General features: G+C 41.5%; 5 protein-coding genes across 17 annotated transcripts; all 5 read right to left on the bottom strand.

Moving 5' to 3' along the window:
- Positions 1 to 4,229: 4,229 nt before the first annotated feature.
- LOC115586117 (probable polypeptide N-acetylgalactosaminyltransferase 8) lies at positions 4,230 to 14,637 on the bottom strand. Its single transcript, XM_030424894.1, has 11 exons — positions 14,416 to 14,637; positions 9,294 to 9,537; positions 8,820 to 8,986; positions 8,475 to 8,658; positions 8,131 to 8,328; positions 6,570 to 6,684; positions 6,256 to 6,441; positions 5,231 to 5,368; positions 4,855 to 4,950; positions 4,601 to 4,768; positions 4,230 to 4,390 (listed from the first exon to the last, which is right to left on the bottom strand). The coding sequence occupies exons 1-11, from the start codon at positions 14,585 to 14,587 to the stop codon at positions 4,256 to 4,258; spliced, it is 1,803 nt and encodes a 600-aa protein (XP_030280754.1). The 5' UTR covers positions 14,588 to 14,637; the 3' UTR covers positions 4,230 to 4,255.
- Positions 14,638 to 15,641: 1,004 nt separating this feature from the next.
- ndufa9a (NADH:ubiquinone oxidoreductase subunit A9a) lies at positions 15,642 to 21,012 on the bottom strand. Its single transcript, XM_030427202.1, has 11 exons — positions 20,856 to 21,012; positions 19,398 to 19,571; positions 18,767 to 18,864; positions 18,548 to 18,639; positions 18,247 to 18,388; positions 17,527 to 17,629; positions 17,190 to 17,260; positions 16,886 to 16,962; positions 16,405 to 16,500; positions 16,015 to 16,081; positions 15,642 to 15,911 (listed from the first exon to the last, which is right to left on the bottom strand). The coding sequence occupies exons 1-11, from the start codon at positions 20,908 to 20,910 to the stop codon at positions 15,741 to 15,743; spliced, it is 1,146 nt and encodes a 381-aa protein (XP_030283062.1). The 5' UTR covers positions 20,911 to 21,012; the 3' UTR covers positions 15,642 to 15,740.
- Positions 21,013 to 22,090: 1,078 nt separating this feature from the next.
- On the bottom strand, positions 22,091 to 57,537 carry dyrk4 (dual-specificity tyrosine-(Y)-phosphorylation regulated kinase 4). Of its 4 annotated transcripts, none has more exons than XM_030426941.1 (15): positions 57,306 to 57,537; positions 56,673 to 56,742; positions 33,610 to 33,693; positions 31,583 to 31,735; positions 31,291 to 31,441; positions 30,909 to 31,072; positions 28,832 to 28,968; positions 27,126 to 27,266; positions 25,873 to 26,011; positions 25,547 to 25,628; positions 24,852 to 25,024; positions 24,650 to 24,710; positions 24,420 to 24,549; positions 24,105 to 24,250; positions 22,091 to 23,949 (listed from the first exon to the last, which is right to left on the bottom strand). In XM_030426941.1, exons 1-15 carry the CDS (start codon positions 57,344 to 57,346, stop codon positions 23,672 to 23,674), a joined length of 1,950 nt encoding a protein of 649 aa, XP_030282801.1. In that variant the 5' UTR covers positions 57,347 to 57,537; the 3' UTR covers positions 22,091 to 23,671. The 4 variants fall into 4 exon arrangements, with proteins under 4 accessions (XP_030282801.1, XP_030282802.1, XP_030282803.1 ...); XM_030426942.1 differs by having other exon boundaries at positions 22,091 to 23,946; XM_030426943.1 differs by lacking the exons at positions 56,673 to 56,742; positions 57,306 to 57,537 and adding an exon at positions 40,836 to 41,390.
- Positions 57,538 to 59,027: 1,490 nt separating this feature from the next.
- Positions 59,028 to 73,558, bottom strand: wfdc1 (WAP four-disulfide core domain 1). 3 transcript variants are annotated; one of them, XR_003985030.1, is made up of 7 exons: positions 73,049 to 73,558; positions 62,916 to 63,111; positions 62,735 to 62,818; positions 62,437 to 62,577; positions 60,905 to 60,964; positions 60,756 to 60,815; positions 59,028 to 60,655 (listed from the first exon to the last, which is right to left on the bottom strand). XR_003985030.1 is itself a non-coding variant. In XM_030427212.1 (7 exons), exons 1-6 carry the CDS (start codon positions 73,139 to 73,141, stop codon positions 60,757 to 60,759), a joined length of 624 nt encoding a protein of 207 aa, XP_030283072.1. In that variant the 5' UTR covers positions 73,142 to 73,558; the 3' UTR covers positions 59,028 to 60,683; position 60,756. The 3 variants fall into 3 exon arrangements, 2 of the variants coding, with proteins under 2 accessions (XP_030283072.1, XP_030283071.1); XM_030427212.1 differs by having other exon boundaries at positions 59,028 to 60,683; positions 60,914 to 60,964; XM_030427211.1 differs by having other exon boundaries at positions 60,914 to 60,964.
- A 10,197-nt stretch (positions 73,559 to 83,755) lies between these two features.
- Positions 83,756 to 98,241, bottom strand: LOC115586159 (monocarboxylate transporter 13). 8 transcript variants are annotated; one of them, XM_030424959.1, is made up of 7 exons: positions 96,641 to 98,241; positions 96,438 to 96,537; positions 89,901 to 90,140; positions 89,173 to 89,316; positions 88,388 to 89,094; positions 87,752 to 87,992; positions 83,756 to 84,228 (listed from the first exon to the last, which is right to left on the bottom strand). In XM_030424959.1, the coding sequence occupies exons 3-7, from the start codon at positions 90,124 to 90,126 to the stop codon at positions 83,999 to 84,001; spliced, it is 1,548 nt and encodes a 515-aa protein (XP_030280819.1). In that variant the 5' UTR covers positions 90,127 to 90,140; positions 96,438 to 96,537; positions 96,641 to 98,241; the 3' UTR covers positions 83,756 to 83,998. The 8 variants fall into 8 exon arrangements, with proteins under 8 accessions (XP_030280819.1, XP_030280820.1, XP_030280821.1 ...); XM_030424960.1 differs by having other exon boundaries at positions 96,734 to 98,241; XM_030424961.1 differs by having other exon boundaries at positions 96,797 to 98,241.
- Between the last annotated feature and the right edge of the window lie 22,996 nt (positions 98,242 to 121,237).

Below are 121,237 nucleotides of genomic sequence, written 5' to 3'. Positions count from 1 at the left end.
TTTGTTAAATTGGTTTAGTGAGAAAACTTCACCTCCATGGCTTAACATTGAGAAGAATCTAGTGGCACCTGCTTCTTTAAATGATTGTTTGTTTACAGGTCTCTCTCTCAATAAATGCAAACTGGAATATGGTTCAGTAATAGCCAGTGCAATTCAGAATTTCAGGAAAATAGAAAAAATATACAATTGGATATCTAAATGGCATGCAAGTACTCCAGTATTCCATAACAGCCTAAGTCTGGTGGGGAGTACTTTATCTCACCTCAGTGGTCTAAATCAGGAATCCACAGTTTAGGAGAAATTATGAATGATGATGGGTTAAGAAGTTTTCAGGATTTGAGTGAAACATTTAAACTGTCATCAAATTCCTTCTTTTTATATTTACAATTACGTTCTGCCTTAAGAGCAGCAGTGATTTGACTGATAGGAAACCTCTTAATCATCCAATAATGGAATTATTTAAGAAAATATCAGGGCTACCTAAAGGACACGTTTCTGTAATTTATAATAGTTTGTTGGAACATATGCAGACCCCTTTAGCGATAACAAATGTGTAGAATAAGGACTGCCCTGAATCATCTATAGACTGGCATAGAGTTTGGAGGAATTATGCTTATTCCTCACAAAACCTAAATAATAAGTTAACCAATCTCAACTTTCTATATCGCACTTATTTAACACCAAAACAGCGTTTCATGATTAAGTTATCTCCTTCTCCAAATTGTAATCTATGTGACTTGAATCAAATAGGGACCTTCTTGCATATCATGTGGGAGTGTCCATCAGTTCAAAACTTTTGGCAACAAATAGTAAAACATCTCTACAATGCACTCGGCTTAGAGATTGACCTCTCTCCAAAATGTATGCTCTTAAATGATGATTCTGGGCAAAACCTTAACCATATGCAAAGGCTGCTGTGGCTTTCTGCATGTACAGTGGCTAAAAAGATGTTAGCGGTTAGGTGGCAACCACCGTATCCACTTTCTATGCTTCAATGGACTTAATCTTTAATAGAGTTGTTATCCCTGGAGGTCTCTTTTGCCAAGATGAATGGAGCAGGTCAGAGGGTGCTCAATGCAAGGAAGAAGGCACTCAAGGTTGCTCGAGCTATGATTTAACCTTTTATTATTATTCAACATTCATGTATTTACCTGAAATATCCAGCATGATCTGAAAATTAGAGAAAGATCTGTGCGAGGGGGTTGGGGAGGGTCAAGGGGCTATAAAATGTGCAGGTGTTGTGTGTTATTTATTTATTTATTTTATTTAATTTTACTTTATTTTATTTTTTTTCATTGTTTTAGTTATGATTTGTCTCTGCCAATTGTACATAGTAATGATATCAATTTGTCTAATGGTTGGAGTGTGTTCATGTGCTTATATGTATAATTATTGTTATCTATCTATATATGTACATATACTGTATATATTGTTTTTTTTTGTTTTTGTTTTTTTTTGTTTGTTTCTGTGATCTATTTCTTGGTATATGTATGTGTGTATGTCTATATTCCTTGTCTGCAATGTTGATTTGCACCTGTATTAATAAAAAGAAAAAAAAAATTTAATTAAAAAAAGGTGTTTGATAGGGATGCACCGATCCGACTTTTTCAGTCCCAATACTGATGCCTGAGCTTTGTATATCTGTCGATACCCGATACCAATTTATTATTAATTCAACAATGATACCTTTGTTGAATTAATAATAAACTGTATACCGGTCTCTGAAAAATACTTGCGTGATGGAAGACAGTACCTTGTCTCTAAGTATTCCAGTAGGCCACAGAAACCCTCATCTTCAACAACTGTCATTGGTTGAGCATCTAAAACAATTAATTCTAAAATGTTCTGTGTTCTTGCTAATGCTTTCAAGCTCTCCATAGGAAACTTTTCGCGCTGTTGAAGTGCATCTGCCAAAGTCAGTTGCTGGGCCGTACTGTCTCCTGCTCCTTTGGTTTTGTTGAGTTGCAGGAATTTGGCGTGCTCCTTAGCATGGTGTTTTTGGATGTGCTTGATTAAATTGGTAGTATTGTAATTTGCAGTACTACCACCACCCCTCCAAATGTTTACTTTGCAGACATTGCAAACAGTCGTCGAACTAGTTGGCGTGGCAATCTCCACACAGCCGACTTTTTGGCTCGCTCCATTGTTGCTTAACGATAAACTCAACTCTTCAAGCATGCGACACACATGCTGCTGACGAATGACGTAGGAGTGCTGAACTCTTAGCATTGTCAATATTAAAAGTGTTTGATCGTAATAATTTTGGGAAAATTTATAAAATAATGGTAGTTTTCTGCAGAGCATTTAATGAACATTTCTGTAGTAGTAGTAATGACTTTATTTGAATTTAAGATATTTTACTTTAATATTGCGTTTTTTGTTTGGCAGCCGTAGCTGCCAGTCATTGACCTTTTTTCTTTTACAGTGTGGGTGAATTAAATGTTATAAACACCTTTCAGTGTAGTGTAAACAGTTCATTATCCCTAACTACAATTATAAATCTGACACATTGACAACATACTGGACTGTGAGGCAGGTATATGATCAGTACTGCATACTTGGTAACCAGCGTAGAAACTGGTAGCCTTTCTGTCTTGCCTTTTCTCCCCTTATATCAAAGTTTATGATCACAGTCTCTTTCTAATTCAGAGGACCTGAAGGGGGACCTTGACATTTACATGAAGATGCTTGAGTAACAGATCCCAGGTCTGCATATCCCAAGAGTGAGGCACGACGAGCAGAAAGGCCTCGCTACTGCCAGGGTCTCTGGATGGAGGGCTGCTACTGCGGACATTGTAGTCATTCTGGATGCACACATTCCAGTCCATGAGATGTGGTAAGAATGTGTCAGAAATAAATCGTGTAACACACTGGTATTTGTACAGCATTCTCACAGGTTTGTGTTATGTATTTGAAATTAAAGCTGCTATAAGTAGTCTTTCACAATATATTTCATTCAGAAAGCCATGTCTTCCTAAAGTTATTTTTTGAAATTCAAAATTTTATGTAGAAATTCACTAAAATGAAACATATTATGTCCCCTTTCAGATTCATTATTTTATTTTGGGTCACTGCTAGAACAGATTTCAGTTTTCTCATACTGTCCAGTGCTGCAGCACTGTATTCCCCCTCTGTCTGAAACACCCTGTTTTATCTGCTGTCTCTCTAAAGCACTCCCTCCTGAATACCCAGTTTCCTCTGATTGGTCAGCTCCCATGCCTGACCCATCACTGCTAACAACAACAGAGTAGCTCTGCTAAAGGTACTTAATTCGTAGGTGCCAAACTGGCCATAATTCATAGAAATGTGCAACTCATGATGTAGTCAGAGGATTAAAGGCGGGACTACTGATGAGTAGGTATGGGTATTGTTAAGATATTGTTATGACTGGTGCTACTACTATAGCCGGTAATTTAATTATACTCTTATTGGTTCTTTTTGTTACCTTTTTGAAGAGGAAAAAAATCTGAAAATTATCATATCTATCTTCATTTTCTTGTACTCTATATAATCATTCTTGAATACTGGGCTAAACTGAATTGTGTGCTGCTAATATGAGGTGTAGTTTCTTGCATGTCACAAGACATGAAATGACATGACACAGTCTGACAGGAAACTAACATCTTTTAACTCTGACACCTGTGGGATATGTGGGTCAGGATACAAAATGTGAACAACATGAAGACACCATGAATACAAAAAATATATCCAACATAGTGTTAACATGTAGGCAACACACCAGCACCAAATATAACCTGACTGAATACGTTTGTCGGAAATAGCTGAGGATACTTCTGTTCATCCGTGTTGGATCGGCACATTTGATTTCAAAGTCTTACACATTTTGTGCCGAGGTATGATTTGGAGTTGAGTTGTGGCCATTGAACCTGAAGTGCTATGAAAATAATATTAACCCTTTCAATGATCCCTGCCCCTACATCACCTTTGACAGTGAACTGTACTGGACAGTTCATCTGTGGGAGAGTGTGCAGAAGTGTACTTTGAGATATGTGCCCAGATCAGTTGAATTGACCAGTTGAAAATGAAAGGGACTCTGTGGAACTTCTTTGTTGCCAGCAAGAGAGACTAATTTTTCACATCACATTATAGTCCGTTCACACATGATTGGTTCTTTAAATATTTAGAAGGGCAGTCACTCAGACGTTGGCAGTTTAGGTTTTAATATTTGGTTAATCAATAAAAAAAAAAATGTAAATTAGATCAATACATGATGAATTCAGTTTAAGAAGTAAACTTAAAAATTTCTGACGAGATGCTCAAACGTCCAGCTCTGTCCACTGCACTGCTGAATGATGACCTGATAGTAAGAGTTTTCTCCCTGGGCGATCTCAAGACATCTGTTTGTTGCTTTGTTTCTGATGGCTTGGCCCTGCAAAAGTTTGTTCAAGAGAGATAATAAATGAGAAAGTAGCATACATGCTCCAACACAACAACATTTTAAAGCAACTAAATGTAGCATCTGACCATTTATGACCTTGGCACCTCATACCAGTTGTATCCAAAAATACACTGTACTAGATTCACCTGTAAAGGGCTCTGAAGAAAGTGCTAACACAGTTGTTGCCAGATAAGGTCTTACTTGTTTGAAGTCCCAGTGCATGTAGAGTTTGGTTAGTTTTGCCAGTGGACACTCATGTAGAGTGGGAGTACTACCAGAGCCCGGGTCAACCAGGCAGCGGTTACTGTTATATTTGTGAGATTTAAGCCCTCCAATGATGATTTCACCATCTGTGTTGTAGTAGCAATGCTGTTAAATGGATAAATGTTGAGTTAAAATGTTGATTTATGGAAATCATTTCAGTGTCATTTTTTGGGATCGTGCTCTTAGATTACCTGTGGCTGCTGGAAGTGGCAATCATACAGGATGGGGATGTTTCCTGGAACGGCTCCCTGGTCCAAACAATTGCTCTTGAGAAGACTGTTCTTCATCTGAAAAGGTCCATGTCATGTTAAGAGTTATTTCTTTGTTATCACTGTGTAAATTCATTGATTGTGTTTTATATCCTTTTTAAAATGTTCAGTCATAACTTTAGCATGGTTGAATGCTTTAGGCTTTTCCACAGGATGTTAAACAGTGAGTATATCCAGTGAAGATGGAACTAATAAAATACAGCCTTGAACTGACTGTAAATATTTCAGGTACACTAATACAGTATATTGAAAAATGAACTGTTCCATCAGTAAATGAATGAGTGAAAATGGCCATTACCACACCATAACCCAAGATGTTATCCCATGTTTCCAGACTTGGATAAACATTGTCCAGGTACCACTTGAAAGGTTTACATTTCAGCTGTTCTCTGAGCTTCTTCCTCTTGGATATGTCACCAATATCGATTCCATGATTCTGTGTGTTATATACATATTAGAAGACGCACGGGTAACACTCATAATACCCATCATTTATAAATAATACTTAATAAGTTAATAACATTTTAGTTTTGGGTTTTTAAGCTTTCTATTTGCTTAATAGATTGTTTATAAAGCATTTAATTGTTTAACAGTCAAGTAATTATTGACTGAAGTTTAACTAATTATAAATGTAAATGTATTTATGATGGTCATTATAAAGTGTTACCCAGGCATGAACAATGCAAACCAGTAGTGAAATCTACATTCATCTAAAACAATAAATCTCATATTCATTAAGCTGAATATATCGGTGGCATCTTTTAGTAGTGCTGATAAAAGTGTTGTATCTTGTTGCTACTATCAATAGGCCCATTTCACAACAATTGGTGACAATATTGTGACGGTTTTAACACAATGAGCATATGGATGGACGGTAGATAAGAAGTGCTGAGGTTTTCTAAGTTTCCATTTTAATACTTTTAGCTGGCTGCAGAGAGCAACAACTTGTTACCATTGAATCGTCACCAAATTCTAATGAATATGAGTACAGTGTCCTATAGGATAAAAAATGCTTTCCAGGATAAAAGAGACAGTTGTCTAATAGAGTAAAACAAGGCCATGGACAGTTTAGCTGTAATGGAAAATGCACTCCCTAGCAAAGTGTGACACTCCTTGACATGTTTATAGATTTCTTACTGACTTGATGAGCAAGTTTAACCTATTGAGGTGTGACCCAACAAGCTGAACAACTTTTCCCAACATCTAGTGTGTCAGTACACATTAATGTAAAAGATGCCAGCCTTGATGAGCTTTTTATTTATGCAGTGTATTACTAATTAAGACTGTATAGTAAAAACAATCTTCAGAAATCATTGTGTTAACCTTAAGAGGAAGGTTCCAGGATATTAACACGTTCTTCTTGTAATCATCCAACCAAATCTCTGCAACCCTCAAGGCATTTCTCCTCACAGCAGGGGTAAGATCAAGAGCATACGGTTTGTGTGCCCTCTCAATGTGAGCTATTCTGGAGCAAGGTACAACCTCTACACTTCCTCCACACAGCCACACCTGGGCAGTCAAGACACAGATGTTATCATTAGTGATTGAACAACTCTTAAACTTTTGATGATTCGAACTCTCCTTCAGGTTATTTTTAAAAATAAATAAATTACTTAACAATGTTGGCTACTACTCACACGAATCCCAAGTTCAACATTTTCTCCACCGTAAACTTTCATTCCACCATCCAGCCCACCAATTTCTCCAAGGAATTGTCTGTCTGCCGCAAAGATTCCCATAACAGAGGGACTCCTGTCCAAAACAAACATTACGGTAGTACAACTAATGCTCTAACATTTGTACTGCCTTTTAACACATTGATGTTTAGCTACGAAGTCTTTCAGAGAAAATGCTGTAACGGATGCACCTTCTCAGTGTTTTATTTTCTGGTGCTAAACCCGTCTATATGTTCCAACTGCTGAATACCCAAAGGTATAAATGTAGCACACACACAGATCTTCAGGACAAGAAACCAAGTTCAGTGACAGCCCTCTATCTCTTTTTAAAATCATATTTACAATGCCTGCAAAATAGGTAAATGAGTGATTTTTCAGTGGACAAGAAAATAAGGACAGGATAGATAACATCAGTATTATAGAAATTTGCCAGTTTGAATCTAGGAGGCTCCAGAAGGATCGGACACAAATGAAGCCCTGTCTGTGACATTAGCATGTTGGCTAACGTGGCCAGAATAAATCAGTGAAATTTAGGTTCGTAAACTGTGTCCTAAAGATTTGTGTATGTGCTACCTTTATACATTTGGATATCTGAAGAGGCTGCTGAGCCTAGTTGCGTTGCCAGCTCGCAGGGGGGGTTCTGGTGCACATTCCAGCATTGTCCCCTGCCAGCATTCCTCACTTCAGGCCTGAAAGCCTCCCCCGATGGCCTAAAGTTTCTGTGCTAGCGGTGTACAGTAAACGCCAACAATCCCCTAGAGATCCAAACTGTAGTTAGCTAGCTGTACAGCTAACTTGGCTAACTAGCTAATGGTGACTACAATTACCAGCCGTTACATTAGCAACAAATAAAGCCATCCGTCCATCAGGAAACTCCCTAAATCATTTAGAGTTAAGACAGAGCAGCTGGAGGACATCAGCGGGAAGACCTTTTCTACATGAAATATGATCCAGTTTCAGTGAATTGTTAGACATTTTAGGGCGACCTCAGGACAATTTCCAGCTGTATGTATGGTAGCAAAGACAGGTACTTTAGGTCAACACATGATGTTTTTCTTACCCTAACCAAGTGTTTTTGTGCCTAAATATATATGGAGTATAAGCACAGTGCTGAAACCTAAAGAAATGTTAAGTTGCAACATATCATTGGTTTGCAGAAACATACTTGGATTTGATTGTGTAAGAATAGGTCTTCAGGGCGCAGAGCGGGAATGACTTTTCTCCTTGTTCCAAATCACTGTGTGCCATCAAATTGTTTTGAAGTTGTTATTTTAAGGTAAAATAAGTCAATAATGTTGCCTTTAAAAACACAACATTAGACAATAGACTGGGAGGTAAGCACTAGATTTTCCACCAACCTTACTGCAAATGTGTAAATACGTTTCATAGGATCTAAAATAGCTGGATGCTCCTTTGTATAAGTGTCTAAATTAACATTTTTCAAACTATTCTAGGTGAGGTCTGACCCCTAATCAGCCCACTCAGTTAAATGGCTAAATAAAACACTGCTTGTTCCACATACTTCCCAGGCTGTGATTCATCCGCCATCTTCACCCACTGTGGACTGAAGGACTCGTACATGCACCACAAAGCCCAGTCAAAGGCATGAGAAGCTGGTAAATATCTTTCCACATGTAGGTCATCAAAATGGACCTTATCAAACACAGGGGACACCACCACAGTCCTGTCAGCTTTGATCCTGGCCAGCAAAGGTTCTGCCCTGGAAGGTAAAAAGAAATAGGAAACAGAACGATTACCTCAAGAGGGGGAGGTAAACTTGAGGCAGAGAAGGAATTTAACGTCACAGCACTTCATTTACTCGTTGTTTCTCTGAAATTTACAACTTAATTTAAAACCTGTACATACCATCCCACTGTGGCTTCAATATGGGCATCCAAAATGGCCACAACATCTGCGGTGGCATGCTCCCAACCTGAAATCCGGGACTGGGACAAGCCCATTTGTCGTGTATGCCGCACTTGCTTTATGAGTCCAGGTCTCTCATTGTGAATCTGACCTATGTAATCTTTTAACTGTTTTCCAAGGTCATCTGAAAATGTAGTCCACAGTCAGATCTATAAATAAAGGAGTACACGTGACAGTAACAGCTAGATAAACAGCTAGATCATCTAAATACTTAACAAATCGATTATACTCAACAAAAGTGTTTGATGTAGATGTGAACACTGAGACATTTACAGTTAAACTCACTGTAAGTGCTGTGGTCATCTACCAGAATGATCTCTTTCAGCAGGTGCTTTGGAGTGTTTGTGATGATACTTCTTATTGCCCTTTTAATGACAGAAAGAGCCTCGTTTATGTAGATCAGCACCACGCTGATGGTTGGAAGGTCCTTGGGATATTTTTTTGTCAGACATCTGAATGGTGTGAGATGAAGTGACAGGTGTAAAAATTTGGTTCGAGTGTCAGTCACAAGTTGTTCAAGGGGACTGAACTGCAAGTAGAATGACCGAAAGGATTTCATCATTTGCCTAGATGTTTTACATGCTGCATCGTGTGCTGTAAAGTGTTGTGAGCATTGTTTGAGCCGGCATGAGCTGGCAAAGGGTGTGTCAAATTTATGTATTTCTGGCTAGATATATCTTTGTCACATTTAGAAGAGACATTTGGAAAATGATTCTACATATCAAGTTAAGGCAAACGTCAGGATATGAACAAAGATACCTGTGGTCTCTTGTGTCTGGAAGCTTCCTGTCTAGTGGTAGCTGGTTACTCAGGAAGGCATTGTATCCATAAATCTGAAACAGACCTTCAGCCTCCTTCTGTTCCTCCTCTGGCAGGCCGTTACCCCAATTCTCAAACAGGATGGAGTTTGGATATAACTTTGGCACCGCAATCGTCAGTGTTTGTTGGTCCAGCTTAGGTAAAAGTCCATTGCTCTTTTGACCAGAGACTTCTATCAGCTTTTCTTTAGTGGATTGTGTTCATAAAAAGACAGAGAAGGTTGGAAATGGAAATGAGGAGCAGTGTCATTCAGTTATACTCTTCTACTGGTCTCTCAGTAGAAGTTCAAATCTGTTTTGAAATTGGAAGATTTGGAAAGCTTATCAGTGCTGCATGCTGCATACTGGTTTTCTTAGTCAAAACAAATGTAATATAACATCCAGCCACCTAGTTTTCTATCCTCGTCAATTACAGATAACATTCACAAGATGTATATGGAGCAAAGTTTTGACTTGTTTTTCTCGATAATTTGACTTCTGAACTGTCCTATCGGAATATTAAATATTCAGTTGAGTTGAGTTGAGTCCAGTTCGTGACTGATTTCAAAACTTACCATAATCTCTAGTTCTTTCTCTTTTCCCTCAGTTTTTCTCCTTCTGTTTTATTTCTGTGTTTTTGAAATAGGATCATAAATCTTTGGGATATGCAAAAATTGTTTCACTCAATTTGAGATACGATCGACTGTATCAAATTTAGAAGCTGTATTCTTGTGCTTTTGCATATATTTCTGTTTTGTTATGTTCAGTCTGAATACGCCATTAGAGACTTTCTTATCCAGATTGGAGGGAAGGTTTTTATTAATGTCTTTTGTGGACAGGATAAGTGGGTGTCTTGAATGTTGAATTTTAACTTGCCATGGAAATTTTACATACAATATATTGGGGCACTTATCCTTTTATTTAAGTGTTACAACCCCTCCCTTTATGCTCACCATGATGCAGCTGATCACTTCCTGCAGGAGCTGGCAGTCAGAGAGGTTTGTTAGGGCAAGGTGCTGACACCTGGCTTGGCTTCTACCAAGGTTATAAATGCCATCTTTGTCTCATTGTCTCTCTCTCTCTCTGTCTTTCTCCTAGGCTCCACACCGCTACAGGTTCTGGGTTTGTCCGGGTGTATTCTTTGGCATTCAACAGCAGCTGACAGTTGCCAACTGTTTTGGGAGGGGAAATGTCAGGTTGTTGGCACTTAGCTGCTTCCTGTATGGTTGTAGGAGATTTAGGAGAGGTATTTGGTCCCTATCTGTTGTGAGCTTGATTGGACTTGACTGTTTTGTGGTGGGCCATATCTAGGGTATCTTGGTGTCTGTTTGAGCTTGTTAGGCTTGGCAGTCCTCTAATGGACTTGTGACTACTTTAGGCAGCTTTCGTCATACCGCCACCTTAGCATGCATAATTAACCCCCACAATTAACTGCATGAAGACTACAGATGCGTTGGTTAGCTAGCTTTAATGGTTGTAGTTAGCGTCAGGATAAGGGTCAGGCTCCTGTTCACCTGTTACCCCAGGTTGGTTACTTGTTTGGCTGAGGATAGCTTCCCTTGTGGAGAGTTTTATCCAGGATCATTCAGAATCTTCACTAGAGCAGTGCACCAAAGAACAACTTTTTAGGATTGCAGAGCACTGTGAAGTTGACATTCCAGATAAGTTAAAGGAGTGTGAAAACCAACAGCCAGTTGGCAGTCCAGTAACCTGTGTGGTGCCTAATCCTGAATGTTTGAACAACAGGAAAGCCAGCAGATCCTCTGGTCTGGTGAAAACTGCTGTTCTGGCTGCTCCAGTCGTTACATCTTAGAGCAGGGACCTAGGTCAAGTGCAGGCTTTTACTGAGCTGGTTGCTCCTCAGGCTGACTGCTTTTATATCAGATGGGTGGGTGTCTTTGGTAGGAGGTGTGGTGCAGGTTCCCATTAAAATCCTAAGAGACACTGGACCACTAAATTCTTTCATTCTTTAGTCTGTTACCATTTTCAGCCAAAACTGACACTGGTATATGTGTAATCACACTCGGGGTGGGTATCAATGCATCGAGTGGTTCTTAACTGTGGTCTTGTTCAGGGGGAGGTGTCAGTGGGTGTTTGTCCCAGTTGCCTTTTGAGGGTGTGCATATGATTCTGTGGAATGATTTGGCTGGTGACAAGGTGTGGGCTGATTGTGAACCTAATGTAGTGAAGCTGCCTACATTCCCCACTGTGGTAGGGCCCTCTGTGACAGTACTGCACTTGGGTTACATTTTCCCAGCCTGTGCCATCACCCATGCTGCCAGCAGTGATGCAGAGTGTCGTGGAAGTGTTTGGAGTTGCCCGATTCTTTGCTGGTTGACTATTTAGCAGGTTCTCAGGCTGAGCTATTGGCATAAGAAAAGGCTGATTACTCTTTAACTGAGCTGTATTGAGTTGTGCCAGCATCAGAGGTGAGGGATGCTGCTTCTATTTCCTCCTAAATTATCTATTGGTTTGGAAGTGGCTGCCACATGGTAATGTATCTGTAGGAGAGCCAATCTTCCGAGTTGTTGTCCCTTAACTGTCGCAGTAAAGTGCTCCAGATGTCACATGGAAATGTAGCAGGTCATCTTGGTGTCTGTAAAACCTATGACTGCATATTGCAACATTTCCTATGGCCACGCTTAAAGAGAGATGTTGCTCTTTTCATTAAGACGTCATACCTGTCAGCTCACTGGCAAGCCAAATCAGGTTGTTTAACCTGCTACAGCCTACAGCCAAGCATCCCCAGTGGGCAGCCATTTGATCATCGTGTAGGTCCCCTGCCTCAGTCCAAATCTGGACACACACATTTGCTGACTGTAATGTGTTTGGTTAGTAGATGTCCTACTGCTTATCCACTTCCTAGTATTACAGCAAAGGCAGTGGTTAGTGTTTCGACCCAGTTAATTTTAGTATTTGGCATCCCCAAGGTAATACAGTCTGATAAGGGTTCCAACTTAACATCCCATCTGTTTGCTCAGGTGCTTCAGGAAAGTACCGGATTCTGTCCGAATGAGCTGGTGTTTGGCCATGAAGTGGGTAGCCCACTTGCAGTTTTGCAAGATGGATGTTTGCCAGAGAATCCACCTCAAAATCTTATAGATAATGTCAAAGGCTTCAGACTAAAACTGTACAGAGCAGGTGGGCTGGCTAAGCAAAACCTGCAGAAGTCACCACATAAGCCTAATCAGAGGCTAATTAGGTGGTCACTGTTCCTGCAGCCATATAACTTGAACATCCGACACATTAAGGGAACTGACGATGTAATTGCGTACGAACGGTCTTGATTGTGTAGTGTCAATTGTTCAATGTACAAGACGAAGTGGGACCTCGTTCTTCTGTAGGGGGATTTTTACGACCCCTCCCCTTGTGCTCACCATGATGCAGCTGATCACTTCCTGCAGGAGCTGGCAGTCAGGGAGGGTTGTTGGGGCAAGGTGTTGACACCTGGCTAGGCTTCTACCAAGGTTTATAAATGCCAGCTTGATGTCTCTCTCTCTCTCTCTGTCGCTCGCACGCAACCGGTTCTGGGTTTGTGTGTGTTTTCTTTTGCATTCACACACCTCATTCATCCACACAATGCATTCACTACTGATGCTGCTACTATCCACACCCAATGTTTTTTGTAGATATGTTGTTTAAGTCACAGTAAAACATTTACATTGGCGATTAAATCCTGACTTGTCTCCCCACATACATTGAACCAGTTTGTGACAAGGCTATGTAATTCAACACATGTAGTAACTGTAATTGCTGGGTGGATTGTTCGACCAAAGGATGTTAAAGGGCATATAGTGATACCTCTTTCATGACTCTTCCGCTTTTGTTCATAGTTCTTTACTGTATCTTGAAATTGTCTGCGCGTCAGCAGTTCCGGAGAAAGAATCAATTGTTGTATCTTATTCCCTATGTCATCAAATACTGGCTCTTTGGGGCGTGAAGTGTTGGCATTTGACAGTCAGTTGTCTTTCTCCAGACTCACTCACTGCTCCTTTCAGTTTGCTGATGACAACTGATAAATCCTGCATGCTGCCTTTTGACCTGTATGCTGAAGTAGGCCTATATAGATTATTGACAATAGTGTGAAGAATCACGTTTGAGTTGGTAAATGATCAAACATGTAAGAACACAGTCCTGTTCTGTTAAAAAAAAAAAAAAAAAAAAAACTAGATAAAAACCCACACATTAAACAGATTGCTGGTGTAGATGAAGCCTCTCTAAAGAGCTGAAGTCAAGTACAGTCAGTCATGTCTGGTCCAATGCCAGTTAAAACAGTTAAATGAGGTCACCCAGCAGGAGATGTTTAGACTGTCAATCAGGCCTCTGCTGTGAACTGAATGTTGTACAGTCAACAATACAGAAGCTACATTGTAAAACAAACTAGTGTGATTCCTCCCTCCCCCCTCTCTGCCTCAGTGTAATCAGTGCTCCGGTGGAGTGGGAGGTGATAAGAGGGCAGAGAGTGCAGAGACAGGAGAGTATAAGATCACACGAGTCGCAGCACACTTGCGAGGAGTGTTCTCTCCTCACCTTTTCTTTCTTTTTTTTTTTTTTTTCCTGTGCAAGCATGTTAGGTGATGGGGTTATGTTATTTTAGTTTGTTTACCGGTGGTTGTTATTTGTGTTTTGTTTTTAGGATTAGTTTCTATTTAGGTAGTCTAGGGGGAGACGCAGGGAACAACAGCCCACTGCATGCTTTTGTTCCTTTTGTCCAGTATCTTCAGTCCACTTGTTTGTACCTGGTTTGCTTTTGGGAATAATTTAATAAAAGCTTGTTTAATTGTTTACCTCGTGTCTGGTGTTCTTTTTTTCAAATGTTGCATCCTCCAACACCTTTTGAGCCTTAGTTTTGACTTTTATAAATGGAGGTCATAACAGTCATTTTAGGGTGATTAAGTTGCAATTAACTAAATGTATTTAAAATCTACAACCACTTTCAGCTACATGACTTGTTTGTGCTTGTAGAGTAATTTATCATGTCTTCCTCTTTTATTACTTGTTACCCATTTAAAAACCTCAGATTTTTGATATATATCAACAATATGTAATAAGTCTTTTGAAGTTGTGTGGAAATCACTACTCACCCAGATTGTTTAGGGTCTGTTCAATCCGGTCCAGTTTCCTCATCACAAGCTCTTGATCTGTGGGTCCTTCTGGAAATGACTTGTCTGCTCTCCAACTCGTCATGTAGAAGAAAATGTATATGAAGAGTAAAACCGGTGCAATAATTCCAGCTTTTCGCAGATATGCCTTCATTGTTGTTTCTCCTGAAGGCTCACGCCAATGTCATCGTGTCCTCTGTGCCAGCAGTTCCACACTTGACTACTCAAGTAAAGCTCTCACAATATTATTGCTCCACAAAACCTTATCTTAAAGATAACAATTCCTAGGTTGTGCAGCCTAAATCACTACTTCACTTGCCACTTTAGTTTTACATTAATTTCACACATGTATAGTTAAAATCAAAAGAGCATGGTTTTATATGGCTCAGGGGAAACACAGTCAGTACACTGCTTTTAAAGAATGCTACAGTATGTGAATATTTCCCTGTAGTGACTTGAAGGTGGAGAGGCGGAAATTTGACACTATCAAGCAAACAATATAACAAGAGGTTTCAAAGTACACTTAAGTATTTACTCTTACTACAAGGCTTTCATCCCCCCTTTGAACTTATGTTTTATTGTATGGCTTTCAATGACAGTCCATGTAAACAGGCTCCAAATGTATGACATGATCTTGCATTAATGACAGCTTGATTCTATGTGGATACATACAAGTCTTCATTAATGGCAGAATTGTAGTGTACACTCTGAATACATTTTACAGTTAAAATTAAATTGATTTTATTTATTTTACAAATTGTCTAAATGGTAGAATTTCTTACCTTACTAATTTTTTGTTTTTCAGTTTATTTTTGTGATTAATTATATACTCTAAAAGCTTCATGCATCTGAACTTGGAATTTGTCCTCATTTAGCTTTGCAGACCAGCATAGGCTTCATCAGCTGTTACATTTTTGAGCTGTATTGAGATCTGAACCTAAACTTTACCCCATTGTTCTATTAATGTTGACTAGTATTTAGAAATCCTAGCCAAGTGCATTTTCCCTGCAGACAGCCAGTTTAGAATCATCACAGCATGACATGCAACCTTGAAGGTGTGCCTCGGCTGATTTTTTACAGCTATGATAAACGTGTAGTAAAATAATAAAGCATAAGTCCGATTGAGATTACATTTACAACTGGAGAGTGTTCATAATATCTACAGACATTTTAATGGCAACATATCATAAAATAAAAACAAGAAAACCTTTAGAGGACATCTTTTTTTATTTATGTACAGAATATAGTTGAAAAGCAATCAGAGGTACTATCCTCTGGCTGATGTTGGGAAGTTCTCGCCAGGTCGTTTAATAGCTGACAGTCTTGGCTGGCTTCGTCTCATCCAGGTCAGCCTCCAGAAAACGGAATCTGCGGTGGCGACGCAGAATCTCGATAGCCTTTTGTTCTACAGTGGAAGGAGTGATCCCAAGATCCTCCAGACCAGGAAGTCCTGGATACTTCAGGTCTGTTGTATGAAACTAGAAAATAAAAATGCAGTGTAGAATTAGAATTCGCTTTCTGATGAGAGGGTCAACAGTTACAGGTGCAGAGCAAGGTTCTCGCAAATTCTTGGTTTCTTACCCTTTCGACTTTGTCTGGGGTTGTCCAGGGCTCAAATGGGTTCATTGAGAAAATCTGAGCAGCAAGGCTGAGAAGAAAAAACAGAAGCCAACACATGACTGTACAGTGGTATAAAACAACTGCACCCTTGTAAAGTTTTTGATAAGAAGTGGTTCTGTAGGGGAATGTTTTGATGAGTTTACTTTGTTTGAATATCACGTTCAATCAACACATGTACACCACAAACGTGGGGTACCTTGTGGAATAGGATCTGTGTGAAGCTCAAACCCATCTGTGTTATCATAGCACACATGAACCTAAAATTCAACCATCCTTTGCAGTACATCTTCACTGTGGTTGATTGCTTGAGTCAGTTACATGACAGATAACTTGTCTTTATAAAGCACTTACTGATAAAGTGGACGGGGCAGAGGGTAGGGCACAAAAGGTCTGTGTGCCACGGCATAGATGTACTCTACCAGGTCATGAAGGAGGTAACGGTTGGGGCTGGACAACAAGAGAAACAGGATAAAAACAAATATGAGAGAAAGTCCTCATCACGTAAATTTGTGCTCACTAAGAATGCAAATCCGGTGCATGCAAGGGACCAACACATCCTGACTCAGTGTTTCCATACACACATACACTTATGATCCAAGAAATATTTTTTTTGATGAGCACATACACTTGAGGATGAGCTACTGCTAGTGACATGGATTTTGTTTTCCCCTTAAATGTACTAATCAAGCTACTTTCAAGCCTGAAGTAAAACTCTGTCAAATGCACCAATTACTTTCTTCCTCCGTACAAATTATGGTTCAGAATCTTTGTTATGTCAAAATTGTTTGTGTTTCATTTTCCCAAACTGTTGGCACAGGTTTTGATCACTTACCCAACAAGTGCATACGTCTTTCCATTAGCATCGGGGTCTCTGACAGCATTGATGATAGCCTTGGCCACATCCACCACCTGCGGAGGAATAAAGAGAGAGGCTCAGCTACAGAAAGGCACCAAACACAGAATCAGCCCTCAGGAGCTGCTAAATTATTTGTTTTTGCTGTCCTGGCATTGTAAACAATCACATCCACATTTGAATGTTAATTCTACCAGTCACACTGCCAATCATTGCTTTGGGGACTTTGAATTTATAAAAAGTAAAAAATATTAGAATGGCTGTATCCTTTGAGCAAACTTACATGAACAGGCTGCTTCACAGTCTTCTTCCCATTGGAGATGAGTGGAATTGCATTGCCAAACCAGCGCATGTCTGAAAAAAAGGATTAAAGTCTCACATGAGCTTTTTACAGGTTAGCTGGTTAACTGGTCGTGCTAAACAGGAGCACTTTAACACTGTGGAAGAATGAATTGGTTATGATTTAAGCAATAGAAAGAGTCTCTTCTATATAAAAACAGGTAACTGAAGTGTTTTGCCAATTACATTTTATTGAGTGTGAAGTGAGTGAAAACAGTTGATATTAACAGAGTGTGCCTTTAGAAGGCAGGTGATTCCAGACGCACAATCAACTGTCTTACTTGCGTAATAGTTGAAGAATCTGTCCTCCCTCCCATAAACCTCAGAGGGCTTCATGATGATGGCATCAGGAAACTCATCCCTCACTGCTGTCTCTCCTACAGCCTGTAAGGAAACATTATTCACACATTTATACTAGCTGTTAAGGATACTGCATATACTTGATGTATTACACCTAAGTCTACATGGGATGTAATAATTGACTACATAACAAACAAACTGTAGTAAGTAAGTCATTTTAAGATGCATAATGTTTCTCAGTCTTTCCCTCTTACGGACACTTCTTCTGCTATCAGCTGCTCACTATAGTAACATTCTCACAAGTGGAAATTCTATGGGCAATGACCTGGCATATTCAAATAGTGAGCCTGTCTAAGTGGAAGAGACTGCAGTGTTTTGGCCAGCAGCTGCACCTGGTGAATGATATGTTTTTGTCTCCCCCTAGTGGCAAGATAATAATAATAATAATAATAATAATAACAACATGTATATAGTTTAGGTTTAAATGAGTATGTAAGTGCTTTAAATAAGATTTCAAAATATCAAGCTATATATTGTATCATGATATCCGCTAAAAATATTGTGATATTATTTATAGGCTTAGCCATTATTTATACAGATGAGCATTCTTTACTCTTTCAACATGTATATACTGTACAACAGAAACATGGATGGACATCTAAGAGAGGTGTCCACCATGTAGAGAAACAGCAGCCCTCTACCTTGTTCCTCAGATATTTGGACGGGCTGCGGATGTCAGCGTTGAGGTGTGACATGTGGATGAACTTTGTGATGCCGGCCTCTCTGGCTGCCTTGGCGATCTGCTGAGGGATGGACACGAAGACATCCTCAAAGCGATAGTTCCTTTACACAGAAAGAGGGAAAATGCTTGTGTGAATGTAAATGCTTACCTACTATTTCTATACTAGCATCTTCAAGTCATGTTAAATGAAAAAACTGTTCCTAGTGAACAACATAATATAACATAAATCGGATGTCTTAAGAATTTCTTTCAGTCTATACCTTGTCTCCCACTCTCTGCCCACTAGGTTGATGACAACATTAGAGTGCTCCAAAGCCTGTTTAATGGAGTCTTTGTTCCTGGCATCCCACTCCTGCAGGAGGAAAGATGCATTTCAATTAAGGCTTTAAATGTATAAATACATGCAGATTAAGGATTCCACAATGCAGGAGTGTTGTAACATTTCAGCAAGATCCTGGCATCCTCTGGATGCATCTTACCATGAAAATGATCTGTCCAAGGTCACCCATGGGCCTGAAGTACATGAGGTCATACTGATCACAGCGGTGAGGGACCACAATCTGAGAGCCCATCCGACCTGCAAATGATCAGTATGTCATACATACAGGGAGTGGTTTAGGGCAACTTGGAAATTCATGGCAGAAATACATAAAACATATTTATTATATTTATAACATATACTAGTCACCCTGAACAACCTGCTCTTGAATATCATTGTCTGTGTCTATCTACCACTAAATACCATGAATTACTAAATGCAAATCACAGTAAGCTAATGATAACACCATATGTCAGCCTCACAGCTTCACTGCCACTTCCCTTGTTTAACAGCGAGTAGTTTTGCCATAATAATTTTGCAGCAGTGAATTAAATACATCATCAATACATACGTCACATTACTCCCAACAATCAAACAACTTCAGAGTACAACTTCAGAGTAAGACCTAAATGAGAGTACATGTTGACAGCATCTCAGACAGCATTACGATATAAGATTGTATTCGAATCGTGATGAGAGCTCATGTGGGATATTGGAACACAGGGTGTGCTGTTCATAAGCATAAACTCATGAAGCAGGGGTCTCAAATATGCTATCGTTTTCAAACTCACCCAGCCTATTGACCACATATCGACCCAGAAAGCCGGTGGCACCAAACACCGTCGCAGCTATTCCACTGGAGGAGGAGCGTCCTCCTTTCCCTCTGGGGATGACAGCATGGTGCAGCTTCCTCTGCTGGACTGTGGTGACAGCAGCGGCTGAAAACACAGCAGGAGAGCAGCCGCCTATTGAGAAGAGAGGGACACACCGTCAAGAGTTAAGATACACTGAATCAAGTATTTATTTTAGGTACATGTTACCAAATTTAATTATGTAATAAATCCCCCCCATCATTACTATGCTCTTTTTTGTTTCCTTCTTCTGTTTTTTGTTTCATTGCGGTTTGTGGTGTTTGAATTGAATGACATGATTTAGGGCATTGGGCAGGCGCTATTTTGTCCAAAGTGACTTACAGTAATTCAAAGATACACTCATACACTGATAGCAGTGGCTGCCATGCAAGGTGCAGACGAGCACATCAGGAGCAGTTTGGGCTTCATCATCTTGCCCAAGGACACTTCAACATGCAGACCACGGGAATTGAACCAGCGACCTTGCAATAACAAGACGCTGGCTCTACTCTGTGTAGATAATTTACACAGACCATATGAAACTGATCATTGCAGTGCAGTGATATTGTGTGTCACGATTTCTTTGCATTTTCTGCTTTGATTACATTGTACTTCACTCCATCTCTAGTCTACAAACGACAAACAACCTACAGACTAGGGGAAATTACTGTACGCACTGACCAGATGAAAGTCTGCAACACAATAGCAATAAGACATCGTCAAGGGTTGGATGCTTTCCTACAAACGATACAATTCCCATCAGGAACCATGGACTGTGCACCGGTACAATAAAGAAAATAAGTTGATGTGATCCGTACACCGTTAGCAGACAGGAACTAACGCTAGCTTAGTGTCACTGGTCAGGCACTTATTATTGACAGCGTCGTTATTTCCAATGCCCATTACACTAAAACAACGACACAAATAGTCGGCATTTCATTCTTTGTTAAGTTTCAAGAATAACATCCTATGATGACATTGATGAATGTCATTTTTTGTGGAAAAAGCGTACGTTTTGAGTCACTATAACAGACGTCATGTTTAAGTCGGCCACTGTAAGTAAAAATGGCTGAAGTTCAGTCTGACACATCGCATTAACCTTATCATTTCTTATTAACGCTAACCAAGAAGTGAAAGAGTTGGTTACATGGTCAGGTGGTTGAACTTATAATGGCAGAATTATTTACTGGTCTAAATATGAGCCTCTAACGTTGGCTAGCAAAAGCCCTTGCTAGCAGGTTGCTACCTAGCCGAGTTAGCAAGGTCACTCGAACCGACTGTGTGGTCTAACTATGAGCCTGTGTTAATATAGTATGTGTGTAAATGTATGAATTCAAAATATTGTCGTCTACCATATATATGTCATTATCAAATACCCACTGTGTTGACAGTACTCACTTGAAATCCTCGGAAGGACACTCGCAGGACGGCTAACCAGTGCCACGGTCGCCATCTTTCCTACTACGGCATATCGTGAGGGCCAAAATACGCGTACGGCACGCTAAACCCCGATAACGTTAGACTGAGCTGTATAATGCTCCTGGATTAAATGTGTGGTCGTAACGAAACAAAACAAAAAGTCTGTATGTTAACAGACGGAGGTCTTTTTGAAATGAAAGCACACGTTTAGCCATACATAACAATTTCAAATGAAGATGTATCAGATTCTCATTGTTGTCACAGATGTTTTTTTTTTTACTTTTTTAATGGCGCAGACGTATCAAGCCTTATTCATCTGATCATTTTTTCGTGGCATTTTTTGTTGTTGGAAATTGACATTTGTTTGCACGTTTTCACTGCTTTCTGTCAGTGTATGTTCGGATCACTGAGGGATTTACATTAAGAAACATTTAGTACATTTCCTGGTCATTTTGGAGGAGGTTGACCAGTTTTGTGTTGTCAATAAACAACATCTGTTTTTTTTTAGAATGTTTATTTTTTATTTTTTTTATAGTCCCTCTTAGTGAAGGGAAGGCCATTAGAGATCAGATGGTCCTTGGCCAAGAATAGGCAATGAAATGGTGTACGTCACCAGTGTGTTTATTATAATAAATTCATTATTTGATCACTCTTAAAAATATACTTTAAATTGACAAAATATGTTTGTCCTTATGATGCACTGAATAACTCAAAGTAGAGAGGGTCCAAGTCACTCCTGCCTCCACCTCTTCCTGCACTGAACAGAGGGTGGCAGCACATGTACTGTATGCAGCAGCAGGAACACTACTAACATACTGTATCTTAAATTAAATATAGCAATGCCAAAATACCAAATGTTGAAATAAAAGAGAAATATATAGTGAGATGGAATATGATAAATAATAATGACTGAATACAAAAAGTTCAATGTCATCAAATTATTTACAATTTAAATTGAACGTTTAAATCAGTTACTTATGTAGCACATGCCTGTGAAAATTTAAAAGGCTAATTAGCAGACAATTTTAAATTGGACATTTATTCTACTTTAAGACCATAGAACTTTACACTGCAGAAAATGATAATGCCTTGTTGCATTCTATAGTCTGTGGTCTGACTCAGATTTGAATACGGAGGCCTTAGTTTCATTTCAAGCTGAAGCACAAACATAAACACAACGATGGGGATTAAAAAAGCAATATCAAAGCATAAACTCCTTGAAACAACTTTTTATTTCATCATAAAAGACATAAAAATGATTTTTCTTGACTTTTCACATTTCAGCTACAATCCATTCTCGTCGGATCTCTGCTTGCTAAGCTAATAGATAGTGAGGGCACAAGTCTATCATCAATTTCAATTAGATCTCTGTTCTCAAATTAAAATTTTGACCAATTGTACAAAGAACATGTACATGATAATGAAACAACTGTTTTATTATGTTCTGTAACTGTCAGATAAAAGAGATCCTGGTGGGGTATTCTGAACCCTTCTCTGTGTGACATCCAACGGTTTCTAATCCAGGTGTACGCACACACAATAGTAAAGTGCAAGATTTCTAATACTGCAAGGCACAAACTATCAATAATGGGATTGTCTTTTTGTTTCTAATATAAAAAAATATTATGAATAACACAGACATACAAAATGTTTTCATACAGAAACAACACAACAAGTAAAACCTTGTCTAAACCCTCAAATATCTGAAATATTTTCTTTAAATGTGTTCTGTAATACACAGACATAGGAAATTACAGCAGTAATATACAATACATTCTATTACAAATACATATTTTATGACTGTTGAATGAAATTGTTGAACAAATATGAAACATAGGTTCAAATATATTCCATAATAAATAAATGAAATAACTAATAACCGATATTTCATCACCAACATTCTACAATTAAAAATATACACTACAATTACTCCTTTAACATGAATTTAAAAAAACATTTTTGGCTCAGCCTTTATTGCACACAATTATTTACTTTTACCCTTATGAAAGTAATGCTAAAATGTTGAAAAGAAAAAATAATAAAATGCAAAAACAACAATATGATCATTTTCATACCCATGCACTTTTTTTTTTAGGTCAGCTACTATGTTTTTTAACATGGAAACTGATAAAGTATAAGTGTGTAAAGTCTAACCTGTTTATCAAAGACTTCAATGCACAGCAAAGATTGGGTTCAATAAACAATACAGGAGATAGAGACAGGAAGTTGTGGCTGTGCTATGAACTATGTTTTAAACCATTTGACTTTTAGCATTTCTATGTAGCAGACACTGTGATGTCTCTCTTGTGACACATACGAACAAAATGTCTGCCTGCAACTGCATCCTGACTCCTTCGTAAAAAAAAAGATTCACTGGTTTTATGATTTCACTGTCATACAAACTCCAAGTTCCATAGAAAAAAATACACTTGACTATACCTAAAACAATAAAAAGGAAATGTCCCTCTTTGCTGAAGATCTGTGTCCCCTCTGTACATCAGTATTTTGTTTGATTAGCTGCTTTCCAACATGAAATTCCAAACCTTTCTCTGCCTCTCACCTCTCTAACATGTTGTTCTGTCACATCATACAGGCACAAACACAACATGGCAGTGTTTGTAGCAAATAAGAGTGTGAATAATCTTTACGTTTTCTGTGTGTGTGTAGAGCCAACAAAAGCAACCTTCCCTCAACCATCCATTTACTTCTAAGTATTCCATTCAGATCACTCTCAGACGGGATGTGGGACACGCTCCCAGTTCCCGCTTGTCATGAATGCAGCACAATTCCCTTTGTTAGATGATCGGGGGCAAACACTGAGACGGTTCCTGGCTATCCATCCTCTCTGTGACCACTTCCTCTTTAGGCTTTATGATGATGTGAACAGGCCTCTCGCCACCTCCTTCTTGCTGCTTGGTATCAGCGGAGAACTTGCCCTCATTCTCACACACCTCCTCCTCTGCTGAGGCCCCAATGGGCCGCAGACGTTCGGCGGGGGCCATCTTTGTTCCTGTTTCTGAACTGTCTCTCTTCAGCTTGTCAGTAGGGCTGCTCTCTGAGTTGACCATCTCTGCTGCAACATGGTGAAAAGGACATTAAATGTCAGCATAAGGTGAATACAAAACAACTCTATCGGTATGTCTGCAGCTAGCATCAGCTACTAGTTGTCTTTGTATGAAGTAAGTAGTATTTATGTGCTTTTAGCTTGCTTGTGGAAACTGAGCTCACCTCTATTGTCTGTGCTGGTTGAACTGTCGGAGGTCTTCGTCACTGTTGGCCTGGTTGGCCTAGGCCGAACTTTGTTGAAATTCCCCTCCAGGATCCATGCGTGCTGTAACCCCTCATCTGGAGTCATACGCTTGGTCGGATCCCAACTAAAAACACACACAGAAAAAAAAAAATGTAAGTCTGCAAGCACACATTGTTATTTGATCTTAGATTAAACACTACGGAAGCCAAACTTAATTGAAAAGATAAATCCATTTTTTTCAAATCCATTTAGAATGTGACAGAGATGTTAACAGATGTTTAGAGTGAACATACGTGAGGCAGCGTTTGATGAAGTCTAAGAACAACGCATCATTAGTTTTCAGCGCAGCAGACAGCTCCTTGGAGTTGGGTCTCCTCTTCTTCCCCTTGCTGTTAGTGATGTTCCTGGGGTTTCCTTTTGAGTCTGCACACATTTATCAAACACAGTGTTAGAAATGCCATTCCAGTCTCTACACTGGTGTACGAAAAGAAATAGGACACCAAAATGGAAGATCAATTCTCACCAAAGAACAACCTCCTCCTCGATGCAGACTGAACAAAATCATTTGGAGGCATTCCGAGAACCTGTGAGTTAAAATGTCAGGACATCTTAACACACTGAAGCAACTCTCAAAAAAACGTATACAGTATATTATGCATTTTAATTTGTGAAACTTTCAAAATAAATGCAATTCATGTGTGCACATAATGATCTCCTAGTCATACCTCCATGATGCAAGCTATCTGCTCAACCTCGCTCTCCCCAGGGAACAGAGGATAGCCTGTGTAGAGCTCAGCAAGGATGCAACCCAGACTCCACATGTCGATGGCCATGCTGTAGGGGTGACCCAGGATGACCTCTGGAGAGCGGTAGAAGCGACTCTGGATGTAGGTGTAAACTAATGGACAAGAAAGAAGAGGCAGTGAGGAAACATATTTAGTGACAGACTAATCAAGTGATTTTTTTCTGTAGCTGATAGCATTTATGCTATATTAAATTTACAAAAAACAAGCACAAAATGAGACATCTTCAAATGTCTTGCCTTGCCAGACCAACGAATGGGTCAAACCTCAAAATGATTTAGTCAACTGTAATTCAACACAAGGAAAAGTAGCGAATTGTTAAAAACCTGAAGCCAATTTTTACATGGGAAAATGCTTAAATGATTCATCAGTTACTGACACAATCGCTGAATTGTTTTTGATAACCATCAAATGGACTGGCAGTTTAACTTTATGTTTCCATGAATTTAAATGTTGGCAAGTTGGTTTTATTTATATTTTCACACACTGTCAAGTACAAAAAAATTCCCTCTGGGATTTAGAAGGGCAGGAGCAGAAATGTATTGAAATGGAAATACTCAAGTGAAGTACAGATACCTCAAATTTGGACAGTATTTTTACATTTTCTCTGCTCTTACCTCTTTGTTGTTCGTAACAGCTTGATCCAAAGTCCACGACCTTAATGTTCCCTGGTCCTCTCTGAGATAGAAGGATGTTCTCCTGTTCAAAGGGGGGAAGCGAGAACATTCAAATACGCTGCAACACTGCTTTGTTCCACAAGATGGTGCAAAATCCACATCCATTGTTCCGGGGACTCTTTAGCTGTAAGTCTCTACAGTATAGTGATTGATTGTGAAGGTGTGGTCCACATCAGGTTTTTATTGTCAGGACTATTCTTTAAATGCATTTCATGTTCTATATCCCAAAAATAAGTTCAGGTATGACAGAAGCTATAAAGTCATACCGGTTTGAGGTCACAGTGGATAATCTTCTCCCTGTGCAGCATCTGCAGGCACCTGAGCAGAGCATGGGTGAAGCGACGGATGAGAGCCAGACTGAAGCCCTGGAAGTTGTTTTTTTTTATGAGCTCGTACAAGTTCACCCTGAAGAAAGACACAAATTGTGATGTGTGGTTAGCTTATAATGTTGTTAGAACAGAAAAAAAAAACATTTCTCTCAATGCATTTTAGATTTTTTTCTATCCATGCACCTTGTTCAAACAAGAGTATGGAATACACACAATCAGTATACAGTATATAAATATACACATATATATCCCTTTTCTTGACTGCTGATGAGTTGAAACCACTGAAATACTTTTTCCTGCACACTGATGCTCACGTTGTATTTGTTTATATATGTATATGGTTATTCTATTTGTTTTGAGTATTTGACAGCTGGCCAATTCTTACATATTGCACCTTTAATCATTTAATGTATCGGCAGCTGATGCCACATCAGCTTGCGCCTATCGCTTCTAGGAACAACACCAACACGCCGATATCAGATACACCTTGAGAATACATAGCAGAGTGAGCTCAATACAGATTCATTTATAATAAGATGCACCACATTAACCACTTCCCCACGGTCCTCAAATAAACATGCTGAAAAAAGAAGGCTGCTAAGTTTAATGTCATTCTACGCTTCACATTACTCGTAATGAACCATCTGCTGACTGCCAGGCTCGTACTTGGAAATAATCTACGATTGTGCTCGCATTCACAAAAAGACAGAGTGAATCCTCCTGCTATTTGCTGCCAGTTGTGATAAGCATAAACTTCTTTAGGCTGTGCAACTGGAGCCTTCACACCATGAAGCAAGAGGGGGTAAGAGATAGGGCCCTAATCAAGGCCTTAACTAAAGGATTCGGTGACAGTAATGTTAGACAAGGTGGCAGCCCAAGACGTCCTCTAAAGGTCATTGAGCCGAAGTGATACATAAAACTATATCCCCTCAAATAGATATCAGTGGCAATACAGATGGCGAAAGGTACACAGGTGATCACTTAACTCCTGATTGACTGCAGTCACGTAGCATTAGAAGTAATGAATAGAGACAAGTGAGAAGTGCCTTTGATAAGAGAGTACAGTGATCTCACCCTGCTGTTGTACCTGAGGAAAGGTGGCACACCTTGAATACCTTTGATTAACAGATGAATTATTCAGTCATGTCTTTACAGTCATAGAGTATAGAGTACAGCGTGAGCATACTAACCCGAGGAGCTCGAAGGAGATGCAGAGGTGATTGCGGAAGTAGAAGTACTCCTTCATGTGGATGACGTTGTGGAGGTTGTCTTTGTCTTTCCTCTTTATCACGTCCAGGATCTTCAGCTCCACCAGAGCTTGGTGATGAAACCTACAGATTAAAATAATCCTGTGAGTTTGATAGTATTTATTTATGAATTTTCAGATTTAGCAGACCCGCAATTAATAAATGTAGGTATCCAAGTTCTGAGTGTCAAATTCTGAGAAATGGTAATAAAAACTAGAATACTATTGTCTCTGATAGGTTTCTCCCTGAACATCAATTCCTAAAATCCCTTGACATTTGTTAATGTCAGCGATACACAGTCCTCTTCCAGGAGAGATAAGATCTGTGAACACAGGCACTGCTGTGGCCGTTTGCATCCATTTTGTTTTCTGCATTATTGAAGTAGTGGTAGGACCCGATGTCTCCTGCATCTAACCTACAGGACTGGAGCAGTTGCTGCCACTGTGATCCACAGTGAGGAAGGACAGGTAAGATAACACCCTGAGGTGCCGACTTGTATCATGCTAAATCAGGATCTAAACCATTTGGCAGACTCCTAACATGTAAAATAATCCCGGTGTGGACATGTGGGAAAACCTCACAACGATGTATCAGATCTCTTATGAATGCCAAAAGTTGACTTCTTGAATGTGAGAAATAACTCATTGTACACAGCAGGGTTGACCAAAATGTTCTATTCGGAGGGTCAAAACTGAAACTGGACCATGAGCAAAAAGGCAAGAACGTATCATATCCTTTTATTAAGATGCAAAATGATACGAAGCCCGAAGAGGAAAATAAGAAAATCTGCAGATTTTCAGAGGCTGATCTAAACTGTTTTCTCTTTGTGTTTATGACTTAAGAACAAGTAAAAAAATGTTTTAATGGGATCTTTTTTCAAGGTGCCTTAAAATGTATTATTCAGTTGCCTTGCAGGGTTTCTGCAGGACTAGGATTGAATGTTCCCTTCAATTGACTTCATGCACAAAGTGTCACTCTACATTGTAAATTTTAAAAGTTTACAATAAGTCTGGATATCAATTACCTAAGAATTACCAAGTAAAGTAGAAGTAGTTAATGAAATTTAACTTGCATGAGCTATAAAGTTTAAACAACTTAGAATGTAAATTTATTAAATCTTGATTAAGTAAATTTTCTCTGTCAGATTTTACAGTGTAACTTCTGGCTCAGATTCTGAAAAAATATTAATAATTAGAGATCCTACTTATATCAAGAGCATTTCATCTGTACAAAAATAAAAGAGAATAAAAAGTGATTCATATTATGATTTCTTAAAATTATCTTGGTACAATTTTTTTTTGTTGCAAGCAAGTGTGTGAAGTACAATGCAAAATCCAAAGTGATTTTACCTAAAAAATTGAGGAAACCAATTACCCTTAAAATTTTCAAATAAAGTAGACTAATAATTTTAAGTTGTTAAAACCTTTTAGCTCATACAACTTAAATGTTATAGTCTACTTTACTTGGTAGCTGAGGCAATCGGTTTCTTGACTTTTTTAAAAGTGAAGTCAACTTTTAAAATGTACAACGTATTGTGTCATTTAAATGCGAAAGTAACACAGGATGAATTTTGTCATAAATATGCTACATTTGAGGTGACTTGGTGTAAATGCAATATATAAGTGTCATAATTTTGGGTTTACATGTACCTCTTCTTATTGCGTATCATCTTAATGGCCACGAGTTCATTGGTCTTGTGGTCCAGACATTTGAGGACCTGCCCAAAGGAGCCTTTCCCAATCACTTCAAGCACTTCAAACCTATAGCCAATGTGGTCATGCAGCACCTGGAAAAGCAAGAGCAAGAGTACATAAATATTTGAGCAGACTTCACTATTATGGACTTAAGAACAAGTGAACAAAAATGTTTTAATGGGATCTTTTTTCAAGGTGCCTTAAAATGTATTATTCAGTTGCCTTGCAGGGCTTCTGCAGTACTAGGATTGCATCTTCCCTTCTGCTTTTAACAAAAAAATAACAGCAAAATAAACTACATGAATAAATCAAAACACCGAACTACAGGAATAACCTGCAGTGTGTGGAGCAGCTACAGTACTGACTTTACTGTGGCTTTAAAGCCTGTGACAGTTGAGTCTCGACAGAGATGTAAGAGTCAAGACAATGGTCAGTCACTCAGTCTTAAGCAGCTCTTTCATTACATATGGTGTAGTACACAACTCCCTGTTGGTCACCTGGTTTATACAAGACAGTTAAGCCTGTTGTCAGAGAGTTTGATGAGCTCAGTTCAGTTTATTGTAAACAGAACTTAACAATGAATTCAATCCAACAGAGCGGTGCGTGCAGCTGCAGGATTAAGGTCATGTCAAGGCATCTGGTCTTGTACAATTCAGCCGGGAAGCCTGAGAGCATGATTGTGTGTGTGTGAAATGAAAACATTGTGTCCTGACATTTTCATCCTATTTTCTTAGTTTGAAATTATTTCAGTTTAATTTCTCTGCATGGTTTTAGACATGTGAGGTTTACTTGGTGTTCCTTGTATAATGGTAGAATGAAACATTGATACACTTATTCCACTATTGCATTAACTACCTCATTAGTTGTGTTTTCTACTAATGCCTAAAACTATCAGCTGCTGCAACCTTCAGAACGTCATTCATTCCTTTAATTGGTGAAAAGCACATTCATCTTGATGTGAGTTTCACAGACACCCTAAACTTAATTCTTTGTTAAGTATGGAAGATGACAAAAAATAGGATTAAGGACTACTTGATCACTGAATTGTTCCTTTGTGTAAAACTGTTTTCATGCTGCTGCCTTGGCAAAGACTCCCTTGTAAAATAAATAAATGAATAAAATTGGTTCTTAGAAAAGGCTGACATGAAATCTGAATAATGATGGAGCCTTTTATAGAACAATAACAAACACAACAAATAAAAAATGTGGATATTTTATACAGTATGAATGAAAGCCAACATTATTTAAAATTGCTTTCAGTACATAATTCATCAGAATTAAAAAAAACTCTTTGTTGGTGCATTCAAATGTCTCTGGCAGATGTTATCATCTAAGATTTGGGGGCAAAACAGCTTTTTCAGTGCAAGATGCTCACACATATCTTTCTCAAGATGTTTGTTTAATGTTTGTAGGTCAGGCCACAAAGCTGTTTGTTGGCAATAGCAGCTGACAAAAGTTCAAAAGCTCTTGAGACAACAAATAACTTTCTAAACAGTTTCTGCTTGTAAATACTACCACTGAGCATTGCAATGACATAACTACATTGTGATAAACCACCATTGATTTGATGTCATATATCAGGATATTTTCAAGTTTTTTCAGAAAAATCATTTATTCAACAACATGAATTGAACATATGTTAAGTAAAAATAAATACCTAGGGTACCTGGTGCAAACATGTAAGCAAGCTGCCCTAACGTTACATTAAATCACTGTGCTGCCTAATACTTAACTAGACATGCAGACACTAAAGTGAAGGCTTTGTGCGTCACACACAGATGCAAAAAGGCTCTGTTGTGCTGTATGACAAAGCAGCTTCAGTATTTGATGACCTTGGATGAGAACCAGTGCCTAACAATGTGTTATTGAAATGTATTAGCCAGTTAAATCATTGCAGGCTGTATTTAAGATGCAAGATCATTTCATAAATATTTTAAAATATATTTCATATATATTGAATACTTTTAAATATACAGTGAAGTATTTAGTAGGTGGTCCCTGCTAATGTTAACAACCCTGGCTAACAAATTACCCTGATATAGCTTCCATGCTCGTCATCATATCCGTTGTTCTGCGGTGTGCCTTGGGAACCCTCAATCTTCTGAGAGCCCACACCCATGAACCAGACCTCTGCGTAGTCCATGATCTCCTCCTGCTCAAACTCCGTCAGTCGCTCCTGGAAGTTCTTTAGTGCCTCTGCAACAGGAAGTAAGAGGAGGAGGAGGATGATTCACTTTTATATTGATTACACCTCTGCCAAGAGCAGAGGATTGCGAATAATCAACTTCAATGCCAATGTGCTATTTTTATTGCATCAGGAGAGTTTGCTTCTTAGTTACATATTTTTGTTGGCACGCCCTAAAGAAGTGAAATAACATCTCTGTGCCATTCCTATTTTATTCATAGTAAAATACCTATGGGGGACATGGGTAACCTCTGTCCCTCGTATGACTTCTCTTTCTCCAGCTTGTTGCTTAAGATCTTGCTGTTACGGGAGACTGACACTTTGTCCATTGCTGCACCAAAGCGCATGGCGAAATGCTGTGTGGGCTTCGGCCTCTCATCCTGCACAATAAGCACACACAGAGAAAGTTTGTCGTTATATGAGGAGCACATAGAGGTCATATGATACAGTGTTAACTACATTATGTTTTCACAGAACGCTACTGTTGTATATGACATGCTGCTAGCGTGTGAGAGACTCACCTGGTGTGTCTGATAGTTGTTTTGGCCCCCTTTGTTGGCGATTTGGGGCAGGATGTTGTCCGACTGCTGGTGTTGATTTTTGGCATTGCTGACCACCACCTGGACCACTGGCGGCTCAAGCTGAGGCAAGGTTCCCACACTGGGAGCAAACTTCTGAAAATCAGAGGGATTTTAAAAATTAGGAACACAACTAAAGACAAGAAAAAAGTAAAATAGGGTCAGATGATGCAGGACACAAGATCTTTCAGTCAGGCTTTTCAATTTAGATAAAGTGCAGTCTAATTGACAAAATGTGAATATTTGGGAAAATCAGCAAAAAAAAAACTGACCAACTTCCGCGGCTAGAGGGCTTTTAAAGGGACCCATTACACGTTTCTTTCTCCTTCAATTTGTTATGTACATGTATAAGGTCTTGAAAGTTTAAAAAGCCAACAGCGCCTCCTCTTCCCAACAGAAAACATCCCTAAAAGGTCTCGTCAGTAGTCCCGTCTTAATTCCCTGACTTTGTGATATCACATTATGCCACAGTGTCACACATTTGCATACTTTATGCCTATATTCATGTTAGAAGTGAAGCTAACAACATGGCAGAGCTGAGGTGGTGACAGTGCTGGCTCAGGCATGTGTGAGCTGACCAATCAGAGCAGACTTGTTATTCAGGAGGAGGCCTTCAAAGCTTAAACAGAGCATTTCAGGGGGAGGAGGGGAATACAGTGCTGCGACACTGGACAGTATAAGGAAACTAATGTGGTTTTTGAGCACCAAACCTATTCTAGCAGTATCCCAAAACAAAACTATGAACCTGAAAATGAGCATATCGTGTCTCCTTTAAGATCTTCCTTTGTGTTTATGATTCCACAGAATAACAAAAACTAAGCAGCAGATCCAGCTGTAAACAGACAACAAAAGCAGCTAGAGAGAGCAGATCAACAAGTGCTAAGTCTAAATGTATTATCCTTTTTAACACTGTAGCTACAAGCTTGTTACATTCCTTTTAATTTTTTCATGAGTATGTGTTTAGCTGCACCTTGTCAGATTTGGTTTGTGTTTTCAGCCCTTTCACATGCATTGGTCTGTGGAGGCTCAGGTGACCGGGACCCCCCCCAGCATGTAGCGGCTGGAATTACTGATCATGGTGAGAATGAAATGGGGACAAAGCCTGCGAGGCTGGGTCCTGACAGAGTCTGTTTGTTTCAGGTCTGTGGGGGGGATGAAGAGCAGCAACCTGCCTTTCTCTTACTGCCATGCCGCTTGCTCTGAGAGCACGATTACATGTGTCCCAGTCTTGACGGGCTCAGCGCTCGCTGGCAATGATGGCCAAAATGAGACAACTGTGCTATGCCAAGTTCTCTGGGAAAAAATAAGAAGTGTGTCTGTGTCAAAAGGGATTTTGATTCAATATCTAAGAGCTGTAATTCCACTCAAATTTCAGGTGGAACAATTCAAAACAGAGCTGCCCCTATATACTATCAAGCAGACTTTAGCAATGTGCTCTATGAGCAACATAATAAATGATTTCATATGAATTATTACTAGCCTTCCAGGAAAAAAAAAGCTCTCCATCTATACAGTAGATAGTTCTGATTTTTCATTTCACGTGTTAAGAGCTGCTGCAGGATCTGCCAACTTGGGTATGACGCATAGAGATAGGGCTAAATATAGTTGCAAGCACCTGCCACAACAAGCAGAGGAAGTAAACACAGTTACGCTCATGTACATAACTGGGGGGCATGCTGCTTCGGGGAGATGCACTTATATCAGTAGAAATCTGCATTGCATGACACTACATAACCATGTGTGTGCAGACAGATGTGTACAGTTGCATCCATGTTTTTCTAAGATCTCATTCGTTAAATGTCCATGTGGGTGACCTAAATTGTGAAGGAAAAACAGCAGGAATGTTTCTCTCTGATGTTTTTAATGTGTTGATAGAATAATCCAAAATATCTCAAACACAAGGGGAAAAGATGACGTTGTTTGTAAAACATGTTGGTATTGTCAGCTTCTTGCTGAGGGGACGTGCTGACCTGTGAGCAGGGCCGGTTTGTTCCAAGGCGGTTGACTTCTGCAGGGAGCCTGTGAGGGTGAGGGAAGGCCTCTGGTCGTGACGTCTGTGGGAGGAATGAGAGCGATTCATAAAATACACAAAAAGATTAAGAAAAAGGAGCTTGCAATTTCTGTGGGTAACCATACTTTTCATATTCTATGATATTTTTCACAGTGCAAAGCAGAACAACATCATCTCCAAAGTCAGATGTAGGAATCCTTTTAAACCGTGAGAGATTAAAGCAGTCATGTTAAATAATCATGAAACAGCTTCTTGTGCTCATGCCGCCTGGATTCTCCAGGCTCTTCACACACACTAAGCCTGTGGGTAGCTGAGCGAGGTTGCAACCAGACTGGCAGAAATAATGCACTATGATCCTAAAATAGATTGCTTCTGTAGAAAGGAAAAAAAACCCCAGCAACAATGATCCAGTATTCTCAGTGTATGTGCTGGCTTGTGCAGGTGTATGAACATGTGCACATACATGTGTCTGCTCACGTGTCTTCAAGCCTGCGCACACTGGAGAGTCACTGAATGTGTTGGAGGGGAACTATAAATATGTTTTTAAAAAGCAACAGAGACAGATATTTAAAAAAAAGAGAACGACGCAAGTTTGGGATGATTCTGTACACTTTCTGTGCTCTGAAACCGAGCCAGCTTACACGTGCCTTATTAATCAACGGTTGAGCGTGCAGCTGTGTTGGGTGACACCATATGGGTGAAATAAAGCTAAGCCCCATATGGGGATACGTGCTAAACTCACTCTGCCAGACGGACAGTTGGGAGAGGAGGGAGAGGAGGGAGGAAGGGGGGTGAGGCAGGCTGGGTGTGGTGATGTCCACAGGTGCTGGATAGGAAACAGCTTACTGATCATAATCTCGACATTGATTGAGAAGCAACAGCAACTTCTGATCTGTGTCTCGACACTCTCGTTCAGAGGGAGGAGAAGCTTAATTGATTCATCTCAACGAACTCAGACGAGGATGGGACACTGAACCCCTCCTGCAAATGATCGCCAGCATTAAACTTAATATAGTCCTTGAATAGGACAAACGACATGGTGCCAGGAAAGGGTGCAATACAATGATGTAGTCGTGTTACAATCTCAGGAGCGCTGTGAGTGACAGCAGGAGCCATGTAGGTCATTGGGCAGGTTGGTGTCTAAAAAGCATCACCTGTATAGGCCTGCTGTAAGCCTGGCTAATGAGCACTGAGCCAGTGGAAACCCAGTGACATCATAACATGTGTCCAAGCGCCAAAGAATAATGGTGACTGTGACCTTTCATTCCCCTTTGATGAATGAGCACTTCTATCTTAAGTATGAGAAAAAACTGTAATCCCAAATCATGCTATAGATATTTTGGTGAGTACATAAGGCAACATGTTTCTGTATATATAATCTTTGTTATTAAAACATGGAATAATGTATATAGTGCTTTCTTTAGAGCCAAAACAGTAGGGGTTTAATATATGTAGGCAACACTGTCAGTCAGTCTCAGTCAGTGTCTCTGCCCACAGCTTTACACATGAAATGACATAATACTTCAAACACAGAGTCAGATACAGTATAAGTCTCATGTATGATGCTGTAAATGGTCTCTTCTGCGTACAAGTGCACAAATTAAACGTACATAAAAGTGGGCATTTTCTCATATTGTGCAGATCAGTTTAAATAAAGATGCATGAATATATAAGGAAACAAATGGAAGCGAAGATAAGAAATAAAAGTGAATGTGGACTCTATTCGTGTGACTGGGGGTCTTTGCTGGATCATCCCAGCAGGTGTGTGCGAGGCGCTTTGGCTCATTGAGGGTCACGCCTGCAGGGTCAGTTGGTCAAAGGGTCAGCAAAGCAATAAAAGCAGGAGTAAGTGAGGGTAAACATCAACAAACTGTAAAACACTGCTCACACACACACCATCAGCTGTCAGGCACACACTGTTCGATGTACAATCACATCGCCCTCTGCTTGCCATTGATGCATCAAATGTGACCAACGGGAAGGGTGCGTGTTAAGCAAGCCCACTCACTGATCAATCCATATGATCAAAATGAACGTTAATCCATAGGATAATTAGTTGTGTAACATGTGTTACTATAGACAGTAAAAACAACAAAGTTCTTATATGATCCAAAAACAGCAAGGGTTAAATTTATATCACTTTCCATGTAAGGCGTGAGGAATACACCAGAACGCATATAGACTTACAGAATCTGTCAGCACAACAAACACTGAAATAAGTAGGCTAAACAACGACTGAAATAGAAATGGATCAGATTTTTCATCATAACTTGGCATGCAGTCAGGAGGAAAGGGGGACGGCCGGAAAAAAAAAGCATTCAAAGAGGGACAACTTGTGGAGGAGAAACATGAATAATTCCAAAAGTGAGAATAATTTCACATTCTTGGCACTGATCAATAAAAATGAAAGAGAGAATGTCTAGTAAATTGGAATTATCGAGTTTATACTTGTAAAACGATACCTGTGGAGGGTGTAAAAATGGAAATAACCTGGAATGAAGCCCTGTATCTGGGCAAAAATACATTCTTATTCCATGGAAAACCAAATATAGGAAGTTCACAACAGAGATATATATTATATGAGATAAAGTATGGTAATAACAATATACAAACTTACATTATCATAAAAATCACAGTCACACTCTGAGTATAAATTACCTTCGAATGAAACACAAAGTAACTGCTATTTTAGCAACCTGGCAACCAAATCCACTAACAAATCAAAGTTCCTCACCTTGTTATTTATTTCTGGCAACATGCTTTGTTATCAGTGTCGGTCGTTACAGCTGCTGGACAATCCAAACACAGAGGAGAGATTATGAAATCCAACACAGAGTCATTGTATCCAACTCTTCAATCAAGCCTCAAAACCAAGACGCTTTCCAAGACGCAACTTCGTGAGGAGGACTCGGTCAACACTGCTGAGTACAATCCTGCCGTCTGATAAGACCAACGAACCCCGAACCTGCCGTACTCCCGGTTTTACGCGCACGAGGTAAATGCGCTGTCGTCAGAGAGGAGATTAGTGAGCGAGGCAAGCTGTTGAGGGTCTCTGCACCTTGACGCGTACTGCTAAGACACAGTCGAGGCCACCTGTTCAGGTTTCTGCCGCTGACAGCTGGGACTGTCCCGATATAGATTTTGTTTTTATCCGTTCGCTGCCTGTCCGCCACCTACACCACGCCGTGTGGCTGATAAGCTCTCCAACACCGACGCCGTACAGAGGGTTCCCACCGACGCACGCACGTCGTGGCCGCACACAATGTACAGTAGGCTGAGTGTTCTGTAGTGTGCTCGCTCTGAAGCAGAAGCAGAAGCAGAAGCAGAGCGGGTCCACGCTGTCAAAAACGTGCCATGGAGACAATCTGGAAATCATGTCTTTCTCACTTCAAATGATTCTGACAATCGTGTTTGTTTCCAGCAGAGCGTCTTTTATTTCAAGTGTTGAAACACATACAACAAGCCGGCTGCAGTGTATTTAATGAAAAACAATACTAGAGGGATCACTCAAGATAATATGAAAATAGCTTTAAAGTTCGGATAAATTTTAAATGAATGATAGGCATGTTATATCAGCTGATAAACATATGTTTAGTTGTTGCATAAGGTTAAAAAAACAAAACAAAACAAAAAAACCCACCAACTTTTGAACACCTCAAATGGAAAGAAAAGAACAGAGTCTCTTCTTTTAACAGAATGATATTAAGTATGCTACTGTTTTGACCAGGAGCTCCAAAACCTGTCAATATCAAAGGATAAACAAAGCTCAAATGTCTCTTCAGTTGCTTGAACCTTTGGAACACCTCAGAGGTGTTAAAGCTGCTGTAAGCGTTGTTTTAACTAACTTGCTGTCTGTTTTGCATTTAGCGATCCGCTCCGTCCTCTCTACGTCGCCACTCTTGCACAACTTCTCCCTTTTTTCAGAGGCACCTCTCTTTGCACATTTTTGTTTTTCAAGCATTTTCCTTTATTTGGCCTGTTTGGCAGTTTGACCTGGAATTGGTAGCTTTGACTGTTCTGTCATTGCTGGTGTGTGAACCAGAACACATGGATCCTGCTCTTTGTGTGTTCTCGAACATAACCGGACCACCTCTTTATGGAGTTCGCTGTCCTGATTGGATAAAGTGGGCAGGGATACCAAAAAAATTGTTTGTCTTTTACTGCATGAGCAGGGGGAGGAGAGACATGACAGTTTTTAATGTAACTTAATGAAACGGTGTCAGGCGTATCCTGCGGTACTGAAATATTAATTTTCTTTTATCTACTGTGGTTCACCCTTTTAACAGCTGCAACCAGAAGAGAAGCACTGCTGTGCACAGTGTATCTTCCCTTATTTGGAATACAGAGCTATTTAACACTTATTTTAATTAGAACATAACGCTTACAGCAGCTTTAAATACGTACATCCAAAAACAGTCAGTGAGAGGACAGCTACTTTTGTCACCATACACAAGCTGGCGCTCATACAAATACATTTGCAACCTGAAAGAAACATACTTTTATTTAACCAGGACAGTCTCTTGAGGCCCAATCCCTTCAACACAATAAATAGTCTTGATCAAAATTGCAGCATAAAAGTTACAAGAGCAAAGACTGAGTTTATGTCCATAAATGGAAGAGGAAGACATCTCTAAAATGTTAAATTCTCAGAGAAAAAAAAGGGAGAAGTATGTGTTTTTAAAACATCAGAATTTATAAAACCAAGGGATGCCCATTCATCTCAACCCAGACAGCAGGAAATATCCTCAAACTTCAGTTTAATGTGTCTTGAGGCTTTTCCCAGACCACAGTGACAAGTGAAAGAACATCTTGTAACGAGAAACCAGACATTACTGCATTAACACCATGTCACCATTTGTTTACCAATAGCTAATCCTCACTGCAGGGGAGAAAACGACTTTGCTCCATGTGGTGAGGAGGCCAGAACGAGTACAGGAGATGAATATGATTAGATGACAGCTGTTATGCAACAGCGATAGCCACCTCAGTAATCAGCCTTAGCCTTGGGACAGGATGATGGGATGAACTATCGAGGAAGCTGCCCTTCTTATTACGTCTTTATTATGATATCATAATCTATTCCCTTATTCCCTACTCTGTTGTTGCATTAAATAAGATAACCATACAATAAAAACAGCAAATAATCATAAAGTTAAATCATTAGAGCCATATCTCAAACACATGTCAGGTGCTGCTTACAAACGAGCAAGGAATGACACATGATTTCAGTATTTATGTTGAGATTGAAAGTGTGTTTGGCCCCTGGTGGTGGAGTGGCCCTTCAGGAGAATTAGGGGGACAGAAAGAACAAGAGGGATAGGGGACATTCAGAAGTAGAATGCTCCTTTAAATCTGGCCTGATTAATAAACACAAGGTCTGCAGTAGCAGGCTTTCATCTTATACAACGGAGATTACAGCCGAAGCATGACAGGCGGGGCTGTGACACCATTTTAGATAAAATGACTTGCATCTTATTTCATCTCTACACTGCTGCATGAAAGAAACATGTGATGAATCAAATTATTTTAGACCCAAAGAAATCTGTTGTTGTCAAATGTTTTGTGAAATGTCCTTACTCACTTTGTTGCCATTAGTAAAACAATGTTAAGGTTAATCCCACTCTCATGTGTCTATGATAAATATGAAGCTATGCTGCTTGCAGCAGGTTATTTTAGCAACTCAGGTTAACATTTAGACTGGAACAGGGGGAAGCAGCTAGCCTTCTCATGACCAAGCACTATCTGATATCGTGTTTATGAGTTCAACCTTTTCACTGAAAAGGACTGTAAAAATATGCACATGGGAGAAGTTATCTTTTCTAACACGTTCTCAATGCTGTCAAATGGTCCATTACTATATAACCAGTATCTTTTCCTAAACCTTAGCAAGTTATTTTGTTTCTAAACCCAACCAGTTTAGTTTGTTCCTGTTTCATTTTGTAGTTATATCTTCATGTCTTGTTGTAACTTTCTACCTCCTGTCTTTGTCAACTTTCTGCCCCTTTTCTACATACAGCTGTGTTTCATTTGTTAAACATTCCTATTCATTTAAGCCTGTGTTTTCCCATCACTCTGTCAGTTTGTCTGCTTTCTTCCTCATATCAGTCCTGTGTCTCTTGTATCTCCTGTGTCCTGTGACTTGTGACTGTTCTCATGTCTCCTATGTGTTCCTGCCTGGTTCTCTGTGGCTTCTGGTTAGTTCTTAAATTTAGTATTACTTACCTGTATTATTTTTCCATTTTCCTTTGCCTGCCTTTTTCTTGCCAGTTTTTTGGTGCCTGTAACTTTACACTTTCAGATTTTGGATTTCAGACATCAACTCATTATTTGTTTTCAACCTGACTGTCACTGTGTGTCTTGTGTTGGGGTTAGGGTTGATTTTTGTGTTACTATAACAACATTCTTTGTAGCTCTGTTAATATATTTTCTTAATTCAGCTTCCTCAGTATAGCTTTCCAGCTAACTTTGTATGTATGTCAGATATTCACCAGCCAGGGATATTGGAGTTGATCTAAATTATTTCGCTAGCGAGGGGTGAGATAGTTTAAGGTTGCTGTCAAAGTGACAGTGGAAAACAGTGATGTCAACAGTCATTTGCTAATGAAAAATACAGCATATAGTCCACTCCCCACCTCCAACAATCATGTTATCATCATCCACTGCGATATTTCACAATAGAAATTATCAATCACCAATCACCAAACTAATAAGTGCATGTTCCAAACTGTCAAATTATTCCTTTAATATTGACACATGCAGAAAAAATTAAAAGTAGAAGTCTTGCTCTAGCTCTGAAATGACATTCAGAAATAGTACATCATCAAACTGCAAGCAAGTCAGCCACTGTAAACCCTGCCCCAGTTCACCTGGGAGAGTTATTATGCTGTGTGCATCCTGTCACCCAGGTAACAACACGTTGGTGATGAGAAGCAGCCGGTGCAAAACAATGCAGATACAGTATATCTCACCATGACAACCAAAGATTAATGAAGCAAAGTGCCACAATTTATGTGTGCCTGTCATAAGCCAAAACGAGGAGGACTGTGCTACTAGTAGCCAATACTAAAAATAGAGACTTAAATGATCAGAACTAAAAAACAGATTAGGGAGAGAGAAATGGAGTGAGTGTGGGCATGTGGGTAGAACAAATAGTAATCTGATCTCCTGCCTCGCCTCCAAACATACCTCAGGCTGGACCCTCCTGTTCCTGCCCCAGCAGCAACCCTGGAAGAGGCTAAAACCACAGCAGGCAGGTGAGGTCCCGTCTTCCCACATAGCACATTTCCCCCATGCTTCCACGACCACACCCTGAAGCCCACCTCAGCCTCCAAAAGATGAGATACCCTTGGAAGCAAAATTTTGTGTGAAAATGATGATGATGATGATGATGATGTTGTCAGGCCTGAATTTCCTGCAGCTTTTAGTCAAGAAACTGTACATCAGGGCGTTGATCCTTTACTCCATTTCCAAAAAATAAAATTCTTCTTACAAAGTTCAGTTGTGTTGACTTCCCATCCTCTTCTTCAGATGTGTTCAAATCCTTAAAAATATGGATCATTTCTCAAAGCAGAGCTTCTTGTGATTCCTCATAACTCTCCCCTTCACTCAGGACTGTGTTACACAGTATTTTGCACCTATTTGAGACCTTGGATCTCTTTTGTTTTCTTCCTTGTCAGATTCGTACTATTTATCTGTACTCTGGAACAGACAGTGTTGTGAGGCAGGCTGCAGACAGACAATGAGAGGATGCTGTTGCTATAACTGATGAGGTAGTGCTCTCTGTCTTTGCCGCTACCAGTGACGTATGGATGGCACCCAACAAGGGACCCATCCTGAGCCGGAGACACAGCAGCAGGGGCCTGGCTCTTAGCTTCCTGTAAAAGAGGCCTCTGGGAGTGCAGGTTAGGAGAGGAGGGTGGGGTTTATACAGAGAGAGAGTGAAGGGTACTGTAGATGCAGAGCCCATGATCCTCCCAGGTGGGCTCTTCATGGGGCTGAGGAAGTAAGACAGGCAGGAGTACGTGCAGCTCTAATGGGCCTCCCATGGGGTTCAACAGACGCCTGGAATTTTCCTCTGATTTCTAACTTGCTACTGTATCTTGGAGACAAAGCCAGTGAGGCTGTCACCCTCTTATCCCCCACACTCCCCCATCTCTTCTCTGGTTCTCCACCTGCTTTGCTTCTTCCACAAACCTTTGCGGGTCAGCAACAGTCTTGCTGACACATAATGCGGAAGTGAAAGCTTATCCCAACACGCTCTGGCTGCCCCCGGCTTCCTGCCTAATGCACACAGCAACAGGGAACTGCAAGGTCCACAGCAGGATAGGACACAGACTAAGTATGAGCTTCAGGGCAGCAGGTAGTCATGGGGAAACAAAGTGTTGTAATAACCTCTCTGTTACCATTAATTGTTGATAATTAAAGAGACAGTAAACCCAAATTATGAATTATACAGTTTGTCTCTTACCTGTGGTGCTATTCATCCATCTAGACTGTTTTGGTGTGAGTTGCCAAGTTTTAAAGGTGTCGACCTTTGTGATGTCTTTATTTTCTTGAATATAACAGATGTAGATGGCACTTGGCTCATGTTGCTGAGAGAAATACATTTAGTGCCAAAAAATAAATTTGACTCTTCAGACAACTCAACAGTAATGTCTCTTGCCAAGAAATCTCTCCACCAAACTCCACTGCATCACCATGTAGAGGGGAATGTGCATGTACTGGAATGGAGGCTCTTGCTTGTGATGTAAAAATTAATGTAACACTGTTTTTGTGTGCAACGGATCTTTTAAATACACATTTGTGGTTTATTTAACAATTAGTCAGATGTAATGTAACGTTATGTGCAAAATACAAACAAGACCCGGCACATCATAACAATGTCTTGAAAACTTGACTTGAAGCAAACATGCATGCTTGGGCATTTTTCACCATGCGGCAGTCATTTTGCACACGTGCTACACATGACAACAGCAAAGATCAAGATCAAAAACATCACCTGAACCAAGGACAATAACACCTGGCTATAACATGCTAACAGCTAAATATAAAATGTGCTGACTTGGCTTATGATCAAAAACTACTGCGTTGACAACTTTGCTAACAGCCATACATCAAGGAAGTGCAACATCAAAAGACAAAAGCCGGCTAATGTAACTTACTAGTCAACAATGAGACTAGCTTGGCATCAGTCATGCAGCCTTTTATTTAGCAAAGCTTTCGCCAAGGACTGAAAAACCAGTCTGACTCTTGTCTCTTACTCGGGCACTTTCTCTTTTAATCTTCTTAGCTTCCTCTGTCAACTTCCTCTTCGGTCTCTTCACTTTTGTCATGATGTCTGTAGATGCTGTTGAGTCCAGTTTCGTTGCCGGCTCCTCTGGCTCCAGTTCTGAGGCAAATTCTGGCCCTGAAATTGAAAAACCTTGTTCTCCTGGTAGGGCTGCATGATACTGGAAAAAACTGACATTGCGATTTTTTTTAACCCTGCTATATATTTTGTGATATGAAAAAATACAGGAATTTTCATCAGATGACCTGAATAGCACTTTATGTTATGCTGCATTTCAAAATGATAAGCATTCATATCTTATATGAGCTCATTCATGCATGCTTGTGCCCTCCCAGAACTTCCATTCCCCAGCTGGCTTACTTTCATTTAAAAAATTACGTCAGTCTAAGTTTCCTTCGGGTGCGCGTCGGGCGTCGGTAACAATTTATAGCGGGTCAGCTTGGGTGCGAAATGTAATTTGTGCTACTATAGGAAAACGGGTCGGATGCAGTTTTAAGTATACAGGCGTGTACAAGCGGGTTTTCAAAATAAGACCTGTGCAGGACTCTGCTGTGTGGTACCGACGTAAATGGTCAAACAAATTAGTCGTGTTACCTCTCGTGGCAACAGATGCATGGCACTTTTGACACAGAACACGTGTTTGGTCAATATCATCCTTCTTGTAACCGAAATAATTCCAGATAACTGACGTTGCTTTTCTTTTTTGCACAAAGTCTTTGTTTTCGCGATTTTCTCTTGTTCGTTGCTCATTTTTCAATGTTGTTACCAGCGACTTACTCCATGTGCAGGGGCATGGTCTGCTTCGGCACACTGATTAAGAACTAATGTGATTGGTGGATCGCTGCGCATGCAGAGTCCGCATGCACAGTGTGTGTCAGGTACCCTTGAAATTAGATGAGTTCATTTGCGTCCTACATCACAGGCTCTGCGATCTGACTATTGCACACACGTACATGGCGATGCTCAAACGACATATTGTGCAGCCCTATCTCCTGGTGAAAACACGCTGATGTGGCACTCATTATGTCAAGCAGCTGGAGGAAATCAGAGGGAAAACCAGAGGCTTTTTTTTTGGATGGGTGCGCCATCTTGTTCCATGTTATATTTTCGAGAGAAGACAGACATCTCTACAGCCAATATATTCAAACCTTGGCAACTCATGCCAAATCAATCTAGATGGATAAACAGCACTGCAGGGAAGAGGCACATTTTAAAATCCTTGATTTTGTAAAATTGGGAGGTGAAGTGTTACTTTAAATTATTTACTGGTGACTAGAAACTATAAGCTCCAACTCTCCCTTTAACCTCATGAGGAAGGTTACAGTGCAGCGTTTCATTACCAGCCGACAGATGTGTTCACTTTGTGCTCTCATATAATAATGTAGAGATCACTGCTAAGTACTAATGGGTTGCAACTAGGGCTGGGCCTTAAAATAATATTGTGATATTTTTTGGCTATATTGCGAAACACAATATATATATCTTGATATTTTGAAAGGTCTTTCATGTATTCAGAGGGACACTTCCTCTTAGTGACAAGTATCTTTGCTCACATGTGTCCTGCCCCTCAACCAAAAATAAAATCTGTAAATCACCTTTTTTTGGTGACAGGAAAAATGTTGCTATTTCTGTAGCGTGGAGCATCAGGCGACTGTATTTCATTACTGCCCCATCAACCAGTCTTTACTGGTAGCTGCTGGATCTCTTTTCTTCCTACACATCTTTTGGTTTTTCATTTACAAAATTCAATCCATGGCTCTGAACCAAAGTATAACAGGGTCATTTGACAGACTGGTGGGCTTCAGCCTTCCCACATCTATTAACCACCTGGCCAGATCTGGATAGAGTGAACAGCAGGTGGTTGGACAGGCTACACTGGGCCAGATCAGACACAGTCAAAGCGAGGCCAAATGACCTCCGCTTAGAAGGGCCATAACCCGGTGCCATACATTCTGTTGGGTGCTGGCTAATCGCTGCCAGGTGCCAGACGAGGCAAACTGAAGCTAGGTGAGCTGCCAGCCAAAACAGACAGTGATAGAGTCTCTTTCCATTTGGCAGAGAATAGTGTGGGTAGTTTGACCTGGCTGGCAGGTGGACTGCCACATCTACAGTTTTAGACGCACAGCAGGCTTCTCAGTGACAGCATGTCACCATGTGAGATATGGGTCGAGTTCACAAGTTGACACAAGCACACCGTCTTAGACACACTCACAGACATATGGGCAATTATAGGCTCAATTGTGACTTACACGTGCCATGTTAATGGCAAAAGATCAGCAAAGAAGTGCACATTGAGAGTTTGTGGCCATGTGTCAGCTATTTATGAATGGAAATTCAGATTCAATTCAGACTACGACTAAAAGGAACATTTACCTTCAACAACATATGACATACAGTCATGGTTAAGGTCAATACTCTATCTGTGTAACCAATTGTGGAAATGGATATTCTTTCCAAATCTGAAACCATTGCTATAAATAGGTTCTTATCTGAGTTTCCATTCCCCAGGGGTTCATATTTGCACAGGAGGGACTGACTCAACTAGAGGTACTGTAACCATCAGAGCTGATGAAAAACAAGCACACAGATAGTGTATTAAAGGTCTTATTGATAAAATTCAGCCCCTAAATGGCATTGTCCTTCTCCCCCTTCCATTAAGTTACACGATCGTTACAACACCACTGTTGTTTGAATCATCCACTCCCTCAAGTGATTGCCAGTTAGCTAACCTTAGTTAATGTTGCTATTTTTTTCCACAACTGGCAACTCCAAAGACTGTTGATGCTGATGAAACACATAATGTGATACAGCTACTGGCTGACAAACCTTGTTACAGGCTGGAACCAATTGACAGAATTTGTACACAGAGATCAAGAAAACCATCAAACAATCATTTTGGACCTGACAAATTTTTAATTATTAATTGTAATCATAATAATGTTGATTAGGAAAAGAGAGAAATGTACACCTTTCTACAAGCTCTGCAGATGTACATTATATATATAAAAATATTTATCTACATAACAATGGTATTAATATGACCTTAAAAGAACATCCGATGAGCTATTATTATTGCAAAGTAATTACAATCAGGTAACATTCTGAATGCTTGCCTGATTGTCCTCATTCTGAATGAAAAGACTAAGTGATTGTGTGAGTCAGTGTGTGCACGTGTATGTATGTGAGTGAATGTAGTGGACACAGCTGAAAATTAAGTGGGGCTCAGGCCAAGCCAAATCTCATTAGCCATGTGGAGAGGCTCACTCCACTGTGGTGAAGAGAGCAAGACAAAAAACAAACTCCTTATTTCACCATGTGTCCAGTGACACAAGCCAGTGTTTGATTGTGGTGAAGCACTGTCAAGGTCTAATCGGTCGCCTTCTTTGAACTGTATGTTTGCTGCCGGCCTTGGTCAGGAACATTCTGTACTGCTGTAACGTATAAATACACAGGGTGGGTACACAGTGATACACATATGTTGCTACTGATGAGAGGATGGTGGCAAGTTGTTGTGTATTATGACACATCCTGTAACTTAAAGGAAATGGTGACTCGCTCAACATCTTGATAAATGACTGTGGTAATAAATACTGCAAATCAGATAATCAGATATTTACGGAAGAGGATTAGGGCCACATGTGAATTTTTTTTTAGTTCTGACTTTAAAGTCAGAATTCTGAGAAAAAGTCAGAATTCTGAGAAAAAAGTCAGAATTCTGACTTTAATCTCAGAATGCTGACTTTTTTCTCAGAATTCTGACTTTTTTCTCAGAATTCTGACTTTAAAGTCAGAACTAAAAAAAAAATTCACATGTGGCCCTAATCCTCTTCCATAGATACTGAAGATATGATCGCTACCAATCAGATTTCCTTTATAAACTCATATAACCCCCCCCAAATAGTTATTTCAGACCATACCTACCAGATATCAAGTAGGGCTTGGCTATTTAATTGAAACAATTAGTCGATGGTAGTGGTGCAATGGATCATCATTTATCCGTGATCCGTTCGGATCAATATCTTCGGTTCGGCACACACGTGATCCGCGGATTGCACAAAGAAAAGTTGTGCGCATGTTCAATCCACACACTTGTTAGGTGTAGGTGCCGCGTGGTCATGGGGAGCGGAGGAATGGAGGAGCTTGAACGCCCAGCGTCATTTAAATCCCCAGTATGGGAGCATTTTGGCTTCCCTGTCAAATATAATGATGAAGGAAAGAGGTTAGTGGATAAAACCGTGACGGTGTGTAGGCACAGGAGTGAAAATGAAGGCTGCTCAACAACCGCTTATCACCGCAGCATTTACAAAATTATGTTTGTCTTGTCTTTTTTCTTTTTTCTTTTTTTTTTGCTGATCCGAAAATGATCCAATCTGTGACTCTGATCCATGAAACGATCTGAACAGTGAGTTTTTTGATCCGTTGCACCCCTAGTCGATAGTAATGGAATGTATTTTTACTTGGGGCTTTAGTCATTATAATATTAATAGTATATTTACCTAAGATTGATGTATACACTATATTGCTAAAAGTATTTGCTCACCTGCCTTGACTCGCATATGAATTTAAGTGACATAACATTCTTAATCCATAGGGTTTAATATGACGTCAGTCCACTCTTTACAGCTATAACAGCTTCAACTCTTCTGGGAAGGCTGTCCACAAGGTTTAGGAGTGTGTTTATGGGAATTTTTGACCATTCTTCCAGAAGCACATTTGTGAGGTCACACACTGATGTTGGATGGGAAGGCCTGGCTCTCAGTCTCCGCTCTAATTCATCCCAAAGATGGGTTGAGGTCAGGCCAGTCAAGTTCATCCACACCAAACTATCTCATCCATGTCTTTTTTTTGCTTTGTGCAATGGTGCACAGTCATGTTGGAACAGGAAGGGGCCATCCCCAAACTGTTCCCACAAAGTTGGGAGCATGGAGTTGTCCAAAATCTCTTGGTATGCTGAAGCATTCAGATTTCCTTTCACTGGAACTAAGGGGCCAAGCTCAGCTCCTGAAAAACAAGCCCAAACCATAATCCCCCTCCACCAAACATTACACTTGGCACAATGCAGTCAGACAAGTACCGTTCTCCTGGCAACTGCCAAACCCAGACTCATCCATCAGATTGCCAGATGGAGAAGTGCGATTCGTCACACCAGAGAACGCGTCTCCACTGCTCTAGAGTCCAGTGGTGGCATGCTTTACACCACTGCATCCAACGCTTTGCATTGCGCTTGCTGATGTATGGCTTGGGTGCAGCTGCTCAGCCATGGAAACCCATTCCATGAAGCTCTCTATGCACTGTTCTTGAGCTAATCTGAAGGCCACATGAGGTTTGGAGGTCTGTAGCAACTGACTCTGCAGAAAGTTGGCGACCTTTGCACACTATGCATCTCAGCATCCACTGACCCCGCTCCTTCATTTTACATGGCCTACCACTTTGTGGCTGAGTTGCTGTCATTCCCAATCGTTTCCACTTTGTTATAATACCACTGACAATTAACTGTGGAATATTTAGGAGCAAGGAACTTTCACGACTGGACTTGTTGCACAGGTGGCATCCTATCACAGTGCCATGCTGGAATTCACTGAGCTCCTGAGAGCGACCCATTCTTTCACAAATGTTTGTAGAAACAGTCTGCATGCCGAGGTGCTTGCTTTTATACAACTGTGGCCATGGAAGAGATTAGAACACCTGATATCAATTATTTGGATGAGTGAGTGAATACTTTTGGCAATATAGTGTTTTCTTAATATGGCAAATGCACACTAATCACATAATAATTAAACTCATGTTCAAGCAATAAACTGTTCGACTCACTGATTTTGATCATAATTACATTATGATTCTGCAATAAAAAATAAAAATAAAACATAAAAAATCAATTAATTATAATGAATCATGTCTTTGTCTTTATTTGATTTAATTTATCATTATGCTTGTGTTCATACTGAGAGTCTCTGTGCACACTGACAAAGACACATTTTCCTCATACTTCATAACCACTCATGTGTTTTTGTTGGTGTTTGTGTGGGTGGATTAATGGAGGTGGAGGTTGACCGAGTACTTCATATTTGTGTCAACTGTGCCGGCCCATCAAGACCACCTAAATACACAGAGTACATGTAATCCTCTCATGCTCCATAAGACATGACACATAATTTCATATACTCTAATATTCCCAAACAGACACCATAACCCTTCCTGTCTGTCTCCTTTATCAGACAGAGACCCAGACTGTCACAGAAATTGCCAGAATTGGGCCACAGATCACGTTCCCTTGCCTCCCTGGTATTATAAGCAATAGTGTTTTTCCACGAACCCAACCGTGCGTCTGAAAAATTAATCCCCCACTGATGAGTCTAGTGCAAAGTACAGACCTTTTAGCTAATCCAGTGCCCCAGTGCAAACACAACCTGATGAAGTCCTCATATTTTCTTGTCATCGAGTTCTGTATCACCAAAAGCAAATATCTGTCACACAGACACAGTTATAGACTAGTGCTCAAAGACGTCATTACTCAGGAAACTCTATTCCTACTCTATTCTCACCTTGCAAGGCAGCTGGATTTGCAATGAGATCTTGATAACCCATCTTGCCAGGCCTTAAGCTCTGCACTTGTGGTCCAACATCAGTGTTGTAGTTAAACCACTTCAACCAAGAGCCGAGTGTATTGACAAGACCAAGACTTTGAGGGGTGAGACCAATTCAAGACCAGTATGAGTCCTGTGCTGCATGACAAACTAATGCCAAAATGCAAGGCATGCTAACCATAGGCAGTCTTCAGTGGCCCTGAATTATCCACATTCCCATAAAACACCCACAGAAAACAAATAAAACCCTCCTTATCACTGTTTTACTATTGACCTAACAATAAAAAAATGTTGTCCATGCATTGTTTTCTGTATGACTTTTGTCTTTCAATACAAATCGTCATTAAGTAAAGAATGTATGGGGGAAAAATCCTTACATTGAAATCCCTATTGAAATAAATTCCGGTGTCCTCTTTTTGTGAGACCCAGACAAGACCAAGTAAAATTGCAGTTGAGTCTCAGATGAGACCAAGACTATCGAAAAGCGATCCTGAGCCAGAGCTCAAATACTACAACACTACCTAACACACAGGTATGGAACCAATCTGCGTTGTACGAGCATGGGCATATGGTTTAGATGTGACAGCAAGTGAAAATGTCAACTGTTTATTTGAAAACAACAATGGTAGTTCTGCAGGAGATTAGCGTAGCAGCTAAAACATAATTTATATCAGAACTGGCTAGTATACTGTATTGAGGGAAGTGCAAAAACTGTTCTGAAGGCTTTTCTCATTGGAAAAGATGTTTTCACTCTTCTTTTGACTGACTTCAGTAAGAAATAGATTTACAAACAGGCTCTGCTGGTAGTAAATCTCTCCTACTGTTGCTCCTGCCAAATATTTTTTGAAAATGCATGCTCCATGTAACAAACCATGTGGAGCATCAGGTTATATTTGTCCATCTCTCCCCTCATATGTTATTGCTTTACATTGCGGCCACGTTGAGAGAGACAGCCTTCAAAGAAACATGATCTGCAAAACTTTCACTGATGCAGCATAATTTTTTTTTCTTTTTGCAAAGCAATTCTCTTAAAACTTTAAATTTTTGATTTCCAATACAAAGGCAAAACTTTCTGTCTGTATGACCCTAGCATTAAAGTTAGACAATACAATGTTAAGTTATAGAACTGCACTACAATGTGAGTCTCAGGCAGAAAAAAAGTCCTGACTTTTTTTAAACTTTCTAGCAAAGAAACACAGGGTCCTAAATATTTGAAGAAGACATTCTTACTTTCATTAGTTCCTACAATGCACTCCTCACATATTGGTAAGAAATGCAGGCATAGAAGTTCACTGATGTCCTTGCCAGTTTTAGAGATGTAGACATTGTTGGATTTACATTTTTGTATACATTCAGAAGGAACACTCAATACTCAACAGCTGCTTCCAATACAACCTTTACTTCAAACAGTGCAGTCTTTCCCATTAAGAGCAATATATTCCGCTCCCCAAATCCTTGGAAGTCTTACCTCATTAATCATTCTTTCATCTAAGATCTGCTGCTTCCCTTCCCTGGGGTGAGACCCGACCCAGGGCCCCATGTCTGGCTCAGCTCGCCCCCACAGGACGTCACAGTTATTTCGATATAGCCGATCCGATGAAATAATTGGCCCACTAGCGAGACAGCTGAGGCAGGTACGGAGTAAAAATTTGCACAGGTGCATGTGTGTACGTTTGTCACTTTATATCTATAATCAAAATGTGTGTGTCACTGGTTTCGGTGCTAAATATTCTTACAACACTGCAGGCTTCAGCCCGTATCATGTTTAGTGCAGGTGTTGACCTGAATGCCCCAGACTCTGCCCTGCCAGCGCTGAGAACCTGAGGATGGAGGAGAGGCACTCGCGCAGCCAGGCCTGTGTGAGTGATGATGGCCTGGCATCTGTGGCAGCTCTGAGGCCCCACACCTTGCCCTCAAAGGGCTCTGACATTACTACCAATGAACCAAACTCCAGCATATCTCATTTCCCACTTTGAGTTTTCCTAGAATATACCCCACTCTCTTTTCACTCATTTAAAATCTTCATGCCATTGCTTAAACCAGCTAAGTTATGGCTTATTTAATCACTGCCTGTATCCCAGCACTCTGCCCTTCTGAAACCGCTTGCCTGTCTCCTTGGTCCCACGGGGGTGATGGGCAGAGGTGAGCTTTGTATTCCTGGTAAGATGAGAGTTTTCAGCCCTTCTTTTGACCCCATAAACACAAACTCTCCTGTCACCTTCCAAAACAACTTCGCAAGGTGATCCGTCTTTGTTGCCACCTGGATACAAAAGACCCTGTGTCAGACCTAGATTGACACAGACAATACACTGCCTTCAAATTGTAACAATTAGTGCAATTTGCAGGAGTTAATGTGATGACATGTGTGGCAGATTTGGACAATGAGCGCTGGAACGCTTGCTGTCGTTGGGTGCCAAATACAAGAGGCTCAAAACACAGTGGACAGATTGAGTCTGTAAAGGAGATCCCGTCTTAGATTCTGATGCCTTCATTATCCGAGGCTCAGGTGTAATCTACCGCACTGGCAGCTGCTACAGGTTCATACCGACACACCCTGACCCATTCACCAAAACAGATATTGTCAATAAATATTCCTGCAAACCACAGATTTACATTTATTTATGTTGCAACTTCTTTAGGTTTCAGTTTCTATTTCATGTTGTGCCAATGCTGTGCTTAGGATCTGTTCAAGTTACAGTCTAGGTTAGGAAAGTCTGTCACCACAAAATGGCTGGAAATTGTCCAAGATTCCCACATAGAAATGTTGAAAATGTAGTCCTGAAATGCAGTCACTGAAGCCACCACCATCCCTTGCACCTCAGGAAAATATAGTATAAGATGCTGAAAGGGGTCGCCAAATATACTTGCTTGCTCAAGTAAAGCATATGGGTGGGAAACTATTATACATTTAATAGGCTACATATATAGGAAAAAGTCAAAGTTCATGGTAACCTGCGGGTGACTCGTAAGCTCACTGTGGGTGACTAGGTGCCTGTGGGCACCTCGCTGGCAACCTCCGCTATGACCTGTACAAATGTGAACATATAAGTGGTTTGCAGAAATTTTAACTGCCAACCTTCTATCCCGGCGATTTGGCTGTTCATTAACAATTAGTTGTCTAACAATTTGATCTGCCTTCTTCTAAATTTTTCATAGAAATGCTACAGACATGTTATTAGAGGGCTACCTGTATAAGTACTACTGTTATTGTTAATATTATTTATGATCTTGGTTGCAGAATTAGAAACTGTGGTAGTAGTTGCAAGCTGACTCCAAGATAAAAAAAAGAGCTACACAATCTTGTGTTATGTTACAATAACATGTACGAGGGATTCACTGAGTCTGTCAACATTATATAACAATATTTTAGATAAGACCTCACAAATTATTACACAACAATGTTGCTGAGCCTATGGAGATGGAAGGAGAGGGTGCGACGGGGGAGGAAGTTGGCATACCCTGTTTAGCAGCTCTGTATTGCATGACTCACTGTTAAAGGAAAACAGACACTTCAAGCAACAAAGCCAGGCAATCATTAACAAAAGCTCCCTGGGTGGCTGTTTACCCAGCATTCTTTGCAAATCCAATTAATTTTTATCAGACTTGGGGAGTGTCTCGGTCCAGCTGTCCTCTCTGGAGTAACACCACAACACTGTCCCCGCCTTGAAAACCAGCTGTGACATCATGGAAGCCCAAGTAGGCTCAGCCTTGGACCAGTAGGAGGGAAACAGTCATCCACAGTACAGAGGATGCTGCTATGCCTGGGTCTATTATGGTGCACAAGCATGGAAATTCACATGTTGAGAAGCAAGGTCCATGTGAAGGCCCTGACAACAAGCCTGAGGCCTTTTTGTTGGTACCCATGAATGCTTGCAAGCCTGGACAAAACTCAAACTGCACACATGTCAGCAAAATATTATGTGCACACATTATGCAGATAAAAGAAGAACCGCAACCGAGCTTATAATATTGGTAATATTAATTAAACACAGCCTCTGATGCTCCGTGAAGTGGCAGTGTGAACCCTATGCTCAGTGACACTGATATCAGTGTGTAATTCAGCAGAGGTGAGCTCTCTCTCTGTAAATGACCGGCTTTAATTCGGGGGGTCCGGTGTCAACGAGGGACAAAGCTGTGATGAGAAACCCTATCAGGGGCAGGGTTCATCAGAATAATGGGGAGGCACGCTCCCTATTCCACAGTCTGCGGGGGTGATGACTGGGCCAGGTGTACGGATCTGCCCTGATAAATAATACTCTAAAGCAGGTCATGAAGTGCACAAAAAATAATCCAGGTTAGGATCTGACAGAGCGCAAAGACAGTGTTTGTAGATTGGGTTGCACAGAAACAACAGCATTGATTATTAGTTAGAGGGTAACTCCACCAATTGTGCATGTTAAAGCGTTTTTAGAGGTCTTGGGGAGTACAACTGAATATGTGGAAAAAGTAATATAAAGCCTTTAGTGGCTCCAGAGGAAGTGGCATGTAATCTTACAAATTGCCTCCAGGGATGTCATTCAGTGGCTCCGATGTAGTGTGGGTATGGGTGGATGTCAAAATTGTTATTTTTTTCACATTTTGTTAATATTGCATGAACACAAAAACTGTTTCTCTGGTCACAGCCTCTCCAGTGAGAGTAACATCAAAGCCACTAGCAGTTTTTCTCTGTTTTACAACAACCTACAACAAGAGCATGCTCAGAACTACAAATAGTGTTTTTTCTCTTCTGGCTCCTCGCATGTTATTATTAGAACAACAACTTCTGCCCTCTAATAGGCACCATTCATGACAGACATTTTGATTTGTCAAAGCAGGAAAAGCATAGGTGGCATTTACAACATTAATGAAGGCTGAGTTCAATTAAGGTGAAATAGTTCCTGGGCTCTAGTATTGTGCATGTTCAATCACTGACAGGCCTAATGGGATACTTAATAGACTGAAGACATCGTTAACATTACTGGTCACACCTGTTCTTTTCCTGCTTTGAAGTCACAATGTCTGCGGTGGAAAAGGTCTATAGGCGATTTAGAATCAGAATCAGACGGGGACATTTTTTTGCCACAGCAGCTAAGGGACAGAATATTACAAAAAAACAATAACAATAGTAAAAAAAAAACCAATATAATTTATAAGATAAGAAACAGAATAGACTTGTATATACATATAAACATGTAATTGTACAAAATGAACATGTAAAGAGTCCCTCCATTTAAATGCAACAGGCTGAAGAATCATTTTATACATCAGTCTTTCCTGCTGCTAAGCTAAAATCAGTGTGCTGCTCCCTAAGATCTGAATCTAGGGATATTATGTGATATGTTTTATGGTCATGAATGTCGCATGCGCTTTGTACGGCGACAAATATGTGTCATATATGTCATATGTCTAACTTTTGAGTAAAGTTCTTGAACAGAACTGCCTCAGGATGCAAAATTAATTTCAGTGGAAACTGACGATAAAGTTGTATAGTATTGTATTGTTTATCATTGTACACTGAATATCTTTGGGATTGGATTGTTGATTGTAGCCTGCTTCCTGCCACTTTTAAAGTTCAAAACTTTCACAAACTCTGCATTTAGAATATTCTTAAATCCATGCACATAAAGTGTAACCCTACATAAACGCTGTGATACATCCATTCTGCAGACTTTCAGTATTAATATTTTTGGCACAGAGATTTAAGATTAGTTTTCAGCGAGTGGACAAATGCCCAAAATAAGTCGTGCAAGTCCATGCAGCACTTCATTGGAAGGATCTGACAGAACTTTCTGATGTAAGAAGCCTTGAATGCAAAGGTGCACTTCAGTAGTGAGTCATCTCATGTAAAAGCTGCAAACATGAAAACAGGCTGCTTCCCACAGTCTCAAGGCCATTCACATCTTGAGGGGGATATGGTGCATCGGCTGAGAGCAGCTGCTTGCGTCTGTATTTTGTAATGACGCAAATGCTCTGCGTTGATATCCTAACTTAGAAAAGGAGAAAATCTTTTGAACTGACACCCTGAGCATGGAGTCCACAGCGGGAACCCTAACAGCTTCAAACGATGCCTCAGATTCTGCTCTTTCCAATTTCTCACTGACGTTCAAAGATTTCAGCTTTCTCATCTTGACTGTCTCTGGGTTTGACAACTTGTTGGAAGTGCCATTGCTAATGAATACAAATATACATGTGAGGGGATGCTAAGATGAAAGCAAATAAAATGACCATGATGGGATTAAGCATTAAAGAGTGCTGCCTCCAGTATCCAATACTCTACATGTAAAACAGAACAATAAAGTCTAAGTTTGGTTTCTAAGATTTACCAATGACTATGATTATTATTGCATGTTATCCTTATTTGTTGGTCATGAAATCCCCACTTCCCTCCCTCCTAAACACACCTGCACACATTCATGTGCAACCATTCATTCATTTCTATTATCTGAATGGGACATCCTTCATGTCCCATATTCATATCTACGTTGTGTTTCCTGCCTATTCATTCTTTCATCCTCATCAAACTGTCTCTGTTTGATGAGGATATAGCCTGAATAAACCCAGTCCAGTCAACTTTCAGTGAGACGAACGTCACTGTCCTTCACAGTTACACATCAAAGGGATTCAGTCCTTTTCTGCTTCACTGCCTCATGGCAAAGACGTCCAATCTGTATTAAGAGTGGAATCAAGTGTTCTATAGGAGCTCATTGAGGGAGGTCTGAGGGGCTTTGAAGGAGGGACAAAGGGGTTGCCTCAGTCCACTGCTGTGCAAACGTGCCCTTGTAGGGCAGAGCTGGAAGTTGTGGAACTTTCCAGGAAGAGGAGATGACGGAGTTAACCCCAGGTGTACAGTATGTGGCCTTATGATGGCTCGGGGTTGCATAGTTTTGCTCTCCCAACATTTGCAAATTCGAGAGGGGCACCTCCTCTTGCGGACGTGCAGGCCAGGAACATCACAAGGCAGAGCATGTTCCTAATAAATCACTTCTGCTGAGTGCACACAATCTCCTAAATAACATTTATTTGATGGCCTGCTGCGCGACACAGGGTGTAGGGTTGCCTGGAGGCACACAAAAACATGGCCACAACTATAACTTAAAGTGATATACCGAAGCAGTCAGGCTGACAAGTTAGGAAAACAACTTAAATATTGACACATGATACCCCCCTTACCTTAATCAGTAGCGGAAAGATGCCCTTTCTCTCCTTTAACAGCTTATCCAGCTTATTCCTGGTGCCGTTCCTGTCCAAAAGGAAAAAATCTGAGTTTAATGTGACTTCCCACACATGCATGGAAACTATTCTTTAATGATGCCAGTGGCTCAAAAATAAATCTCTCGCACAAAGCTGCTAATGTTGCCCATGACCTTGAGGCAAATTAGAGACCACACTGTTTAGATGTCATGCATTTGTGAGCTGTTTTTCTCTTATAGACAGTCACAGCTGTAAGATGATGGGGAGCAGTATCCATTGCATAAACTACACTGACACCTTCTGGGCACCTGTTTGGTTTGTCTCATATTAAACACACCGAGGAGGTCCGCCTGTTTTTATAGAGGTGTAAAGTCTGTCAAGAAGTGCTATAAGTGCTAAGCTACTGATAGGGTGTCTCATTTGGTTGATGACCTGTGTGAGCTAGCTAAGAAGATGACGATATTAATGAAACACATTTTTAAATGGTGTCTGAATAGAATTAAACACATACTTATCACACTGACTTCGGCTAATTCAGAGGAAGAGTGTGTGCAACAAATATTGCAGCACGTAAACAGTGAGTTCGTCGACAACAAACTTCTAGAAACGTACCGTGCTAACCCTCTGTCTGACGATCTGCTCGGCGCGCTCATGCTGTCATAAATGATGAGGCGGTCACGCGCCACATGCCCAGCGGTGAGTTCGGAGGCTCCGGCCCGGTGACGACACACAGCTGGCGGTGTGCGTGATGCTGAGCGGCTGTCACAGTGAACACACTGAGGAGGGCTCACTGACTGTCTGACTGATTCTCCCTCTTTTCTGACGCAGCTGTTTGGCAGGTGCGTGTTAGAGAGAGAGAGAGAGAGAGAGAGAGAGAGAACGAGAGAGCGAGAGGGGGGAGTCAGAGGGAGAGAAGGAGAGAGAGGGGGACAAAGGGGGAGAGAAGCAGACACCCGCTGAGCTATACATTCTCCTCTTACTGTAGGTCACGGTAAGGCTAACACATCACTTCCTGGCTGTAGGCAGCGTACACCAGCACTGCAATCTTCCAAGATTTGAGCGATACAGAGATAATGTGTGTTTTGGAAAAGTTAAAGGTGCACTGTGTAGTTTTGGGAAAGATTTTTCATCTATTTATTTTTTAATCAGAAGAGAAAATTCCCCAAGTCACGCCCCATTTACGTTGGACCCCAGGGGACCTTAAACTTTGCACGGTGGTGAATTGAGACGGACAAATAGATTTTTTGATCGCGCTTGATCATGATAGATCTGGTCATATTGACATGTGCGGTTATGTGAGAGGGTTGTTTGTCAGTGCTGTGAGCTGCTAATGTACGGGTTATACAATATTTAAGTTACAGGTTTTGGTGAGCGCTTGTGAGTTGTTGGGTGTGTGGTCTTTAAAATTACATAATTTCGCGCTCTTATATTTCATTAGTTCTATGATAAAGTGCAACTTTCGCAAGTTGAAAAATGGTATTTTGAATTGACAAACATCATATGTGTGATTCATGGCACAATTCAAATGGAATGGTACACTTATTTGCAATCATACTGTTTTACTTTGTTTATATGTGGCAGACCCTGCCACCTTTCAGGCTTCAAACTGTGTTCTGGGGACCTTCCTCTAAGAACAGCCTGTGTGTTCACTTATGGAAAAGATACATATTTCCCAGTTTGTATAATGACCTCAGTGATATTCTGATTTTGAATTTCTTCTCCAAACCTACACAGTGTGGAAATTGTAGCCTTTGTCCTTTTTCCTTTTTTGTGTCCTATACAGTACTGGGAGAAAAAAGTAGGCAAAATAAAGGAGGAGTTTGTTACAATGAATATCTCTGACGGAATATGGTAGAAATGCTGAAGTTATATGTTCAGTTTCTCATTCTGCCTCTGATTTGTGAAAGCGCTCAGTCAAACACCTGTAATGGATACAGCGTGAATCTTTTATGAGGGATTCGTCCCTGTATTGTGAAATAAAGTCATCCTCCAATACTCTAAACAGAGCTCTCCAAACGACTCAGAGGAGACTACCTACTGAAACTGACACTGTCTGGGTAAATGACATAGTTAAAACTTTGTTAGCGGCTTGCCAATCGAGGTCTCATTCGGCATGCCGCTGAAACTCAACACAGCATTCATCTGATATTCATTTCTTCTGCACTGCTAAACAATGATTCAAACATAGGGCAGGGTCAGAAAAAAAACCCTCAAAACAGTTCACTTGACACGAAGAGGCGTCTGTGGTGATGCCATTGCACTTGCAATATTTTATCATCATATAGCTGAGTCCTGAATGTTGAGATGAGCAGCAGAGAAATAGAAAAACTTACACAGAATTCAACAATGTGGTTTATTTAGAATAAACAAGGCAACATTACAGCACCAGTCAGAAAGGCAACATTCAGACATCACTTTAGTTCTGCACATAGAGAATGGTTCCAGCTTCGGTTTTGCACCTTCAGCTTATTATGTGACCAGCTTATTCTTCTGTTATTATAGGCAGCACTGAAACCTAGCACCATTTGAGCTGTTGAACATTTGACTGTAGCTGGGTAAGTTTGAGAATAGCACAGAAGGTCTTTTCACCAGTTTCAAATATCTGCTCTGTGCAAAAGCCCCCATACTGCAACAGGGCCTGTGATAGTGTGAGGCTTCGTACAAAGACTGGATTATTTAGAGGTTATTCAGTATGATTATTCAGATTATGAACTGGTTGAATAATCAAAATGAGTTGGTAGATATTTGTTGTATGACATTCAACAATGTCACTTCAGTAAGGAAAGAAATGCAGATATAAAAGTGTACATACAGAGTTTATGCTGAAGGGGATAATCCACCCCAAATCGTTTTTCAGAGTTAAAAAACGTCCCCGTTGACGTGAGACGTATGACTTAAGGTCAAGTCTTTTTTAACCTTCGAGGTTCTTTATTTTTTGTGGTGGACATTGTTTTTTAAGATCATTTTCGAAGTAAGTATTTAAATCCATAAGAACCGGGGATTTTTATAATACTCATTTCAGCCACAAGAGGCTGACATGCACCACTTTTTTTAAAAAAGGACTATTGTTTTCACAGGTGAATGTTAAAAATAGGCAACTTAAAAAGAGTGTATTATATAGAAATCTGCCACATTAACACATTTTTTCTCCTCTCCTCTTTGGGCTTCCCAATAGAAGGCTTATTTAAAGAAGTGTGTTTTTTGGTTTTAGTTCTTAGAGGTGAACCATTTTAACTTATTTGACTTGAAGTCAAGGTCAGCATCTGTTGGCCGGAGCTGCAGACACAATCCACACACTCATATGGCATTTATTCTTTTGACTAAAGTTATTTGTCAGAATATCAAATCCCATTTGGATTTGATTTGGAAATGCGACCAAGACAGCTGTCTTTTTCTTCCTATTTGTTTATAAAACTTTCCAGATTCCAGATCAGGAAATTTGAGCACTGACCTTCTGAGAACAAGAGAGACAGGATGAGTAACACGGACACATGGTCTTGATTTTCTCTGCTGACCAAGCCTTAAAGTCAGAGGGTGCGTGTGTGTGAGAATAAGAATGAGTTATGGGGAGGGAGAGGGTTGTAAAGAAGTGAAAAGATACCACCGGTTCCTTATTTCCTTATGAGACATTTGATAAACAGCTTTGGTGCACACCCTGCTCTCCCCAACTCCGCCTCACCATCAACACCCTCTGCTCCATCCTTTCACAGACACCACACAGTGAGACAAAAAATAGCACTTGTTTCTTTGGCTGTGTACTTCAGGTACGTCAGACTCGTCTCCCAAAGGACTTCATTACTGAGGCTGCAATACGGGGTTTTGCAGAGCGGAGGTAGCAGCTGTAGGTCTGGTTAAAGGTCAGATCTGATCCTGGTTCAGGTGTGATGAGAGCAGATCGAACAGGAGTGGTCTGATGTCTGAGGTTGTGTTATGGTCGTAGCTGAGGCTGAGGTCAGGTTGATCTGAGAGATGTAACAAAGAAACACAAGACTTAAAAAAAAAAAAAAATATGCAGAGGTGCATGTTATTTGATGTGCCAGTACAAAGTGGCTGACAACATACTTCATCCCAGGTGCTTGTGATGATGTTTTTCGTAGCCTACTGCATTGTTGGAACTGGTACCTGTCAGGGAAAAAGCCGTCGTCATGTCAGGTGGATTGGCAATATTTCTGATTCAGTAATAGTGCAGGCTTTCAAGTTGTCCACATTACCTCACTTACCTAAGTAGTCCTTGTAGTCCTTGAAGTATTTGTGCCGTAGACCACGTCCATCTGTAAATAAAAAGGACAAAATTGAAAAAAAACACAATAAAACTGATACCAGATCTCCATATCATACACATCATTCACTGTGCCTAGCACATGGAAGCCACCTATTATCAGACTTGTGCGTAAAAAGCCGCTATCCAAAGACTTAAATGACTTCCATCCTATAGCCATAATAACTGCATTACCACCATTACAGTTAGTTAACTAAGCCCATAGAGGAGCTGAGAATGCCACGCTCACTATGGTCAACCTGTCACTTGTGCAACAAAAATATCAGTTGATTTTAGTTTGGCTTTCAACACGCTGAATGCTCTTGTAGTTGAGCAACAACTTCTGGGTGCAGCGAGGTTGTGTGCAATTGACTACCTACAAAGATCCTTTGTAAAAAGTACGGTACCTTCTGAAGAGGTTGTTTTAAACACAGCAGCACCGCAGGACCAGGCACCAGTGAAATAACACTGCACAAACGTGATTTCAAGCTATTCAAATATGCGGATGACATGACTTTAGTTCATCTTTTACATAAAAGTGATGATGCATTTTATTATATTGCTCAGGTTTCAAAGCTGAGTCGGTGTATTGTGTCTGGCTCGTAATGTTGGAGAACAAAATGACTTATGACAATATATTCCAAACAGAGCGACTCTTGATATTGATACTGCGGGACCAAACTGCGGAAATTATCAACAGTTTTAAGTATCTGGCAGCCCACAGAGACGTAATGGCTACAAGATGAGATGTGAAGGGAGGTAGTGACACACCTAATACAGTGTGAAACTTTAATGAGGGATTTGAAACAAAACAGACTCACGACGTAAAATTGAACATTCAACATAAAGAGTGAAAGTTTGTTGTCATAGAGGAGAGAAGATACCAGAAAATATAAACATTTACCAAGGTCGAATCCATTTAGACTTTTTTCTCAAGTTCAAAATAGCTGGCAATTCATTTTAATGACAATTACAGTAACAGATTCATCGTTATGGCTCTTAACATACAGCAGAACATGAAACTGGAAGTCCTTGTTAATCATCAATGACAAAACACACTGACTCTTACCTGAGTTGAAGTTGCTCTCCCCTACATCGGTGTTTCTTTTTTGATTAAGTAATTGGTTTGACATTTTTGCCAAAAGAATCAGCCAAGGATCATAAGTGGAGGCAGGCTACTTAGTTGCCAGGTCACTCCAACTTGTATATTATTTATAGATCTATTTAATAGGAAAAACCTGGCACCTGACAGCACATAATCCGCCAAGAGATACCAGGCCTGCCAAGACAGCTGCTGGCATAGCCCGACATCCTGTCTCTGTCCCCTGGTGCCTTATAGGAGCACAAACTTTAGAGGGAATTAGATCAGACAGGAGGTTGGTTGTAAAAATAACACTAACATGGAAGGTGTATATTAAAGGCCTGGTTTCAAAGCTGAAGCACAATCACATGCCTAATCCCCCATCTGTGCTACTTGAGCCATACCGGAGTTGCCACGTTGCTTGATGCACTGCCCCCGGTTGGGGATGCCTGCAGCGGGGTTTCCTGGGTTGATGATGTGGCACTCGTAGCCTGTAGGACAGTGGAGAGGCTCGTCCCCATCCTCAGTTGTGCTGCAGGCCTCAGCTAGGGGCAGAAAACATACAAACGGGAAATACACCAGGGTTGCTTTTTGGTCTGTGCATCTAGTTGAGTGATCATTTCAGAGTGCATTGCAAGCTGACCAGCTGCAGTTACATGTGTTTGCTCTGACCTCACTGAGCGGTCAGGTGTGTGCACTCACCCTGCAGAACCTCTTCAGGGCCATCTAACAGCCAGCCGTTACCCCCCAACCACCGAGGCTTGGGCTGCACCAGCCAGTCCAACACTGTTCAGATCACAAACACACATACACCCACTTTAGGACATATGCGACCTTAAGATCTAAACACTCCTGTCTGTGTGACCATCTGTGTGTTGCTGACCTGGTGGAGGCTGCACAGACTCCAGGCAGGCGTAGATGCAGCCGTTGTAGCAGCAGCGCTTGTGGCGCTCACACTCCGAGTCTGAACGGCAGCCCGGCACCTCGCAGGCTCTCTCTGGCAGCATCTGGGGCGGCGGTGGACACCGGTCATTCTTCTGGTGCTGTGTGGACTGGGGGTGGTTGGCGTACTCGTAGTCCTGAGAGACAGGAAATGAGACACATTTTCAGTCAAGTCTATAAGAATGTTGATGCGACTTGTTTCTGTCTTGGATGATTCCCCCTTCCTGTATGTGAGGATTTTGCCCATACAATCAGCAGTAGGGGTGTGCCAAAATATCGATACTACGATATATCGCGATATTTCGTCTTGAGGTACGTTATCGATACACTGGTGCCAAATATCGATATTTAAAAATGAAAAAAAAAAAAAAAAAAACACCACCCCTCTTCGGAGGACAGCTTTATCTTTATTCAAACATAGGTATACAACCAAATAAAATTTTAAAAAATGGTTTAAGTAGCTCTGAAACCCACACATATAGATATTTAATGATAGTTGTAGTCAGTGTGTGTGTTAAGAAGAGACACTGTGCAATATACTCTTTGTTTACTTGGCTGTCATTCATGTGAAATTGATTGACAATGTTTTGTAATTCCTGTGAAATGGATTCAGTGCAGTCAATAAATTCTGAATTTCTTCAGTGACACAGATATCGTGATGTATCGTGGATGAAATTCCTTGCAATATATCGATTATTGCAGAATCGCTGTATCGTGATATTATCGTTATCGTGGGCAAAATATCGTGATAGTATCGTATCGCGAGGTACCTGGTGATACCCAGCCCTAATCAGCAGAGGGTCTCGGTCTATAAAAAGCTGCTGCAGGCTCCTGCCATGGTATAGGAATAGCCTAATTAGGTAATGGTAAGGTTGAGGATCTGTCAACACTAAGTGGATGATTATGCAATAATATCAAACCAAGAATAAGTCATACAAGGGATCATGACCACCAAGGGCATCATTGATACCCATCTACAGAGCATCAGTTATATCAGTGAGGTCAGGAGTCTGCACAAAGCCAAAAAGGACACTTAAAGACAACACCATCCCAGTCACAGACAGGTCACCCTCCTGCCATCTGCCACAGGATACATAAGTATCCACGGCTGCACAGCCAGACTGTGGAGCAGCTTCTTTCCTCTTGTGAGACTCCTGAGCTCGTTCTCAACATCCCAGCATAAAATGGAAAAGTTGTTCTTTTGTAGCTTAATTTTGTTCCTCGACTGCATTCCAGAGAGGAATGATGTCATTTTGGTGTACAAGTAAATTAGACGGAGAAATTGAAAATCAGTCATTTTGGAGGACGGCAAGTTTAAATGTTTTTGTCAAACTTATCAGTGATTATGGTGCATGCCACTTCATGAGAAAAAAAATCACTTCTCTCGCTCTGTGTGATTAATGATCGTACACAGATTGCACTTAACCACCAGAGGGCAGCAAAGGATCTGAGCAGCAGAGCTACAGCAGTGACACTGCAGGCTTGGCTTTAGTATGCATGCCTGCCTGCTAACGTCTTGATCTGGATAAGGAAGGTGAGCAAAACACTTCCCCGGGGAGCCCCACATATAGAAAGTAGGCCACAGGACCCTGATTCAAGCACAGACACACTTCTCACACTTAGACGGCTTTGGCAACGTAAGGTGTAGGCCTACGTGCACACATAGCAATTGCACTTACTCGTTGCTGAGAAGATCTGTTCTTGCGTGCCTCGCAGAGAATAACATGATGGGATCTGTCTCACAGCTATGTTCTCTGGAGTCTAATAACTTCATCCAAACTGCATCTCTTAAGTGACACCCACTTATTGGTTTGGACACAACACAAAACTTTCCTGGGCTGAATTTTAAGGGGTTTGTACTCGCTTACACTGCCGGCGGTGTCAAATATCACAAGTCTTGTACCACAGCATGGGCAGCCAGTCATTGTTCTGGGTTATGTGCACATGGGGAATATTACAACAAAATCCCAAGAAGCCCAGAGCTGCCCTTGACTAAACATTACCCTCTCTTGTTTTCTCACACACTGTATTTGCTTTTGCATAACAAGATAGGGTGTGATCATGTTTCCAGCCCGTTCCCCCCCCCCCACTCTCCCTCAGTCACACAGTCATCGTGGCTCTTTGTGAAACGGCTCAGGACACATGCTGAAACGTATGTCTATTCAATCATGTGGCTGAATTTCTCTGACTTTCTGGTGTTAGCCATTAATTTGGGAGGGTGTCCCAGGGAGAGAGATGCTGTTTTTTTTCTTTCTACACCAGATCAGTAATTAGATAATCAGCTTGTGGGTTGCACATGCTCATTAAATCTGTGCTGTTTATTTGGCAGGCTTAACGAACGCTCTTACAAACCAACCAGAAGAAAAACGAAAGCAAATGTTTGGCGCTGACTTGGTATCACTCAGGCTGTATATGTGTTCACTTCAGACACACATTTACTTGTCCCAGCAGCTGCTTGCTTCGTGGGTGGATGGTTCTTCGAGGGGGGGGTGCAGATTCACACCGTGGAGCGACGGAGGGAGCGATGTGTCGCTCTCACAGTCATAACTTCTGAATGTTACTTTGGGATTCAGCATATTACTGTAAGTTAATACAGTTTGGGACGAGGGCTTCAGATTTTCGGCCTTGTTTACTTATTCATTGATCAAAATAACAGCAAAAAAGTGTTATGTTTAATGTGTCAGTATGTAACAAATCCACAAGGAATTATCATCTGACACTAGAGCTCCACTCCCCTTTATGGAGCTTTTTAGCTGATTGTTTTGGACTGTTTTGATTCAGTCTTATTGCTCTTATCACTTCCCAGAGGCAGCCGGCAGTTGCATTCAGATTGTTTAGCAAGAGAGATACTTCTAACAGGAGTTGGTAGAGACCAAAACAGAGCTTAAAGGAAAGTACATATTGAACTTACAGGTGTCCGAGAAACACACTTCCAAATGAATTCCAAAGCTGCTCTGCATGTGGTTGATGAAACTACACTATATGGTAAATAAAAGTTAATCTTTCAACTTTACCAATATGTCTGTGCTTTGGTAGCAAAGTGATGGACACTTACACTTCTGTAGCCTCACACACTTGGACTGGATTTGCTGTTTCGTCTCTGTTTTGCCTCAAGTGACATCACACTTCACGCAGCCCCCTTTTGAGCCACAAAAAAGTCTTAGTGCCCAGACTTTACCAAACCCAAACATTAGCACTAGCAGTGAGAAAAGCCAACTGTTGCTGTCGCCTCAAGTCTGTGTGTCTTTGCCAGAAAGCTTCACTTCAATGTGCAAGGCTAAAACTGTGCACAAGGAAATTACTCTCCATACCAAGAGGTGGTGGTAGTCTGGATTTTTCCTTCATAAAGGTACACCCGAAGACTCAGGACTGTGTGTAGCAAATGGATGTCATAAGAAAGCCAAGCATCAGTTTACACCACTCTTGCTATAGCCACTTGTAATCAAGAACACGTATGAAAAAAAGTTGCAAATCCCACTCGCAGAGAGGCAGAGGCAACAATATCAGAAAAAAACACACTAAATGTGTAAAATCACGGATACTACAGCGTCACTAATCCACTATTTCAACTTCTACTTCTTCTACTTGTACATGTTCCCACACACTGCAGACCACAGCTCCTTCATACTCTTCTGTCATGGCTCTCTAACGTGGAGCCACAGTGGTTCACAATGTCTGCAGTGAAATAAGATCTATGAATGAGAACTAGAAAGTCTGCGGTGATTGGATAATGACATAATGGCTGCTGCCCCATGTCTCATATCTGATCAGCTCCTACAGCCTCCTGCTAACGTCTCCTCCACAAGGTCAAGTGTACTCTTCCTGTTTATGTGTTGTGCCTGTGCACATGTATACCGTACACGGCAGAAGTCACTCAGTCTTTAACATATGTGTACAGTACTGATCCTTGAGCCTCACCTGCCAACATAAAGCGCTTCATCCTTTCATCCTAACATCCTTTTTTTTCCCCCTGCTTTACTTTATCTTACATCTGCCATTCAGCTCTTCACTCTCGGGCTCCTTTTGTGTCTCTGTATGCCAGGAGGGCCGCCATTCTCTACATCCTGAGCTCTTTCACACAATCCTGCTCACATCTCTCTGATGTTCCATGTTGTTTATTTACCCCCCTGTCTGCTGTGCTGCTCCCCTGTAGACATCGCCAGCGGGGCCTGTGTGTGATGTTCACGTCTGTCTGAGGGCATTTTTTCCTCCTCTAGATCTCTCTTTCCCCCCCCTCCCCCTGTCTTTGGTGTTGAAAAGCAGTGGCATGCTGGTGGCTGTAACGATTACTCCCAAACTGCCTCTTTTTCTCTCCCAGTCCGTCCCTGCGGTTTTGTGGGGAGTCACTGGAGACCCTGTCTGGCTCCACAACTGGACCGGGATCAGGCCGTTCATGGTTCCACACAGAGATCTCATGCAGATACTGAGATGTACAACTTCCTTTGGGCACGCTCGCGGACCCACACACAAACCAGATAACACACCCAGTCTCAAACATAGGCATATATCGCACTGCGGGGTCAAGGTTGTGCACAAGCGGGGTAAAAACGGGGTTCTTTCGTATAAGAACCAACCTCTCAGATGCACCAGCTCTCCCATGTCTACTAAATGAAGTAGCCCACAGCACACATCTGGTTAAGTTTTGAGTTGTCAGGACTAATTTCCAGTCTCTACACAGGCAGTCAGTTTGACAGAGAGATAGACAGACGTGCAGATAGATGGAGACACGGCGGGCTAAGAAGGTGAGGAAAACAGGCAGCCCGAGAATCAGTCGGGAATGAGAGGTTCAGTGAGTGCGAACAGACAAACAGGGAGCCGCACAGCTGGGAAATGGGAACTGTGAACATGCTGGCGGAGCGGCGGTGTCTAACCTTGAGATGCAGGCGAGCAGACTGAACCCACAAGAGGTGTGGTGAACACAACAGGGCGGGAGTGAACCAGCTGTGAATGCTGCCAATTAGTGTTGGAGAAACAGTCGGAAAACAGTGTCTGCTGCCTGTCAGTCATAACCTGAGGTAGCATGGCCGAGAAGAGATGAACTCATCCGGATTCTTAATGTGTTCTGTTCGCAGTGCAGCAGCCGCAATTACCAGTTTTTTTTTTTAGGTTGTACGTTTAGAAAAAAAGATAGTGGAACCATTTCTAGTTTTATATTGAAGAACACCTTTATCTGACCTTTTGTATGCAAGGTAATGGATACCGAGAGGTCTGTGGTCTCACATACTCAGACACAGATTTGCAATGAATGTTGCCCTTCTGTTGTTTGTGATGGAAGTCGCTCTGCTGCCAAATAAAAGGAATGTCTGGAACACCAGAGCCTCCCGTTGAAAAAAGTAAAGCAGCAGTTGGTTTTGGTATGTGTATCTATGGCACTGAGCACTTTACGTCTAGTAATATGCTCCTGACCAGCAGGCTCTCATCATCTGACTGGGATTAGTCCTGCTTAGAGTCCTGCCAGTTCCTGAAACTACTGGTAAGCTGGATGACTGAACATAATGATAGCCATCTTTGCAAAAAATCAGTACCCCCAAAATGTACACTTTTTGTGCATACATTATACATCTAGCACCCTCACACGCACACAAGAAAACAGAATTCCAACATATATTCCTAGATGACATTGGAAATAATGGGCCTCAGGGTGCAGTGGTGCCGTTGTAGCATTGTGTCTGAAAGGGCTGCTCTGTTTACTACCTCTTTGCTTTTTTTTGTTCGCCAGTACACCCTACTGTGTTCAGTAAAAAAGGAGAAAGGAAGAGGGAAAATAAGGCTCTGTCTGCTGAACTTTACATAAAATGCTGTCCGGCCGCTACGACCAAAAGCCACCTCACGCTTAGTTCCATTAGAATGAATTCAAGTTATTCCGAAATTTCCACTAGTGTTGCTTTTTTGAACAGCGGTGAGACCAGGCGTGTGTAGGGCACAGCCCAAGCTGCATTCATCATGCATTCCCAGGATTTGTCAACTCTCAGCCTCCAAGGCCGCAAACCATTTCCTGATAATTACCTTCAACCAAACACAAAACAACTCAGAGATGAGAAATGTCACATTACACATCTGTTAACAGGGCAAATCACTCCACAAAAGTTATTTTAACATCAGAAAGATCTAAACTGATGACAACTTTCCTTCATAGTAAAGCAAGACAGTCAGACAGTGCTGTGTGTCAGTGTCAATTCATTGTAACTCCCAAAGTATCCGTTTTTTAAAAAGTTGCAAATGTCCTTCAGTGTATAAATCTGTTCTGTTTTAGGTTCTCGGCCCCGGGCTGAGTCAAACTACAGGACAGCCCAAGAATAGGGAGTACATGTGTTTCTGAGCACCTGCAGGGCCCCTGTCTTATTACTGGTTCGGTCCGAATGGTCCATGTCACATCAAATAAATGAAACTGTAAAGATTTATGATGGTGGCCCACAGACACTGTTTGTTCACACAGACATGCTCGGGCAGGTGTCTGAGCCAGACGGTGTTATGGCTGTATGAAACTAAATCATCTGGTCTCTCTCTCTGTGTGTGTGTGTTGTGTGTGTGTGTGTGTGTGTGTGTGTGTGTGTGTGTGTGTGTGTGTGTAGTGTGCAGCATGAAACTGGAGACTGTGAATCAGACCCAATGATTTATTAGAAGGAAAGAACTTAGACATTTAGAAAGTTTCAGATGGAGGTGCTTGAGGCGTTCAAAAGTTCTTACCTGAATATTGTTGAGTGAGATGACTCTAATTGTGTGTACTGTAATCAATAAGCTGCCAAACAAACTAAACCTAAGTCCTCTGTTGTTATCTTTTCTGTCGAGCCCCCCCTTTCCTCTTTCCCTCCAGCTGTCCACGCCCATGTTCTCTCATCTTCCCATCAAACATATTCCTCCTGACTGTATGTTTCCCTCTAATGCCTATTTATGACGTCTACCCCCTTATTACATGCATTTCCTCTGTCAAACACGAAGAGGAAATTAGGAAAGTGCTACTGATGACCTTTGAACCATGTGTCAGGGGGGAGGTATAGATAAGAGCAGCTGGACATGACTCTGATCCCTGAGACCATCTGACCCAGGGGTCAAACACACATATTTCTGGTACGAGTTTGACACACAAATCTGATGAAGGGCATAAAGGCTAAGCTTGCAAGTGATTTATAGAGGCAAAGAAGCCATGATTGAAAATAGATGTTAAAATTAAAGGAGACATATTTTGCTCATTTTCATTATTTCATTTTGGGTTACTACTAATACAGGTTAACATTAGCTAATGCTCAAAAACATCAGTTTTCACACACTGTCTCAGTGTTGCAGCACTCAGTGTTCCCTCTGTTTCTGAAACGAGCTGTTTAAGCACCTGTGTCTTTAAGGCTTCTGTGTCTGTGTCCTCCAGTTATCTCTGATTGGTCAGCTCACACACACGCTTCTGCGTCCAGCGGCGCTCACAAACAGAGCAGCTGTGCCAAATGAATCCTTCCACCAAACTAGCTGCTAGGCATTTATTTATTCAACTATTTGACATGGTGATGTAGTGTGATGTCACAAAATCACAGAATTAAAGGCGGGACTACTGACGAGTTATTTCTGTGGGAGAGAGGAGCTTCTGTTGGTGCGGACTTTGACTCATTTTCTTTTGACTTTCAATACTTTTTACAAGTACAGGCACAAATATAACACACGAAAGAAAAAAAAGCGTGAAATATCTCCTTTAATTATAAACTTACATTTTTTTAAACTAAAAGTAGAGGTGGCTGATCCATCATATCACTTGCTTTCTGAAAAATCCAGATTTTCTTTATTACATTGAAAACTTGACCTACTTACTGGCCTGTTCTACAGGTTTGGACTGATTTAAAATCAGCGCCCATTTAGATGAATAAATCTGGCGAAACCCTGTTTATTTACATAATGTGTGCCACAGATAAAAAGCCAGTCAGGGAGCACCATGGTGGCCCTGAGTTTGTTGAACATTTTTGCCAATTTTCCTTTCAAGACACAACAGCACAGTGCCCATGTGAACTTCTCAGTGACTATAATTTGTCTTTCCACACGGCTCCGGTGTTGTGAATGAGAATGAGGATGTGTGTGTGTGTGTGTGTGCAGGGGGGGGAGGTGGTTAAAAAATGATAGATTGAAAGATGCAGAGATGAAAAGGGTTCGGATAGAAAACTCGATCTGCATAGCCGTCTCAGCATGTTCCAATTACAGCAGCTTTGAAGCGGCGTCCAGCAAGACGGTGCTTTTGGCCCAACCTGAGAGCAGGAGGAGACGAGAGTAAAGAGTAAAGGTTTTTGAAAGAGGGGAAAAGGAGAAAGCATGGCAGAGAGAGGGCGGAAGGGTAACCGTTTCATACGAGAGAGGGGAGCAGAGCTAAAGGCAGAGAAATGAGAGAGGGAAGAGGGCAATGAGGGCATAAAACCACTCCGAAAGTGAGAACATTGAAGCACGAGAGGTCGCGGAGAGGGGGAGAGAAAGAGAAGGCAGCACGCTACAGTGAGCCCTTGTTAGAGATGATCAATCAGCTACACTGAGCTGAGTTAACAAGCAGGGGCCCGGTCTGCAAGTTCAGTTCCTGCCCTATTAATCCATTACAAACACACACACACACACACACACACACACACACACACACACAGACAAAAGTTGTACATCCAGTGTGCCCTTCAACTACTCATATGGAAACTTGAAAATCAGCGACTTATTCCAACCTGTTGCACACTCCACTCTCTGCTCCTCATCACAACTGAAAAACTCCTGTCAATGTCGATTTTTCATGCCACAAAATCAAAGCGTGTCATGAAAACCATTACAGCACAATGTACAATGTTCCATTGCAAGTAGAACTTTACATAAAAGCACAGAAGCATTACAGTAAAACATATCGAATATCACAAAAATGGAGCAGAATTGGATTTTTAAGGCCTACATCATTATATTGGAATACCATTTTTAAGTTGTAGCTGATTGAAACTGAGCCAATTTTGACTACACTTCTATATGCACTTCTGGGAGATCTGTTCTCTAACAATGCATCATATTTTAGAAGGTGCACGTATGATTTGTTTGTAAAACCTTTATCTTTAACTTATAATCATAGCTGTCAAATACATGTAGTCAAGTAAAAATGATTATTTTCACAATCCTTAAGTACAATGTAACACGTAGCATTAACTGAATGTACACAGGGAAAGTAAAAGTTCCTAAAAATCATGCTTAATCTAAACATATACATACTATATGTGCGATAAGTATAATGCTACAGCCATCAGCCAGTTAGCTTAGCTTAGCATAAAGATTTGAAACCAGGACACAGCAAGCCTGTTTTTCGATCCATGCAAAAAGTTGAAAAAAACAACAAATACTATTTATCTTATTTGCTTAATCAACGCAAAAACCAAAATAGAGTATGACCAGTTAAAGTTGGTTTTGAAGTCCCGCACACAAACCCTCATGTCAATTTTTCAATTAGTTTTGTTTAAACACATGTGATGAAAAGTGGTAAAAAAAAATTAGCTTTAGAGGTGCTGATAATTAGATTGTATTACCTTTGGATAGTTTTAAGCTTGCATTCCTTAATTCTCAGCTTGGACAGACATGAGAGTAGTGTTGATCCTCTGACATAACAAGACATTAGAGCATTTCCTGAAATGTGGACCTATTTCTTGAAAGGTCCAATTTGAAAGAATTCCCAACTTGTCAGGTACTGAAGCTCTGGGATGGCAGCCAACTCGACCTACAGTCCCAGAGTGTCAGTGATTGATGAAAGTGGAATGAGACTCAAAAATCAACGTTCTGATTCTTTCAAATTAGACCTTTCAGCCCAGCACTTGGCTAAACATACTTAGATAGTTTACATCACTGTTCTTTTCATCACTGGATTATAGCACTCGCACCAGGTCAGCGTGCCCACCTCTCACCTCAGCCACAGAACTGCTCTCACTGTGTGAAACCGGCTCTCTGTAACAGAGCCGGTATTGTACCACAAAACTGTGAGCTTTGACCTACTTCCACTTTGGGCGATATTCAGAAAGCTGCCACAAAACAGAGATAGAGAAGAAAGCCACACACTCCCACAAAAGTTAAAGGTGAGGTTAGTTGCCCCACCTTATGGTTGAGTCCTCTTTTCCTGATTCTTCTGGCATCATTTCCTGTGGACAGGACCAACAGGGAGAGCAGCAGCACCACAGAGCCCGGCATGGTCTGTGTCCTACACCCAAACTCCTAGCTCTTTATCGCCCTCCTCTTCCTCCCTTCCCGGGCCAAAGATCCTTCTTCTCCTCCTTATTCCAAAGTTTTGTCCTTTACGCGTTTGTGGGTTTGCTTTTCCAGCTGAAGCAATAACTCTCCGGTGCTCATGTGCAGCCAGAGATTACACAAGCCCTCTCCCTCCAACAGGACCTGCCTTTATATCTGCCTGAGGAAAAAGTGCAGTGCAGAGTGACAGAGTGGAGGGAAGGAAGGGGAAAGTACAGAGTGGATGAATGGAGTCGGTGAAGGGAAGAAACGAAAGGAGAATAGTGAGGGGAGCAAAAGGAGGGGAAAGGGAGAAACAGCAGCTGTCTGTGCATCAGTTGCTGAGAGCTGAAACTGTCTGCTGGCACAGCGTGCGCACATGTCTCTGGGACAGAGGAGGGGTGAGGAGGGCAGGGGAGGGGGGTGAAAGGAGGGAGGGGAGAGCATTAGAGAGGGCAGGGTGAGTGAGACCTCCCCCCTTGCCCCCTTGTTGCATCTCGCAGCACATCTGGTGATCTTTATGCGACAGAATCAAGAATCAACGTGCAGTTAGGACATATTTTATATTCTGCGGCTTGGCTTCACATGTTTTGCTCGCCTGCAGGCTTGTAGGAAGGAAAATGAGTGGCTTTGCTAAGTGTGGGGTTTGAAAACACTTGTTGACTGCTCGCAGGGAGCTCAAGTGTGAATTTTAACTATTAACTGTCCCGACATCCGTGTTTACATTCCCGATTCCTCTCAGGGGCAGGATGTGCGTGATTTATCTGACAGTGTTGTGGGGAACACTTGGAACACACCTGCGTGTGTGTGAATGTGTGTTTGGAGAGGATGCGGTGTGATTTCAGCGCCACTGACCCATGAGGAATGAAAGCATGTGGCGTGTTTGAGGGGAAAAGGGGGCCTCTCTGTCTCTGTCTCCATCTCGTGCTTCCTTCTTCACACGTCTCCCGAGCTGTGCACCCTCTCAAACTGGGACATCTTCCCCCCTGCACCCACCCCCTCCTTTAACTTACCACTAGACCTTTCTCCCCTTTCCGTCCCTTCGCCTCACCCCATTCTCAGTGTCTTGCACTGAAAGGGAGAAAGAATGCTAAGCCCGCACAAATCTCAGTCATTATTAGTTTTACAGGAGCAGGGCTCATGTCACTGGGAGGCCCCGGCTTCACTTACACAAAAGACAGAGTAAAGAGTTGGGGTGAGGGAAAAACGAGAGACCAGGAGGGGAGGGGAGGGGTATAGAGATAGTGGGCAGTGGAAAAGACTGCATGAATGAATATGTGGGAAATTCAGAGATGAGCCTGTTCAGTACGTTCAGTTTCACTAGTCCTGCTTTAGCTAATGCTCTGACATCTGTCAAGTGACTGTTCGTGCACCCATTATGCAATTTACTATAAAAACACAGGTCACTTGTATGTACATATGTTGTAAACTAGTTAGCGGCGCATGGTGCTACAGTTTTACTCCTGAGTACTGAGTAACACTCTTACAGCACCATGTACATCCAAAGCTTGACAGACCTGCAGTGCCTAAATGAGTAACAGTAGCTAAATTTGATTGGACAGTTGGTTCCCACAAACTTTTAAAACAATACAGAAACTGGCACTGTGCCTTCTTAGAGAAATGTGCTATTTGGCTAATTTCTCATTTGAATTTGAAAAGACAATTTGATACTAAAAGGGCAGTAGAGAGCTTGATACCAGAACATTTGTTGACCTTACGAGGGAGCTGGATTCGCAAGATCACGCGACCTCACAAATCCATCTTGCCAGGCTTCAAGCTTTGCACCTGAGGCCGACTACAGGCCTTCGAACCAATCAGTGTCTTGTGAACTACTGGAAGCTGCAGGCGTGGTTTATGTGTACCAACCAATGAGTGAAGGGACAGTTCGTTTGGAAAACAACAACGGAGACTCCTCAAAAACCTAACCCTATCATTTGTACCAAAACTGTAGAGTGTCTGCTGTATATTTAACTTAAGGAAGAACATTTGCTCCACTGGTGGTAACGCTCTCTTAAATCAAATCAAATCAAATCAATTTTATTTATATAGCCCAAAATCACAATCACATTGCCTCAATGGGCTTTACAATCTGTGTAGTGAACAACATCCTCTGTCCTTAGACCCTCGATTCGAGTGAGGAAAAACTTCACGTTGATGGAAAAAAAAAAAACTTTTAACAGGGTAAAAAAAACAATGGAAGAAACCTCAGGAAGGGCCACAGAGGAGGGATCCCTCTTCCAGGACGGACAGACATGCAATAGATGTCGTGTGTACAGAAAAGAGCGACAAATCACAGTTTACAAGTCTTACAGTTGATCTGATTGGTTGAGATAGCCAGATGGTACTTCCAAACACCTGAAGTACTTTTCGAAAGTGCCTTTCCTCTTTCAAAACAGTTTCTAGCTGTGCCTTTGCCAGTGGTGTAACAAACCATCTGGTGCCTTGAGTTAGAACATTTATCCTCTAACATCTAACTGTTTGAAACACTGAGTAGTCCTATGCTGGCATTGAAGTGTGCCATAAGGAAGGTCTTCTAAAGTGAGCATACTTTCGATGTAGAGATACGAGCTAACTTTATTGAATATGAGCATAACTAAGGATTGAATATATAAAACCACATTAAACCTTCTGTAATATAAAGACTAGCTGCCAGAGAGGCAAAACTGTGTGTTAGGGTTTAATGGGCCTGATGTGGTGTAATGGAATGAAATGCACTGGAATAATAGCAATACTCGGTCTCTGTGTTGTATTATCTCTCCATGATTTTTAGCTCTACCACACACTGAGCTAGCTTTAATTCTTTCCAGTGAGGTAAATCTGCAGCTGCTGTCACAGACAGTCTGCTAATATTCCCAGACCTGTTCCTGCGTACATCATCTATATCCTGCCTCCTGTCTAAATCTGGAATGTATACATGAATATCAAACAGACTCAACAACTGCATTCATGAACAGGACGGAGTGAAACATTCACACATACTAGCCTACAGATACACAAGCACACACATACTGTACTATAGCTCCACACACTCACAGACACACACACACACACACACACACACACACACACAGGATACACATGACTACTCCCACAGTTGAATCAGACATGGCGTTCAGTCTGGCCCCAGCATCAATTTGTACAGTCGTGAATGAAAGCCAATGTAAATTCTGAATTGAAAGGGTTGTCATAGGAGAGATAACATTAAGAGAGAGAGGAAGGAAGACCTGAGAGATAAAGTCTGCCAACTGTTGTTCAGTCTGTTCAGAGACAGACTCTCCGCTCAAAAGACAAAAATTCCTTTCATCTGAGAGGCGTTCTCTGGAGGCGAAGACACATTGTAGCTGTTTCTGCAGGGTGGAGTGTCTGCGAGTCTCCGGGGGCTTCGTATCACATGCTTCTACTCTCTGATGGTCCAGATTAATTCCAGTCAGATTCATGGCGTAATAGTTGGTCGCTGTCCAGAGATGGCTGTGTCTCAGCGTTCAGCGCAGCTCCTCAGTCACACGTGACAATTATACGAGCACTGTGAGTATGATTTGATGTCAGCCACATGGGGATATGTACGGCATATGTATTACAGTATAATGAAGCCCAGCTTGTGCATCTGTACAGAATATGTGCAATGTCAGGATTTACAGAGGTTTGTGCAAAGGTGTTGTTAGTATGTGGTTTCTGTGTCTGTTTACCAAAACATTAACAAAATGCAAATGTATACACAGTATGTATTTATTGTATCTATGTCAAAGTACACACACCTTGGATTGATTATAGCTGCTTCTCACATTGACAATAATGTGGGATGTTGAGAATTGTTATGAAAAACCAAAACCAACGAATTAAAGTGAAGTTAGTGTAAAAAGTGAGCAGTATAATTAAGTGTTCCAACGTGGATACAAACTCTTGTACAGCTTGCTCCAGCTATAGTTCTTGCCGCTGTTTTCGTAAGTTAAAATGACGGTCCTGGAACAACACCAGCATGAGGTGCAAAGCTATGACATCAGACCAGTGTAATTGGTCAGTTTGTAATGATAGTGCTGGAGCAACATTAATTATAATGTTCGTGGAACAACACCAGCATGGCGATATCAGAAACACTAATGTTCACCAGGTAATGTTATCCCCATCTTAGTGTAGCACGCTAGCATTAGCCAACTAGCACTCTTCACAAAGTTCCGCTGATGGAAATGGCAATAGTTTTGCTGGTCGTTGATCGTAAATGGTGCCAGATGAAGCGTCAACTGATCATCAAAGAAGTTGGCAGTCATCTTCTTGGGAACATGAATGTCATCTAATAGTTGCTGAGACATTTCACCAAAAAGCAAAAAAGTTAAGTTTTTGGGGAGTCGAGGAAAAGGCAGGGGGATCAGTAGGGTTCATCCTCTGGGGACCACCAACATGGATCTCCATTCTGTAGACATTTCAGTCAGTCAGGTCCAAAGTGGTGGACCGTCCGTCCATACAGACATGAAGCTGGCCAAAAATACAACAAATAAAAAGAGTTATTGTTTTTGACCTTTCAAGTAAGTCTATTCAACATAAAAAGCTAACAAAGTGAACATGGAAGTCATCATTTGTCACTGTTATGTTCATTAGTACTGTGGTGGGCTGCTCTTGTGTCAGTGAAGCAGAAGCCTGTTAAAGCCATTCACTCCAAACCATGGCTGTCACCCGCAGTCAGAGGTCAGCCAGAGGGGCCGGGGGTCAGCTGTGATCGGTTGGTTTGGTTGTTAGGCTTCTGGCTTTGTGTGAAGTTGACTGGCTGTAACCTCTCAACAGGCACGCATTATAATACAGGAAAAATACTTACAGTATTACATGAGGAATACAATCCTAAACTTGTCTGTATTTATTCTGATGTGATTTCACCTTGCACAGTTGTGCCAAGTGGAGGAGACACATCTCAGTAATACTGTATACAGGAAGTCTTTACAGCACTTTGACTCTGGCAGCACGTTCAAAACTAATTTTCTCCTTTTGATGTGTTGTATATCAGCGGCAATAAAAGTCCACTTTGCTCTGTTTTACTGCCTCACATTTAAGAAGTTCAGCAGCGTCCCGGCATTTGGTTTTAATGTTCGTCTGATAGAATGTAAACCTCGAGCAGATAGATCTCTGACTTAGCAGCTGTTTATTCAGTGATGGCATGTGTGTCCCTCTTGTTTGTGCAGTTTAAGCTTGAGCAATGTGATTGAACTGGAAACACACACACAGACACAGACAGTATGGATGCACACAAAGAACAAGATTGTGTTTCGGATTTATTTGACTGTAAGGAGCCCTGAAGAGTATTACTGACGCCATCCGAGCCATTGTACCAGACTATCAACCGGATACATCAACACTGAAATGGAAAAGTTTCCTCACTGGTGATATAATCCGCTAATGTACCTCTGTATCTAGACTTTTTAAAAGCACATATTTGTGATGCATGTAATGCAATGCTTTGCTGCTTCTTTGTGCTTTTATATGATGACATTTCTTTTGGGTGTGTGTGTGTGTGTGTGTGTGTGTGTGTGTGTGTGTGTGTGTGTGTGTGTGTGTGTGTGTGTGTGTGTGTGTGTGTGTGTGTGCGTGTGCATGTGCATATGTGATTTTGCAACACAATGATCCTGATGAGCTAAAGTGGGCCAGATGTTTTAAAGGTGCGGGCTGGCTCTGGCTGACGGAAAAAAAAATAAGAGAAAACGAGGAAGATCAAGCGAAAAAAGAAAGAAGAGAAGAATCTGGAGGACAGAGGACACGCAGAGAAAGAGGGATGTGAGAAGTAATTGACAGCAGACAAAGAGGGCTTCGCGTAGACCAAACACCTGCCTGACTGCTCCATCATCTTTCTGCCTCACATCTGTTCAACCTTAATAAAATAAATGTTTAGTGTTTATATGAAGAACCAGTGCTTATATTGCCAAAATCTTTCAAACTGAACTGAATTGGCTGGAATGGGATAGAGCCACTCAAATGAAAAAAGATTCATGAAAGATTCATCTTTGCATGTAGAGAATATTCATTGACATGTTTCAGTGGCTGAAGTGGTGGAATATTTTTTGCCTTACACAAACAAATGTAGCTGGTTATGATTGCAGTCTAGAGAGTCACGCAGGAAGGACCATAAGTAATGCAATAAGCTATCAAAAAAGGGGCTCAAAGACTACTTTTTTTTTTTTTTTTACTACTTTTGAGGTTTTAAAAAGTGGATTTTTCTTTGGTCCTGTTTATCAACTGTCGCAGCGATCCTCAGTGGTGACCTCCGTTGACCTCCATTACAATATTTATGATTGTGAGGTTGTCAGGAGCTAGAGGGGAAATGCACTCTACATCTTTATGAGAACCAGAGTCTCTGGTGAGTGCTGAGTTGAGTGAGGGGCTCAACTTGCTAGCTTAAAGCCAATGTACAGAGAAGTAATCTGGCTGTTTTGGGCGAATAAGCACCTGTTCACAGATGAGGTATTCTTTAAAGTTTTATTCACAGTCAGCGACCAAATGAAACTCACGGATAATGTAACCGAACAAAATATGAAACAAAGGGCCGTCCGTTTTTAGACATTTTAATTCAGCATTCTTACATATTAAGTCTTTCGCTGGAGGCAGTGTGTGGGTCTGATCACTCGCACTGCTCATTAATTTAATCCCCCTGTAGCAACACGTAACATTTCTCATTACCACCATGTCCGCGTCTTTTCTTCTCTTCAGTCAGCAGGTTAAAAGGCATGCCCCATCCCAACTACAGCTTCCCCTTCATGACTATTTCATTCCTGTATCATTATCCCTGGTCCTCTAATGGCCCTTTAACAGGCGCACAGTCTGACTGTACTCAGCTAGCTCTGAGGGTTTCCCCAGTATACGGTAATTGCTTCTTTTCTGTCATTCTCCTCCTTTCCTCACATTCCTCAGCTCCTTTCATTTACCCCTTGCCCTTTTATCTACTGTAGTTTGCCTTCTGCTCCTGTGCTCCTCCTCAGTTTTATGTTCCCCCTCCTCGTGTTTTCCTCTCCCGACTCTATCCCAACCAGTTTCTCCTCTTTCGCATGCCTTTATCTTCCCCTTTTGCCCCTCTGTTGCCCCTGAATTTCAGTTTCTTCCCCTTCTCTCCACCCTCCTCCTCCTCTTCTCACCTCTCCTCCCTCTCTCCCCGCTACTGAGCGCTTTGAACTCAGGTAGCTGTGCAGCATTCCTCGACGTGACCCCCGGGAGCAAGGTCAGAAGAAAGAGAGGAAAAAAGAAAAAAGAAAAGAAAAACTATTTCAGCTGTTTCTATAGCGACCCTGAGCCGAGGGGCTCCACTGTGGGGTCAAAGTGACCGTGGGGCCCTTCAGTAAGTTCTGTTAGACTTCAAAGCTCTCACTGTGTTTTCTGATTTATTGGAGCTGATGCTGAAAGGGTCAAATGTAGACAGTCCCATATCTCTGCTGCTCATCTCTGTCTTTACACACACACGCACGCGCGCGCGCACACACACACACACACACACACAGACAGAAGCTGTGGGTCAAGTGAAGACTGACACGGTCCCACATAGTTGCTAGAAGTTAAAGCACATGGGCTTGTCTCACCAGCTCTCTACCTTCCCGTGCGTAAACAGAGGTCACATTTAGCGTGAGTGCTGCTTTCATATATTGAGGGGGGACTCCCAAAGAAAAGTCTTCAGAAAAGAACATTCAAAATCAAAGCATCAGAGCCCAAGATATCTTGACTTTTAATCCCCCTACAGAGCAAAAATGCTGAATCCTACATTTCCGATGATGCAACTCAAAAGCGTCCTTCGTTAGACCCTCCGGACTCTCTGAATGGCTGCTTCTTCCAAACTCCACCTCTCCAGTTTGTAAATCAGACTGCAGGGATGATGTGTGTTGTTAGCATCACCCTGGTACCCTCGACAAAAAGCCAAGAGGATTTTTCAGTTGGGCTTTGAATTATTGCAGAATATAAACTTTGTGGTATAAAGTTTACCATACATACAAGCTTTGTTTAGCATGTTAATCTTCACAAATAAGCACCACTTTTGTTTATTTTGTTTATTTTTGAAGCACGGATGCAATCGCGAGGGGAAAAAAAGCTAATATAATCCAATAAACTACCCTACTAACTAACCCTATTCTGTATCATACACATTTATACTAGACACACACTCCAAGTTGATCAATCAAAAAGTTGTAACGTTAGAGTTTGCAAAAGTATGCCCGTAAAGACGGACGCGTGAGTAGATGAGTCTGTTTTCGATGTGATGACTTTTAAAATTCAGTCATGGGGTAATCTCCCATCAGTGACACAGAAGACATTACATGAGTCACGAGTCCTCCTTGTGATGAGTAAAGTGAACTTCAGGTGTGAAATTGGCGGAGGCACTTATCCTCTAAGATTGATTAAACACATGTACTGCAAGGTCAAGAAGGAACATCCACAGCCACATCGTCGTAGCTGTTATCATGTATTTATTCATCAGCTGAGTCAGTACAAATGTCTTGATAAAGAAAATAGTGTGCAAGTCCACACTGCCTGTTTTGTTTGTTGCTCCTTCAGACCCATCCTTCCTGTAATGTGCAGAGACACCGTGTGTTACTGTAATAAGAGGTCTGGTACTTCAGGCAGGCTGACGTGCAATTTAAAGATCAAACTTCTTTGATGATCGAGTTACAGTAGTTTTTATGTGAGAAATCCTCTGATGATTCGGGACTGTCCTTTCTCTGACAGTATATCCTCTTCTCCCTCTTTGCAGTCAACCAAGCTTAACTGTGTGTGTGTGTGTGTGTGTGTGTGTGTGTCTGTGTGTGTGTTTGGTTTTCATGAAGAGTTTCTATGAAACATGGATTATGTCTTTGTTCCTGTCTGGCAGATCAAAGGCTTGTGGTATTTCATGACCAGCTCTCTTGTTGTGGCAAGTTTTCTTTTCTGCAGTCTCTTTCCTTTGCTGTGTGTACATGTGTCTAAATGTGTGTGTGTGTGTGTGTGTGTGTGTGGCTGTTTTCTGTTCTTAGGGACGGACAGATTCCAGTGTGGGCCACTGTTTGTAAATCGTGGTTTGGTGTTTGTTATTGCAGATTTATGCCGAGTGACATGTTTATTTCTACCCCTTTTATTTGAATTATACCGGGTCGAAGATGTTTATCTGCTGCCTCTTGTTGGTTCGGGGTTATGAAAGCTACTTTTCTTGATGGTTGCACATACCAAACATTCTGCAGCAGAGGAAGAAAATGAAGAAAAGCTTTTTCCCACTGTTGTTCAGGCTGCATTGAGACTGAGCCTCACTGAACCATTTAGAGCTTGTTCTTTTGTTTCTGCATGTAATTTTATACTTCAGAAATAAAATTTAAAAAAAGCTTATAATTCAATAGCAGCTTTCTTCACTTTCTTTTACTTGCTTACTTGAAGCAGCAGAGGGTCCTGCGTTGAGTTTGAGCACTGAACCAACAACTGACGCAACCAACTGTAATCCGGTCACTTGGTCCACATCTAAATTCTCCAGTCTCCCCTGTGGGATAATAATATCTGCACTTCTCAGCTGTGAAGGTTACAGCTGCAATGTCAGTAGCTTTTCACTGGAGGGAGCCACACTCACATTCTTGTTGAGCAGCGCAGCGTTCAGTCACACATAAAATTACTGCTACAAAGGACAAAAACATTACATAACACAAGTCTGACTTGGGGAAAGCATGGGTACAATCGACCTCTGAACTTGTGCTTTGTTGGAGAACAATTCAAACTCATTAGGCTGGATGGTTGTCACAATAGGGACACATTTTGCACCGCAGCGACATAAAGACACAGCATCTGCAGTTTTCTTTTGAAGGAAAGTGACAGTATGTTACTCCAGTTTAGAACATCTCTGATAGTTCAATATTATTCATTCTAAAACATTAGGGACTGTATGAAAAACCCCAACCTGCAGAATTACGGGTTGGTTGACTTGGTGAAACACTGAAAAAGCCTCCCATCGATAGTAAAAGACAAGACAAGATTTTCTCATAATTGCCAGATGATGAGCAACAAAATACCATCTACAGGTCACTCATACAGAGTCAAAATCACAGTAGTAATTTTGATAATAATTATGAATTCGAATTAATAATTCTAATATCCTTGATCCACTTCTGGTGGTCATCTTGGTCCTCTGGTCTCAGACAGGGGCATTCTTCATAGATTAGTGGCTTGTGTACTTTGCCATTGAGTTTGCCTCGACTGTCCGAGCAGCTCAGGCTCTTTCAGATTTGCTTCACGTCACTGTCAAAAGTATCGCGACACAGAAAGTAAATATAAAAGTAGACAACAATACATTTCTTAGGACAGACATCTGAGGTAGATGCCACCACAGTAATGGCGACCTGTCCACTCACAATACTTGCCTGGATTCCAGTGCCATGAAGTATCCAGATTTGATTTAATCCTAATTTACTATCTTAATAGAGCATTCAGTTCACAGCTCGAGCAACTAATCACTTTAGAAAGGAAATTAGTAATCGCCAGTTGTTGATTGCAAACAGCTGATCATATTAAGCAATGAGAAAGCTCCTGGTTTACAAATAAGCGAGGGCACTGTATGTCAATTGTCCAGTGCTTGCCCATTGATAATAAACACCAGCTGCACTATGAATGTTTAAAACGTTTTATTAGTCTCATAATTCCCTGATAACAGGCACTCTGTCACTCTCTAACAGACAGACCTACCAACCTAGAGAACCGCACCAGCTGACTCCGAAAGGCCCAGCTGATCCCTGAGCTGATCCTTCAGATGATTGTTCACAGGACAGTTTCTGTTCCTTTGAACTTAACATTTCTCCACAGGTAAAACCTTGCCTCAGTCTTCATGATCCAGATCTCTCTATGAACTCATCATCTATTGGAACAGAAATCATTTTCCTCCCCTCGTGTCATGTCCAGCTCTTTGACCTCTTGGCTGTTTTGTCCCGTTGGGTCCGTATGCATATGCTGCTTGGTAGTCGACCCCTGAGCCCTGAGGTTCATCTGATGAAGGAGGAGCAGGAACATGGCAGATACGAGGAGAGCCACTCCAGCCATGAGGAACCCCGTTCCGTAATCACTCATCTTGTCTATGAAGAACCCTGCAAGGAAAAGTGCAAGTGAACGATTTGCAGCTTCCATATCACACTGTCATATTTCATCTAATGACAACAATAATTCCCAACTGGAATGCGCCATTGCTGGCCAAAACATTGCAACATTACAATAATTGTATCATTTTGGCCTCACTCACTGACAGTTATGAATGAGGCAGAGGTAAGGAAGAGAGAGCATTGCACGAAGATTAATTTTAGCGGAGGGCAGTAATGCCAGTGCCGTCCTCCCGTGAAGGAAACATAATTAGAACGCTTTGATGAATCCTCAACATCCATCAACTCCCTGCTCCTCAAAGTGCTCAAAGTACTGAACGGTACAGTAAATAAGTTAGAAATAGCCTGTGTAGCAGGGGGACCATGTTGAGTTATAAATAGGACACCACCTTCACTTGAATTAGCTCTTAACTTTATTTGAGGTCAGTCTGAGCCTTTAGCATTACCTTTAATTGAACATTTACATGTGATGGTAGTGCTTTAATCCTAATTAGGAGGTGTTCAGGAACAAGGGGCCTCATTCATGAACCGTTATTACGAACAAATTTGTTCTTAAGTCCCACTTACGAAGATTTTACAAAGATTGTGGCATTCATGAATTTTTTCTTATCTAGGATTTTTTCTTAGGCAAGAACAAATCCTACGAACACACAGGAGGACTCTTACGCACATTTCAGTGCTGAAATGTTGGCATGGTTGTGTTTTCTTCTCTTGTGTAGTTCAATAAAATGCGATATTACAGTGATAATTCTGTCATATTTATTCATTTATTTATTTATTTCATATTTTTGGTAATTTACAAAGAATTTAAATTCTAAAATAAATAAAATGTGCCAATGATTTAAGATAAATCAAGTAAATTGGAAACATGCCATCAATTAGTAACCCCCCCACCCTATTTATACATGGCATTTCTCCATCCAAGGCCTGCAAAACAATGGCATATATATTGCTCCTGCGGCTTTCATCAATGTAAGAACACAGCTGCGAACAATTCTGAGGCTTACGAACGAGTTGGTGAATCTGACGTAGGGTTTTCTTAAGGAACCTCTTAAGAACACCTTAAGAAAGAATCTAAGAAGATTCTTAAGAAGATATTGGTGAATGAGGCCCAAGGAATCATGGAGATTACTAAAAGAAAAATGAAGAGAAGAAAGACAGAAATGCAGAAAGTCCTTTACACACACATTCTGCAGAGTGAAAGAAAAGCAACCAGTCACACTTCAATAGCTCAAATCACTTCTACCCTGATTTTTGCCTCACAAAAGCCTTCTTGTAAATCCATAAATACCATCACATGAATCCAATCCACAATTATGTGGATGTATTATTTTTCCATTGGAGTGGTTTCCCCAGCTGATTTGCTGCTGCCTGTGCTCAGAGGCAGGACGCTTTCTGGCAGGGGTTGCTGTGTCTATGTGCCAAAGTCAAGCTGGGTGTTTCGCAGGCTGTATTTATTGCTATTGTTTAGAGTTGTGTGTGAAAATGGGTCACCACCTCAGTAATCAGGCTCAAATGTTCAGCGGTTTGTTGGAAGCGCTTTGGGTGGTATGGCTGCAGTACTGTACTGTATATGTTCAGTGGACACGAAGAGAAGATTTAATTCTAGTGGATGCGAGCACCGGGGGTGTCTGCCCCTTTGGTTTAATAGCTGCCTAAGTATTTTTTTTATTTTTCACAGTTGAATAGATTAATGAAGATAATTGAAAACACACACTTGAGAAGCCTCCAGCCACAAACCTGTCTGTTTACTTTCAACAGTGTTAAAATGTACTCCGGAGGGACGGTTAGTGTTAGGTGCACAGATAAGGGGATCGATCTTCCTTTCTCCATCCATGCTTCTCACAAAAGAGGAAATGTACTTCATGAAAAGCAGACGAGACGATTTTAATACTGAGAGAAGAAGGGTGACATTCCTCTAAAATACCATATATGGAAGATACTATTTAATGTGTTTGCTGGATCTTTTATGCATCTTCCCATAACTTAAAGCTAGGGTTGATTAATTAGAAACCTGAGAGAGTAAGCCAAATTTTGAAAGTATCCAACCGAAAAAAAGACAACCTCTTTGCCTTTAGCCCTCTCTCAGAAGCTCTTTCTAAGAGGAGCTCAGCATCGTTCGGTATTAAGAAACTTTGACTGTACAATTCTCTGCCAAGAAATACTGATTCTGATTGTGTCACTAGTCCGCCAATAGTTTTGTGGAAGGCTCTGGTAATGCGCAATGAATGCACAGGTAGTACATAGTTTTGGTAGACAGGCAAGTAGATATTAATCATAATCATAACCACAACGAAGAAGAGTGTTTTTTTTTTTAGTGACGAAGCCTTGGAGATGTATCACATTAATCTGCTGCTCTCCTCAGCTCTACTGACCGTTTTAATGTCTTTCAGCGCATTGTTTTGATTCCCAACTTTACAACGTATTATCTGTGTTATTTTCGGACAAATTAGCCACCTGTTGTCAGTGAGAAAGCTTTGATAAACCTACTGTGTGCTACACCAAAAGGCAGACTGCTGACTGCTGTTCAACCAAGTAGAGCATTTAGCTGCCAGAGAGCCACATGTTCCCTTATGAGAAGGTGGCAACCAAAACAGAGCTAAAAAAGAGAGAATGTTGTACTTACATTTATCAGTTGGCCAGAAATATGACTCCAAATGAATGCTTATGTTGCTCAGTCTATGCTGGATGTGCAATCAATTGCACCTTATCAGTTCAAAATGTTGTGTCAGTATTGTGTTTATGGCTTGTTTTTGGCTGACCCAAAGTGATCAAAGTATCATGTTTTGCTCAGCCCATAGATTTGAACAAAAAAAAAGAAAAGAAAATTCCTATTTGCCATTAACAAGACGTTTTGTTTTTTCTACTGTTTTGCCATTTTGGTATCACTATTGTTCACGTGTTGTGTCGGACACAGCGTATGAGCCTGGACAAGAAACTGAATGGAAAGTCAGCGGTGAAGAAAAACTCCATTCAAATCTTTGGGAAAGCGACCAGCCATGAAATTAACACAACCATAAAGTATCATGATATTATAATTTTTGCACAGCTGCTCTCTGAATATAACAACCTCAGCTCCGGGGGGATGGAGCATCGACAAAATTCCTGATTAATTGAAGGGTGGTGCTGCATGTCATGAAGGTATAAAAATCCCATTTTGGTTGAATAGGCTCACTGGGCTGTAGTTACAATGCTGAACGCTGTATAGGCACATCCATTGTATGAGATTTAATGTGCTGGAAGAATGGGCCTAGGAAAATGAGAGACGCTGTAACCTTGAGTTAATGATTTGGGGTTTTTGTGAAGAAAAAAGAAACATACGGTAAATTAAATACAATTCTATTCTCCCGCTCTGTGCAGCTTAGTGTTTATTTCTTGCTGCCAGCCGGTTAGCACGGTGGAGCAGATCACAGGGAATTTTACAGCAACAACTCAAAGCTGAAATCCACTTCTGTGTGATATGCAAAGTAAGTACACCATGTACTTGCGCTATCAAAGCATCTTTCTTACCCACCAGCAATGGGCGGTCCAAGCAGGCCTCCGCTGCTGCGAATGAGCATGAAGAACCCCAGTGCGCTGCCGAGCCTGTGGACCCCCACGACCTCAGCCAGCACGGTGATGTGGACGGCGACCGTGGCGCCGAACACCAGGCCGTAAGCTGCGCTGAAAGCAGCCAGCTCTGAGAAGGTCGAGGCCAGCGGACAGAGGAGCAACACCGTAGCCAGCAGAATCACGGTAGCTGCCAACTGCTGCACCTGGTCGAGGCAGAGACACCCATACACACTTATTTGCTGTCTTGCCAAGAATAACGCTGCATATTCAAGCCACCCAGCAGCTCATTGACTCATTAACTAGCTCGCTTGACTCTCCATAAAAATCTCTAGTCAGTGATACCTCACAAAACACATCTTTGGCCATAATTCATTAACCAAGAACTACATTTAATAAAATGCTGTGGGAACAAATCCTTAAACCCTAGAATAAGTTAACATTACCCCTCCTGTTCCCTCGTCTCAGAGTCAATTGGTTATTTGAAAAGGTTGTTTCGAGCATGAATTTATTTGACACCTCTGCTTTCATTTATGTCATATCAAGAAGTTGTTTCCCTGGTCAACTAACAACTAAAAATTAACAATTAAACTCAACGTACCGTCTGCACCAGTCTTAAGTTTGCCACCCAGCCAAAGAACACCCTTCCAAACAGGTCCAACACTGCAGATATGGACATGAGTGCCGCCGCCTGGTACTCCTCGATCCCCTTGCTACGAGCATATGGAACCAGGAAGAGAGCTGGGGCAAAGAAACCCAGAGCAGCAAACAGCCCAAACATCGAGTAGACCATGAACCTGCCGTTGGTGATGAGGGTGTAATCAACGTAGCGAAGGATTTTGGTCCTGTGTCCGGCTCTCTTAATCCTGTTGTTTGAGTCTTGTACTTTTATGGTTGACTTAGGTACCTCTTCATGACATGCTTTGACCATCCCTTGATCAGACGCCTCAGATATCCCTAGCTCCTCTGCCTCTAGGTGGGTTGGTTTACTCTCTTTTGAGTCGTCTTTTGGGAGCAATTCCAGGCACAAGTCCTCCTCCTCGGCTTTGTCACAAGTCACATCCCTGGTTGCTTTAAGGGGCCTCAGCAGCATCCCACAAACACACAGGTTGAGCTGCAGACCTCCCAGGATCAGCAAAGCGCCCCTCCAGGAGTAGCTGTCAATCAACAGCTGGAACAGAGGTGTGAGGACAAAGGTAAGGATGCACTCTCCAGCGCTGGCCAAAGCGTTTGCCACCGGCCTCCTCTTCTCAAAGTACAAACCCAGCATGGTTACAGTGGGGGTCCATGTCAATGCATAACCAAAACCTACAGCAGAGGAGACCAGTGAATGTCACATGTTGTGTGTGTGCTTATAAATTTGTGTTGTGCGCCTAAATCACTCACCGTTTAGGAACCCCACTGTTAAGTAGAGTTCAATTAAATTACGAGCAAAAGCCCCCAAGATGACGCCTATGCTGCAGATCAGTCCTCCCATTATCACTACAGAGCGATGGCTGTAGCGAGCACTCAGAGCAGATGCTACAGGAGCTGCAGAGGGACACACAGGACATTTATACAGAATCCTATTCAGGACATAAATACTATATCTTCAACAAAATTGAAGTATGATTATGCACCACTAATTTTTTTATGATATTCTCTTGAAAAAATAATCCTGTCCGACTAATATTCTCTCTGAAAACAGACATTAAGTTAAACCTAACAGATTTAAAGGGGTTTGAGTTATTAGATTAATCCCAGTGCCTCTTGCTCTGCCTAGTAGTTCCCCACATTTGCAGCAGATAATAATTTGATTTGCCCACACATTGGTCAGAAAATTGAAGCAGACCTTTAAGTGTTAGAATATATTAAAGACAAGAAAGGACTTGGCATCTAGAATTGAACAATCTACTGAGATGTAGGAGGGAGCCACCTGGTGGTCAAAAAGTCAACAAGTCTGTGTTTGGCATCAATTTCTGACAGGAGTGGAGGGAATATGAAAGATACGCATGTGTAATTTAAGAATTCTTTTACAAAATGGGCAGTAAGAAACATATTGATGTTTTATTGTTTTATTTTTGTTTTTGTATAGATACAGCTGTTTAAAGGAGATGAAAGATTGTGATAATTACCTACAACGTGAACGGTAGCCACTGCAATAGAGGTAATCCAAGATGTTCCTGTTGCAGTGGTTTCAAAGTATTGGTGTATGGCTACATAGAAGACACCAAAGGCCTTAATGACCCCAAATGTCAGGCCAAAGACCAGGAAGCAGGAGAGCAGGATGAACCAGGCGTAGCCACCATCAGGGGCTGCTGCTGCTGTCCTCGCCCTGTGAGCCTTCACTGGAGAGTCCATCTTGATCTGCAACACTTAATTGTCAAGGGAAAACACACCAATAAATATGACAATTGTTACACAGGGATGTAAGTCACAACCTTTACTTACTGTAATAATGTTTTAATTTTTTTTTTATTTCCAGTATTTTTTCTTATTTCCAGTTTTATTCTTTTTTACATTTCAAGTCACGTCCGTTGAAGCAGTAAAAACAAAAGGTGCATTAAAAAATCATGATAAACCTGGTCAGAGTGGAACAAAAGAATTATGATGAATCCAGGGCGGCTAATAGAGAACAAGCGTTGTGTCTGCAGCGGCTCAGTGTCAGACTGTTAGAGGGCTGTGAGACATGAGGGTGCACCCGGGCTGGGGCTGGGAGCATGTGAGCAGTGCAAGAATTTTCATTGTTCTGGGTTATGGTAAGCATCGATGTGCCTCAGCATAAGTACATTAAAAGTTGCATTTAATTTAATCAATCACTGGTTTAATGCACCACCTGATGAACACTTTATGTGACCCAAATCAAACACACCCACGATGATGAATGACAATGCTATGCTCATGGTAGATCCCCTGACGGTGACTTCTATATCAAGGGCTCTCTGCTTCAGTTAAGTGCATGTTTTGAAAACAATGCCTGTGGTAATTGTGACCACTGAGCCCCATTCAGCTCCAGACTTTTTACAAATGTATAGGAGCCCAGTGGGGCAGACGGGTGGTTCATGCTTTGAGAATGAACAAGCAGAGAAGTCGTGAGTGAGTACAACAACCAATTCAACCTTCTTGTAATTTTGTTTAGAGTACGTTTTTAGACAGGTAATTCTAATTTAGCTTGAGTAGAATTAACTTTTGTCCGAGTAAAATGTTATTTCCTTCCCTGATTGTACAGCAACAACTGAATATGGGTAGCCCATAGAATTTTGAATGCTTGTGCCTCATTTGTCATCTGCTATTGTATGGAGTCTTTACTTTAAATGGGCCCTATGTAGTTTTGGGATTGACTGATTTTTCATGCCTTTACTATCTAAATAAACAAACTATCTTTGATTTTTAATGACTGAATAAACAGAATAAAAAAACTGACCTTAAAGGACGACACAATTTCGTACTCTTTCACTTTGTTTATGTGTGGCGGACCCTGCCACTTTTCTAGCTTCTGCTCTGGGGATCTTATTTTCCTCTGAGAACAGCTTGTTTATTCAGGTATGAAAAATAAATATTTATTACCTCATTAATATTGCAAATTTTACAAATCTGATTTTAAATGTCTCCTCCAAAGGTTTTGTCTTATTCACCTGTAATATCACATACATAATAAATAGATCTATTATGAAGAATTGCCTTTAATGGTGTAGTTCTCAACACACATATAGTCTCTTTCTGTCTTCTTAAACCAGCTCTCCCCTAAGCAGACTGCACATGTGTAACCACAGTACCAAAACCAAGAGGCTTGGATTGGTTCTGCTATACTGGTTTATTTATGAACACCATGTGAAACTCTTATAAATCTGCTATGATTTTAACCTAAAACATCGGTTACCCCAGGAACACCAGGTGCAATTTACTGACATCAGATACCACTGGACATTTATCTGCAACAAACATCTCTCTTCAAGCAGAATAGATCATTTGTGACACAAGGCCATTCTAGGACGGCTTTAACACGCTGTGAGAAATTATCACAGCAGTGTTAACGTCAGTCTAGAGAAGTGAATAAAGAGTGGAACTGTGCCATTGTAAGCTGTTTTTCATTTCTGTGGACGACAGTCAGTGCAAGTAGATTAAATCTACGATGCATGATAGGATTTAGCTCAGTTCCTCTCTCCATTAATGAAAAATACATAAAGCACACAGAAATAATAATAATTGTGCTTCACAGACTGCATAAGAACCTGTTTATAAAGGATTTTCAAGCATTTTAATTATGGAGATTACCCACTGTGCATGTGATTGGACGAGACCCAAATCTGGATCATGACCCCAAAGCTCACAATACAAGCTAAGGTGAATCAAAATCACAATATTGTACAATTTTACCTTTACACACTTGATATTACGTGTAAAATCACCGTACCTGTTGTGGTCAAAATGAAACTATCATGCTCCTCCTGCCGGCCAGCTGTACAAGCTTTTTGTGGTGTTGTAACCTGACGCTATGTCACATGAAGTGGTGGCGTGAGTGGCGGTGTCGATCACCAGGAGAAGGTGCACCATGCCCGACAGGCATGTAAAAAGGGTAAAGGCAACGAGAAGGGTAAAGAAGCATGTTAAGAAAGTCAGACATGCGCCTTGTCTTGTGAAATCCTGGGCTGGACTTTATGCATAACAAAATTGCATGAGCTGAGAACCTGGACAGACCTTTGTAACCCATTTCCTGTCCATGCGTCAGTGTGTCGACACGCTGAAAACAAAGACGCATGCAGCATGCAGGGCAAAGTTTCAAGACTGGTATTTCAGTTTTTGTGTGTACATGTGAGCGCACGTGATTCAGAGAAAAGAGCATGAGCAGTTTGGCCACATGCTGCGCATATTATGTGACATCATGTGATCAACGTTATCTACAGCACGGGAGAGCAGCTCTACTATTTAGAATCAGGTAGGGAAAATGTAAACTATTCCAGTTATTTTCTTCTAACAGACAGCTGTGATCAGTGGTGCATACAACTGGTGCACATGCGCGATAAAGTAAACGATGTGCAGCAGAAAACACAGAGGGAAGTCCTTTTGCGTACCAACCACTTTTAGGACACAGACACCTTTACTCACTGGAGTAGGGTTTTTCTCCATACATCTCTGGTAAGATAGCAATCATGATGACAAGTGTGTTAGTTAATTACTAGGGCCCGAGCAGATCACAACCTGCGAGGTGCCTATATTGTTTTTGTACTGACAACTTTTTTGTCCCAAATGATTGCATTTTTCACTGCATGAACATACCCCAAAACTCACCAAACTTGGAATATAGGTCACAACTGCCAAAAAATGTTATAATCTGTTGTTCTTGTTGTGAATTTCCACCACTAGGTGGTGCTATAATCCAGGAAAGTGTGTTTTGCCTTATAACTCCCATACTTTATCGCACATTCAAAAACCTTATCTCCACGAATCCCTGAATTGTGGTGAGTCTTGGGATGTAGGCCAAGCCCATTTCCGCCTGCAGTTTTCCCAAATTGGCGAAATGCCGCAAATGTACTTTTTCCGAACTTCTCCCAGGTGTTTTCACCCATTTGTATGAAACTTTGCATACAACATCTGTGGACACTCCTCACGAAAAGTTATTAAAATAATTTTGATATTTCAAAGAATACTCAAGTTATTAAATAACAACCTTCTGCAGATTTCGTTCCTAACAGGAAGTGTTGCATATCTTGACATTGGTGTGTCCAAATGACGTTACTACTTCCCCAAGTCTGGGGTACCAAACTGTCACTCCAACAGGAAGTCGGCCATTTTGATTCAAAGTTCCCATTTCACCCCCACTTTGATCCATTTCCATGCCTCGTACTTTAACAAACTCCTCCTACAGATTCAGCACCACAGTCTTTACATTCACTCAGTATCATCCTCAGACCTTGAAAATGAAAAGTTAACAAAAGCTTTCGCCTACCTCAAACATGGTGGGTGTCATGGTGCAGTCCATTTTCATGCTTCTCCATAAAGCATCAAGGCCTTGTATCGTCAACATACAATTTCCCATGTGCACCAAATTCATCACACATGTAAACCATGTCGCCCTGAATACCTCCATGCATCAATACTGTGTCATATCCAAAGTGCCAACCACTGGACACAGGAAGTCAGACAAACATCCTACTTACATGAAATGTATAGGTTTTTTCCTCCATATCATACACTACAAGATGACATGCAACTAAAAGATGAGCACACCCTCCGACAGCGTCACCGCAAATCAATAATCAAAACACAACTGACCACAAATTCGTTTGAGGTATTTTTCACCCATAGCCCATTTTGTTTTCACGTGCATTGCAGAGAGTTCTTCAGTACTTCAGCATACATTAATTAATACCAGCAGGAGTAGGCCACCAGATCATAAAGGAACAACTTCCTCATTCCTATCTGGACTAAACTTAACATGCTTGATAAGAGCCCAGGCCTGAACACAAGGCCAATATACACACATAGTCACAGCGTCACATGTTGGACACAGGAAATGACATTTAACCCCTTCCTGCACTGTCTGAAACATGGACAGTTAAGAGATGCGTACACAATAATCAGGCAATGGGGCCGGGTAAGCCCCGACAGCAGCATGCCGAGGTGCGCGTGGACTGTGAGGGCCCGTTCATCGCTGCTTGCAGCTTTAATTATCTGTCAAATTTATTTTTCTATTCTGCTTTTTACCCCAGTTAGCAAAAAAAATAGTTGGCTTAATTTGCAATTAGCTTCATCAGCCTATTTCTCTGGTTTTACGATTTGCAATCTTTCATCAAAATGTCCAAAAAGCATGCTGCACTGAGGCGTCCAATCACCTGTGAAAAAAACTGTGGTTTAGGGGATGAGTGGAAGAAGAAGTTGGTCTTGGTGTGTACTGATGGAGCTGCTGTCAATGTGGGAGTTTAATGGGGTTGACCCCAAATTATGATTGTAACCAGCGGGGATTCCCTTGTGCACATATTCTGTACTGCCCACACTATGGAGAAGTGCACCAAATCAGCTCATTGCACAATTCCATACTGTGCAACTTTTAATCGCTCCATTGTCAAGTTGCAAAGCTTTACTTTACAAAAAAGGGGTCAACTAAAGAGGATGTGTGCTGAGAAAGGCAAGATACACTGTTGAAGATATTGAGGCTTTTACCTACCATTCAAGTTCTAGTGGCTCAATCTGATGACAGTGACCTGAAACACCTCTGCACAGAGCGCATGGTAGCTACTGGACTGCTGACACTCCTGCTTGACATTGAAAGCAAGTACAAGAAAGAGACTGTTTCCAAGGCTGATGTAGACCATGATAAGATTGAGGATTTGAGAGGTCTCATTCAGGAGTTTGAAAGTCGATATGAATATCTCAAGTGATCATATTTGATCCCTCAACTTGGTCTCAGGAAATGCAAGACCTGCACAGTTTTGGCAACACAACACTTGGTAACATAGTTCAGAAACATGAAGCCTGCTTGTCTGTTGACAGAGACTCTACTGTCAGAGAATGGATGCGTTTGAAGCAAGCAGGAAAACATCTGGCTGCTTCCGCTGTAATTGACTTGCTCAACACAGCGAAGAGAACCAATCCATGTATCTACACCGACATCCAGAGAGTCCTTGTGTTGTCACTCGTACTGCCACTGAGTAGTCCCGCATGCGAGAGGGGATATTCACGTCTCAAAATAACCAAAAGCAAGTACAGATCCTCCCTGTCAGACTCTCGCCTCTCGTCTCTGATACACATTCACTTGTCTAAGATGACAACAGACACTTTAGACCCAAAGCCAGCTGTTGACTTGTGGATTCAAACAGCAAATCACAGGCTCAACCAGGGACCAGCCCTACCACGCTTAAGTAAAAAAGAAGATAGTGAGGAGAGCAGTCAGGAGGAAAGCGATGACGACAGCTTGTTGGATAAGGGCGCCGCATAAAGAGTGATTACCAAGCAGCATCTCCAGGTGCTCCCTTGAGAACCGGACCACAAAAGATTATGTGCACCCCTGGTTATGATGTGGTTTATGCTTAATTGTTCATATTTCCAAACTGTATGTTACACTTTAACTTCACCAGCAAAACGCTTTGAGGATGGACACATTGTGTTATAGCATCAAGAACTTTATTTCACATATTTAGTGAATAGCCTACAACACATTGGATGTTCAAGGTCAGAACCAGGCCTTTTAAACTTAACATAATGTAACCCAACACATAATAGTGAGTTCATGACATGCTGCTGATGCCTGATAAAAAAGAACTATACAGCACTCAAAGTGCCAAAAAAATAGACATCTGAAAATCCAATGAAATGACTCTTTCATGAAATCACGACCCAGTTAATCAAGAATATCCACAGGCTTTGTTGTGAGCAGTTTTGTGGAGGAACTATTTTCCTTCCTGCCCAAACGGTAGTGTACATCTACTCACAGATGAGAGGCTTGCTAACTAAGCTAACTACTCTTGGTAATGTTACAGTTTAGTTTAGGAGGATGCATTATTACAGATACAGATACAGATACAGATCCCTGATTGGTTGCCTTTGTTGGTTGAGTTCTCTATACGTGAATCCAACTGTTCACTCATAGTTAAGCACTGGTTGCATCTGGTTTCTTGCTGTTCTGATGGGTTGGGTGGTTAATGAGTTATAGTTACCGCAGTAAACACACCAACCTATTTGGTCTCCTTCCTGGTTGGCTGCCACTTCTTTTGGGGTCACTCATCCGCTGGAGCCACTCTTTGCTGCCAGAGTGTCTCCATAATTTGTAAAAACCTATAACAAATAAACACAGTTAAAAACCAAGCAGCTTGTTAAAGGAATAGTGCATCAATAGTCATGTGTGGTTGCAGCAGTGCAAAGTGCAGAGGACTCAGACTTTAAGTCAGGGAGTTCATACGCCTCACAGCTTCTGGGAGGAAGCTGCACTTGTTCTGCACTTGTTCGGGTTTGAGGATACGCAGCCTTCTACCTGAGGGGAGGGGAGTGAACAGTTCATGTGCCAGGTGTCACGTTGACATTGTGTGGTTATGACCTGACTTTTCATCTCGGTTGGTGGAGGGGATGGCCGGGGAGTTACAGGCAAGAAGGCAGCCAGGCCAGTGTCCGAACTTCAAAGCTGTTGGTGGCAACAAAACAGGTATTCTAAAGAAACTTACAGTGGCGACATAAAGGAATGGAAAGTTTCAACATATGCGTGATGTGTAGAAATGTACATTGCTGACTTTTATTCTGCTGACTGGGTAGCAGAAATGCAGCAGTTTTCAATTAACAGCAATTTAACCTTAGAAGACTTTGATCAAAATAAAAAAAGGCCAGACAATGTTAATATGCACATGATAAATACCCTCGTGCAGGGATAAAGCTACCGACTCAGACAGCCTAGACAAGGTTCTGCATGGGGCAAGTCACAGCGTGGCGCCAAGCAACTCCTTTCATATGTGATAAGCTCCCCCGTGCTCACGTCTCTCCTGCTGCCTCACAGCCAGCTAACACGAACTAACTCTGAAGCTCTGTGTGTCAGAATGTGTCACAAACCAAAACCAAAGCAGCAAGTCATGACGCAGTCCAACAGTCATCCAACTGCTAAGTAATCCTGTAAAAGTCATTTAAAACCTACGCTTGAATTCATCTGCTCCATCACTGCGTAACGTCGACTTTCTCAGTGACAAACAGGGGAAAATGGAGATGTGACAGGACCTTTTTCAATCAGATGGCTTCATTGTCCCGCAAACAGCTCAGACAAATGTCTCGTAAATTTGCCTTTGAGTGCCTGTCAGTGGTGCAGCCTGCCAGTAAACTTTTGCAAACTATTAATGCAGCCTATGAGCTGTGATTTTACTTTTGTACTTCATGAAGAGAGATGTGAACTGAAGTCTTACACAGGAATGTTCATTGTAGCTGTTTAACGTGAACTGTAACCTTGTTTTCGGTTGTTTTATGACCCGTTTAACGCATTGAATAACCACTTAAGGTTCTCACTTCCTTCTCTGGGAACTATTTCCTTAAGTGCAGGAGGACATAAATTGGTAATCATCAGAGTGAAAACACACCCACAGAGACAGATAAATACCATGCTTTTCTCCTAAGACATTGAGTCTTCACTTTGTAACAGACCTGCGTGTTGCTCTGTGAATGCTCCTCTCGTACAAGATTAAAACCTTGTTTGAACTTTGAGCCGACTCCGATCTCCTTTCTCCAGTTCTAAATTATCGCAGAATTATTTTAACACCTACAGTTCACTAAAGAGGCTCAGCACCAAAGTTTGGAGTGTGCCAGAGAGCTACTGGGGACAAGAATCTGCACAAAGCCAAGTGCACAGTGTTTGGGCCAAGTTTTCTTTGCTTCTGAGTCAGCAGACAGAAAGTTTGTAGTTTTGCTTTAATAGGGCAACAAATTATTATTTATAGTCTATTGATCACATTAGATCTTCTGGAACTGTCAGCACAACGCTAAAGCAATTTAATAGCAGCATTAGGTTGAGTCATTGGCCTCTCTCTCTCTCTCTCTCTCTCTCTCTCTCTCTCTCTCTCTCTCTCTCTCTCTCTCTCTCTCTCTCTCTCTCTCTCTCTCTCTCTCTCTCTCTCTCTCTCTCTCTCTCTCTCTCTCTCTCACACTCACACTCACATTCACACACACACATGCTAACAACTTAGCAACATAACTGTGTGACTTACTGTTATCACTCATGGTGTGATAACACCACAATAAACCACGGCCACTTTGCATTTGAACGTCCATGGGCTTTCCCCAACACGTTACAATATTGTTTGACTTTGTTTATATTTGGCGGACCCTGCCACCTATCTAGCTTCAAACAGTCTTCTGGGGACCTTATTTTCCTCTTAGCACAGCTTGTTTATTCACTTATGAATATAAGAGAATATAAGTCTGATTAACATTAATATTCCGAGTTAGAATTTTTTTCTTCTCCAAAACAACACAGTGCCACGTTTCACTTCACATGCGGATGTGTGCGCGCTGTCAAACAGTGCAGTCATCCACCGTCGTGACAGCGAGTTCCATTTTGCTGCGTTTGCATATTCTACTTTTCAATATTATTGCGTCTGCTCACTGCTTCAATTTGAGAGATTTGAAAGTTTCTGCCATGTGCTCTGTTGAAGGTCACAGCACTGCAGCTCTGCTTGGGTATTAGAGTTTAGACAGAGAGAAGGGGTCAGAATAAAATAATCTTCTCTCTCTGCGTCTGTCCAACATCCAGACAATCACTGAGGCCGGTCTCATTCTCCAGGAAAGCTCCCTGTTACATAACATCATGATTAGAACTGTCCCTGCCTTTTTTCAGAGGATCTTCCATGATTTGACTTTCATGGAAAAAGCATGTGTTTGGTGCACAGAGCACTGAATTATACATCCCCCCACGGCTGTTCTAAAAACAATGAAAGATTTACAGGCATGGGCAATAAATTATAAATCTATGGTGGGGATGACTGGGAAGGGCAGACCAGTGGCAGAGATGGAGAGAAACACCATCTGAATAATGAATAGGTGCGAAGGAGGTCTGACGCAGTAGGCACAGGGGGAAGAGTTAGTAGCTGTGTTTCCAGAGGCAGACGGTCTCCTCTGATGTCTGTTTGTTTTCTTCACTAAAGGCTCCTTCAGCAAGCCAGAATACACTGGATCTGACTTCATGTCTGAGCTGTTGCTGCAGCAGGGACCTGTTTGTCTGTATAGGCTTCTCCTATATGTCACAAAACAAGCCCTAAAAAAAAACAAAGGCGCCACAGTGCTGTTCTCACCCAAGATCATTACATTTTTTATCAGGAGTTCATGTTGCACATCCTAATGTGCAGAATTGCCTTCATTCATTGAGTATCTCTGCTCCAGTTTATTAAACAGAACAGATAAGAAGAGATGTTTCAGAGAATTTCAGCATACTGATTTTGGAGAAGACATTGCTGACTAAACCTTTGTTGTTGTTTATTTCGTGTTTTCCATAAAGAGTTCAGCAAATTCAGCAAGTTGGTGATGCAATAACTCTGAAACGCAGTCGAAGTCCACGTCTTTGAAGCCAGCTTCCTCACTCTGTGTATGGAAGGTCTTTTTTTTTGCTGAACCCGGCTTGTTTTTACACTATTGGTGCAGGTGTGGCTCTAGGAACAGCAGTGTTGGTTTTGATTCCCTAGAAATATCCTTTTCAGTATATTTGTCAGGGACGGTGCGGTGCATATTGATATACCTCACTGTAAAGCCAGATATGATGCTCTCAGTTAAAGCTCAGACAGGAAGCATACTCCTTTGCATGCTCGGTCCTAAGTGTATTTCTCATCCTAGCAATCCTTTCATTCATTCCTCTCACTCATAATTGCCTGTCTTGATCTGCGGCTGTTATTGATATCAGCTGCTCACATCGGCCGGGCACATCTATCCAACAACACAGCGACACACCTTCGCTGGTATCATCTTGCTGCCGTCTTCTTGATAAGATTGTCTCCCGCCTCTAGTTCATTAATGCTGCCTTTTTGCGCACGCCTTCCACCTCCCCATCACCGCCCAGTCTTTGCAGATTCACCAGCTTCATCAGCTTCATAGAATAGAATATCTTTATTGTCATTGCAACAGGTGCAATGACATTAAGTGCAGTCCTTATTCAGCGCAAAACATCTGCTGAGGTAGAAGATGCGTAAATAAATACCTAAATAAAAACTACTGTATACATAATAACACTAAAAACACAAAGAAGACACATACATTCACAGTCGAACAATTGCACATAGCCCTTTGACAGAGGTAAGTGGTGAGAGTTATGCTTAGGTAGCACTATTCAGTGCACTTATGGCTGTTGGATAAAAGTGTTTTGTAGTCTGTTTGTTCTGGTTTTCATGGATCTGTATCTCCTGTCTGACGGCAGTAGTTTGAACAGTGTGTGACCGGGGTGGGATGAGTCCTGTAGGATGGTTTTGGCCTTTTTGAGGCAGCGGGAACTGTGAAGTTCTTCTAGAGAGGGGAGAGGGCAGCCAATGATTTTCTGTGCTGCCTTTGTGACCCCCTGGAGCTTCTTCCTCTGTGCCACAGTGCAGCTTGAAAACCACACACAGTATGACCGGATGCTCTCAATTGAGCAACAATAGAAGGACACCAGCAGTTTTTGGGGGATGTTGTTCCTCCTGAGAACTCTCAGGAAGTAAAGTCTCTGCTGGGCCTTCTTCACTAGCTCAGTGGTGTGTATGCTCCAGGTCAGGTCCTCCATGATGTTGACTCCCAGGAAGCGGAAGTCAGAGACCCTCTCCACACAGGCCCCGCCTATGAGCTGCGGCTGGATGTCCGTTTTCTTCCTCCTGAAGTCCATGATGAGCTCCTTGGTCTTTGATGTGTTGAGGAGCAAGTTGTTAACTCTGCACCACTCTGCCAGTCGCTCCACCTCGTCTCTGTAGTTGGACTCATCCCCCCTCGAGATGAGCCCCACTACTGTGGTGTCATCGGCAAATTTGACGAAGGTGTTGCTGTGGTGAGTGGGGGTGCAGTCGTGGGTGTAGAGGGTATAGAGCAGGGGACTCAGCACGCAGCCCTGTGGGGAGCCAGTGCTGAGGCTGAGGGCCGTGGATGTATGGAGGCCCACTCTTACCCTCTGGGTGCGGTCAGTCAAAAAGTCCTTAATCCAGAGGCAGGTGTAGTGTGGTATTTCAATGTCAGACAGTTTGGACACCAGTCTGTGGGAGAGGATAGTGTTAAAAGCAGAGCTAAAGTCTATGAAGAGCAGCCTAGCATAGCTCCCCTGCTGCTCCAGGTGAGTCAGTGCAGCATGGAGGGCTGTGGCCACGGCGTCCTCAGTAGATCTGTTAGCCCTGTAGGCAAACTGGTGTGAATCAAAGGTGGGAGGGTGGAATGACATGATGTGACTACGGACCAGTTTCTCAAAGCACTTCATCACCACAGGGGTGAGTGCTACTGGCCGGTAGTCGTTGAGAGTGGTGATGTTCGTTTTTTTGGGCAGGGGGACTATGGTGGAGGACTTCAGGCAGGATGGGACAGTGAACTGGGAGAGTGACTGATTGAAGATCTTAGTAAAGACCCCCACCAGCTGGTCGCACAGTCCTTCAGCACGCGTCCGCAGACGCCGTCAGGTCCTGCCGCCTTCCGCGGGTTGACTGCCAGCAGCGTACACCTCACAACATGCTCCTCTACCACGAGGATGGTGTCACTGTGGGCTGCTGGATGTGGCGTGGCTGCCTCTGGTGGCTTAACCTCAAAACGGGCAAAGAAGTGGTTCAGCTCCTCTGCCAGTGAGGCATCACCTTCAGCAGTCCCGAGGTTGGCCCTGTAGTTGGTGATGTGCTGGATTCCCTGCCACACCTGCCTGCTGCTGTTGCTGTCCAGATGGTCCTCAATCCTCCTCCTGTAGTCCGACTTGGCCTTTTGGATGCCCCTCTTCGGATTGGCACGTGCTGCGCTGTAGAGGGCCCCGTCACCTGATCTGAAGGTAGTTTTCCTCTCCTTTAGCAGCTGCTGGACCTCCCTAGTCATCCGGGGCTTCTGGTTGGGGTAGACCCGGATGTGTTTGTCTACTGTGACAATGTCTGTGCAGTTTTTAATGTAACACAGAACACTGTCAGTAAGCATATCCAGGTCTGGTTTTTCGAAATTGTCCCAGCAGGTCCTGTCGAAGCGGTCCTGCAGCTGCTGAGAGGCTCCATCAGGCCATGTTTTAACAGTCTTTGTGATGGTAGGAGCAGCTTTCCTAAGGGGGGTGTATGCTGGGACTGAAAGCAGTGACAGGTGGTCGGACTGGGCCAGGTGTGGTAGTGGGCTGACCCTGTAGCCCCGCTTGATGTTTGAGTACACCTTGTCCAGTGTGTTAGCTCCTCTGGTTGCACACTTAACGTGCTGATGGAATTTTGGGAGCACTGCTTTTAAGTCCACGTGGTTGAAGTCCCCCGCAATGATAAACACTGCATCAGGATACCTGCTTTGCTGACTGCTAATGCTGCCATTTAAAAGTCCAAGAGCTGCGTTAGCGTTAGCATCCGGTGGAATGTACACAGCAGTGATCAGGACTGCAGTAAACTCTCGTGGGAGATAAATGGGACAACATTTGATAGTCACATACTCCAGGTCTGGGGAGCATTGACGGTCTAAAGCATGGGTCCCCAAACTACGGCCCGCGGGCCACATCCGGCCCGCCTTAACAACTCGAGTAGCCCGGTTAACGATCCCAAAAAACCCTCTAAACATGGCCTAATTTTTAAAATTGCATTTTCCTATAGAGCTTGGCAACGTGCTGCAGTGTGGAGCGCCATCCTCATTGCAAGATGCCAGAGCGAGAGAGAGAGCTATCTATAATCATATCTAACTATGTAACGGGGAAAGAATTAATGTATGGCTTCATTACACAGCAGGGATCGAAATAAGCACCCACCACCCGCCAAATGCGGGTGAATTTGTGTGCTGGCGAGTGAACTGAATCAGTTTACCAGCCACTGTGGCAGGTTCATTCCAGTCAGATCTGATCCAATTAATCTTAATGATCTATATCTTGGTTAAGGCATAACAGTGCGCTTTCCACAACCCTAGAGTTAGATCCGATCAAATTATATGTTTCTGATTGCACCAAAGTGTCAATTGGACTTCAGAAGGGCCAGAATTCCAAAATTACTAGAATGGCCATAAGCGGTCACTGTGATGGCTAGATTTTAAACTCTATAATCTCATGTAAATACCCAATTGAGTGATGAATGCATTTATTATGTCATAATATATATATTTTCAAACAAAATTACACCAAAATGTGCATTTTAACAATATTAATTATACACTGAAAAAAGTGTAACATGCAGTTGTTCATTCAAACTAATAACTGCCATTTAAAACAGGATAAAATCATTGATTTGATTGTGAAACTCATTCTTTTTGCATTTAGAGACATCAAGTTTGATTTATACTGAAATAAATATACATCCAAAGTACCCAAAACAAAGTTTTTGATTTCTCTCAATTTGTTTTTTTTTCTTCATGACCTGCAGGTAATATTTTTAGTTTTAGCCGAATGTGAATTACGCATGCACATTGCACACTGCACAGTCAGAGCACATGTCAAGTCCCGTAGCACTCTTTCAGCATGCTGGCCAAAACGCACCATTTGACACTGCAGATATCGTAACGCCCCTTGTGGACTGTGGCACAAAGACTCTTGGCTATTCTGTTGTATTTGGTGTAATTATGGTTCGTGAACGTTTGTGAATAAGATGATGTGTAAGACAGTTGCGGGTTAATTCACATCCTTGTTCTGTGGTTAAATTGTGTTGCTTTAACAAAGATGATAAAATGTTGGTACCGTAAGTGAAGGGGTGTTTGCCGGGAGAGACTTCCCGTACTGTTACACTGTTAGTGTGTATTAAAATACTTGAATTGCTGGCTGGAGCTTGCTGGACTTTACCCTGTGTACTTCTTACTGCTTAACTGGTATAGTCTTTTTTTATAGAGTTTATGAGATATTATAATCAAATATAATGTGAAAAATAGTATATGTAAATGAATTAAGTGGTGTTAATGCAAATATTAATTCATGTTAATTTAGTTGAAAGTGAAAATATTAGGTTGTTTCAATTTCAATGTATTAGTTTGGTTCAATAACTAAAATGTTAAGAAAATCATTTGGATCAAGGCAAAGAATTAAGGTTGGGTCAAGTGCAGTATCTTTGTTTACATCAACATAAAATAATCAGGTCATAAGAAGTAACTCAATTTAGATTCTGTGAAGTCAAATATTTTAGATGTGATATCTTTTTTTTAAAAAATCAAATATCAAATATACTGAAAAGGATACATTTTTTTTAATTTGAGCAAGGTTTTACTTTTTTCAATGTACATTTATTTACATCCATCACACGTAAACCTAATTATTGCATATTTACACAAGAATTTAATAGAGAAAACTCAGAACAAGAAAATTAACAATTAAAAATAACTTATTTCATTATGAAACATTTTATAATCATATATAATAAAAAAATAAGAATAATCGAAAAAGCTGGAAACAAGCTGATCTAAAACCAAAACAAAAAAAGAGCTGTTGCGGTCACAGGTCACAGGCTACCCAGATTACCTCCGCTCTCCTCGCACAGTTGCCACACACAGGCTTGTGGCATTCAAGTGTCCGACATCTGGTTCTGTTTGCAGTTCTTTCGGACTGGCACTGCCTCCGTGTCCGTGTCTGCTGCTGCTGCGGTGGATGCTTCCGCTGCTGCCCACCTTGTGCCGACTGCCACGGCCCCTTTCCCCTCCATGTATTCTGCCCTCAGCTCCTCTGCCAGTTGCTGCAGGACTCTCCTCCGGGCTCTCCTGCTGCTGGTGCTCCTTGAATAAGATGCAGGCATTGATCCCAGCCAGGTCGAGGATGTTATAGAAGACCACCACTGGCCATCTTCGCGTACCGTCTTTGAAGGAGTACGCCCTCGCCATCTGATCCAGGACGTCCACGCCGTTGGTGTTGTTGTAGTACATCAAAGACTCTGGTTTTGCCTTCGCCCCATTAAAGCTGCCCACACCTGTGTGCACGGTGCTGAGGATGCACACATTCTTCCTTGGCTTTCCCTGGTACACAGTCAGAGTCGCATCACTTTAGCACCTTTGTGTTGAACAGCTCTGCTTGCTGTTTGACAGAGGGGGCAACTCCCGTTTTTGTTTGTGCATGGTGCCAGCCAGGCGATACAATACAACTGTATAATAATTAACTTAGTAAAATTAAATTTGCAAAGAAGCACAGCTGGAGACAGCTACCAAAGTTAGAGACAAGAGAGACAATGAAAGCAGCAAACCGCACAAAAAATGGAACCCCGCGAAATGATGTGTGGTCAATATGACCGCTTATGGCCCAAATAGGTAAAACATATCATATTTTGTGTAATTTATATAAAAACTACTATAAGTTAAAATACAGACACTTTTAGGAAAAGTCATGTAACAGCAGTATTGCATTTTTTCATTCAGTGTTGTAAGTGTTAGATTTTCTCTATAAGGGTTGATGTTTTCCTCGATTACTAATATATACAATTAATGAAAAGAAATTAAATGTTAAATAAACTTGATTTAACATGGTAGATCCCTTTGTATTGTTTTTCATATGCAGTTATAGTGCAACATTTGGAATTGGGACATTGAGGATAATGGGTAATTGTTCTGTATTGTGGTAAGGACTTGGTGTTTAATAGCTGAACTGTGGTAACTTCTCTCCTTACTTCTGTCAGACTTTTCTGTAACAATTTCCACTTCCTTTGTGTGGGTCCAGTGCAACTGAACATATGAGATAAGTTGAATTAGGCTTACTCTAAATTCCCGGAGTTGCAGGGAAATATTGATATAGATTTCTAACCATTATTTGAAGCACTTTGTCTATTCAAACTTAATTTCCTGTTATTTCAAGACCTAGTAGATGACCTTTGGATAGTTTTACCCCTGTAATCATTCATTGGTATCACATAATTACAGAAAAATCCACTCTGGTTACAAGCGAAGACAAAATACCTATCAATTGCTAACTCACCTGTACCTGTTACAAAATCACATCGCCTCATTGTTACCTGGCATCAGCTTGTGTTTTTACTTACTATAAAATAAAAGGAGTATCTGTGGTACTTCAAATAAACACGTGAAGACTTTCTATTACTTTTTTTTTGCAAACCAATAGGTGGTGCCATGGCCAAGCAAAGGGCAGCTGCAAAACAATGATCATTATAATCTCCACAATAATACTGGTTATCACTTTGGCCCATATCATTTCCTGTTATAGACTAACCCCGGCCCCCCATCACAGAAGTGAATGTTGATATAGCCCCCACCGAAAAAAGTTTGGGGACCCCCGGTCTAAAGTCACTGTATAAGTGCACCAGATGTTGTTGACATACACACACAGTCCCCCTCCTCTGCTCTTACCGGAGTTACTCGTCCTGTCCTGGCGCTGTGCTGTGTAGCCTGCCTATCTTGTGTGTCTGGACTCCTCGGGGGGATTCTCCTCGGTGTTGCTCTGGGCAGACGCTCCTCGATCAAAAAACTTCCCTGTAGATTCTAAGCGCCAAAGACTTTCTCACAAGACTCTTCATCAAGCGTCATCCGCTGTGTTAAATATTTTCTTTACCTCATTCCCTGGTCTCTCCTGATAGAAATGACATTGGGAAACGCCTACCATGACGCAAGGCTTGCAAGTGACAGTACAAGCTAACCAAACACAGAGCTTGACAGAACAAAGACATGGGTAACAGTCAAGCCAGAGCAAATTAGGTGCAACAAAGCAAAAAAAAAAAAAAAAAGGTGACACAACAACAAGGAAGCACAGGCAAGCACAGACATGGCAGGTCAATTACAGAGCAACTTTGCACAGACAGACAGATAGGCATGAGCAGAGACTGATATGTGAAACAGGACGACAGTAACACTAATTCAGGTCAAGCAGCAGCACAGTTTAGCTGTATATTCACAGACATCTGAGGGTATCCAAACTAATGCCGATGGCTTTGATGAAGTGAAGGGCTACAGCATCCACTCATGTGCTGCTTTACTCAATTAGCTGAAAGCAGATTTTCTTAGTGGGAGAACGCGGTTTCCTCTTGTGATTCCTCCTGTTACCTGTGTACTCATTGTCTTACAAATGAACTGTGAAAAGAATTATTCTATAGATGAGAAACATAATAGCTATCTTGATCAGGTTGTCCCAGCTCAGGAGGTAGAATTTTTTTAGTACAGTGGTGAAAATGTTTTCAGTTCTTTTCCGTGAGGTTGACGTGCTTGGCTTTGAGTTACAGTTCATGTTCCCATCAGGATGAACTTGAGTGATTTCGGTGATCCCTGAATCTGTCCAATACTTCTGTTTATGACAAATTATCTACAGAACTAACCACATCACCCTCATCTTTACCTGACATTGAGTGCAAGTAAGCATGTCACACGGTGGCGCTGAGGCTCAAATGTCTTTGTGTCTGAAATAACACTGTGTTTTCCAAATGCCATTTGGTTTTCTGAAATGTTGTGGTGTTCTGACTCTCAGGGCCACCCTAATGTTAACATGGTAGCACACAACATTGTATTTTCTATATATTGTATGGCTGTGTATTACTAGCTGTCAAGGTCCTCACCTCACTAATATGGGGCTTTGAGCCCTGGCTGACTGATTAAAAAACCCAACAAAGATGGCTTTGCTCACTACAAATAGCTATTTAATTGAACACTGGCCCCTAGTTGTGTGTACATAAGTTGGCTGGTTGGCAGATTTGTGTTTACAACAAGACTTTAATGACTTGCGGATGTAAGCAGAGCAAAGCAACAGCAGTGTTACACAAGACACAGCCTCCCTACATACTGATGCTCCCTGGATGTGTCCAACAGCCCCTCACACATGCACCACCATAATTGCTATAAAGGCTAACAAGCCAGCCTGTGTGTGTGTGATGCAATCATGTGATAGATTGTGTGATGAGCCAAGATCATTAAGAAGGAAGAATGTGGTGGTAATCACACAGGGACAAAGTGTGCTGGCATAGAGTGGACAGCTCGCAGTCTGGACTTGGTCCCTGACCTCTGATTAGTGGTAAATATTACTTCTCATTTCCATGTATTTGTAATGAAAGACAAGTGCTATCTCAGATCTGGCTTGCCACACACAAACAAACACACCTAATCACGGATTTGAATCTTAGTAGTTCAAGTTAGTTAGCTGCTTTAGTTTTTTCTAATCAGGATGCATATCAGGTATACAATGACTGTCCTTATAGCCATCCAGAATCAGTAAGAAATGTGTTTCAGAAGCCACAATCCATATTCATATATGCAACATGACAGAGCTTGATTGCTCTCTGATGATTTCAATAGAAGGACTGTGAGGTTGTTAACTCTGCACAGCTGGTTCCTGGCGAGGGGAAGTTTAAAGATGTTATTTCGAGCTAATTTTCAGGCTAGTCAGGTTCTCTAAAACTGGCCCTCGGCACCTTCCGCACTCTGTCTTCTCTAAAAAACGGCTTAGTCAATGATCATTTCGGATTCAACCCTACTTAAAAAGCATATCATGTACGCACACTCACTCCAACCCACACGCACACCGCTGCTCCTGTGCCGCAGCACACACTTCACATCTGCACCCGCCTATGCAGGTATCCAAGTTCCATCTATTTTCACCCTTTTCTCATCCCCCGAGGATGTTTGCCGATCGGTTTTGTTTTTAGCTGAGTGTGAATATTCTGGTGACTGAATAGGAGAGCAGCACAAAGGGGTGTGGAGGGGGGCTGACAAGCTTGTCAGAAATTCTTGTCAGAGATTCTGCACACACACAGAAAGTCAGACAACACTTGGTGCGAGCTGGAGGGGAAATAGATTTGACCTTTTGACGTGGATAACCATTAATCCATGGATCAGCTCGTACGCTGCCTGAGTGGTACAGGGAAAGGTGCCACTAAACCCACTTCCGACTCCCTTCCCCAAGATACTTTTGTAAGAAGGATTCTTCCAAATGCGTTACTGTCTGACATCAGCATCCCCTGGAATAAGCATGTTTTTTTCCCACAGAATGAAATGTGCCATTCAAGTGTGGAGGAATTTTGATCTACGTGGGAATAGCACAGTGCATCTCACGTGTGGTGGCGCCTATTAGAGATATGCTGAAGCACAGTCTTTCCTTCGAATGAACCCCTCTTTTCAAACCCGCCTGTCTCCTGCCCTCCACCTCTGCCTCAGTGCTTCAGCCTTTGCTGTGGCACGCTCCCAGAAAGCACAGGTGTGTGTGGGCTTACCCAGATGGCGGTGTTGTTGATGCCGAGGGGAGGCAGCCAACTAGCCGATTGCCCGCGGGTCATCCGCCGTCCATGCAAGGCTTTTCCAGCACTAGCTATAATGAGAACTTTTCATTAGCGTTTTTCCACGAATGTGTGGGCGGGTAAAGAAATCTTTACTGTTGATGAGAAGCCAACACATCAAAAGAAAAATCTGAGGTGTGTATCACAGAGAATTAACATATCAGAAAGATGGAATGTGGTCGTATACTCTATTGGCAATCAAGAATTTACAAGAATATTAAATGTTACACAGTGAGGTTTAGAGCTCTGACGTATCTGTGCGTTAAAAAGCCGCTACAGGGAACTTGCTTTTGTGCTGATTCTGGCGGCACCCGTGGACTAAAGCAGTATGACCTCTACGGCCTCGTGAGTAAAAGACCTTGAACCGGCTATCATGTACACTTGTTTAGAACAAACACATTTGGCAATTTCTCACAGCTGTTTGCAGGACGCATGGCGATGAGGCGATGCATCAGTCTGTGACTCAGGAAGATGAGGAACTGTAATGATCAAGGTGACGGTGAACTGCTTTCACGTGTCACCGAACCACCAGACTACAGTGCAGCTTCTGTCACTTACAGTTTTTCACAATGTTATCGCTTATTTGAGATAAGTCAGAATCCATCCATGTGAGAGGCATTAAGAATAACTATAATATGTAGTAAGGCTGGTCAGTATATTAAAAGTCTATCATTATCTTGATATGAAACTACGTGTCATCTTCGATTTTGGACATTGTTTTATCGTGATATGGCATAAGTGGTGCTTTTTCTTTGGACCAGTCTTTGGGACCCCATAATACCAATACCAAGATATCTGATGGGGGAGGAGGGTGAAGTTGTACGGATTAGGCAAATAAAGTTCATGGGTTGGCGTGCAATGTTCATTAGTCTGCACTAAACATGGGGTTATAAGCTTGCAAGCTTAGCGGAGCATAAAGTCTGGAAACAGGTTGAACTAGCAAGATAGAAATGATTAACCCATCTCCCGGCTAAAGCCCAGTAATGAACATGTTATATCTTGTGCATTTGGATCCATATAAATACAACAGTTAAATAATGACAATCTGTGGTTTTGTGCAGTGGTCATCTCACTGACTTCTTGTCCAGGCTCAGTGACTTCCTGGATTCTCTGATGGTTGCCAAACATGTAAAACTATTCTTTTAAATGTTAACCAGTAGTGATCTCCTTTGCTCCGCAAACTAAGCCAGAAAAAATGTACGGAATCTACAGCTCCTGATGTCGCAGGGTGTCTGCTGCCCTTGTTATTCACCGACTGATAAAAGTATTGGCTCCAGATCATGGCTGCCAAATCCAGATATATCCCTGCCTGGTCCTCCAGTCCCTTTAACTCCAAAGTAAACAAGAGTTGCATCAGTAAAATTGCTGCAGCCTCTCCTTACCCAAAACCACTTTGACTTGCAACCACACACGATTTAACACACAATCATGGACACTTTTGTTTCCTGTTTGTAAGACATAGCTTGCAGCATGCGCCGCTCACGCGTAATACAAACACGCAAAGGGTTCCTCTCACCTGCTGCTGTCGAGCTCTGCTTGGTCTCCAGGTGAAAGGTGTGTTGAGTCAGGAGGTTGTTTCCAGGATGTGCGAAGGTGTTTACAGGTAGATACAAGAGGGAGGAAGAGCCTGGGTTTAATGAGAGGCATCAGCTGCTGTTGGAGTGGTTCTTTTTTTTTTTTTTAAAGAAAGATCTCACAAGGGAATAACTCCCCTGAGCTCGTTTGCATCCCCCCCTCCTGAACAGATAAACAAAGATAATGTTGGGAAAACGTTTCTGGTGTCTGATGATAGAGGGATTTGTTTTATCCACAGCAGGGGTTCGCCTCAGTTTTGATATAACAACTTAAAGGTGCTGGTATTCCTCATTCATGTGGCTAACTCAGATTGTTTTAGGCAGTTGAGCGTTTTCAAATGTTTCATGGATTAAGTTAATTGAATCACAGAACATTTGAATTATTCGGCATTCAGTCAGAGTTGTGCCAGGCTTGTATTCAGCAATGAAAACAGAAATTGAGATGATAACTTATAATAAACGTAATGTTTAATTCAACACATCATTCCGCTGTGATAATATGGTAAGTGAGGTGGAGATTAATGCTGTACTACAAGTAACGCAGACACACAATGACGCAAGAGGGATTTGTTTTTAATATGATTACACATTCACTTATTTGCAGAAAGGAAAATCCCCAAAAGCTACTTCAGGGCCTCTGATCTTTCTCTCCAGGTTGTACAGTCTTGTCCTCCCAGTGGTAGTGGGGGCTGGGTTTTTGAACAGAACACAGAAATAAAAAACTTTGTGTTTTGTTTTTACTTTCAACTTGGTGACAATATGGAAGGAACTTTACACACAATATGCCCACATTTAAACTCTGTTTCACACACATTTTGGAGTCCACATTGCCACATAGCTCGGATTCTGATCAAGAGCCCTTGAAATCAGGCACAACATTAATCATACGCTGTATTTTTAGCAGAAAATGTGGAAACGTCCTCATGCTTATTTTTATTTATTTTTAATTTTTCGGCCCACTGCCTGGGGGACCAGAACCACCCATTTTTGTCCCAGTCGTGAAAAACATATGCCAATGCCTTGTGCATTTAAATCATTTAGATCTGTTGCGCAGTCTGTCTGTGTCTTTACGAGATGTCATGACTGAATGAGTTATATTTCATTAGATAATGAACAAATACCCTTGTCTTTCCTTTGTGAAAAGCTGACAAGGAATTGTGAAAATTCAGCAAAAAATATTGACAGAAGATTCGGCATCAAACAGCATATATATAAAGTAAAATAAAAAAACAAAAAACAAAGACCTAAACAAAAACGCATCCTAATTGACAGATTGACCCAGTACATGCCAGAGCAGCATGTATTTTTTTAGTTTACATGAAGATTTATTGCCATGTGTACCAAAAGAATGAGAAAGTTTAGCGGTTAAAGGAGAACTTCGGCCGTTTTTAACCCATATCCCTGTTGATCAAGGATACGAGTGCTGTCATTAGGAAAAATAACGTAAACGTATGGCACAATGTTTATGACACTACTATAGATACTAATATAGAATCAGAACGGCAGCTAAAGCGAACCTATGGGGGCAGACATAACCGAAAGTGAAACTTAAGGATGTCCATCATGATGAAATAATATCTGTGGGGGTGATGAAGCGCTGTGTAGAATGGGGAACCACCCGATGGAGTCTAGAGTCTGGTGGTGGCTGATGGAGGAGGAAGATCCTGGAGTTCTGTTGACAGGGGACTTATTTCTGGTGAGTAAGAACTGGATACCGAGAGCTGGGGGAGGATGGGGTGGAGGAGGGTCGCATGAATTCCTGAAATGACAGCTGACAGCAGAGAGGAGAGTGCCCAGAGGAAACAAACATTGGAAAAGAGATCTCAGTAGTGTCTCATTCATTTCTCCTAGACAACTATGAGATCTACGTGAGACCAAAGAGAGGCTGTGGCTGATTTCTCCTGTTTCTCAGTTGTTTCTCCTGAGAAACAGGTGCAGAAAATCTCAACTTGGGCTCCCTGTAAGTTTCAAAGGAGATCTCATCAAGCTCTCAATGAAGTTTCAGAATGTCTCCCCAGTGCTGGAAAGGAGCAAGGTTTAAGCGGTAAAGTCTCAAGTCTCACCTATTGCTCCTAAGGAATTTTAGGAGAAACAAATGAGAAATGTTTGAGACCAAAAAAGACTACAACGAGACTGAAATGAGAACTCTCATTGAGCTTTGAGCAGTAAAATTTTCCTCTGGGTGGTTTCAAATTTGACAGTAGAGATATGATTGGCTGAAAGTGTTTGTAGCAGAATCTGGTTGGATCAATATGGAGGGGATACATTAAATTCCCATGATCGGGTGAATAGAGGGAGCAGGGCTGCATTAGATACTAAGTGTGTTACTAGTTATTTCACCAGTGTCACTGTGCCATACTGCAACACATAAATCCATCACAAGCATGCTTGTGCATTCTCCTCAGCTAACCAGGCAATCCAAAACCTGAAAAACCTGATAAATATCACAAACTACTACTGGGCACAGTACTACTCTGTGGTTAGCATGGCGACATGGTCACAGTTAGAACGTGAACATGCTGATATTTAGCAGGTAAAATTGACTAAGTTCACCATCTTGATGTGACATGTTTGCATGCTAACATTTGTTAGAAACAGAGAGAACAGCTGATGCTGCTGGGAATGTCATTAGGGTTGCAGGTATTTGGTCGTAAAAAAGCATCGGTCAAATCAAAATGCTTCAGTCCTTCTCAGGGGGGCGTGGATATCTGCACCAATGTCATTGCAATCCAACAGGGAGATGTTGAGATGTAGTATTTCACTTGATATATGAACATTTTAGCCTGCTGGTGGTGCTAGCGGTGTCTTGAAAGTCAATATAAAATGATGAAATAACAACAGAATAGACATAGCTATAATATACTAGGTATCTTAAGATGATACAGTCTTCTTAAATAATGCAGTATCTTTCTCATATGAGCGGAGATGTTCAAATCACCAGAGCATTTCAGAAGCTACTGAGTGATTCAAGAATCACACTACATACTACATGATTGACAGAACTATCTGAGACAGACGTTCAATAACACCCCTAAAAGACACCCTTATCTGTTTTGCCTTCAGTACACAAAGACAGAAAAACAGGTCGAATTGATGATGATAATAGAAGTCTAAAGACGAAAGCAATTTGGAGACTGTTATCACTGTAGAAATCCGCATCTCTCGATCTGCTGCAGAATAGTGCAAGGTCAGGTCAAAGTCACGAGTCACTGAGACGATCGAGGCAGCTCTTCACTTGTTCAGGTGTAGTGATGTGTGTGTTTGAGCTCTCTTAATAAATATCACAGGTTGTGGAGTTTGGAATCACTCTGGGGTATCAGGTGGGAAAACACTGGACGATGCTTCAAAGGTTTCTTGTGCTTTACCAAAAGGGTTCAGAGGTTTACACTCAGGGTGTGCGTTGCTTCTAGAATAACAGAAAATGACAGGGAAAAAAAGAACATTTACTATAATATAAACACAATACAAATGAATGAAGTTACACTGATTGTCAATACAACATCAAATATATGGAGAAAATTCATCTAAAAAGAGAAGGAAGTAGGCCGCCAAGCTTTTAACTAAAAAAAGGCTTTTTTTTTGTTTGTACAGTATAAACCTGTTGTCTCACTTCTATCACACTCTCACACTGAGAAATAGACTATTAGGCTACAGATATGTTTGGAAATGTCAATATGTTTCAAGTTGAAGGGCACTTATCCTCCCACAGGCACTGTCTGATGATTCAAATGTTGCAGTCTAGACATCAAGTAAAACTCACTCGTCCCACTGGAACAAAATCTAAATCATACTTACGCATCATTTGACGCACATAACCTGCTATAGAGCCAGAGAGACAACCTTTCTCCCAGAAGTACTGATCACACACTCTAGAGCAGGGGTGCCCCAACATTCTCCCCAGGAGGGCAGAAAACCGAAAGTTGATGGTGGACCTCGGGACAAAAGCAACACCTATTGTAATGGATTGTGTTGCTGAGATGCAGAAGTGTCACTCTGCCCACCACGATAAGATTAGGAAGGTCTCACACATTTTGACCACACGAAAAAATGAATAAAACATACAAAACATTACTATAAGGTTCCTAATTGATAAAAAAAATAAATAAATCACTAGAAACATCTGACAGGCCAAATTGAACCTTATGGTGCGCCATGCTCTGGGCTCTGGGCAGCCCGGCTGCAGAGTAAGCTATCAGATAAGCCAACAGCGCAATTGTCCACTCAAAGGAGCTTATTGACTTCATGAACTTCATGCCTTATTCATTTGCTGTTCACTTTGCTGTTGTGCTCAGATCAAGAAATAAATAAACAACTACACAAACAAATGGAGGTGTGTGTGCTTTATAATCCAGAAGCTATGCAGAAGCTCGGGGTAATCCTTTATCCAGGAAGTGAAACCTTTTAGCTTCATGCACCCCTGAGCAGCTTTCAGAGGTATGAATGGGGCTCCGCCTGCAACGCTTTATCCAGATTTCCCTTAGAGGATCCATGGTGTCATCCAAGTTAGAGCGACGGGAGACCAAATGAAAAAAAAATAATACAATGAAATAATAAAATGATGGGCGTCTGATCATCAGGAATGAACAAAATCCAACAAAATAATCCAAGACAGATGTTGTCGTTTTTTCGACACTTTCATGGGGAAATGTTACATATTATATGTTTTTAATCTACCAGAGAGACAGAGATCCTTTGGACCAATCCGTCAGATGATGGAGAGATACAAACACAGTGGACAATCAGGCAGCGGGACATGGTCTGACACACGAGCAGCTACGTGACAGAACGGTCAAAATGTAAATATCTGTAAATCAGATAAACGAGCCTCATAAACAGACGCAGCTCCCGTTTCAGTCTGGGCTTTCAAACCATTACATTTTGCCCCCACAGACACTTTAAAATTACTGAGAAGAATTTGCATGTCTCTGGTTTCTAACTGTGCTGTTTCTCCCACTGAGATGCTCTTTCGGTGTTCATCATTAAGAACTGAAACAAACCTTGTGGACTACCGTTCTGGAATAGTGATTCGGTACGACGAGCCTCCTGTCAAAGGACTTTTGCTTTAATTACAGGCTTCATAGCTGCTGCTCGAGCTGTCTTCCTGCTAAGCTTAAGGTAGCTTTCGCAGGTGTGTGTGCATCTTGTATGTAAAGCTGTTTCTATGAAAGGTGGGGCTTCGGGTTGAAGTTGACACCACGTATGGGGCTGATTCCGAGTCTGAGCACGTAGTCGAGCTCATTATGAAGCTGAATAAAATGTGATAAGAAGGCAGATAAAAAGACTCTCTTCCGCTCTGTCCGCCCCGTTCTCTCTTTGATTATTCACCACTTGCTGTCTTTCTGTCTCGCTTCATTTCTGTCACCCTAAAAGGTATTCTGTGTTCCAGCATTTTCACATTCACATCAAATCTCAGGCTCCTCTGTGTTATTTCCTGCACTCTGATAAACCAACATTCACTTCTCTTTTCATGTGAGAAATAAATCCAGCAAAATAACTTTTCACTGACATGCACGTATTATGCTATTCAATAAATTGGTTCCAGTGGCCCTACAGTGAGTCAGTGTTGGCAGATACCAGCAGAGATTCTCTTCACTTTTCCATCTGATTCCTCTAAATTAGAGAGAGAAAACGCCCCATGACCCCTTGAAGACTCGTTCAGCTGATTAAACTCTACATTCGCCGTCCGAGCCAAGGGCTCCCGGTCTAGATGGTGGGATACGGCCTCTATAGGGGGCTTCTGTCCTGATTTTCTGCGTCTGTGTGCTTTAATTGGATCCCCGTCTTATCAGGAATCTTGTGGTGTGCATCCACCTCGACGCAAACGGCGGGGAGCAAACACAGACTGATCATATCTCGTGGCAGAGAGGGATTTCAAAGAGACATTACAGCACAGTAGAACCGTGGCTGTAGAGCTAGGAGCTTAACCTCACATGGTGCTACAGTGGGAAACTCACTGCAAGGTGGTCTTAGGCCTAAATGTGGTGACGCTGATATGAGTTTAAATGGTGAGAAATAACTATCAATGTGTGGTTTATTTTCTTTTACAAAGCGGAGGAGACTCAACTGAATATACTCTACATGAAAAGAGGCAGAAGTGGGATTCAGCTGAACGTCTTTCTACCTCGACCATACGGTGCACATACTGTAAATGCATCGGAGGCCAAACGATGTGATATGTAAAAACACCTCAATATCACCCCATAATCCTTTCACACATACGCCCTTCTTTGCTTCGTTCTGATGTAATGGGACTGATTATGTAAACCTACTGTACAGGCCGACATATGCACGGCTGAAGGAACACTGAAAGTCAAGTGGCAGCTACGCTACGAAAATTCAAACACTTCTCGCAAAAACGCCCCTCAGCGCAGACGACCCCGAAGGACTCGACTGCAGCTGCCGAACCCTCATCAGTATATAAATATAGGATGAAACTAAGGCGGGCTATAAATTTTAAATATCCATTACTTCCTTTGAGCGGCTTCTCATGTCTTCTGGGGGTTTCCGATTGGTGCAGACTGAAGAGTCTTCACGGTTTAAAACCGGATGAAAATAAGACCGGGCTCTACAAGGTCATTCACTTCACTGACTGGTGGCGTGCCAGCATATAGAGCACACACACCTTGTGTTAAAGGAACAGCTTGACATTTGGGGGAATGTGTGAATGTTTGAGGGAATGTGTGTCTTGTCTGCCCTGCTGCTGAGAGCCAGATGATAAGATTGATACCACTCTCATATACTGTATGGGGGTTAATATGAAGCTAGAGCTGGGACCATTATATGGAGGGCAGCAGGTTACATGTATTAGGTGACATAAAAATGTGACCAAACCTGCTGGCTCAAACATATGCATACAGTAACTTGAACAATCAATATTAGTGATTATAGAAAACTGTGTGAAACACATTTTCGTAACTTCTTCTGTGTGGTTCGCTTGGTGACTGATTTTTAAAAGGGGCTTGTTTGACACACCTGTTACAATGGGAGATTCTAAGGCGCTCCTCATTGATCGGAAAGAAAGCATTGCTGATTTGAACAAGTCAGGAAAGTCCTGTGGAGCCATTTCAAAGCAGTCGCAGGTCCAAAGATCAACTATACAAACAACTGTAAGTATAAAGTTCAAGGCACAGTTGTGTAACTGCCAAAATCAGGAAGAAATCACAAACTGTCACCTGCAGCTGAGAGAAAATGGAATTTCCCAGAACATTTACAATATTTTTCTCAAACCTCCTCTTTTGTTATTGCTGATTATTTTGACGAATACACTAGAAAGAAATGGCGATTCAAAAATAAGTTAAAATGGAACCAATGGAACAAGTGAAAATTCTCTGTGAACAGCTACTTTTCAGGTGATTCAGACTTATATTAAGTGTGATCAAATGTTTTCAGCCAGAAGTTAGACAAATAGAAATGGTAAGACGTGGTGATGTACCAGAATATGCAGTCTCTCACTCACACCCCACTCAGTCTTTCTGTGGCCCCAGGAATTCTCAAAGTTAGCTATTCCATTAATATTTAAATGATTTTTTTAAAAGTGAGACTGGAGGACTGAGTCACTCTTGAAAACCTTCCCCCAAGCTGGATCACTTACAGTAGAAACTGAGTGGTGTGCAGTGGTGGGAGAGAATGATAATTTGAGAATACCATCAGACTTTTATTTTTTCATTTACATCTTTTTTTCTCCAAACTGTTTAAAGCGTAAGCTTAGATGGAGGCAGACACACATGTGACAGTCGATCCATTTGATGTGCCTGCTGAGTCTCCATCATCACATTACTTCATCAAAACACCTCGCAGTGCGCTTCACCTCCATGCACCTCCATCGTCACTTACCGGCAACGAGAGAACCCGTATCTTTTTCGAGTTAAGTTTACCCGTACAGCCTTGTTAATCACAGCTCCAGTCTCAAAGGGCTTCCCAACGCCTACGACATGGGAACAATGAATGCATGTGGTGACCCCTTCAGCTCTTAGACTCTCAATGAGCAAGAAAAACTCCCACTAAAACCTCAATCTGCATTGCGAGTAGGTGTGTGCGAGAGAGCATTTGTCAGAGAGAGAAAGAGAGAAAAGATGTCGATGCCTTCACCAACTTTTGATGGATTTGTTTGCATGTGGTGGTGTTTGACCTTCTGAATAATGGTTTGGTCACACTGTTCCAGCTGAGCAGTCACGTACGCGTATGATTTAAGAGTGATGAGACAAAGACGAAGAGAAGCAGGGAAGAGATGCAGAAAAATCTGAAAAAGGAATTTAGAAAAGAAAGCAAGAAGAAAGAAAATATAGACGGAAATATAGGGCTGCGTCGTTCTTCGCATGGATAGAAACCGTAAGAGCCGTTCAGCTTGCGTTTAGCAGAGGAGTTTGAGTCTCTGGCAGCACCAATGGATGTGATGAGCCTGCAGACATGACCGGAGCAGAAAGGAGGCTGATGAGGGAGCAGACAGGAGATCCATCCTAACATCCTAAGAAACAGCCTCTGTTTCTTTGTCTGTTTTTGTGCAAGAGACTGAGAAGAGAGGCTCTGCGAATACCAGAAAAACAATGATCCTGTGTGAAAGAAAAAAAAAATACTTTGTATGTGATCATAAATCTTCATTAAAACAAATATGATTTGTCCTATATTCATTCAGCAGTGCAAAATATTCCCCGGCTCTTCCTGATGGTCTTGAAGTGTTTTTTGCAGTCTGGGAAACAGTTGCACAGTTTGGCTGAACAGCCTCAACACTGATATTACCCCCATTTATTTTGGAGACAAATCAAAGGCTGAACAAGTGCCTAAAAAACACTCGATTTATTTCCAGCGGCTGCGGTTTGGAGAGATTGGTTAATTAACAGAACTAATGGGAGCCATTTATCAAGCATAAATGTAATGAGAGGTTTGTGTGGAAACCGTTGAATCGTTGAAGTCATCATCCACCCTTTGATTTACAGTGTAATGAGTTAATTGTCTTTTAAAGTGTTATGTGCAGGAAAGAGGTTTGTCACTGAGACGGGATGTGAAGCAGGTATGGCGTCTGGTGCAATTACGGCTATCGTTTTCCATTTCGGGTGCACAAGTTTGATCATGGCCGTCTGCAGTCTGACACCTGATGAAGTGATTGTTGGATGCTGTCGATCTGTCTGAGGTGACACAAATGTCAGAATGTGCATTACATTAAATAGTGTAATTAATCACACACAGAAATACACCTCGAGTGTGCCGTCAGCATGGCTCTATATAACAGGGGTAACTGGCAACTGCTGGTCTTTTAGCTTTTCAGCTATATTGGAGATTTTGGCCTCAAAAAGGGGGTAAATGACGTCTTTTCAAATCAGTTTGGGATCTCTGTCAGTGAGCTGTCAAATGTCCGGGCTCTCTCGGCTTTGTTTGTATTGACATGACCGGATGCAGCAGGAAATCCCGGTATTTTTAGCATACTGCCCTTCACGTACTTTGTATACTTTTCCTGGCATACTAAACAGTATGGCAGTATTGGTATTAGAACGCATGAGCAATGACTTCTGAAGGAGAGTCATCGGTAAACCTGCTGAGCCCCGTCCAGCCATCTGAACAGCCAAACGCATATTGATTACCTGATCTGCATCTTTATTGCTTATATGTAGATTTATCATCCCTGCATCTGGTTTTATAATTATGATTCATGTGAGTCCTTTGACATATGCTGCATGCTGCATATACCATTGTTTATGGTATCAATGTCTCTTAATCTGTAGTAAATACAGATGGATAATAGCCGTAATCTGTGTAATCCATCATACCTCATCATGCAAAGTTGGACTGCCTCATTCAGACTTGATGACCTCCGGGCCATATGCTCACATGGAGCTCCCATTAAAGATTCCACTGTGCCTATAAATCTCACTAAAGCTATAGCCCCTGAAATTGGATGCCATATGGCCAATAGATGCCACAGTACGCCAAAAGTGATTGCACTGGAATCACTGGGATCCTGGGGAGGAATAAAAAGCAAACACAGAGCAAATGGATGACGTTGAATTTCAGGCAGTAACCCATTTGCTTTTAATCCCAACTTTAATCTAGATTAAATCCACATCTGGCATGCCCCTGCGTGCCTCCACATGCTTCTGGGACCCCAGGGTGCAG

The sequence above is a fragment of the Sparus aurata genome, chromosome 8 (genome assembly GCF_900880675.1).
Source record: "Sparus aurata chromosome 8, fSpaAur1.1, whole genome shotgun sequence".
NCBI lineage: Eukaryota > Metazoa > Chordata > Actinopteri > Spariformes > Sparidae > Sparus > Sparus aurata.
The sequence above is the reverse complement of the archived record's forward strand: the minus strand, read 5'-3'. Positions and strand labels throughout refer to the sequence as shown.

Excerpts from the sequence above, each read along its gene's own strand:
- LOC115586117 (XM_030424894.1), bottom strand. The coding sequence starts at position 14,587 with ATGAAGGCATATCTGCGAAAAGCTGGAATTATTGCACCGGTTTTACTC. Across the intron at positions 6,685-8,130 it reads GATGAATCACAGCCTGGGAA|GAGTCCCTCTGTTATGGGAA; the intron begins GTATGTGGAACA and ends TGTTTTGGACAG. Across the intron at positions 4,769-4,854 it reads GCCACTTCCAGCAGCCACAG|CATTGCTACTACAACACAGA; the intron begins GTAATCTAAGAG and ends TCCATTTAACAG.
- ndufa9a (XM_030427202.1), bottom strand. The coding sequence starts at position 20,910 with ATGGCGACCGTGGCACTGGTTAGCCGTCCTGCGAGTGTCCTTCCGAGG. Across the intron at positions 18,389-18,547 it reads GGCAGAGAGTGGGAGACAAG|GAACTATCGCTTTGAGGATG; the intron begins GTATAGACTGAA and ends TTCTGTGTAAAG. Across the intron at positions 16,501-16,885 it reads AAGACGTATGCACTTGTTGG|CCCCAACCGTTACCTCCTTC; the intron begins GTAAGTGATCAA and ends CTTGTTGTCCAG.
- dyrk4 (XM_030426941.1), bottom strand. The coding sequence starts at position 57,346 with ATGAGCGCGCCGAGCAGATCGTCAGACAGAGGGTTAGCACG. Across the intron at positions 28,969-30,908 it reads AGCATGGAAGCTATATCAGG|GTGCTGCATGACCACATTGG; the intron begins GTAATTTGTTAG and ends TTGCTTTTCCAG. Across the intron at positions 24,251-24,419 it reads TTCATCAAACGCTGCCTCAC|TTGGGATCCGACCAAGCGTA; the intron begins GTATGTTCACTC and ends GTGTGTTTTTAG.
- wfdc1 (XM_030427212.1), bottom strand. The coding sequence starts at position 73,141 with ATGCCGGGCTCTGTGGTGCTGCTGCTCTCCCTGTTGGTCCTGTCCACA. Across the intron at positions 63,112-73,048 it reads AAAGAGGACTCAACCATAAG|GACTACGAGTACGCCAACCA; the intron begins GTGGGGCAACTA and ends CCTGTCTCTCAG. Across the intron at positions 60,965-62,436 it reads CAAGCAACGTGGCAACTCCG|ATGGACGTGGTCTACGGCAC; the intron begins GTATGGCTCAAG and ends TTTTATTTACAG.
- LOC115586159 (XM_030424956.1), bottom strand. The coding sequence starts at position 90,126 with ATGGACTCTCCAGTGAAGGCTCACAGGGCGAGGACAGCAGCAGCAGCC. Across the intron at positions 89,317-89,900 it reads GGCTACCGTTCACGTTGTAG|CTCCTGTAGCATCTGCTCTG; the intron begins GTAATTATCACA and ends GTCCCTCTGCAG. Across the intron at positions 84,229-87,751 it reads GCTTGGACCGCCCATTGCTG|GGTTCTTCATAGACAAGATG; the intron begins GTGGGTAAGAAA and ends TTTTCCTTGCAG.